General features: G+C 41.5%; 6 protein-coding genes across 7 annotated transcripts; 3 read left to right on the top strand and 3 right to left on the bottom strand.

Moving 5' to 3' along the window:
• The first annotated feature begins 3,323 nt into the window (after nucleotides 1-3,323).
• LOC118815308 (cytochrome c oxidase subunit 6B1) lies at nucleotides 3,324-13,889 on the top strand. The gene is made up of 4 exons (XM_036581341.1): nucleotides 3,324-3,457; nucleotides 6,016-6,124; nucleotides 8,435-8,535; nucleotides 13,614-13,889. Exons 2-4 carry the CDS (start codon nucleotides 6,019-6,021, stop codon nucleotides 13,665-13,667), a joined length of 261 nt encoding a protein of 86 aa, XP_036437234.1. The 5' UTR covers nucleotides 3,324-3,457; nucleotides 6,016-6,018; the 3' UTR covers nucleotides 13,668-13,889.
• Nucleotides 13,890-26,567: 12,678 nt separating this feature from the next.
• On the bottom strand, nucleotides 26,568-76,217 carry LOC118815174 (katanin-interacting protein). Its single transcript, XM_036581105.1, is given in 31 exon segments — nucleotides 26,568-26,642; nucleotides 28,737-28,822; nucleotides 30,026-30,052; nucleotides 32,607-32,767; nucleotides 33,639-33,740; nucleotides 35,633-35,772; nucleotides 36,157-36,267; nucleotides 36,775-36,839; nucleotides 38,300-38,478; nucleotides 38,667-38,832; nucleotides 40,682-40,859; nucleotides 41,966-42,038; nucleotides 43,956-44,152; nucleotides 45,773-46,254; nucleotides 46,256-46,508; nucleotides 49,343-49,627; nucleotides 50,204-50,870; nucleotides 56,610-56,747; nucleotides 57,901-58,116; nucleotides 58,758-58,857; nucleotides 59,696-59,811; nucleotides 60,271-60,467; nucleotides 61,619-61,744; nucleotides 63,029-63,251; nucleotides 65,046-65,141; nucleotides 65,273-65,374; nucleotides 66,571-66,656; nucleotides 66,822-67,006; nucleotides 67,890-67,975; nucleotides 75,453-75,496; nucleotides 76,132-76,217. Coding segments are annotated over 31 exon segments (4,953 nt in total). The 5' UTR covers nucleotides 76,139-76,217; the 3' UTR covers nucleotides 26,568-26,583.
• A 1,894-nt stretch (nucleotides 76,218-78,111) lies between these two features.
• On the bottom strand, nucleotides 78,112-100,594 carry dcun1d3 (defective in cullin neddylation 1 domain containing 3). The gene is made up of 4 exons (XM_036581179.1): nucleotides 100,269-100,594; nucleotides 92,951-93,022; nucleotides 87,238-87,786; nucleotides 78,112-80,588 (listed from the first exon to the last, which is right to left on the bottom strand). Exons 3-4 carry the CDS (start codon nucleotides 87,672-87,674, stop codon nucleotides 80,060-80,062), a joined length of 966 nt encoding a protein of 321 aa, XP_036437072.1. The 5' UTR covers nucleotides 87,675-87,786; nucleotides 92,951-93,022; nucleotides 100,269-100,594; the 3' UTR covers nucleotides 78,112-80,059.
• Nucleotides 100,595-108,708: 8,114 nt separating this feature from the next.
• Nucleotides 108,709-114,696, top strand: lyrm1 (LYR motif containing 1). Of its 2 annotated transcripts, none has more exons than XM_036581329.1 (5): nucleotides 108,709-108,750; nucleotides 110,446-110,607; nucleotides 112,388-112,448; nucleotides 112,566-112,597; nucleotides 113,130-114,696. In XM_036581329.1, exons 2-5 carry the CDS (start codon nucleotides 110,452-110,454, stop codon nucleotides 113,241-113,243), a joined length of 363 nt encoding a protein of 120 aa, XP_036437222.1. In that variant the 5' UTR covers nucleotides 108,709-108,750; nucleotides 110,446-110,451; the 3' UTR covers nucleotides 113,244-114,696. The 2 variants fall into 2 exon arrangements, with proteins under 2 accessions (XP_036437222.1, XP_036437215.1); XM_036581322.1 differs by lacking the exon at nucleotides 108,709-108,750 and adding an exon at nucleotides 108,761-109,421.
• Nucleotides 114,697-122,311: 7,615 nt separating this feature from the next.
• LOC118815231 (pentraxin fusion protein-like) lies at nucleotides 122,312-125,611 on the top strand. Its single transcript, XM_036581214.1, has 3 exons — nucleotides 122,312-122,440; nucleotides 122,563-122,624; nucleotides 124,778-125,611. Exons 2-3 carry the CDS (start codon nucleotides 122,567-122,569, stop codon nucleotides 125,410-125,412), a joined length of 693 nt encoding a protein of 230 aa, XP_036437107.1. The 5' UTR covers nucleotides 122,312-122,440; nucleotides 122,563-122,566; the 3' UTR covers nucleotides 125,413-125,611.
• Nucleotides 125,612-134,860: 9,249 nt separating this feature from the next.
• On the bottom strand, nucleotides 134,861-139,681 carry LOC118813286. Its single transcript, XM_036578528.1, has 3 exons — nucleotides 139,638-139,681; nucleotides 136,287-136,406; nucleotides 134,861-135,842 (listed from the first exon to the last, which is right to left on the bottom strand). The coding sequence occupies exons 2-3, from the start codon at nucleotides 136,331-136,333 to the stop codon at nucleotides 134,933-134,935; spliced, it is 957 nt and encodes a 318-aa protein (XP_036434421.1). The 5' UTR covers nucleotides 136,334-136,406; nucleotides 139,638-139,681; the 3' UTR covers nucleotides 134,861-134,932.
• Between the last annotated feature and the right edge of the window lie 4,498 nt (nucleotides 139,682-144,179).

Raw genomic sequence — 144,179 nt, 5'->3', positions numbered from 1 at the left:
AACTTTAAATGACAGTAAATGGACAAATAATTGTTTCCAAGTAATTGTGGACCATTTCTGTTGGTCCAATTCATCATGAAAGTTTGACAGGGCAGCTGACCTTTTTAAAATTAAGTAAAAAATGGAAAAACAACAAAAATGAAGATACAAGGTTTTGTCCCAAAAGCAACAATATATTGTCATATTACCCACCCCTATGTTTTCCCTTCTCCGTCTAATATCAGTATTAGTCGGAGTGCACATCCCTAGTGATCACCTGCCTATTGGCTTCACTTATAAAGGAGTTTAGGCTGCACAGGGAGGCGTGTCTAAATGCTTGTCCATGGTAATCAGCTGTGGACGCAGCAGAGAGAGAGATTCGGTTGGAAAACACTGGATTGCTCCTTTAAAACGGTTTAATCTGGACTCCACTCACATCGCTCGGCTCACTAAAAGAGACAAAAGCAGCTCCTGTGAGCAAAAGGCTGCAGTCTGATCCTGGATCAGCACTTTTACTCTGAAGGGGCTCTGAGGGCTGTTGTGTGTTTGCTGTGTTGTTGTTCTGGGTTTATTCTATATTGATTTATCAGAGTTTGATATCGTGAGCCTGTAGATCAGGTCTGAACTTTATTTTTGATTCTCTTTTTTCTGGTTCTTAGTCTATTTTTGAACGCTGTAAAATGATGATTGAATGTAATATATAATAAAGTCATGATTGATTTCACTGATTGGCCTTTGGGTTGTTTATTTGGGATTTTTGAAAATGTTTTCTGCTGCTGTCGGATCAAAACGTTGTATCTTCAAAATAGTAACTTTACAGGTGAAAGAAAAAACATACTTTAATGTAAGTCAGTGGAACCAGACTTTTTTTCCACATCATTTTGGGCCGTTTATACACAATCCCATCTCCAAAAAAGTTGGGACGCTGTGCATAATGTAAATAAAACAAAATGCAATGATGTGCAAATCATTTAAACCCTATATTTAATTGAAAATAGTACAAAGACGACATATCAAATGTTGAAACTGTAAAAATGAAATATTTGAAAAAAAATTGCTCATTTTGAATTTGATGCCAGCAACACATTCCAAAAAAGTTGGGTCGGGGGAACAAAAGGCTGGTAAAGTTGTGTAATGCTAAAAAAAAAAAACACCTGGTGGTTCATTGCCAACAGGTCAGTAACGTGATTGGGTATAAAGAGCATCTCAGAGAGGCGGAGTCTTTCAGAAGTAAAGATGAGGAGGGGTTCACCACTCTGTGAAAGACTGCACCATCAAATAGTGCAACAATTCAAGAATAACGTTTCTCAACATAAAACAGCAAAGAACTTTTGTTTTTTTATCATCTACGGTATAAAATAACATTTAAAGATTCAGAGAATCTGGAGAAATCTCTGTATGTAAAGGACAAGGCTGTAAAACCAGTATTTGCTGGCCGTGATCTTTGGGCCCTCAGGCAGCACTGCATTAAAAACAGACATGATTCTGTAGTGGAAATCACTGCATGGGCTCAGATCTCAAATATAAACAGGATCCAGAAACACTGCCACCTTCTCTGGGCCTGAGCTCATTTAAAATGGAATGAGAGGGAGTGGGAAAGTGTCCTGTGGTCCGACGAATCAACATGGGAAATTCTTTTTGGAAATCATGGACACTGTGTCCTCCAGGGCTAAAGACCACCCAGCTTATCAGAGCTCAGTTCAAAAGCCAGTATTCATGATGGTGTAGGGGAGCATTAGTGCACATGGCATAGGTGACATGCACATCTGTGAAGGCACCATTAATGCTGAACGATATATACATGTTTTGGCAATATATGCTGCCATCCAGACGACGTCTTTTTCAGGGAAGGTCTTGATTATTTCAGCAAGACAATGTCAAAACCACATTCTGCATGTATTACAACAGCATTGCTCCGTATTAAAAGAGTCCAGGTGCTAAACTGACCTGCCTGCAGTCCAGACCTGTCACCACTGAAAACACTTTGGCGCATTATGAAATGAAAAATACGACAAATGAGACCCTGAACCCAAAACTAGAGGTGGTGAAACACAGTGGTAAACATGCCTCAGTGCCCTTTTTTGGAAATGGGGGTGTGTATATATATATATATATATATGTGTGTGTCAAGTTTGTAATATATCTCCATGTATGTTTGACACTATTACAGGTGTAAACAAACACATTTGGTTCTATGTACAACTGATGGTTCTAAATAGAACCATTGCCTTTACTAAAGAACCCTTGAAGAACCATCTTTTTAAGGGTATATTCGACCTTCAGCTGCTTAAACAATATAATCTCCTGCTGTTTCTCGAAAATTGTGATTTTAGCTGTTATAATGATTCACCGGCCCTCATTTAAACATTAACTGGGTAACCAGGATACCCTCTCTCTCTCTCTCTCTCTCTCTCTCTCTCTCTCCGTTTCTCTGTACTCTCTCTCTCTTTACTCTCTCCCTACCTCTCTCTCTCTCTCCCCGTTTCTCTGTACTCTCTTTCTCTCTCCCTACCTCTCTCTTTCTATATCTCTGGTGCTAATTATGGCCCTCGTCTTTCCTGCAATGTAATCGGAGTCGCAGCAGCGCGGGCGCCACCGAGACACCGGCGTTGCTAGGGCAACGGACACGAGACCAGCGCTAGCAGCTTCGCCGGTCCGCGCGCTTCTCCAGGTTCTGACGCTGTTGTTTGGGTGCGACCGTAATCCGATTAAAGCGGTCCTTGTGCGCGTGCAGGTGAACCTGCTCCCGCGTTCACGCGCTGCATCCTATAGCACCTACCACACACGAGCCACTCCCACGCGGCGGCGCGAGGGACAACAGACTAATAAAGACAGTGGATGCAGAACTACGAACACTGCATTTCAGTGCAGACACTCCCCTGTAACGGAGAACAGGGTTCTTTAATGGTTCTAGCACCTGCTGTTTTGGTACTAGAGTAATACTGCACATCTGTATTGGCAGCGGCTTTAATCCCTCCCCCGAAAATTACAACTTTCCGTTCCACCTTAAATGGTGCAGCAGTTCTGATGATGGCGCCTGAGGCGTCAGAATGTAACTGCTGCACCGTTTAAGGTGGAACGAAAAGTTCGCAACTCCAGCCTCACATATTTCGCTTTTCCCGGATGTCATGACGCGAGCACGTGCTGGAGGGTGCCTAACAACCAAACACACCTCACACTCTTCCATTTTCACCCTTCATTTCTCTCTCTCTCTCTTTTCCTCCGGACCCCCTACACAAGCCCCATCTCCTACACGACAGTATACGAGTCTCTCCACATGCATGGAAAGTGAAAGCATGCTCAATGTGACCTGCAGCGTCCGCCATACCGTTTAGACAGCTCTGCACGCCACACACACACCCCCCCCCCTCCCTTCTCACACACACACACACACACACACACACACACTGCAATCCAGCGCTATCAGCGACCGCGCGCAGAAGTCACTGTCCAACTCGTGGTGCCTGCAACTAAAAAGGTAAGGAAAAGGGGATTAATGCGTCCCCATTCCGCCTAATCATCCCTCCATCGCTCTGACTTTCATGTTTTCCCATCATATTTCTGCCTTTAATGATTGATTTTGCTCTCTCAGCTGCCGCATTGCGTTGAATGAACTGAAACTGAATGAGGAAATGACAGCTGTTAACCAACAGTGCCTTCTTACTGAGCCTCTTTGTTTCTTAAACCCTTTTTAGGAAAGAAAAAAATGCTCAGCAGCTCAAAAAAATAAACAAAATTTACACTATTGGAATATGAATATGAACAGTGACGTCACAGCCCATTCTGTGAATGGCATTTCTGTAGGCTTTGACCTTCAGGCCTCTTATCAGCCGGCGGGAGGCCTCCGTTTGTCCTCTTTTCTCTTTATTTCTCTCACTTTCACTCTCTGTGCTCTTTAATCCACTGCTAGTGTGGGAATTTGGCCCAGTACACCTGGAAAGGTCATCAGTGTAGAGATATCTGCCCTCTAAGGTGGAAAAGGACACTGTATTAGCCTCAGGCTGAAGCTAACGCTGTTAGTCTCTCATTTAAGTCCAAGTCTGTAGGCGGAGGGCTGGTTTGTCCTGGTCCCTGCTTATCCTGGTCACTGTGTGTGTATATGTGTGTGTATGTGTGCTGGTATGTGGTCATGTCAAGTACAATGTCCAGCTTGACCTGCCGCTGACCTGAAAGTCCATTCCAGCCACAAGGAAGTCAGGGTTGTATCTGAGAGGCTGTATGTAAACTGTGGAAACGTGTATTGAGTTCATTCCTGCTCGTCTGGAAAACTTATAGGAGTAATATTGCAGGAATTTCTACAGGAATCTTATTGTAAACTCAGTTACCATAGTTCAGTACAGGACAGTACAGAGTATTATAGATTACTGTAAGAGTATTAGAGTAAATTCAGACAGTTACTATAGTTTAGTACAGGACAGTACTGAGTATTATAGATTACGGTAAGAGTATTAGAGTAAATTCAGTCAGTTACTATAGTTTAGTACAGGACAGTACTGAGTATTATAGATTACTATAAGAGTATTAGAGTAAACTCAGACAGTTACTATAGTTCAGGACAGGACAGTACTGAGTATTATAGATTACTATAAGAGTATTAGAGTAAACTCAGACAGTTACTATAGTTCAGGACAGGACAGTACGGAGTATTATAGATTACTATAAGAGTATTAGAGTAAACTCAGACATTTACTATAGTTCAGTACAGGACAGTACGGAGTATTATAGATTACTATAAGAGTATTAGAGTAAACTCAGACAGTTACTATAGTTTAGTACAGGACAGTACTGAGTATTATAGATTACTATAAGAGTATTAGAGTAAACTCAGACAGTTACTATAGTTCAGTACAGGACAGTACAGAGTATTAGTGAATTTAGAAATGTACTGTAGTTTAGTACAGGATACTACACAAGTATTGTAGATTACTGTAAGAGTCTTATAGTGAATTTAGAAGTTTACTGTAGTTTACAGGACAGTATACTTACTATTATTTATCGGGTACGATAGTAACCAGTACATGAGAATTATTGATTACTGTGAGAATCTTATAATTAATCCATAAATTTAGTATAGTTTAGTACAGGACAGTACAGAGTATTATAGATCATTGAGGTTCTTACAGTGAATTCAGAACTGGCTCTAGTACATGACAGGACGCGACTAATATAGATTACTATGAGAACAGTGTAGATAGATTTGGAATAAAAAAATATTTAATGACATTACACTATATTTTTTGCTGAAGTACTGAATGCATAAGTGCACATTTAAATGGAAAATCAGAACTGAATAAGTTATATATAGTTAATAAGTTTAATAAATGATGTATAGTATAAACTATGTTTGTTCCTTCACTGGGTGGAGGGTCAGACCCTCTGGCAGGCCACACTGGGCAGCCCTGCTGGTGAAATTCCTGCAGTATCAGTAGATCTTTTTCATCAGGGCTGCGTCAGAACTGGGGCTACATTACTGAAAACAGCCACTCTGAACTCTGAACAGTCGTGGGTGTATTTATATATGCTCTTAAAAAAGATGGTCCTTCTAGGGTTCTTTAGTAAAGAAAATGGTTCTATTTAGAATGATGAACACTCAGAGAACCATTTGCATGCTTAGAAGGTCCTTTGCATCGTGAAATGGTTCTTCAGATTGATGGAGAATGTGTTGCATATGGTTCTCTATAGCACCAAAAAGGGGTTCTGCTATTGTTCCGATGTTAAGCTTGTAACAGTAGAGGAACTCTTTTTGGTGCTATAGAGAACAATTTTCAAGAAGGTTCTATATAGAACCATCTACAACATATTTCTCCATCAATCTGAAGAACCATTTCACCATATAGAAGAACCATTTGATCATGCTAATGGTTCTATGTAGAACTTATGGTTCCCTTCACTAAAGAACCCTTGAAGAACCATGTTTTGGTTGTCTCTGAATGCCTGTTGGTAACATGCTGTGCCCGAATGCTGATGCTGATGAAATAACGTGAAACGTGAGTGTATTAATTCTCACCTCTCTGGCTCGGCGCTGTGTCCGTGCAGGTGATGGCGGAGGACATCCAGGAGAAGCTGCAGAAGTACCGCACGGCGCCCTTCGACGCCCGCTTCCCCAACCAGAACCAGACCAGGAACTGCTGGCAGAACTATCTGGGTCGGTACAGGTTCAGGATTGAATAACACTGAATTAAAGTCAAATGTCACTTTGTTATCAGGCTGAACCGAACTGAACCGAAGCGTCTGTGCGTCAGTGAATGGCTTTAACACCATCACCTTTAACGTGGAATTGAAGGGGCAGTTCAGGAAAAATAAAATTTACAAAGTTTTCACACAATTTTCCCCCTGCAGTGTCTAGAGTTTACAAAAAAAAGACACGTTACCTGCTACCAGTGGTGGAGAGTAACTCAGTAAATGTAATTCGTTTCTGTACTTGAGTAGTTTTTTCGTGTATCTTTACTGAAGTTTTTCCATTTTGGGTGACTTTTTACTTTCACTCCACGACATTTCAAAGTCAAATATCTTATTTTTTACTCCACTACATTATGAGAAATCTGTCGTTCCTTTTGGTTTATGTGTGTATAAAAACGTAACGTCAAAACGAAAGTAGCGCGAATCAAGAACACCAATCATCAATGCTTTTGATAATTTTAATAGACATCAGCGTCACTAATTAATGACATTCTATTAAAATATTGGTACCAAGAGAGACACTGGAGTATTTTCACCTAAAATGAGTTAATGAAGCGAGTCTTGTTATAAAAATGATAATAGGAGTCATAATTAATCTTTTAGTACTTTTACTTTCGATACTTAAGTACATTTGAAGGTGAATACTTTAGTACTTTTACTCAAGAGGAGGTCTAAAGGGAGGAACTTCTGCTTTAACTGGAGTAATATTTTACCTCGGGTGTCTCTACTTTAACTCAAGAACATGGTTTGTGTACTTCTGCCTGCTACATACATAAAAAAGGTGGTTCTTCCAGGGTTCTTTAGCAAAGACAATGGTTCTATATAGAACCATGAACACTCAAAGAACCCTTTGCCTGCTTAAATGGTTTTTTGCATTGTGAAATGGTTCTTCAGATTGGTGGAGAATGTGTTGGTTCTATAGAGCACCAAAGGGGTTCTATTGTAACAAGCTTGACATCATAACAACAGCAGAACCCTTACTGAACATAGAGCCATATGCAACACATTGTCCATCAATCTATAGAACCATGTTAACATCCAAAAAACATCTAATCATGCAGAAGGTTCTTTGTCCATGTTTCTGGATAACAGACACCAACGGAAGAATGTGTGTGAAGATTCCCCTAAACAGAGTGTATCCCTGCATCAGCCAATAGCAGATGCCGTGGGCGGGGCTTGAGTCAGCCAATGAATTGTGAGCTAAATGTAATTAATTGCTGCTGTAACTCCGTTCAGAGCTGTGCAGTCCGGCTCTAATGATGTAGAGGAACAGCGGCTGGTCACTCACACAGGTCGTCTGCCTCATTTCATGAAAAAGAGCAGCAACCAGCAGATTTTGTCTCACAAACACTTAGAAAAACTAAAGAAATAAACTCCAGACACCAAACACGCCTCAGCTGGTCCACCACACTCGGCCTAATCGGTGGGGTAAAAGCTTCTATTACATGTTAGCAACGTTAGCCTTGTAACGGAATGCTAACTGGTGGGGTATAAGCTTGTACCATGATGCTAATTGGTGAGGTATATGCTTGTACCATGATGCTAATTGGTGCAATATAAGCTTGTACCATGATGCTAATTGGTGGGGTATATGCTTGTACCGTGATGCTAATTGGTGAGGTATATGCTTGTACCATGATGCTAATTGGTGCGTTATAAGCTTGTACCATGATGCTAATTGGTGCGGTATAGGCTTGTACCATGATGCTAATTGGTGCAATATAAGCTTGTACCATGATGCTAATTGGTGGGGTATAAGCTTGTACTATGATGCTAATTGGTGGGGTATAAGCTTGTACCATGATGCTAATTGGTGGGGTATAAGCTTGTACCATGATGCTAATTGGTGGGGTATATGCTTGTACCATGATGCTAATTGGTGGGATATAAGCTGTACCATGATGCTAATTGGTGGGGTATATGCTTGTACAAAGATGCTAATTGGTGGGGTGTAAGCTTGTACTGTGATGCTAATTGGTGGGGTATAAGCCTGTGATGCTAATTGATGCTGTGATGCTAATTGGTCAGATGTTCAGTCTAAGCCTCTGTTACTTGTTTTCTGCATTAGACTGTCAGACGAAGCGAGCGTTTGGTCTAAATGGGGGGGTAAATTGGATTGTTTACTAAATTGTCACTTTAAATGGCCTCAGGCTTTCGCCCATGTGAGAGTGTTTGAGGCGGCTCCATGCCTGAGGTTCCTCTTTTGTATCCAGACTCCCCCCCACCTCTCAGAGGGTCTGCAGAGTTAAATTATCTGTGTAATTTATTTTTACAGATTATCATCGCTGCCAGAAAGCGCTGGAGGCCAAAGGGGTGGACGTGGCTCCCTGTGACTGGTACAAAAGAGTCTACAAATCGCTCTGCCCTGTGTCCTGGGTAAGAGATACGCACTCTCCCTCCACCCTCTCGCTCGCCGTGCGCTCATCTCCCTGCTGAAGGCTTTCAGGGCAGCCCTGTAAACGTGGGCTGGAGGCCGTAGGCACTGATCTAGTTCTATTTCTGGATTAGAGCTCGCAGCTGCATTTGACTGGCGCTCCGGTTTGAGAGCTGGCTGTCGGCCGGCGTCACATACAGATACGACAAATACCTTTCTAACAGAAGCTAATAAAACCTGTAGTGCAGATGGGCGGAGTTACAGGGGTCCACTTATAACGCTTGTGTGATTTTATATTTCAGAAATCAGCTGATTTTGACTGAACCACTTTCCAGCCTCTCGTTCTCCCTCAGAATTAAACTGTGCCTTTAAGACTGATATATGCAAATGAGCTCTGTTCTTGCCAAACCACTTAATATAGCTTTAGTGTGAGTGGGCGGAGCTAAACTGCTGTAGGCTTAATAGGATGCTACACTCTTAAAAATAAAGGTGTCTATAAAGGTTCTTTTGGGGCGGTGCCACAGAACAACCACTTTTAGTTCCCTAAAAAACTTGACAGGTAGTTCTTCAGAGAACCATTTGTGAGAGCCTGAAGAACCTCCTTTTTAAAGGTTTAAAGAACCTCCACACAATGTTCTGAACCCTGACTGGTAGAGAGCTCTTATACACGGCCTTCATGGAGCAAAACGGGTTTTTTTTCTAATGGCGTCACAAAAAGAACCGTTTGTGGCAACTTTTTTTTTTCCCCAAAAGTTTGTGCACCCCTGGTGTAATGACTTGTGTTGATGTTCTGAGTGTAAATTAGTTACACGTCCTCTACAGAGACACACTACTGCACATTTTAATGCTCAATTATTGTTTATTTACTGAATTTAACACACTGGGAAAAAATAAAATGTAATTTGTAGCCTGGTGTTCAAAAGTTATGGCAGGTTTTATTTGTACCCAACGTGTTAAACTCAGCAAATAAGCAGAAATTGTGCACTAAAGTTTGTGGAAAAACGTCATATTTAATTGAGTTCTCTGTTGAAGATGCGTTAACTTACTTTCACTAAGAAAATCAACAAAACATGTCATTTGACCAGGCGCTGTTGGTCGAAAAACACTGAATTGTTCCTTGAAATGACCATAAAAACACCACGTAACGTTACTGGCACACTGAGATGATGAGGAAACATGAACAGCTCAGTGTGGGCTGTCTGAACTGAAATCTAATGAAATTCTATGGGAGCTCCCCTTCCTAGAGTTATTTATAAAACTAAGCTGTAATAATAATAATAATAATAATAATATCTTAATTTATAAAGCACTTTTCATACCAGTTGCAGCTCAAAGTGCTTTACAGACAGGTGATGAAGAGTAACAGTAATAGGAGAAACTATGATTATTAATTTAAAGCCATTTAAGATAAATGTTGTTAGATATTAAAATCCAACACACAGTGTTTAGTGAGATGTCTAACATATCATAGACACATGTAAGTAATTAAAGCTTAGTCAGTCACTCAATCTGTGCGCTCTGCTTCATTCAGACAGCAAAGGGGGGTGAAGGTGGGCTTACTTGCATTTAGCTTATACAGACCACTCTACTGATGAGTTAAAACTGTGCTCATACTGAGAAAAACAATTAAGTATTCAAACTTTAGATATTTATAAAGATTGTTATGATCTATATAAAACCAAAGTATTTATAGAAATATATATTTGTATACATATACACACAAAATCATCATTTATAGGGTATTTTCTGTTGGGAGGTGTTTGTGCCAAAGCCTGACCCCTAAAAATAATTATTACATTTTCTAGTATTTTTTTATTTATACATATAAACATATTTAAAGTGTAGTTCAATGGACAAGATTTATCATGAGCTTAATTTTTACATAAAAATCTTTATTCAAAAAATACTGTCCCACGTTTTCATGTCCCTACCGAAACACAGCTTTTTAGTCGGTGGGTGGGGCCTTATTTTAGCCACACCCCTGCATTTTAGAGCAGGAAGTGGGGCTGCATCCCTGTCCCTCATGGCCACATGGTGAGCAGTTAGATCCCATTGTTTTGAAGTAAATGTGTCCCAAAGTCTGAAAATCAGTGTGGAACACTAAGAATCGTCATATTTTCTGCAGTTCAGCACTTTTTAGTGTTTTAATGTAAAATATGATGATTTTCTGTGTGAACAGCTGTTCAAAGCTGTGTTTGCTGAGTTTCTGAGCACAAAATGAGCTAAAATGGTCACCGAAACAGTCACTACTGAAACATCTGGTACAGTTCGGTAGAGTTATGACTGTTTAGGTAGAGACAAAATGGAGTGTTTAATAATTAGTTTTAATAATATAATCATTAATAATTATGGTTTAGAGTCTCTCAGAGCAAAAGGAGTTTAGTCTGAAGTCTAAGATCAGTGAAAAGTCCGGAATGTGTTTAAACCAGTTCAGTAGAATAATACAAGTTTTGCTCATATTGTCATTTAAACTCATAACTGCTTAAATATATTTATTAAATTATATCAATAGTAGAATCATTGATGAGCCAGGGGAAAAGAGCAGGCGCCCAGTCACGCCCAGCTAACATGCTACCCTGTTTACTTCATAAGAAAACAGGGCATAAACGGGCCGGACGCTGGCATCTACTGGTGGCAGTGATCTTTCTGAAATAAGGTCATAAAAGCAGATGGAAGTCATGTGTGTTATTTTTATCCGGTGGGAAAAATGAATAAACGCAGTGTTTACAGCAAAACAAGCCCATAAAAGGAATCCACTCCACACAGAATCCGGTCTGTGGCTCCATTAGAGCGACTCGTCTGCCTTGTTCTGTTACTGCTCATTACTTTTCAGCTGTTTTCAGAGAACCAGAGCGTCTGTTAAACAGGACAGTACTGACGTTCGTCTGATTTTATACTGAAATTAATCTGTTATCTTAGACGAAATAGTCAAAACAAGCTGTTTATATCCGATTCTACAGTCTTGGCCAGTGTGTGCTGCTCTAACACTCCTCATCGCACCCGGCAGGTCATCATATAAACTCTCTGAGCTGCCAAAGAGCAGGAAAAATACAAAATGTGTAAAGCATAGTTAATTAATTTTTAGCATTAATGCAACAGTCTTATTAGTAATAAAACACGTAGCGCTGATATAAGTATATATACACCACCGTTCAAAGATGTGGAATCACTTGCCATGTTGATAATTTTCATTATTTGTATTTAAATATGACAAACTATTCACCGAAAGGTATTTTTAGATATACACTGTACATTGTACACTGCCACAAGGAGATGCTGGTGTCCAGCCTGTTTATGTATATAATATAAAGATACATATACTACATGATTAATAATGTATATTTAGTGACAGCTCTACTGCCCATTAGCACCTTGTACGTTAACTTACATTGATAAGTCTTCAAACTGCATCAATTAACTGATACCTATATATTTATACAGTATATATGCAAATAAAATTTTTAGCAGCAACAGTATTTATCCAACAGTAATTTATCCAGCGTAGGTTTTCTTTAATGATGTACGTAAATTTCATTCAGTACATTTGAGGAATTATGTGAACAACATGTGAATAAAATGATAAATAGACTGTACTGATCTATTTACATTCATTTTTTTTTTCAAGTTATCTGCCTTGATTTCATCTCCGCTTTTGAAATATGATGTATTTTCATTAGAACTTCATTCTAGATGTTCTGCAGTTTTCTGAGTCAGTTCAGAATCTGCCTCAGCTCTGATTCTCACTACATTTCATTTTCATTTACAGCTGCCGGGTGGGAGCTGCTGATCGCAGTTTACACTCCTTCATTTATTTATCTGAAACCAAATTGGAACCAAACTTTTATTATTGAAAACATCAATGTATCAAAATATAGCAGAACAGCAAATTAACTGCACATTTATCTGGGCAAAATCTGAGCAATGTTTTTGCCTGTAATATTTTAATCATTGTAACATTAGAATAAATGCAAATAAACATTATACAAAAATTTTAGGGCAGTTGTGGGCTGGAGGTTAGAGAACCAGCCTTCTGACCAGAAAGTCGCCAGTTTGATCCCCCTGAGCTGTCAGTAAGTGACTGAAGTGCCCTTGAGCAAGACACCTAACCCCCAGCCGCTGTGGATAGGGCTGCCCACCGCTCCGGGCAAGTGTGCTCACTGCCCCCTAGTGTGTGTGTTCACTAGTGTGTATGTGGTGTTTCACTGCACGGATGGATTAAACGCAGAGATGAAATTTCCCTGTTGTGGGACTAATAAGGGTCACTTAATCTAAAAAAATGGTTTATTGTCAAGTAAAATTCTCTTAAATCTAGTCAGTAAATCTAATATTCCTCATTTTAAGATTGTTGTAAACTTATAAGATTATTTAACTTATTTCTAGAGATTTTTTACTTGTTTTGAGTAATTTTATTCAGTAAAATTATCTCACTATATTGGCAGATAATTTTGCTTGTTTAAAGAAATGTGGTTGAAACCACCCGAATAATCTGCCAGTATAGTGAGATAATTTTACTTGATAAAACTGCTTTAAACCAGTAAAAAACATCTAGTAATAAGGTTTTATAATCTTATAATGTTCAAACAACCATCAGAATGAGAAATATTATATATTCAGACTGGATTTAAGATGATTTCTCTTGGTAAGATATGATTTTTGCAGTGTGAGCTGGTTAGAAGGACAGGTTTGGGTCCTTATTTCTCCTGGACGCCTTCAGCATCACAGAGATTTGATAAATACCATCAGCAGCACAGCTGATTTAATTTTTACTGATTTGTACTGAAGTATTGATTAGATAAACTAGGTATTGGGATTGATTGTATTTTTGTGTTTGTGTTTATTCTACTGTGTGTTTTTCTGAGGAAATAAACACATACTGTCCAGATAAATAGGTGTTTAATTCTGTTTACACAGTGCTGCTTAAAATATGCGCTCAATAATTTCCCCTCTGTGTGTGTGTGTGTGTGTGTGTGTGTATGTGTGTGTGTGTGTGTATGTGTGTGGGTGTGTGTATGTGTGTGTGTGTGTGTGTGTGTGTGTATGTGTGTGTGTGTGTGTGTGTGTGTGTGTCTGTGTGTGTTAGATTGAGAAGTGGGACGGGCAGCGAGATGATGGAACGTTCCCCGGGAAGATATGAACACCTCTCCACCAAAGAGTGACGTCATCGTCGGCATGGGAACCTGAAAACACTTTTTGTTTGTGTGTGTAAACCCGTACCCTGCCGAGTGGGACCGGAACTACATTTCCCACGATGCACCTGTGGATCAGCAGGGCAGGCTGGATTTTTGTAGTCATTCCTAATTAAAGTGAAAATATTGTATTGCAGCTTCTGCATTAAATCTCTCAGGCGTTACAGTGAGACTGTGGAGTGAGTGGCTTTATTTACCGCTGTTTGATTAACTGCTGCAGTTTCACTGATACTGAGATTCACTTTAGCTGTGTTTTATTGTCTTTAATTGTGTGATGAAGTTTCTCCTGCTGGGCTGTAGCAGAGCCGGTTTATGAGGAGCCTGGCCACTTCTTATTTCCCCCATTATATCAAAAACAGGACTGCTAAACAGCAGAGGGCGCCCTCGAGTGAGTCCTCAGTGAATGGGAGTGAATGGAGCTAAACAGCTAAAAACGAAAAGTTAAAATAGTTTCTAATCACTGAACCAGAACTTTAATTTCAGCTGCTACTGAGTGCTGATTGGTTAGCATTACTGCTACTGAGTGCTGATTGGTTAGCATTGCTGCTACTGAGTGCTGATTGGTTAGCATTGCTGCTACTGAGTGCTGATTGCTTAGCATTCCTGCTACTGAGTGCTGATTAGTTGGCGAGCGGAGCAGCTCATTGGCTGTTCGCGCTCACTGACGTCATGAACATACATGAGGCGCCGTTTTAAACTCCTATAACTCGAGTTTAAAAATATAACAGCAGTGTTAAAATGTTTTATGCTGCTCTGTGTTCAGGAAATAAATGTGTTATTTTACATTAAAAATGTTTAAGCATTTATAAACAATGATTTTGCTCAAAGGCTCCATATCAACCCATTCATTTTGCACTCACTCGGGAGCGCCCTCTAGAGTTTGAGAAACCCGGAACACATTACAGAGTGTAAATTCTCCTCTCTACATGTTCTCTGGCTGTGGCTCACTGTCTTATTAGAGTTAGTCCTTTAGTGAGCAGCATTAAAGGAAAAGTCAGATTCACACAGTTTCCCCCAAATGAAGTCAATCAACCAAAACATGTTTGGTGTAGGAAGTTTGCTTCTTTAGCTAAGAAGCCGATGTAGTAACCAGTCACCAACTGACATCCCTGTAATGAGACTAACCTCACCAGTTAGCATCATGTTATTAAGGTAACGTTGCTTTATTTTCACATATGAGGCCGATGTTAACAAGTGGTTGAAGCTGACCGCCCACCAACTGACATCATGTTATGAGACCAGTGAAGCTGACCGATCAGCATATTGTTAAAAAGCTAAAATTGCAAACAGAAGTTTGAAAAGAAAACGTCTACAAGCTGATTGTCATGGTCACCGGACTTGATTCACAGCACGTTTCAATGAATATTTAGTTGAAAATCAATTTACTCAGTTCCCCCCCTCTGAAAAACCAGCATAGACCAGCCTGCATTCCATATTGATCTAGGCTGGTTTATGCTGGTCTATTGCTGGTTTAGCTGGTCACCCAGCCTGACCACCAGCTTCAAAACACAACATATATAAATAGATGGACTACAGTCTGTAACTGTAGAACTACAAAGTGCACCTATATAGTAAGTGGAGCTGATAAAATGGACAATGAGTGTAGAAACAAGGAGGTGGTCATAATGTTATGCCTGACCGGTGTATATACTTTACTGACCCCCTTCATTTATTTAATTTCCAGTCAAAACTGCCATTAGGTACAAGTTATTGATTTTCTGGAAATATTTCTGAGATTAGATATAAGATAAATTGCATCAGGTAGCACAAAGTCCAAAAAACAGGAGTTTCCAAAACTGGAGTTCAAAAACTGTTTAAAAGCTCCAGAGAAGATGGGGCTCCTAACAACCACCTGGAAGACCTGGTCGACCCAAAACTGCCCCCATCAGATAAACAGCACTTAAAGCTTTCATCTCTGAGAGAGAGGAGAAAATCAAGCTGCTTCAGATCTGAAAACATCCACAGGTGTTTCTGTCCATCCTTCCACTGTGAGAAGACGACTCAGCGCTGTGGGTCTGAAAGGATGTGTAGCTGATCAAGAAGAACCTCACTGAGAAAAGGAGACGGACACATCAAACAAAGAAGCTGAACGATGGACTGACCACCCCAGAGTCCAGACCTCAACACCACTGAATGTGTTTGATTACTTCAGAAAATGATCAACCAGCTTCTAAGACTGAACTTTGGAGGCGTGTCTGCAGATTCTTTGAGGAGCTGAAAGTGAGTCTCCTGAGAAGAATGGAAGCTGGAATAAAGGTGAAGAGTGACTCACTGACCCACACAGCTGAGAGTAAAGTTAGCTGCTGAGGATTCTGCATAATTGTTAAATAAATGTTTTCTTTATTTTTTAATGCCCACTTTGATTGGAAATTGTCTAAATGAAGGGTCTCTATGTCTCTATGTGGCTGTACTGTCACAGTAGATGCAGTGTTGGCTGTGGTGCTGATCCAGCAGGGCTGTGTGTTTATTTAAACACACCCACATTTCTGCTGCTGTAAATCATTAAAAGGTTCTGCAGTGTGTTCTGAATCCACTGTGACAGTAAAAGCACAGCAGCGCTGCAGTAAAACTGACTGGATGGTGTTTTATGCCAAAAACAGACGACAATATCCGGTTCCGCCAGCTATAACTGTGGACTAATTACAACAGATGTTTACCAAGCTGAGCCGCACTCATCACTAAATCATATTTACTAGTGACAGATGTACACATTACTAAATCAAAACAGGCTGCAGCACATTAAAATCACTTTATCAGTGGTGGACAAAGTACACAAACCTTGTACTTTAGCAAAATTAACACTGCATTTATATTTCTACTGGAGTTCAAACACAAACCCAATTCCAAAAATCTTGGGACAGCAGGTAAAATGAAATAAAAACAAAGCACTGATTTATAAATCCACTTTGACCTGTATTTAAATAAAACAGTACAAAGACGTTTAAAGTTTTATCTTTGAACTTAATTGTTTTTTGGAAATATTTGCTCGGTCTGAAACTGATGCCGGCAACATACTCCAAAAAAGTTGGGACAGGACAAATTTAAGACTAGGAACGCTGTGAAATGTTTAAAAACAACCTTTTTTACTAAGCTTTAGCAAGGATTTTAGGTATTTTACCCTCTACAGTGTAAAAAGTCTTCAAAAGATTCAGAGAATCCGGAAAAATCTCTGGCCAAAAACGACAACTAAATGCTTGTAAAAAACAGCATGTTTCTGTTATGGAGATCAGCTCATGGGCTCACACAGCCGAAGTCCTTTATCAACAACGTCCAGAAACGCCGCCGACTTCTCTGGGCTCGAGCTCATCTGAATTGGACTGAGCTCAGAGGAAACGTGTACTGTGGTCTGATGAGTCAACCTTTCAGATCGTTTATGGAAATAATGGACGTTGTGTTCTTTGAGCCAAAGAACAAAAGCACCATCCAGATTGTTACCAGTGTAAAGTTGAAAATCCAGCATCTGTCATGGTGTGTGGGGGGGGGTATTAGTAGGTAACCTGCACATCTGTGAAAGCACCATTAACACTGAACACATTTTGGAGAAACATATGTTGCCTCTTAGATGACGTCTTTTTCAGGGACGTACATGATTATTTCAACATAACACACCAAGAAACATTCTGCACGTGTTACAGCAGCACGGCTGCTTAATCAGAGTGCAGGTGATAGACTGACCTGCCTGCAGTCCAGAACTGTCTCACATTCAAAACGTGTGGTGCGTTAGAAAGTGCAAAATGACAGTGAAGGTCATGTATAGATGCACAGCTGAAGACTTGAATAACTCAATAATTCCTGTCTTCAGTCCCCAAAGATTGTTGAGTGCTGTTTAAAGGAAAGGTGATGTAATACAGTGGTAAACATGCTCCTGTCCCAACTCTTTGGAAAGTGCTACAGGCATCAAATTTGGTCTAAGTGTACATTTCAAAAGCAAACAATAGTGTCCATAAGGTAAAACATTAAATATCGTACTCTGAATGTTTACATCTCAACCACTGAATTAAGCAGATTTTTTATTATATAATTTATATATAGCAATTTATTAAGGCTGCAGTCCTGTGTGGCAGATTTTCCAGCTAAATTATCAAAGAAAACCTGAAAAGTGTCCAAAGATTAATTTCACCAACAATATAATACTTTATATACTAATATATACTAATATACTTTAGTAATATTTACATGGTAACTAATAGACACATTTGATCTTTTAGGAAAAACGCTGTGGAGAGATTTAGAGATCACCACTAAATTTCAGAATTTATACTCTTAAATTTCTTTCTTCTGAATTCAACAACGTAATTACACCAAATGAAGTAAGACTCTGGAGAACATCTTAAAAGAAATACACAATATTCTACAAACATTTCTACACTTCTAGAAAATGACTTCATTCCACACACCTGCAGAGGTACTTTTAAACTCGTTTTATTAACTCAAATAGATTTACATCAAATATACTAACTTTAAAAGTCATTACAGAGATGTTCAGCTACATCAGACGCCAGGAGTCACTCTGGCAGCACAGAAGAGATTCTAAACAAAAGTCCCCATTCTGAAGCAAATACAAGTGTGTCAAAAGACAGTAGTGTTAAAACAGCCTGCCAAATTTATCAGCGTCTGTTATTAAAAAAGAAAGGGTTCACTTTTATTAAGCAGCAGTTTTTCACGTTCACACGCCTCCTTTAAACAAAAAACGCTTCCAGATGATCCCACCCACAACCGCATCTTAAAAAAGCCCCCCGGTGTCTGTTAGTAGTTAGAAACCGAAGCACTTCAGAGTTTAGAGTTCGCTTGTAAATCCTGAAGCCGCAGACGGCAAAGCGTCCTCTCTTTAACGTGCCTGAGGACGAAGAGCAAAACAGGCTGAATACATGAAAACAACTCCAGCGCCGTCTGCAGCGGAGTGATACGTCACTGATACATCACTCTGCTGATGTTTGATATATGGACTATTTAATCAAAGACACTGGCCTCTTTTCCTCTGAGCATGATGGGTAACCGCTCTAGTGGAATTTCCACATGGACACAGTTCGACACGGAACGCTTAAAATCCAAGCTCAGCACTGTTTTCTCTACAGGGTTCCTGATAGCAAGAGGAAAGTGGGCGACTGTTGGTCTGCTGATGGCAAAGCTGGTGGTCCACTGGCGTTTTGCTCAGTGATTTGTCAGGACCAAAGGCTGTTCCCTTCAACCTCAACTCCAACATAATATTATGAATAAAAAGAAGTCTTTTAATACCAGCTAAACACTCACTAATAACTGTTCTAAGTTCTCAAAAGATGTCAAAGAGGAAAGAGTCTTCAGACGCTGAGTTTGTGGCATCAGGCGGCTCAGAGAGACCCAACTGCACAGATACAGTGTTCCAAACAACTGTTTATACCATTTATCTGGGGTAGTTTGATATCCCCCACCTTACTTCTCAAATTTTGATATTAGCTCATTCTCTCATAGGTGCATCTCTTCGTCCATCGGTTTGGTCATCGCATGTTGAGCTCACTCCTCAAAACTGATTTCAACAGGTTTTTACCTGCCTGCTCCACCTTTCAAGGTCATCTTGCCCCTCTCTTCACTGGGTCAGTAGGTATACACAGGCCTGTCTGTGAACCCAGGGGCTTTCCAGTGTCTAGAATCTCCTGTGCAGACAGACTAAGGTCGACCCTCTGTGAGAGAATTAATATTCTCTGTTAGCCAATACTGCCTATTTGGTTATTGATTACAATATCTAATCTATTTGATTACTGATTAAGGGAGCACTTATTCAAAATCTCTGTCAGTTTTCTAGGCGGCCCACCGGTGTTTAAGCAGAGCAATAGACGAAATTCCACTTATCATCACTCATTTTTCACTCACAGTCCAGTTTACTGATTTCCCTTCATTTCTCTACTTATACTGTGTAAATTGGATTAGTGAATAATTCTAATCCAGCTCAGCGTCACCAACATTCTCTCTAAAATCATTTTCTATCAGGCCTAGTCATGATTTTTTTCTATCAGTTGTTTGTAATATTTGTCTTAGTTTATTTTCTAAAATAAAAGTCTCTGTGCATTTAAACTCTGTTAGAGGAGATTAAAAACTGTAGATCTTGTATGCAGGACAGTAATCTGGGTGGTCCAAGGGGTCCAGTCAGTGGGGTGCTGACCTTATCCAGCCAGCGGACCGATATGGGATGATGTAACGGCATAGCTGTTCGCTGATTCACTCTATGTTTATGCCGGCATTGTGCCACAGCAGCCTGCTGCATTATTTACAACTCAACGCCAAACAAATGAACACAGTGCACGATTTTAAACCCACCGTTCAATACATCAAAGCTTCAATCTAACTCCAATTTCTAAATGTTTGTGCTTATAACCTGGAGAGAGTAGCTGGTTAGCATTGGCTTAGTTAGCATGCTGCCAGCTCTTCTCACTACAGAACAGGTTCGATTCTGACTAACAGAAACTTTACTGACACAGTTACACCTTCTTGAGCCTCAATTTAGCAATATTGTTTTTAAATCAATTGTCTAGAATTCCAAGCACCACAGAAGAGCTCCTCCTCACAGTCGTGTGTGAAGGCTGAGGCCATATTTTGAAGGAAAAAAATGTTTTTCTGCAATTTTAACTACAATAATTTATACATGACTATGAAATATATGAATTAACTGACAAAGAAAACAAACACCAAATAAATATTCTAAAATATATAATGAAAGTTCCCCAGGAGTCGTGTCACTGGCGTTACTACATAACAAAGACTCTCTTATTTTGAAATAAAAGTCACACTGATGACATCACTCGACTTCCTTTTACCTGTTTTCTGAGGATCTATGAAGAAAAGCTCATGGTGAGTCCACTGTGTCTTTCAGTTATCAGAGATTTTCTCATTTAGCTCATGATTTCATATGAAGCTTTTAGCTGAAGTCACTGGAGTGACCGACTTTATTCTGAGGTAACTGTGAAAAAACAGAATACAAATGGATTAAACTCCATATTTTAGTGGATATTCCATGATTGACAACATGTGGTTTGATGCTCTGTAGCAGCCATTTTGTAAAATGCATTGTTCATTAAAATGTCTCTGGTGTTCCTTTATTATGTGTAACACCAATGAGGATCAGTAACACCAGTGACTCCTATGGAGAGACAGAAAAGTGGACTGAGATTAAATATTCCAACTCCTGGTGTTGAAGTGACAGAAATATAAAACTGAACTGTTCTGTGGCAGTCTGAGCTGTATCCTGCTGTGCGAGGCTAATGCTAGCGAAGTTAGTGACAGAAATATTTAGTGAAACATTCCTGATTAATAATCAATAAACTAAAATTCTAGCTAACTTGAGTATTTGGAGATCTACAAAAGGTAACACTGGGAAGCAGCTATAGACGGCATGCATTTGGGATGTCACCTCTAAGGGGGATGAACTCAATGAACTCTTCAACTCACAAAAAAGAAACTGTAAAAAGTGTAGCTGCTAATTAGGGTTGAAAGGAGGGGAATTGTGTTAGATGACAGTATAAATTATAGCTGAAGTGAACTCCTGAACCTGGGTGAAGACGCTGTGTAAGATGACCCTGAGCGGACGGAACAGCCTGGTACGACCAGGTCAGAATGGTTTTATAAAACGGACATCATGAGCGTTTAGTTTTAAGGGTTGCCAAAAAGGGTGCAGGGTTTGGATACAATGGGGACCAAGATGATACAGAACTGTGTAAAAACGGGTGGGGTGATTACGTCACCACCCCAGATGGGTAATAAAAAGGGACGCCTCGAGATGATCTTCGCATTGTGGTTGTCTGGGAACCATCTTGCCACTTAAAGCTCAATAAAGAGAAGGACTTTTTCTTCCTTCCACAAGACCCAGCGGCTGAAGTCTTTTATTCCTTTTATTCCTTTTTACTTTTGTTGATATTCTTTTAATCCTCTAATTCCTTTTGGAGAAGTTAGACCACACAGTTAGTTATCAGGGCAGCAGTATAGAACATATTAGAGATACTCATACATGTCTAGACCCTGGGCAGAAGACATCAGCCGGCTACAGGTGAAACGCGCCGCAGTACAGACTCGGTTTCATACCTGATACTCAAACAACACCCATTTAGAGGAAAAAGAACCCGAGAACACACCGAGAGAAAGGTTTTGGAGTGACAGACAGAATCAAACGTGTTCTGTGGTGGTTTGTGAATGTTTGTATGTGTGTGTGCAGCTATTAGCCTGTTAGCATGTTAGCCACTCTTTTGTGTGGTTTTCTTCAGCATCTTCTGGTTCTGATTCAGCAGCACAGCAGACAGAAAAGGAAACCATAACCGGTTTCATGAGTCCAGAACGTTACAGCCCTGAGAACCATTTGGCTCTACAGTGGAAAAGAGGCCACATGATACACTGAGCTCTTCTCATATTCATACTAACAGACCACTGTTGTAGGCAGGGCTGGGCAATATGACCATGATTATCGCTATCGTAATAAATTACATCATGATATGCTTCTCTGAACATATTGCGGACATCAGCGTAACTTAAAAATCACTTCCCAGCTGCATGTTTGATCACAAACTGAGCATAATTAGTCCGGTTTAATCGGATTTAGTGCAGAGCAAGATGTGAAATAGTTTCACGATACTTTAAAATGTTTCCACAATACTCGATTTATCACGACATATATTTTTTCTGACATCTTCTAGGTGGACCAGTGGCACTACTTTGTATGCTGCAGTTGGGAATTTTTTATCTTGTTAAAGTACTGAGAATATTCCCAATATGCTGAGACAAAGTAATGCTCATTAGATATCAGAAGTATCGTGCCGTTCCATTTTTGCCATGTCACCCAGCTCTAATTACAGGCTTCTGCATTGACGTTCATGGTTTTGACTGTGATTCGCTCCTAACAGCAGTCACTGGTTTTCACTGGTAACAGTGACTGATTCTCATAGCCCTCTTTCTCATTGTTTCTCTGATAGGCCTGTAACAGTCGTCCTGACAATATCTAGTGAGGAAAACTGCCTCCTAACAATGCCTTCCAGCTTCATCAGAGACTAGAAAGCGCTCAAACAAGTCCAAAATGAATGAAATGGTCCACTGTAGTTGGCGCCGTGCTCTTAGGCCCATATTAGGAACTCCGGGTCTGAGCTCCATTCCTCTATGGCCAGAATGAATAGGGTTTTCGAAAAATCGCCTCTATCAGTGTTAAATAAACATGTTCAGAACCCGATACGTTCTGTCCTGTGAACATTCTTCTCCCGAATAACCCTGGATCCTCCGAATTACGAGGTCGGTAAAGAGGTGAAATATGAATATTGCTACATGTGAGCTGAAGTTACTGCGCTCTGAATTCACGTCATTAGACTGGCGGCCTCCTTAATCCGGCTTTGTCAGTGAACAATTCCATGTTCAGACTGAGGGCAGATGAGAAGATCAGAACAAAATCAGCAGGTTTCCCTGCAGTTCTCTGTTCTTCATCTGATATGAGGAGGTTTCTCTATTTCCGCTTAATAGCTGAGTAACATTAGCTTGATAAGGTAGCACAGCTGGTCAGAGCACCGGCACAGCCCACCTTAGTTTCGTGTAGCTTAGTGACATCAAATTGATGCGCAGTAGCTTTAACTCGCATGTAGCAATATTAGTATTATAGCTCTTTACGACCTTGTAATTCAGAGGATCCAGTGATTTTCGAGAGAAGAATGTTCACAGGACAAAATGTATCGGGTTCTGAACATTTGTATTTAACACAGGGGGCGCTACAGGCGATTTTTTGAAAACCCTATTCATTCTGGCCATAGAGAAATGGAGCTCAGACTCAGAGTTCCTAATATGGGCATTATGAGGACTACAGAATGATGCACGACTACAGTGGTCTATGTTATTTCATAAAGAAAAAAAAAGTGAAATCTGATTTTTGCAAATTGGATCCAATTTTTCAACATCATGTTGGATTTTCACTGTTGCAGTTCAGTAAAATTACCCTTTTTAGTCAGAATTTCTACAAAATTCAATGTGAGAGATGAAGAGAGATTCAGAGTGGTTTGGTGTGAAATGGTTCAGATGTCTTTACAGTGGTGGTGATAGGAACCAGGGGTCGCCATGACTACAACACAAATATAGACATTTTATTTACTATCCAGAACCACCAGTGAACCAACACGAGTCCTCTGAGTTTATATGGAATGTTGATGATGGAAAATAGCAGTAAATCATCATAAAACAATATCTCAGGCATCAAGCAGCTTTTTTCTTTTGGAGAAAGTGAGGGAGCTTTTAGAGGTGGACGTCTGGTTCCTATCACCACCACTGTGAACAGTTCTGACTCTGTAAGTTTCTCTAGAACAGAGCGTTTCACACCAAACCACTCTGAACGGCTCCTTTTACATCTTAACCAGTTAATCGTATAATTACGCACCTTTAAAATAAGAAAAAACACCTGAAAAGCTTTCATCATCATAAAGCAGCTCTGTTCTAATGCTTTGTGTACATTAATCTTAAACTCTCAGCTTCATGTTCGTCAAAGTATCGTCCTCGAGAGCAGATTCTAAAGGATTTGTCAGTTTTATTGTTTAAAGCTTCCACTGAAACTCTTTTGGTCCAAAGGTGGTTTAAACACCTGATTGAGTGCTGACATCACAACGAGGGGAGATAATGTGTTTTTTTGGATATTATTCCCAAAGTAGATCTTTTATCAGGTATTTCTTCAGTTTTACAGAGGAAAAAAAAACATCAAATACCAAACAGTTTTCAATTTAGTGTGGAAAGTCTTTGCAAACTGACAAAGAAAACAGCTTTATTTGTATTAAAAACATTTCAAAGAGATCGGTTTGAGCGTAAAAGCACTGGTAGCGGTGCAGGGTGTGTATACAGCGGCCACAAAAAGTATTTGGACATCAGTGCCAGGCAAAACAATGTATTAAGTTTCATTGTGTTAGGTATCAAAGTGTCTTATTTTAAACAGACAATTTCAAGACCCATTTTTTTGGTGAAGCATTCCTTCTAAAGGCAGCTGGTGAGTTTTCAGGTTCTTTGCACATTTCAGAGTTCATGCTTTCCTCAATCAACACAAGCTCAGCAGCACCACTGTGAGAAAAACAGCCCCAGACGTCTTCATCTCTGTGCCTTACAGGACCCTCGCTGCAGTCTGGAGGTCTTCTCCAGGGTGGGCTGCCCCGGCCGTACGTCAGTTCAAAAGTAGGTCATTAGTCACGTCACTAAGTTCAGGTTTGCGCATTATTAAATCAAAACTAGTTGCACCACACAAACTAATTTTAATGTTGAGTTAATTATCTACTAAATATTTATATATTTATTATTATTTATTTTATAATATGTATTTATACGTCTCCTAAGTAGGAGTAAGTACTGCGGAAACCGCAGAGAACAGAAAAGACCAAAGACGTGACTTTTTTTGGTTAACTAAGCTAAAAACACTAAACATTATACACTGAATGTGTTTCCATGCACTCAATAATCCGATCATAATCAGATTTCTGCAGTTATCTGATTATTCAAATGGTCACGTAAACAGCACACTCTGATTTCTTAGATCGAAGTCTATAAATCTGATTAAGAAATCTGATAAAGAGGCTGGATTTGAGCTCAGTAATCAGATTTCTCAGCGCTGTAAACTCTTACTCTGATTTCTTTCGGATTTCTCAGTCTGAGCATGTGCGAAAACAGACGGCGGTACTGGAAATAAGTGAGCAGCATCACCGTGAGACACAGAAGCCAAATGAAGACGAAATGAAGGATTTAAATTTTTTCATCTTCCAGATGATCTATGTTCATATTTTCAGGTAAAAAAAAAAAAACTGCAGCAGTTTGAGTTTTACAGCCCAACCTGTACATATCGTTCTGTTTTCAACTGGATATTGTTCCAAGTATAAAGTCAGAGCAGGTGCCGTCGTGTTTCCATGGCAGCGGGTTTATAAATCGGTTCTGAACATATTCTCATGTTAATGTGACGTATATGTTAGTTAGTTGTTACTAGTTTAGATACAATTATCTGATTTGTGGAGCAGCTAAATTTACTAAAAAGGATAGTGTGAAAATAACTATTATTAACTAAGGACTTAAAGACTTTACAAAATGGGGCAACCCAGTCCTGCAGTTCTCCACAGAGTCTACCACCAGCCTAAAAGTGTTTTTCTATGAAACTAATATCATTTTGGTAAACATTTTAAGTAAATTACTTCATTAAAGTTAATGGTTAAAGTGTCTAAATACTTTTGGGGCCACTGTTTCTGTATCTGAGGTATTTGTGCAGTGTTTGCATATATCAGCAGTAAAACTGAAGCATATCCACTGTGTTAGACTGGGACACTAAGTAATCACAGTAAACATATATGAGTGTGTATCTACACATACAGTGAGAGTGTATGAATGTGTGAGACCCCGTCCACACGTTTATGGGTATTTTTGAAAACATAGCTTATTTCTGTGTTTGGAGCCCGTCCAAGGTTTTAGGTCCTGTAGTTGTGTTCAGATTCTCAGTGATTAATCTTTCAGTCATCCTCCACTCAGTTCACTACACAGCAAACGCTACGTAATCAATACGGAATGAGAGCTGAGTGTTCAGAAATATCCAGAACTGTGTGGACAGGGAACAGGAGTTTACATCAAATGGGCAAAACATCACTAAAACTGCTCAACTGTACAGCAGAAAGGACACTTAGTTTAAAGAATTTATTAACTCATTTAGAATATAGTGTTTTATATATAACCATCTATACTACACTTCAATCTGCAAATATACAGTTTAATATCAGTGAATATACAGATTTATACTGTACATATCTTACATGTGCAGAGGAGAGTGTCGGACTGGAGCAGCTTTGTTTACGTGTTCAATTCTTTTTGACTTATTATAACTGACGCTACCCCAAGTCTCTTACTCTTTCTTTCTTTCTTTCAGTATCGTCGTTTTCCATGTTTCCCTGTATCAGTCATACAGGTTTTGGGTCGCAGCGCTGAAAAAAACAAACAAAACAACAAAGTTACAGGGATAAGGTTAAATTACTTTGGGAGAGAGAGAGAGAGAGAGAGAGAGAGAGAGAGCACAGAGAGAGAAAGAGAGAGAGAGAGCACAGAGAGAGAAAGAGAGATCAGTGAGCAGAGAGAGAGAGAGAGAGAGCACAGAGAGAGAAAGAGCAAAGAGAGAGAGAGAGAGAGAGCACAGAGAGAGAAAGAGCGATCACAGAGAGAGCAAAGAGAAAGAGAGCACAGAGAGAGAAAGAAAGAGAGAGCACAGAGAGAGAGAGAGAGCAAAGAGAGAGCACAGAGAGAGAGAGAGAGATCACAGAGAGAGAGAGAGAGAGAGAGAGAGAGAGAGAGAAAGAGAGATCACAGAGAGAGAGAGAGAGAGAGAGAGAGAGAGAGCACAGAGAGAGAAAGAGAGATCAGAGAGAGCAGAGAGAGAGAGAGAGGAGAGAGAGAGAGAGAGAGCACAGAGAGAGAAAGAGCGATCACAGAGAGAGCAAAGAGAGAGAGAGAGAGAGAGAGAAAGGAAGAGAGAGCACAGAGAGAGAGAGAGATCACAGAGAGAGAGAGAGAGAGAGAGAGAGAGAGAGAGAGAAAGAGAGATCACAGAGAGAGAGAGAGAGAGAGAGAGAGAGAGCACAGAGAGAGAAAGAGAGATCAGAGAGAGCAGAGAGAGAGAGAGAGAGAGAGAGAGAGAGAGAGAGAGAGAGAGAGAGAGAGAGAGAGAGAGAGAGCAAAGAGAGAGAGCACAGAGAGAGAAAGGAAGAGAGAGCACAGAGAGAGAGAGAGAGAGAGAGAGAGAGAGAGAGAGAGAGAGAGAGAGAGAGAGAGAGAGAGAGAGAGAGAGAGAGAGAGAGAGAGAGAGAGAGAGAGAGAGAGAGAGAGAGAGAGAGAGAGAGAGAGAGAGAGCGCAATATCAGCCATTCCAGAATAATGCACTGATAATAAACAGTGTGTTGTGTGTATCCAGTTTATCCCAGTAAAGCCCAGCACAGCGATAATCCGTGTGTTAGTGCAGCAAAGCTGAATTTACATTTGAATGACCTGCTCCACCTTAAATGGCACTGCTACACTCTCAGAAATAAAGGTATAATCTGTCTCTGGGTCAGTGTCCCCTCTTGTCACTGGGGTGGGACCCTCAAGGCTCCATCTCAGTACCTTTAGTCAGGGAACATAACTGAACCATAATCCACTGAATGATATGTTCTAAGCTGTACTGACTCCACACACCCCGTCTCGTCTCCAGGACTTTATTTTACTGTTCTGTTTAAAACATTCGGTTATGAAAAGGTACAAATACAAACTTTTCACCTGGAAACACTTATTTAAGGTTCACAATCAGACCTTAAATCCACTGTTGTACCTTTGAGGGAACATTTACACTGTTTGTACCTTGATGAACAAGAAATGTACCTGATTAGTGTTTTTACTACTAAGTGTGGAGAGTAACTGCTGCACTGCTGGCCAAATGCTGCTCTTTGTAATGAAGTAGAAACATAAACACAAACTGTGCAGCAAACTACTTCAACACAGAGGAGCTCAGGGTCGCTGAGTGTGAGCACAAGACTGGAGGAGTCAGAGAACTTATTACACTCTGGAATTCCCATCAGCTGACAGTTCCTGTGTGACCCATTCTAACGAGTCAATTAAGGAATACTGAGTCAAATTAAGGCCTAACAAGTCAATTATGGTCTAGTGAGTCAATAAAGACCTAACGAGTCAAGGTCTAGTGAGTCAATTAAGACTTAACGAGTCAAGTAAGGCCTACTGAGCCAATTAAGGTCTACTGAGTCAATTAAGGCCTAAAGTGTTCTTGTATTGCTATACTTGTGAGGACCCCATGAAATTCATGTGTTGTTTTCACCACAATTAAGTTTTTTACTTGAAAACTAAAAGAGCAGATAAATTGCCTTTTGGATACTGAGGTTAAGGTTAGGTTTGGGTTTGGGTTTAGGTTTAGGTGTAGTGTCATTTAGCTACAGTAACACAAAAATCAATAGAAATCTATGGATGTCCTCATATGTATAGTTAGACAAACATGAGTGTGTGTGTGTGTGTGCGCGTGTGCGTGCGTGCGCGTGTACCTGGGTCTGCGGTTTGTTTCTTCTTGTGGTGGTGGACGATCTGGTTCTCGTTGGTCATCTTCACATCCTGATCTTCTACATGGTTGCTGTGAGACAGACAGATGTTTGAGAGACAGACGTTTTCACCCTAAAGACGAGGTAACGGCATCAGACGGACACTTAAACACTCTACTGGACACAAAACGGGCTGAATGAAGAGGCAGGGCGGACGGATGGAGGGGTGGAGGCCTTAGGCAGGGAGGTGTTAACCTTTAGAAGTGGAAGTGATAAAAACAACATGCTGTGAATTTAAATAATTTATTTCTGACTCGTAGATCAGTAAAACAAGCAGAGACACTGCTGTGTCCAGCACTGACTGTTAATCAGTCTGTTTATTTTAAAGTCTTTAAAGACTCGAACCAGTCGATACAGAACGTTAATCAAATGAAAATGTAATTCATTACGTAACTAAACATTATGGTAAATAAATATAAATCATTGTGACTATGCAAATATACACTGGCTGTCCACTTTCTTCTCATATCTCCACTCACTGTCCACTTCATCAGCTCCACTGACCATATGGTTTCACTTTGTAGTTCTACAGTTACAGACTGTAGTCCATCTGTTTCTCTGATACTTTGTTAGCCCCCTTTTACCCTGTTCTTCAGTGGTCAGGACCCCCATGGACCCTCACAGAGCAGGTACTGTTTGGGTGGTGGATCATTCTCAGCACTGCAGTAACACTGACGTGGTGGTGGTGTGTTAGTGTGTGTTGCGCTGGTACGAGTGGATCAGACACAGCAGGGCTGCTGGAGTTTTTAAACACCTCAGTGTCACTGCTGAACTGAGAATAGTCCACCAACCAACAGTGTCCTGTGGGCAGCGTCCTGTGACCACTGATGAAGGACTAGAGGATGACCAACACAAACTGTGCAGCAGCAGATGAGCTATCGTCTCTGACTTTACATCTACAAGGTGGACTGACAAGGTAGGAGTGTCTAATAGAGTGGACAGTGAGTGGACACAGTGTTTAAAAAGTTGAAAAACATTGCAGAGCTAATTTGTGTTTAATGTGAGACCCAATAATCTGTATATGGTTTAAATCTGGTCTTTCACCACCTAAAACCAGCTGTACTAAAAACCATTAGTATCTTGCATGGTAGTGAATGTAAATACATACTTTAAGTATTTATGTAAATTGACAATAACACTTCTAAGGGTTAAGGGCTCATGGTGTTGTGGGCGGGGCATGTCGGGAACAGCTGTCACTCACACAGTGGGACTGATACTGACTCTCTGTTACTCACAGTTTATGGTGTGAACTGCGTCTGGGGCTGGAGAAAACACACACACAGCGTCACACTCATGCTGCAAGTTGGAGAGCTGACTAGCCTAGCAAGCATGACTTACCCCACCCCCCCCTTCCCTTTAGGTTTCGGAAAAAAAAACAAAAAACAACAAATATATACTATATATATATAATATTATATATTAATTATATATATATATATATCGCTGCTCTCAGAAGAAAACCTTGTATCTCCAAAATGGTAACTTTACAGGAGAAGGAAAAAACCTACTTTACTTTTAATGTAAGTCAATGGAACCAGACTTTTTTCCAAGTAATTTCGGGTCGTTTCTTTTGGTCCATTCATCATGAAATTTACACACAATGTAAAGAGTAGCAGGCATTTTCAAATCCTCAAAAACTGAAAAACGAAGATATGAGATTTTGTTCTGACTGCAGCGATTATATATATATATATATATATATATATGAGGTGCACACAGTATTGAAGCAGCAGTACAGCCAGCATTAGCTACAAGAAATAACTAATCACCCAATCTGGCCACTTTGAAGTACTTTTAGTAGTTTCAAATAATGACCAGAAAAGACAATTAAATTAATCGCACGTTAATCGCAATTATATATATGGCAATTAATCGTTAGCTAAAATTTCATGATCATGACAGCCCTGTCCGCTATTAGAACAGCGCTACACTATACTGGACGGTTTATTGACAGTCATGGGGGTGGGGTGTTAATATGGCCTTAAGTTTTATTTTGTTTTTTTTTCTTCGCTCAACCTTTTATTTTTTTATTTCCACTAAGCGTAATAACAATAATAACCACAACAATGATAACAATAATAAAAACAATAACAAATTCTTTTTTGTCTGGTAATTTTGAGACGGTTGAAGCAGATGTGGAAGGGAGCACAGTGACAGCTGAAGCTGCATCTTTGTGAGATAAAAACATAAAAGCGCAGCTCAGTAAAAGTTGTGGTTGTAGTATGCTGTCATCTTTGATTTGGCCACTAACTAATCTAGTAATAAAGAACAGAATTATGAATGTCATGCAGACTTTGCCGGCCAAGGTGTCTGGGGCTGTTTCAGCTGATGTTAAGCTGCACCACCACCAGATCTAGGCTGACCAGCTTGGCACACAGCTAACAGGCTATTCCATGAACATTCAGAGTTGGGCTTTAAAGGAGGAGCAACTCAACTGCAAATGATCACTCACCAAAAAAACCCCAACAACAACAAAAAAAGACATCACACACTCGTTCATTCCTCAGCTGGTGCAGAAGCGCTGGAAGACAGACTGAGGATGATCAGGCTGATCCATGAGTCAGCTACCACAGTGAGTCTGAGTCCCTGACAGAGTACCAGACTTTCAGACTCACTCTGAGAGACTGAGATTCTCAGAGTCTGAGAGTCTGTGAGGACCTGAGTTTCTGAGTCTGAGAGTCTGTGAGTACCTGAGTCTGTGAGTTTGAGAGTCTGTAAGGACCCGAGTCTGTGAGTCTGTGAGGACCTGAGTTTCTGAGTCTGAGAGTCTGTGAGGACCTGAGTTTCTGAGTCTGAGAGTCTGTGAGTACCTGAGTCTGTGAGTTTGAGAGTCTGTAAGGACGTGAGTCTGAGAGTCTGTGAGGAACTGAGTCAGAGAGTCTGTGAGGACCTGAGCCTGCGAGTCTGAGAGTACCTGAGTCTGTGAGTTTGAGAGTCTGTAAGGACCAGAGTCTGAGAGTCTGTGAGGACCTGAGTTTCTGAGTCTGAGAGTCTGTGAGGACCTGAGTTTCTGAGTCTGAGAGTCTGAGAGTACCTGAGTCTGTGAGTTTGAGAGTCTGTAAGGACCAGAGTCTGAGAGTCTGTGAGTAACTGAGTCTGAGAGTCTGTGAGTAACTGAGTCTGAGAGTCTGTGAGTAACTGAGTCTGAGAGTCTGTGAGGACCTGAGACTGCGAGTCTGACAGTCTGTAAGGACGCGAGTCTGACAGTCTGTAAGGACGCGGGTCTGAGAGTCTGTGAGGACCTGAGTCTGTGAGTCTGAGAGTCTGTAAGGACGCGAGTCTGAGAGTCTGTGAGTACCCGAGTCTGTGAGTCTGTAAATAGCCGAGTCTGAGAGTCTGTGAGTACCCGAGTCTGTGAGTCTGTAAATAGCCGAGTCTGAGAGTCTGTAAATACCCGAGTCTGAGAGTCTGTGAGGACCTGAGTCTGTGAGGACCTGAGGTCTGAGAGTCTGTGAGTCTGTAAATACCCGAGTCTGTGAGTCTGAGAGTCTGTGAGGACCTGAGTCTGTGAGGACCTGAGTCTGTGAGGACCTGAGTCTGTGAGGACCTGAGGTCTGAGAGTCTGTGAGTCTGACAGTCTGTAAGGACGCGAGTCTGACAGTCTGTAAGGACGCGAGTCTGAGAGTCTGTGAGGACCCGAGTCTGTGAGTCTGTAAATACCCGAGTCTGTGAGTCTGTAAATACCCGAGTCTGAGAGTCTGTGAGAACCTAAGTCTGTGAGGACCTGAGTCTGTGAGGACCTGAGGTCTGTAAGGACCTGAGGTCTGTGAGGACCTGAGGTCTGTGAGGACCTGAGGTCTGAGAGTCTGTGAGTACCTGATGATGGTGTTCCTCTCTCGGTGAGTGATCTGTGCGTTGTCGGTGAACAGGATGGTGTGATACGGTACGATGGGGTCGAGGGTCGGCAGGATTCCACGGGACACGTGAGTCACACACTCCAGGATTCCGTTATACACCAACAGGTCATCGACAAGAAGCTACACAAACAAACAAATCAGAGATGCGTCGATACCATTTTTACAGAACGAGTACAACTACATATATTTCAGTACTCGCAGACACAGAGTCTGATACCATAATTAATCACCATTAAATCATTCAAATCGATCATTACAATATCAATCTTCTGATATTCGAGTATCTGTAACGATCGATGAACCGATAAACATTAATCACGGAAAATGGTTCTTCAGATTGATGGAGAACATGTATATGGTTCTATATAGCACCAAAAGGGGTACTGCTATCGTTACGATGTCAAGCTTGTAACAACAGAAGAACCGTTTTTGGTGCTAGACAGAACCATTTTCAAAAAGCTTCTATATAGAAGCACAAAGAACACATCCTCCACTAATCTGAAGTCTTTGCTTAAGAACCGTTGAAGAACCATCTTTTTTAAGAGTGTAGATAAAATTAGCTAGCTAGCCTAGGTAAAGCTGCATTAGCATTTTAGAGTAGCAAAGTGTGACATAACGTTACACAAACTCTCAAGTTAACTCGCCAGTTTACAGTCCTGTTAGAATACAAAACTGGCGTCTCACTGAACTATTGGTCTTCTTCTCTGTCTAACCGCGATGGAGCGTATTAAATATCCGCATAGTGATTTCAGCAGTAAAATACTGGCAAATACTCTCGAGTGATTAACTGAGTACTCGAGGACCTGTGCACGTCCCTTAAGTGGACCTCAGAAGTAAATTCAGATCAGGGGGAATGTAGGAAACGGGCCCTTTACGTGAGGAGTTTAGCAGGAAAACTCTAAGAAGAGCATCTCAGTCCTCCACTGCAGTGAACTGATAGGGCATGAACTTGTCTGGCTTAGAGAGTTTAGAGTGTGTTTGTGTGTTTTACCCCGAACTCTTTGACTCCTCTCTGAGGGGTTTTGGAGTAGTTCCACAGTTTAATCATAGAGACCGTCATCGGCTGATCAAAGATCACATAGACACGGTTCACCTACGGAGAGAGAGAGAGAGAGAGAGAGAGAGAGAGAGAGAGAGAGAGAGAGAGAGATAAGGATTTTTCCACAGGTCTGCAGGCACTCAGATGTATTTACTTGTGTTCCACGTGTAAAATGACGTAAAGAAGGTTGATGTGATTGCAGATGTTGGCTGCAGGCTGTAAATTCCCAAACTAATGATGTTCACTTCAGTGTCACAGGGCCAGATGTGATCTCGTAATGGGGACAACCTGTTAAACTCTGGTGCTGGATTCCAGTGCAAACAAGCCTACGGTCCAGTTTAACAGACCTGTTATTCTGTAAGTAAGAGTTACTGTCTATTTTAACTACATGTACTGTCTTCTCCGCACATGCGACTCATGTCTACACCTTTAACTGGAGCTTTTTGGATAAATTTTTAGCCATGCTAACCTTACGCTGCAAACATGGACAGCGATGGCGCTTTAAGCTTGATGCCGACTAGCTGCTGATCACGTGATTACGACACTGACCACACGGACGCCTCAGAGAAGACAGCAGGTGAGGAGGCTGGTGATGTCAGGGTCCATATCTCCAGTTTCCTTAGGGCTATCAGTGCAATTCATGGCTCGTTCACGCTCTACTGACCTGTGGAGTTTGGCTTTGTTTTAACATTTCTCAGCTTCATCTACAGAGCTTCAAAAATCAGACACTGAATGTTGTTATACCCAGTTTCCCAAAGACTACAACAAAAAGTCATGTGTGACTGGAGAGGGGGCATGACGCCCTGTAATCCTGTAAAGTTTAGCCCTACTCCTCCGTTTTGCGTGTTCTCGTTTAGGGGTAGGGTGTCCTGATTCTTGTTGAGATAGAGGGGGAGGGCGAAGTGTTGGGGCTACATGACCCTCCAAATGGAGGTTTTTCAGAGACTCCAAACAGAGAGTTATGAGAAAAAAAGAAAAAACAGCAAGATGGAGAACAAGAGACCAAAGAAACCCACAAATGTGAGAATTTTCTCTGTTAAAAATTATGATAACCGTTATTATCTTAGTTTAATGTCGTTCCAATGTGTTTTGGTCCTTTTCTTCATAACAAGCACAAAAAATCGCTAGTAGTATGCTAATGTCTTGGTAGCTAGCTAGCTAACTTTCCCGTTCCACCTTAAATGGTGCAGCAGTTACATTCTGGTGCCTCAGGCTCACTGCTGCACTATTTAAGGTGGAACGGGAAAGTTCAGCTTCATGCCACTCCATGTCACCCCCACCCCCCCAACCCCCCCACCCCCTCTGAAGGCCCTAATTGTAACTAAAGCCCAGCAGTGAGGAGCTGAACTTTACCCACCTCTGCTGTCACTGCAGACTGGCAGGGTCGCCTCGTAACTCAGTTCCAAGGGGCAAGATGACAGTCGAAACGACAGGTAGGGGTAAAAGTAAGAAATGGGATTGGGCCTAAATGTCTCTGGCTATCCAGACCTCTACCATGGGCGAGCATCTCGGCAAGGCCACTTAGGGTGTGCCTGAGCTGGACACAGATTTCTGCGATTTCTGCATCTCTGGCTCCCTGAAGGCTAGCAATGTGTTCCAGGACTCAGTGGATCATGCTCTACTGACCTGGAGTTTGGCTCCCTCACGGTTTCCTGTGGTTTTATTTATGACATCACCAGCGATCAGTCAACGTCGACTGGACTTTCATCACACGATGGTCAACCCCTACCACAGGGCTTGCTGTTCTCCTACTTCAAGCTCCGCCTTCACGAGGCGTTGCATTAGTTTAGACATTTCAAACTCTATTTGTTTCCACTCAAATACCTTCTCAACCATGTTTAGCCCAAAAATGTCTCACGGCTGTCTTCAGACGTTCTCGTTACGAGATCACGTCTGGCCCCACAAGACTACAATCACAATACGAGTGGTAAAAGCAGCCCCCTCACCAGGCCAGGCAGCACGGGGGCGAGCCACATGTGTCGTCCATCGTGTGTGTTGTTGACGCCGTCGATCAGTTTGTCAGGTGTGCGGACGTCACCACACACACTCTCCAACACGTTCACACTGTCCGGGAACGCAGCGATGTCTGAGAGAACCTCGTTAAAGAACAACACATAATAAACATCCATTCTGAACTCATAACTAACAGAGGGTGTAGTGTGTAGATCATCTAGATCAGGGGTCTTTAATTAAAATTCAATAATGTCCAGTTAGAGAAAATGTCCTCAAGCAAAGGTCCGGAACGTCATAATGTCTGACTTGCATCATGATTCAGTGCCATATACTGTTTACTGAAGTAGCCTAGTAGGTATATCAACATCTTATACAGTCAACAACTGAATGTCAAATCAAATAAAGTACAGTTCAGTCATATTTCAACAATATTTATTGTGAGTTTTCTCTTTTTAGAGCGTATCATGTGGAATAACTTCCCTCCTTCGTTCTGTGAATGAGCTGTGTGTAAGGATACTGTTCTCGGTGAGGGCTATTTTCTGGTCGTTCTGGTCGTAGAGCTCCAGGCCGTTCAGACCGATGTAGTACGGATCCCCCCAGGTGGTCAACAGCTGCAGCTGGAAAATAACTACACAAAATACGCAAAACAAAATACAAAAACAGAGGAAGAAACACGAAGACACAAAGAAACACGTGTAGAGTCAAGGAGAACAGAGACACTACAGCCAGACGATATATCAGATATATCAGATCAAACCTTTCTCACACAGTAATATCAGTACATCACACAGCATCCGAAACCACAGAATCAAACCAGAACCACAATCAGTTAATTTCACCAAGTGTGTTACACATACAAGGAGGTGTATTAGAGATTACTGAGCCGCTGTACATGGTTTGAGCCGAGTGTATGATGCTTTAGGTGCTACGGTTAGCACCATGCTAATTGGTGGAGTATAAGCTTCCACTGCTTATTAGCTAGACTGAATAAATTTGGAGTAAGTGCATACATTAGGTCTTTCCTCTGATCTGTCACTTTAAAGTGATATTAGTACAGATGTATGGATGAGCAGGAACAGGACTATTACTGTATTCTAAACTGATTATAGAAGGTTATGAGTGGTAATAAGGATACAGCCACACGGCATCAGCGGAGCCTCGTACTCCATACTGGCCTGTTCTTCACTTCTACACGCAGTCCTGCAACACACACAAATGACTCTGCTTAATTATTTAAGAGATGAAATTATTTGGAAATGCTGTTTTGTATTGTAACACTGGCAGAAATAGACAGGTTTTACTGAAGGAATGCAAAATGTACCTTAAAAAAGTTTTGTACACTGATCAAATCCCTGACTAAGTCAACTTCAGGCATGAAAAAAATTCAGAAAAATCCTGCTAGCGTCAAGATTTTGGACCAATCAGGGCAGAGATTCTGTATGAATCAGAGCAGAGATCTTTGGCCAATCAGGGCAGAGATCTTGGACCAATCAGGGGTGAGCTCTTGGACCAATCAGGGCAGAGATCCTGTATCAATCAGGGCAGAGCTCTTGGACCAATCAGGGCAGAGATCTTGGGCCAATCAGGGCAGAGCTTGGACAAATCAGGGCAGAGCTCTTGGACCAATCAGGGCAGAGATTCTGTATCAATCAGGGCAGAGATCTTTGGGCCAATCAGGGCAGAGCTCTGGACTAATCAGGGCAGAGATCCTGGGCCAATCAGGGCAGAGCTCTTGGACCAATCAGGGCAGAGATCCTGTATCAATCAGGGGTGAGCTCTTGGACCAATCAGGGCAGAGATCCTGCATCAATCAGGGCTGAGCTCTTGGACCAATCAGGGCAGAGATCCTGCATCAATCAGGGCAGAGCTCTTGGACCAATCAGGGCAGAGATCCTGCATCAATCAGGGCAGAGCTCTTTGACCAATCAGGGGTGAGCTCTTGGACCAATCAGGGCAGAGATCTTGGACCAATCAGGGGTGAGCTCTTGGACCAATCAGGGCAGAGATCCTGTATCACTCAGGGCAGAGCTCTTGGACCAATCAGGGGTGAGCTCTTGGACCAATCAGGGCAGAGCTCTTGGACCAATCAGGGCAGAGCTCTTGGACCAATCAGGGGTGAGCTCTTGGACCAATCAGGGCAGAGATCTTGGACCAATCAGGGGTGAGCTCTTGGACCAATCAGGGCAGAGATCCTGTATCAATCAGGGCAGAGCTCTTGGGCCAATCAGGGCAGAGATCTTGGGCCAGATATATATAGAACCATGAACATTTAAAGGACCATTTGCATGAATAAAGGGTTCTCTGCATGATGAAATCTTCTTTTTAAAAGGGTTCCATATAGCACTAAAATTGGTTCTTCTACTGTTGCAGTGTCAAGCTTGTTTCAACAGAAGAACCCTTTTTGGTGCTATATAGAACCATTTTCAAAAAGGTTCTACATAAAACCATATACAGCACATTCTCCATCAAGAAGAACCACTTCTCCATGCAAAAAACCCTTAATCAAGTCAAAGGTTCTTTGAGTGTTCATCTATGTTTTTCTTCACTAAACTCTATTTTCTAAAGGGTTTCTTTAAAGAACCCTTGACGAACCATCTGTGTTAAAGTGTGCAGGTGATTGTCAGTTAATGACAAACCCAACCCAAACACAGCTTTCGCACCTGTGTGGCTCCTGTGAGTTTTTGCTGCCCCCTGTGGTGGAGCTCGGGCATTGCAGGTAGTCCATGAACAGGATCTCCTGAGCGAAGTCGAAGTGGCAGTTCCCCGGACCCTTCCGGATCAGGAACCCGTCTGGAGGGGAGATACACACCCCGTCCACACACACTTTCAGCGCCTGCAGCTGAGAACACACACAGGAGGGTGTTAGACAGACACACGAACAGAACCTTAATCTCCGATTTACACGACGTCCCCCAAATACAGTGAGAGAAACTAAAGTAAACTTCAGACATATTCAAACTCATCTGCTCCCCTTCCTCATCTCATCTCTCTCTCTCTCCTCTCCCTCTCTATCTCTCTCTCCCTCACCCCTCTGTAAGAGTCCTCGGGTGATTTGTTGTAGTTCCAGATGCGGAGGCCGGCGATGGTCTGCGACTGGCTGAACTCGATGCTGAGGGTGTGGTCAGAGCCGGGGGAAAACGGGATGAGCCACATGTGTTCATCATCACAAGTGACGTTCTGTCCATCAAACAACCTGAGGGAGAGATGCACCAAACAAAGATATCAAATAACAGTTTTAATTCATTAAATATCCTCCGTGTTGTGTGTGTGAAGAACTGACTCTGACTAATGACACCTCTCCGCACATCACAAACGTCTCTAAATGCTCCTTCCTCCTCCAAGTGAGGGCAAAACTCAGGCAAAACTCAGAAATAACCTGCAGCAGTAACAGGCATGTGCCTGTATACTGCATATACGGTATACCGAAATACTGAAGATGTATGGTGACGTTATCGTGGACACTTCAAAATACAGTCGCTGTATTTAATCCCTTATGCGGTCAGAGTCCACCGACGGGCCCAAAGTACTGTTAGTAGGTTTATCACTAACTTCTATAACCTGAAAATAGCTCAACCAGTTTGCATTGGACTCTCTGTAATTACTGAATAATAAGCATTAGTATGTAATAAGCCTGGACAGTCTTCTGATGCAGGGCTTTCGTCCTCTGTGACGTATGTGGCATCAATCACAGAGAACATCACTTTTCAGTGAAGGAAACAAATTATAGTATAAATATATATAAAGACAATGCAGTTATTACTCTGAAGAGTCTTCCAGAGAAACAACTGGAGTCATTAATCCTGATAAAGGTGGAACAGGCCACTGAAGGGCTCTGAAAGAGGTGGTGATCACAGCTGGACGCCTACAGCAGAATGTGTTCACGAGATGGCGATGAGATGATCTAGACCAGGGGTCGGCAACCAAAACATTAAGAGCCAGTTTGTCCTTTCAATAAAAATAAAACCCCCTTTGGAAGTCACAACATTTTATGATCATTTTACCATCTTGGCTGTAAATGTGTCTCAGTATGTGCTGATGTACTAGTATAGGCTAAGAAACATAATATAAAAGAAAACAGACTCACCTTTGCTCTGCTTTAAGCTTTAGCTCAGCTGTAGCCGCTTTTCTCACATCTCCAGCAGGAAACTTTACTCGAAAGTAGAACAGTTTCTCTCAATGTTTGACTTTTTACAAAGTTGAAGTCGCTTCTCATTCGACAGCTTCTTGTTCGAATTTTCCTGTTCCACCTTAAATGGTTCCTGAGGTGCCAGAATGTAACTGCTGCACTGTTAAAGGTGGAACGGTGAAATGCGAACGAAAAGACCAGAAAGACTTCAGCTTCGCAACTTTTTAGTGTTTCAGTTTCTCGCTGCAGATTAAACGTATCAGGAAACCAGCTGGAGTGATTATAAATGTAAATCAGTCAATTCGTCTCCAAATTATCGATGTTCGTCTTAAATCTCTCTCTGCCGTTTCGCTAGGCGAGATTGTCTGTGTTGCTATGGTGACCAGCAGTCTGTGCTGATCTTCAGGGTTAAAGGGTGAATTAGCAGTTCTACATTAACTCCAGAGTTTAAGACCATTTATTGTTAAACTGTGTTGAACGATCAGCAGAGCTTTATTTTACTGTAAAGGAGGATTATTTAATTTTATAAATATAATTCTGCTGTGGAGCCACAAGAGGGCAGTAAAAGAGCCGCATGTTGCCGACCCCTGATCTAGGGGGAACGCATGCTCTGAGAGACATCTGGTGATTTACAGAAGACTTGAGTCGCCCTGTCCCTGAAGGAGACGAGGCCCTGCTGGAATGACAACTGAGTGAGAATTAGAAAACCTGTATTTTTAACTGGGTATCTTTTAATGGAGCAGTCGAGGCTGAGAGTCTACGCTGAGTTACAGCGGAAATGAGGGAAGTTTATCTTTTACTGATGCGAAACAGATCCTCTGACCCCTGATCCTCTGGGAGGAGAGCGAGAGATTGAGATAGATGGGTAAACTGTTAATATAGCAGCATTTTTGAAGATGAGGTGCAGGTCACTGACTTGTCCAGAGTTCGGAGGTCGTTGTTGTACTCAGGGAGGTCATTGAGGTCGCACGGTGACGCTGTTACCATGGAGACGTCAACAGGGATGCTCTCACCCTCCTTCCCGACGACCTCTAACCCCGTCAGGCCGAGGTAATGGGAGTCCCCCCACGTCATCAGCAGACCCAGACGCAGAGCTGCGCGCACACACACACACACACACACACACACACACACACAAACACACAATCGTACACGTCTGTGTTAGAAATGCAGCTTCACTCAAACATCACAACCTGCAGGATTCAACAGACTCACATTATCACAGCTCTGCTGCGAGTACAGCAGGCGTGGTCTCTTTCGCTCAGCTTTAAGCCTACAGAGTATCTTGAACTAGAGGTGGGAAATACAGCAAAATGTAATATCGTTACACTTCAGGACGTTTTTACGATACACAGTATGTCACAATATTTATTTCTACTAAAACCTGATAAGTAAGAACAGACTAATAGTGCCACATTTAGAAAAATTACTTGTATTCATCATTTCACACACTGTGCTGCACTAAATCCAACCAAACAGGACTAACGATACTCTGATTCTAATCAAATCTGCAGTTGGGAAGTGTTTTTAAGCACTGCCGATATCCCCACTATGCTCAGAAAAGCCTACTGTGATGTTATTTTTCATGATAATGATAAATACTGTCATATTGCCCAGCTCTATGTTGAACACTGAAGAAAAAAAACAAATGGTACTAGTGATAGATGAACCTACCAGGCCTGGGCAATAAAGAAAAAAAACAGATAATTAACTTTACTACATCGTTAATGTATGCTTCAGGCATTTTCTATGGTAGTTTTGTGTTACTCTGTTCCTTTATTATAATGATCACACTCCACATTAAAACAACTCTGCTGTAGAAACAGTATGGCTGGTCGATATGACTAAAAATCCTGATATCATTGATATAATTTCAGTTAATTATTATTAGATTCAGATTATTATTATTATATATTCAAACATACACTTTGTACACTTATACGTCTCCCTATGGACGATTTTAATTCAGAAGCTAACTCTGCTGACTGTCCTGCTGGTTGTGCTGTTGTGAGTGAACAGCTAGACTTCTCCCTCCGTGTTCAGGGAGTAAAAGACACACAGCACCATCTAGTGGACTGTAGAAGTAACTGTTGGAGGCTTTGCAGCCAATACTGGACTAAGGAACAGAACAGTTTATCAAAAACACTTCAAAAATACATAAATCCCACTGCACAGCTGCTGTGATGAGGGGTTTTCTTACTCTTGCCTGTGTAGAGTCCACAACTCTGGAGCTCCGGATCAACAACCGGCTCGGCCCCAGGGTCCGGCTTCGACTGGAAAACACACAGAGATCCAACAGTGTTCAAAAGTTTGGAATTAATGTTCTCAGTAATATAAAAGCAACCTGGCTGCAAATACACATATAACATGACTGTAATCTGCTCATCCTGAACAACAGGTTCCAGCTGAACGTGAGGACTGTAGGAAGCTGTAGATAAAAATGCAGAAAATGTTGGATGAGTTCAGAATGATGAAATGAATGATGAAGAGCTGTAGAAAACACTAAACTGACTGAGAAAACTGTAGAGCATTAAGAATTATATTAAACTATAATAAAGTCAATACTCATAATTCATCATGTTTCAAAAGTGGAGATCGAATCTCATGAGGGATTAAAAAAAATCACGTAAATAGATTACAGTATATTATTTACCACGTCATTCACTTCTTGTACACTGAATTTTTTAAAAAAGGTGAATAGAACAGCCTTATGAAAAGTTTATATTATTATAGTTATTTAAGCAACAGAACACAGAGGGAGTGAGTTATCATGGAATAACATCACGGCTGTGATTTGGTCACCGTAGATCATCGCAGCCGTGATGTTATTGGCGATAACACACTCCTCGAGTGTTCTACTGCTTTAATACAACAGTTAAATAAAGTAATAAATTAATAAACTGGGCCGTGAACGCGGCGTTTAATATGTTTTAATGTTCGCAGTTCCTTCACCAAATTATAGTTCCTTAACAAGCAGCTTGTTGCTATGTCAGAGTAACGAGCTCCGCCCACTCGCTGCACAGCCGGCAGTTCATTCTCCAGCTCCTTACACTAAATTCCCAAACTGTCACAACTGAGCAGCTTTTCAGTCGGCAGCTGTGACAGAAGAACAGCTGAACAACCTGGAATCAGCCAGAAATGAACCGAATACCATTCGCCAAACGTGTGGTCTGATCTTCAGAGTCTGACCAAATCAGACTGAGTCGTAAAACTGCCACAATATCAAGTTTAGCCCAGTTTTGTCAGTTTTTGCCAGATCAGTATTAATGTTGTTTTGTTCCAGCCAGTCTGTAAAGCATCTTACAGCCCATTTAGTTTGGCGAATGGTGTTGGGTTCATCAGCTTGTGTGGCCGGAACTTACTGTTGTATAACACTGTATAACCAGAATCCGCAGGCACAGTACAGAGACTACACATCATACAAAAACCGAGGTACGAGGTTCGCATTTTACAGCCATCATCTGTTAGTTACCCTCATAAACTCTCACAATTCATCATAGCGGTGTTGTATGTTAGCCTTCAGTAGGTGTGCTGCACACCTGTACCTTTACATCTCAAGAAGTCAAACTGCTCTGGGCATCATTAGCGTAGCATCTCATAGAGAGATAAACACAGCGGGCGGTTCAGTCCACGGCCGGACCACCGCCGCTCTGAGGTCAGCCGAGAGCCAGTCACTGCTAATTGTGTAGCCTCGTCTACCTCGGTGTCCTCATAGCTAGTTATAGCCATGCTTTTACTGCTGCTGTGCTGATTACGTTACAGCGCCACCTTGTGGTGTACTGCCACAAATGCTGTGACAAATGACAGGAATCCACCGAATACAACGCTTATTAGAAAACAGTGTTTTCCATGAAGACACCTGTCGGAGTTTTGTCGAGAGCTGGAGGTGGCATGAAATTTGATGGACGCATCCGCCTGTAATTCTCTATGCAGGGAAAACTCTGCACTTATGACAGAATGTGCGGTAATTTGTTACCAGTGTCCTGGTGCGGATACCAGAAAACCGCAGGAAAAATGAAAATAACCGGTACCGCTTTTTCACTACAGTACTCCATAAGAACTGTTTTGGTAAGAAAATCACCCTCAGTGCGTCTGGTCGACTACAGATGTAGCAGACAGAGAGAGAGATTAGTGTGAAAAGCGCCGCAGTAGCCATTAACATGCTCTCTCTCTCTTTCTCACAAACACACCTCTCTGAATCCGGCCTGTGTGAACGGTCTTTCCTCTCCCTCTCCGTCTGCGGTCCGCGGACGCTGAAGCTCCTCCTCCTCCAGGCCAGGCTCCACCCCCTCCACATTTCCCCCAAAAGTGTCATCATAACGAGACATCGCTTCCAGGATCTCATCATCAGTGGTGAAGAGAATCGTGTCACCGAACTGATCCAAACCTGAGAGAGAGATGCAAAGAAATATATTAGGATTCTTAGCCATATTATCGGTCATTCTAGAGAAAATATTCTAGGATTTTTGGCCATATTATTGGTCGTTCTAGAGAAAATATTCTAGGATTTTTGGCCATACTACAGAAAAATATTCCACGATTTTTGGCCATATTATTGGTCATATTACAGAAAATATTCTAGGATTTTTAGCCATATTATTGGTCATATTGCAGAAAATATTCTAGGATTTTTGGCCATATTATTGGACATATTACAGAAAATATTCCACGATTTTTGGCCATATTATTGGTCATATTACAGAAAATATTCTAGAATTTTTGGCCATATTATTGGTCATACTACAGAAAATATTCTAGGATTTTTGGCCATATTATTGGTCATATTACAGAAAATATTCTAGAATTTTTGGCCATATTACAGAAAAATATTCCACGATTTTTGGTCATATTATTGGTCATATTGCAGAAAATATTCTAGGATTTTTGGCCATATTATTGGACATATTACAGAAAATATTCCACGATTTTTGGCCATATTATTGGTTATACTACAGAAAATATTCTAGGATTTTTGGCCATATTGTTGGTCAGATTACAGAAAATGTTCCAGGATTTTTGGCCATATTGTTGGTCATATTACAGAAAATATTCCACGATTTTTGGCCATATTACAGAAAATATTCTAGGTTTTTTGGCCATATTATTGGCCATATTACAGAAAATATTCTAGGATTTTTAGCCATATTATTGGTCATATTGCAGAAAATATTCTAGGATTTTTGGCCATATTATTGGACATATTACAGAAAATATTCCACGATTTTTGGCCATATTATTGGTCATATTACAGAAAATATTCTAGAATTTTTGGCCATATTATTGGTCATACTACAGAAAATATTCTAGGATTTTTGGCCATATTATTGGTCATATTACAGAAAATATTCTAGAATTTTTGGCCATATTACAGAAAAATATTCCACGATTTTGGTCATATTATGGTCATATTGCAGAAAATATTCTAGGATTTTTGGCCATATTATTGGACATATTACAGAAAATATTCCACGATTTTTGGCCATATTATTGGTTATACTACAGAAAATATTCTAGGATTTTTGGCCATATTGTTGGTCAGATTACAGAAAATGTTCCAGGATTTTTGGCCATATTGTTGGTCATATTACAGAAAATATTCCACGATTTTTGGCCATATTACAGAAAATATTCTAGGTTTTTTGGCCATATTATTGGCCATATTACAGAAAATATTCTAGGATTTTTGGCCATATTATTGGTCATATTACAGAAAATATTCTAGCAATAAATATATATTTGGTATTTTGACCATATTACAGAAAAATATAATTCTGGCTATATTATGGAAGAATATATCAAGCGATTTGGCCATATTACTGAAAAATATATTTGGGATTTTGAGTAATTTTATTGGTCACATAAGGTAAAAATACAATCAGGATTTTTGACCATGGTATGTTAAAATACATAGGGATTTCTGATGTTGTTGGCTGTTACAAAAACACAAATACATAATAAGACACATCGTGACCCATCCTGCTTTGTGCTGCTGCGTCCTGTCACCCACCTCCTGTGAGCGTCCCGGAGGCTTTGGCGATTTCTCCTCTGAAGATGCAGCGTCCGTCCAGCGTCATCTCCACCTCCCTGACGCCCCTGAAGGAGTGAATGCGGGACTTGTTGTAGTTCCAGATGCGGATCATGGCCAGGCGGAGCGTGGAGCCCAGGTCCAGGGAGATCAGGTGTCTGCGGCCCGGAGTGAACGGAGCCAGCCACAGGTGCATGTCGTCCTGAGTGCGGTTAACGCCGTCCGTCAGGTTGGAGACCACGCGGGGGTCCCTGCCATAGGCCGGAAGGACGTTGATGTCTGGAGGGTCGGCTGTGACGCTGACCGGAGTGACCGGCTCTCCGCTGGAGCTGTAGATCTCTATTCCATTCAAGCCAACGTAGTGGCGGTCGCCCCACGTGGACAGGATGCTGACCAGCAGGTGGCGCCCTTGAGGAAGCACCGGAATCTCAAAGTCCTCGTCCAGCGGGTCGCGTGGGTCATCCTCGGTATCGGAGGTCACGGGGTCGGCAGTCGCGGGAGTCAGAGGTCACGGCCGCAGGGCGGCGGGACTGGCGCTGCAGAAACTCGTCGAAGATGTCCCCCTCCAGGGACATGTTGGAAATGCGGCCCTTCTGGCTCTGATTGAACTTCATCAGTGAATCCCACGACTCCATTAACGTGTCGTCCTGCTCGCTCCGCCAATCAGAACGCAGCCTTTGGCTACTGCTGGAAACTGGACCAAAGTCATCTAGAGAAACTGATGAAGAAAAGTGAGAAATGAGGTCACAGCCTGTTGCTGCCATCACTTCCCATCAGGATCATAAATATGAGCTCCTGATCTTAAAGTTGGCTTTCCGTTACAATAAAGCACAACGTTGGCCTGTTTTTAACGTCCTCGTCTGAAAGACTTTATCATTAACTGATGTAATCTAACGTTGCATTTTAGGCTAAATGTTTAATTAGTCTATGAAAAAGTGAATTCTAAAAATATAAAATATGTTAGAATTGTAGCTGTATTACTGGTCTCATTACAGAAAATCATATTAAGGTTTTTGACCATATTACAGAAAAAAATGATGGAATTTTTTTAGCTACATTATGGAAAAATAAATCAAAATGTTCGGCTTTTGTACTTTTGTGATGACAGTGTAAACGTATGTAATTACATATAAATACATTATGACCATATTATTGGTCACATTACAGAAAAATACATCAGGATATTTGGCCATATTATTGTTCATACAACAGAAAATAACAGGATTCTTGGCCATATTACTAATCAATTTGCAGAAAAATAGAATATTTGGCCATATAATGTTAAACAGTAATGGAATTTTCAGCCATATTAACAAAAAGTGTAACCAGCACTTCTTGTGCTACATTACAAGAATATATTTCAGGATATTAGGCCTTATTATGGAAAGATATATTGGGATTTAGGGCTGTTTTATTGACTATATTACAGAAATACATCAACATTTTGGGCTTTTGTACTTTTGTGCTTACAATGTTGCTCGCTAGACCATCCAATGGCACATAAAGACAGCAGAAGTCTTTTGTTTACAGTAAAGCAGTGTTCTGTACACTGTTTTTACACCGGCTTGTCCTCATCTGGCAGGTATTTTATCATTAATTGATATTATGCAACATTGCATTTGGCCTAAATGTTTGCAATGGTCTCCCAAGAGGATTTGTCAGAAGCTTTCCAACGAAATTGTTGAACATGGCATTGTTTTATGAGCTTACATTGCCAATATTAGCACTTAAGGCTACTAAAACTATCTAGGCGAGGATTTTTACAGACGTCAGTGTCACTGCTAGGTTGAGAGGGATCCACCACCCAAAAATGTCCAGACAAGAGAGGCTCTGTGGTCAGAAAATGACCATTAATTTAGGACTAGAGGATCACCAACACAAACTGTGCATCAACAGATGATCTACAGCCTCTAAATGTACACCAGCAAGGCGAAGGGGTTTCTAATAAAGAGGCCAGGGAGTGTAGATCAGCAGATGGGCTGCTTCTATTTTCAAATTAGGTTATTAAACACTTCGACCAGCAGCAGCCGGTACTGGCAGCACCCACTCCTACAGCAGATGCTCGTGTCTCTCTCTGTATCCCCAACACTGCCTCTCTCTCACCCAGTCATCATTCATTCTGCAATGCTAGTTTCTGCATTTCTTCTGTGAGGCTAATCCAGATTAGCCTACATTAGGTCACTCCAGATTGGGTTAGTTACACCACAGGTGACACCACAACGCAATCAGCAGCTTTAGGATATTCCAGACAGCGCTGCTCCTGCTTCAGCTTCACTGAGCTACACCTGCTTATGGTCTACACCAGCAGATTTCCCACCTAGAAGCCACTGCGTCTTCAATTCGCTGCCTGAGTCAGGAGAGTCTTCAGTCAGCAAACTGCTGAGCTAAGTTAGAGGGCAGGCCGGACGCTTAGCTAAAGCTAGTCTACACTGAAAGAAGCAGACTGGGCCTTCCTTGAGGACAGCGCTCATCGGTGTGGGGGATGAGTGGGGATTAGTGCGCTGCCTGACTGGGCGTGACGAAGCAGACTGCAGGCTGGGTAATCAGGTTACAACACTCAAACACTCCTCTCCTCCGAAACACCAGCCGAGAGCCCGAATCAGGCCAGGAATTTCTCTGACGCATCCGAACTGAACCACAGCACGGAGATCCCGAGCCTGACTAGAGCCTGACAAAGTTTTAGGCCAACATATTTCTATCCCAACCCAACCACAGTCAAACGGTACTGTTTTAGATCTGACTGTGGCCCGATAATAGAAATCTGCCCAAACCCGACTGTATAAAATTCTGTCCAAACATGAGTGTATTCCAGCAAAAATCTGCTCTAAAACCAACTGAATTCCAACAAAATTCTGTTACAAACCTGACTGTATTCCAATAAAACTGCCCAAACCCGACTATATTCCGATAAAATTCGGCCCAAACCCGACCATATTCCGATAAAATTCGGCCCAAACCCGACTGCATTCCAACAAAATTCTGCCCAAACCCGACTGTATTTCAATAAAATTCTGCCCAACCCCGACTGTATTCCGATAAAATTCTGCCCAAATCTGACCATATTCCTGGAAAATTCTGTCCAAATCCGACTGTATTCCGAGAAAATTCTGCCCAAACCCTGAGCCTGACTGCGCCTGACAGAATTGTGCCTGAAGTCAATGTAGGCTGCCAAAATTTAGTTTGAACCCGACTGTATTCCAACAAACTTATGTCAGAATCCAGCAGTATTCCAAAGAGATTGTCAGAATCTGACTGTATTTCAAGAAACAGTCAAGATCAGACTTGAATTATCTCAATAAACCTCTGTCTGAACTTAACAGTAGCCTGGCAAAAGGGTCTGAATCCAATTGTAGCTTGAAAAAATTCTATTCAGTCCCGATCATATTCCAACAAAGTCCTGCCTCGGACCTGAATGTATTACTGACAAAACTCAAAACTCAGTCCGAGCTCAACCAACACCGAACAGAGGCTGACTTAGCCCTTAATGACGGCTCCTGTTAATCCGTGATCAAATCATCACTATTCTGTCAGTTCCAGGTGAGGCAGGTGTACCTGAGGCAGTGATGTCAGAGGTTCTCTCGTGGTTGTGGTTCAGGCTTGGTTTGTTTTTTGAGCGTGCGGATCCTCTCCTGCCGCTGACCGGCCGGTGCGGTTTCTGATTTAGCTCGTCCAGCAGGTCCAAATCCCGTTTTGGCAGGACGTTCGTGTCCAGGTCCGACGGTCTGCTTTCTGATTCTCCGTCCAGGTTGAGTTCAGGGTCCAGCTCCAGTGAATCGGCACTGAACTCTGACGAAGCTTCTCTCTGCAACCCGTTTAGCGCCCTCTTGTGGCCGGAGGCTGCGGGGGTAATATGACATTAGCGTTATTGTGTCACTTCTTGAATGATGAACAGCTGTATGGATCAAATACTGAATAAACAACATTGTACATCGTTTTCACAGCCTTTTTTTACAACAAGGCTCTACAGTTTTCCTGTCACATACAGATCGTCTCTGACTTTACATCTACAAGGTGGACTGACAAGGTGGGAGTGTCTAATAGAGTGGACAGTGAGTGGACACAGTGTTTAAAAACTCCAGCAGCACTGCTGTGTCTGATCCACTCACACCAACACAACACACACTAACACACCACCACCACGTCAGTGTTACTGCAGTGCTGAGAATGATCCACCACCCAAATAGTACCTGCTCTGTGAGTATCAGAGAAACAGATGGACTACAGTGTGTAACTGTAGAACTACAGAGTGAAACTATATGGTCAGTGGAGCTGATATAGTGGACAGTGAGTGTAGTTACGAGGAGGTGGACTTAATGAAGTAGCCGATCTGTGTATACCAGCCTTAAAGGTGCAGTATTTATGGGTAAATACAGTGTTTTCTGATGGTGATGCTGATGCTGTATTCCTGCTCACCTTTCCCGGAGGACGCGCCACACACCCTGGCTGGGTTGCAGGGGATGTCGGGCAGCACGGAGTGTTTGGGTTTTGGTTTCGTTTCCTCAGCTGCATTCTGTGCTGTGAGCCACAGGGGGCGCTCACGTTCCCGCGGTGACCGGAGCCACTCGGGAGTCCGGCAGGAGGCAGGCTGGGTGGTCACCGTAGTAACTGCCTCTCTCTGTTGCTGCTTCTGCCCCAGGGTGAGGTCCAGTGGGGGCGAATCTCGCTCTAACGAGTCCCTCTGCATCGCACGGTTGTCAGAGGCGATGGCAGGAGCGACGCCGCGCTCCGATTGGTCGAGACTGACCTGGCTCGCTTCCTTTACATAGGCAGGGCTGAGCGCCAACTGGCTGGTGCTACTCCTCTCGGTTGGCTCCTTTGGGTAGGCAGGGATGGGCTGGTCTGATTGGCTGGGGCTGATTTCCGGGACCCTGTCGTCATAGCGATGCGGACTACAGCCCCGCAGGCTGTGTCCTGAGGAGACGGGGCTGGGAGAGGTGCACTCTGGGAGATGTAGTTCCTGTAGGTCGATGGTGGTGCTGCAGTCGAACACCTGGTTGCCACAGCCTTTTTGAAGCTGGCCTTCAAACACCAGCGTGCTGTTCACATACAGGCGCACCTCACGCGCTCCGACGTCCAGCTCCTACAAACAACACACATGTGGAGCTGACTCAGGGTAAAACAGTCTAAACAGCTATGATGCTATATATCATACAACATTAAACCCAGGATACTTTCAAATAATATTAACAATACGTTATATATTATGCAATAACACATCATTGTTATTATTATTATTAGCTTTATTTATTATTATTCAAATTCTTATTTTGATTATGATTTTTATTATTATTTTAGTCACTTTAATTAATTTTTAGTTTACTTTTTTATCTTAGTCTCCTTTTATTTTGATTTGATTTACTTTTACATTTTAGCTATGTTTTAAGTATTGTTTTAAATTTTTATTATATTTTTATTATTAACGTTTCATTTTTTATACTTACCTGACTTGAGTCTTTTTTTTATTTATTAAATTTACTTTTCTTATTTGATATTTTCTTACACATTATCGATCCCTTGTTCTGTATCAACTCCGCAACATTGTAAATGAGGGTCACCCTCAATGTTCTCTGAGATTAAATAAAGGTTGATTGATTGATTGATTGATTGATATTGCACCTTTCATATATTAAAATGCTAAGTGTTTTACAATGAAAAAGGCAGATGAAAGCAAGCATAAGAGAAGAAATGGAAAACAGAAGTTAAGAATACTGAAATGATGAAAAGAAAATGCAATAAAAACTATTAAAAATAAATATTGCCAAAAAAAAAAAGATATTTTGGAGATACATGGTTTTCATTGGACAGAGATAAAACACAAGTCATCATCATCATCATCATCATCATCATCATTATCAGCTGCTCCCAGGCCAACTTGGAGATATAATCCCTCCAGCGGGTCCTAGGACAACCCCGGGTCTTGTCCTGGTAGGCCATGCCGGGTACACCCCCACCGGGAAGCGTCCAGGGGCTCAGACTTGGAGGTGCTGATCCGCATACCCACCGCTTCACACTCAGCTGCAAACCACTCCAGTGAGCGCTGGAGGCATCCATGTGATCCAGCCAAAAGAACAACATCATCTGCAAATAGCAGAGACACCACCCTCCGGGCTCCATACATACTGCCTTCCTGACCTCGGCTACACCTTGACACCCTGTCCATGAATATCATGAACAGGAGTGGAGACAAGGCGCAACCCTGGCGGAGTCCAACACTAACACTGAAAGAGTCTGACTTTATGCTGAGTCTACGAACACAGCTCTCACTCCCGGAGTACAGAGAGATTAGCAAACTCCCATGCCCCCTCAACAATCTGTGAGAGGGTGAAAAGCTGGTCCATTGTTCCACGGCCGGGACAGAATCCGCATTGTTCCTCCTCAATCTGAGGTTCAACTATCGGTCAGAGTCTCCTTTCCAGCACCTTGGCATAGACTTTCCCAGGGAAGCTGAGCAATGTGATACCTCGGTTGTTGGCATACACCCTCCGGTCCCTTTTCTTAAAAATAGGGCCCACGATCCCGGTCTGCCAGTCCAAGGGTACTGTTCCCGAGGTCCATGCAATATTGCAGAGGCGCGTCAGCCACGACAGCCCCACAATATCCAGAGCCTTAAGCATCTCTGGACGAATCTCATCCACCCCCGGTGCCTTGCCACTGAAGAGCTTGCCAACTACCTCAGTGACCCCCACCAGGAAAATGGAGCTTGACACACCAGAAGCCTCTGGCCCTGACTCCTGTGAGGGAGGCATGTCCCCCGGATTAAGGAGTTCCTCAAAGTGCTCCTTCCACCGACCGACAATATCCTCATTTGAAGCCAGAGTTTCTCCACCCCTGCCGAATACAGCTTGGGCGAAGCCACCCCTACTGCTCCTGAGTCGCCGGACAGTTGTCAGAACCTCCTTGAGGCCGACCGAAAGTCTTTTTCCATGGCTTCACCAAACTCCTCCCACGCCCTGGATTTTGCTTCCGCCACCGCTACCACTGCCACCTTTTCTGCCTGACAGTACCTATCTGCTGAGTCGGGAGTCCTTTGGGCCATCCAGTCCCTAAAGGCCTCTTTCTTCAGCTTGACGGCCTCCCTTCACCACCGGTGTCAATCGGGGGTTCTTGGGTTACCGCCCTGACAGGCACCCACAAGCTTTTGGTCACAGCTAAGCCTGGCAGCTTCCACAATGGAGGTTTTGAACAGGGTCCATTCAGACTCCATGTCCCCTACCTCCTCCGGGACGTGAGAGAAGCTCTCCCGAAGGTGGGAGTTAAAATCATTCTGAACAGGGGCCTCTGACAGTCGTTCCCAGCACACCCTCACTGTTCGCTTGGGCCTACCGGGTCTGACCACCAGATGGTGATCAGTTGACAGCTCAGCACCTCTCTTCACCCGAGTGTCCAGAACATATGGTCCCAAGTCAGATGAAATGGCAACAAAGTCGATCATTGACCTATGACCCAAGGAGCTCTGGTACCATGTATACTTATGAACATCCTTGTGTTCGAACTTGGTGTTTGTTATGGACAATCCATGCCTAGCACAGAAGTCCAATAACAATTCACCATTCGGGTTTAGATAGGGCAGGCCGATACCCCCAGGGACGGTACCCCTAGGCCTGGCTCCAGGGGTAGGTCCCGGTGACCCTCTCCCGGGCAGGGTACACGATTGTCTGTGTCCATTTGTCAAAGAGGGTTTTTGGATCGAGTTAGTCTGGGTCTTCACTCCAGACCTGTTCACCCTGGGAGACCCTACCAGGAGCATATTGCTCCCGACGACTTAGCTCTGAAGACCCCTAGACCACACAAGCCCTTCCGCCTTGACAAGGCCCCGATCCAAGAAGAGACCAGTGAAATACAAGTAAAATCATCAAAAATAAAAAATAAATACACAACGTATACAACCAAAAAAGGTAAACAAAAAAACAAGATAACAACAACAAAAACCCTAAAATTTGTACTATATAATATTGTTGCTAACATATAATCTGAATAATACAGACATGGTTGAGACTGATTATCAGCACATTCATGTACACATTCATGTAAAACATGGAGCAGATGGAACAGACGTAATGAAATTTGGTTTAGTTAGTACTTTAGTTTTTGTTCATCAAAATTAAAATTTAAATAAAATGCTGCAAAATAAAGTAACTGGTTGAAAAAAAAACAGCTAATCTGTTTGAGTTGAACTGATGAACAACTTTTACAGTGCAAGCTGATGTTTAATTACTTCTCCTACTTAATTACTTAATTCACTTACTAGTGAAAGCATGAAAAAAGTGTAAGATAAATATCATTTCTAAAATACTAAATAAACAAAAACATCTCGATTTAACATAACGGGGGGAAAATATACGTTTTGGAACACTTTACATTTTTAAAACTATATTTTTCCCCAACATAACCTCAGCAAATAAATAGAAACTGTGGGTTAAAATTCCCAGAAAAACGTCATATTTGAGTGTGTCTCTGTAGAGGATGTGTTTATTTATTCACACCTGGAAAATCAACAACAAATGGAATTAGCGATGCGAACCTGCCAGGCTCACATTCTCAACTCTCAGAGCACTTAAATAACACCTAAATAAACAATCCAGCACATAAAAACACCAAAAACATCCCCACTACTCCCTCAAGTGTACATATTCTTTAAATCTTATGGTTTGAAGCAGTTTTTACCTCAGAAACACAGAGATTTCTAAACGGCTAGAAGCTGCAGTCAGCTAAGTTAGCATACAGCGGCTAGCTGAGCACGACTGCTACAAGCTTCCTTTAGCTGTTTCTATGGTAACAGCTACACACTGTTAGCGAGCTATGCTAACATCAGAGTGAAAAACAGAGCTAGAGACTATGAAACACTCACACACACACACTCACGCACACTCACACACACTCACACACACACACTCACACACACTCACACACACTCACACACACTCACTCACACACACTCACACACACTCACACACACTCACACACACACGGTGTATCAGACCTGAGGGTGTCCTGGGAGTGAGTGGAGCTGGTTTGGGAGCGCTGTGTGATTCAGAGAGTATCTGTGAGCTAAACTCTGAGGCTGAAGCTGAACTCATCTATAATCCCCACAGCTAATCTCCTACTGTCTCTCTCACACACTCACACACACACACACACACACACACACACACTCACACTCACACACACTCACTCACAGACACACTCACACACACACTCACACACACACACTCACACACACACAGCTGACCTACTCTCAAAAACCGCACACACTTCATAATCTCACACAGAATACGGTTTAGCTCTCTGTCCAAACAGACTGCGTTAGCATCACGCTAATGCCTGCTTTCCTGTGGGGTTTTACTCAGGAGTTCCACGCAGAACCAGTATAAACCTACAATTACTAAAACTGGGTCGTTTCAGTTGGGTTCTTCTCTAATGGAACCCTGGAGATTCAGGAATCTAGATTATACATTCTAATGGAACTTCGCTTTAGCTAACGTTCTGCAAGATTTAGCTAACGTTCTGCAGGATTAAGCTAACGTTCTGCAGGATTTGGCTAACGTTCTGCAGGATTTAGCTAACATTCTGCAGGATCTAGCTAACGTTCTGCACGATTTAGCTAACGTTCTGCATGATTTGGCTAAGGTTCTGCAGGATCCAGCTAACATTCTGCACGATTTAGCTAACATTCTGCAAGATTTAGCTAACATTCTGCAGCTAACATTCTGCAAGATTCAGCTAACGTTCTGCAGGATCTAGCTAACGTTCTGCAGGATCTAGCTAATGTTCTGCAAGATTTAACTAACATTCTGCAGGATCCAGCTAACATTCTGCAAGATTTAGCTAAGATTCTGCAGGATCCAGCTAACGTTCTGCAGGATTTAGCTAACATTCTGCAAGATTTAGCTAAGATTCTGCAGGATCCAGCTAACGTTCTGCAGGATTTAGCTAACATTCTGCAGGATTTAGCTAACGTTCTGCATGATTTAGCTAACGTTCTGCACGATTTAGCTAACATTCTGCAAGATTTAGCTAACGTTCTGCAGGATCTAGCTAATGTTCTGCAGGATTTAGCTAAGGTTCTGCAAGATTTAGCTAACGTTCTGCAGGATCTAGCTAACGTTCTGCAAGATTTAGCTAACATTCTGCAAGATTTAGCTAGATCCTGCAGAACGTTAGCTAACGTTTTGCAGGATTTAGCTAACGTTCTGCAGGATCTAGCTAACGTTCTGCAGGATTTAGCTAACATTCTGTAGGATCTAGCTAACGTTCTGCACGATTTAACTAACATTCTGCAAGATTTAGCTAACGTTCTGCAGGATTTAGCTAATGTTCTGCAAGATTTAGCTAACGTTCTGCAGGATCTAGCTAACGTTCTGCAAGATTTAGCTAACATTCTGCAAGATTTAGCTAAGGTTCTGCAGGATCTAGCTAACGTTCTGCAAGATTTAGCTAACATTCTGCAAGATTTAGCTAAGGTTCTGCAGGATCCAGCTAACGTTCTGCAGGATTTAGCTAACATTCTGCAGGATCTAGCTAACGTTCTGCAGGATTTAGCTAACGTTCTGCAGGATTTAGCTAACGTTCTGCCAGATTTGCTGATGTTCTGCACCATTTAGCTAATGTTCCGCAGGATCTAGCTAACATTCTGCAGGATTTAGCTAACGTTCTGCAGGATCTAGCTAACGTTCTGCAGGATCTAGCTAACGTTCTACAGTAAATCAGCTCACGTTCTGCAGGAATTTACACATCAGCTGTTACTGCCTTTGTTACATGTTGATATTCAGCATTTCAGAATGAAGCTCAAACAGACGTTAGAAAAAGGAGTCACACTCACGTTCAAACTGCGGTTATAATTCCAGATTTTAATGCGGGAGATGCTGAAATCCGGAGACCGTTCTGCATTTCTGACCACGAAGTACAGCTGAACAGGAGCGTGAAACGTACACGCCCACATATTACGCTCTTTAGTGGTCTGTAAACACACAAACACAAACTTATGGGCATATAAATAATCAGCTCGATCTGGAAGATATTCAAGCCCTACAGTAACTGTTTCTCTTTAGCTTTGTTATCTTCTAACACTAAGAACACTTAGACGTCACAGTTAGCGCTGACAATAAGAAAAACATAATTTTATACTAATTATTATTCATTATTATTAAATATTATTAATTATTACTCATAGCTATTATAACAAGCTAAGAAATTCCCCATGGACCCTCACAGAGCAGGTACTATTTGGGTGGTGGGTCATTCTCAGCACTGCAGTAACACTGACGTGGTGGTGGTGTGTTAGTGTGTGTTGTGCTGGTCTGAGTGGATCAGACACAGCAGGGCTGCTGGAGTTTTTAAACACCTCAGTGTCACTGCTGGACTGAGAATAGTCCACCAACCAAAAATATCCACTCGGCAGCGTCCTGTGGGCAGCATCCTGTGACCACTGATGGAGGACTAGAAGATGACCAACACAAACTGTGCAGCAGCAGATGAGCTATCGTCTCTGACTTTACATCTACAAGGTGGACCGATAAGGTAGGAATGTCTAAAAGAGTGGAAAGTGAGTGGACACAGTGTTTAAAAGCTCAGATCCACTCGTACCAGCGCAACACACACTAACACACCACCACCACGTCAGTGTTACTGCAGTGCTGAGAATGATCCACCACCCAAATAGTACCTGCTCTGTGAGGGTCCATGGGGGTCCTGACCACTGAAGAACAGGGTAAAAGGGGGCTAACAAAGTATCAGAGAAACAGATGGACTACAGTCTGTAACTGTAGAACTACAAAGTGCACCTATATAGTAAGTGGAGCTGATAAAATGGACAATGAGCGTAGAAACAAGGAGGTGGTCAGAATGTTATATATACATAAAATTTTAGACAGCGAAACTAACAGAAAAAAGTCAGAAGTGCAGACTCAAACCTGTCAATACAGAATATAAAGGTAACTTTATAATGTTGCTATGCAATTAATTACAAACATTTAAACAAATGTTTTTTACACAGAGGCGCTTCAGGGCTTCCAAGAGTAAACTGACTTCATATCCAGTATAAGAAATCAGAACATTTGTCTTTATTAAGATATTTGTCTCCATATGTGTTTACATCCATTAACAGAGCTCACTTTAGTCTTTCCGTTGACGAGCGCTGCGAGGTTGCCGGGTTGGTCGGTGTTTCGGATGTCCAAGTCGTGAGGAGAGACGTAGAGCCTGCGGTTCCTCCGACAGAAAAACTGAACCTCCGTCAGTCCAACACGACCAGGGTTACCCCAGTTAGACAAAATCTCCATGGTAACATACAGAGTGGACGTCACCTCTGTCACGGTCGGTTTTCTCGTCCACTGCAACAGAAATGAATAACATCCTGTTAATGATCCCACCAACAGTAATAATAACAGCAGGCAGAAGATAACTGGCACTTACAACTGCAATTAACTATTAGTTCTATGATCAATTCATCTATTGGCTATTATTCCATTAATAAACTAATCTGACAATAGAAGTCATATCGCCCCCTGCACTTCCTGTAGTGTATTACAGTCTGTCAGAGTGACTGTGTGGATCATATGAACATTATAGAGGCTTTTTAAATGAAACAGTAGAAGCCATATCGCCCCCTACACTTCCTGTAGTGTATTACAGTCTGTCAGAGTGACTGTGTGGATCATATGAACATCACAGGAGTCCAAGTGATATTACTGCAATAATGTGCCCACAATAACAATAGCTATACATTGATTCTGCAAAAACAAATATATCACCATATTTTTAATGTATGTTTATTCTACCCCTAATCCAGGTGTGACATTGTGATATGATCTTGTTTTTGTACTAAATCAGTACGATATTAGGTAGTTCTTTTAGTTTTCATTACAAGCGTAAAATCACTTTAAATCTGGATTTAAAATAATCCCCCAGATGGTGTAGATCATTATATGAAAATCTCCTTAATGTAAGCAAGTAAAAGCCCATCAACACTCACAGTCGCAGTCTGTGGAGGGCTGCTGATCCGTCTGTGAGAAACGGCGGATTCAGCTTCAGCTTCAATTCTCTCCAGAGCCTTCAGTAGACGCTTCTGCTGACTGAGAGAGAGAGAGAGAGAGAGAGAGAGAGAGAGAGAGAGAGAGAGAGAGAGAGACACACAGAGAGAAAAGAGAGAGATACAGAGAGAGAGAGATAGAGAGAGAGAGAGAGAGAGAGAGAGAGAGAGACACACAGAGAGAAAAGAGAGAGATACAGAGAGAGAGAGATAGAGAGAGAGAGAGAGAGAGAGACAGAGAGAGAGAGACAGAGAGAAAAGAGAGAGATACAGAGAGAGAGAGAGAGAGAGAGAGAGAGACACAGAGAGAAAAGAGAGAGATACAGAGAGAGAGAGAGAGAGAGAGAGAGACAGAGAGAGAGAGAGAGAGAGAGAGAGAGAGAGACAGAGAGAAAAGAGAGAGATACAGAGAGAGAGAGAGAGAGAGAGAAAAAGAGAGAGAGATACAGAGAGAGAGAGTGACAGAGAGAGATACAGAGAGAGAAAAGAGATACAGAGAGAGAGTGACAGAGAGAGATACAGAGAGAGAGAAAAGAGATACAGAGAGAGAGTGACAGAGAGAGATACAGAGAGAGAGAAAAAAGAGGAGAGATACAGAGAGAGAGAAAAAAGAGGTAGAGATACAGAGAGAGAGAAAAGAGAGAGATACAGAGAGAGATACAGAGATACAGAGAGAGAGAGAGAGAAAAAAGAGAGATACAGAGAGAGATAGAGATACAGAGATACAGAGAGAGAGAGAGAGAGTGAGAGAGAGAGAGAGAGAGAGAGAGAGTGAGAGAGAGAGAGAGAGAGAGAGAGAATGAGAGTACAATAACCCAAATTCTGACTCAGCAATCACACTGATCAGAGAGCACTGTGGGTAGTTTGTGGTGTATTGTTACCTGGGCCCCATCAGAGTTATCCTCTGCATGGCTTTAGTCACTCGACCCTCATCTTCCTCTTCGTCCTCATCATCCTCATCATGAATGGAGCCGTTCATCTGCTGATGTGTTCTCTTCTACGAGAAAATATTCAATTCAATACAACTCAATTTAGCTCAAATTAGTTCAATTCAACTAACTGAGTTACACTGAATTCAACTCAATTCACACAATTCAACTCAATTCAGCTCAGTTACACTCAATTCAATGTTGTTCCAATTCAACTCAATTATACTCCAATTCAATTTTGTGCCAATTCAAATTAACTCAATTCATATCAATTTAATTCAGTTTGCTTCAATTAAACTCAGTTTTGCTCACCTTAATTCAACTCAATTAAGGGTGCTTTGTTCACGTTATAAATAATGCAAAAAAGCATCGGTTCTGCCAAAAGGTTGGGTTAAAGTTTTAGAACATTAAAAAGAAATGAAATTGGGGAAGGTGAACACAAACTGCCAACAAGTAATACATAAATGAGCACGTAAACATGTACAAATGAATTTTTAAGCATCATGAACGTTCTAGCGGTTCTGTACCGGACTGAGGCTGAACACTCTGGTCTCTCTGTGATCAGGCGTGCGCGTGAGTGATGTTCTGTCTGAGAGCCGTGAGTGTGTGGGGGAGTTTTCTCTCTGTAGAGCCTCCAGCACTCGGACTGCAGTCTCTTCTGAATCCCTCTCATCCTGAACTCTACGCACCGCTGACAGGGGGCGCTCTACACGACTACATGGCCCTAAGAGAGAAAGAGAGAGAGAGAGACATACAGAGACGCAGAGAGAGAGAGAGACAGAGAGAAATATTCTGTCTCACTCGTAGCTAAATGAAACAAGCAAAGACATCATGCGGAAAACGCAAATTCTAAACTTCAATAAATGTATCAATTAAAAATACTTTTTAAAATGTACATGATGTGTATTTTTGTATCAGCAGGGGTTTCCAAGGTGGAGGAGCTGCACACAAACCTACGATCACTATACGCAATGGCAAGCGTCGGCTGGAGTGGTGTAAAGCAGGAGTTCTCAACCTTTTCCACCCCAAGGCCCACCTGTTTGCAACATTAAAGCATAGCGGCCCACAGAAAAACTAAAATCAACTCTTTTTTTTTTAATTGTTTTTTTTTTAATTGCTCACAATTTATAATTTATACATCTTTACCGGTCCACTACAAACGACTGTCTCCCCCTGAATACAAGCCCATGGACCACCCGAAGGTGCTTCACGGCCTACTGGTGGTCCCTGGCCCACAGGCTGAGAATCTCTGGTGTAAAGCCCCGCCACTGGACTCTGGAGCAGTGGAAACGTGTTCTCTGGAGTGATGAATCAGCTTCTCTATCTGTCAGTCTGATGATGAATCTGGGTTTGGTGGATGTCAGGAGAACGTTACCCACCGGAATGCAGAGCCAACAGTAGAGTTTGGTGGAGGAGGGATGATGGGCTGGGCTGTTTTTCAGGGTTTGGGCCCCTCAGTTCCAGTGAAGGGTGATATACACAGTTACACAGTTAAACTCTTCCAGCTTTGTGTCAGCAGTTTGGGGAAGAGCCTTTCCTGTTCCAGCATGACTGAGCCCCTGTGCACAAAGCAGCTCCATAAAGACATGGAGTGACCAGTTTGGTGTGGAGGAACTCCAGTGCCCTCACAGAGCCGTGAGCCTTGACTGAATGGGCACAAATTCCCACAGACACTCTCCAAAATCTTGTAGAAAGCTTCCCAGAAGAGTGGAAGCTGTTATAGCCGCAAAGGGGGTCAACCTCATACTAATGCCCATGGTTTTGGAATGGGACGTCCATCAAGCTCATATAGGTGTTATGGTCAGGTGTTCTCATACTTTGGCCATACAGTGTATCTCTCCTTGTGCAACACAGTGTATGTATGTGTTTACTCACGTGATGTGTCCTGTCTGGTTCTGTTGGATCTGTCTGTTGTTTTCTTCACTAGAACAGGCTTGGTGGGAACATACGATTCCACACTGTCCTTCCGCTTAGCCGAGAGGGAGCGCTCAATCTTACGCCCTAGAGAAAACAAATTCACTACTTTGGAGACTGATTACCCTGCCAAAATTCAGGCTTCAATACGGCCTCCAACACTGTTTTAGCTATGTAACATACTTTCATATCTTTTATACACACCAATCAGGCAAACATTATGACCGCCTCCTTGTTTCTGCGCTCATTGTCCATTTTATCAGTTCCACTTACTATACAGGTGCACTTTGTAGTTCTACAGTTACAGACTGTAGTCCATCTGTTTCTCTGATACTTTGTTAGCCCCCTTTTACCCTGTTCTTCAGTGGTCAGGACCCCCATGGACCCTCACAGAGCAGGTACTATTTGGGTGGTGGATCATTCTCAGCACTGCAGTAACACTGACGTGGTGGTGGTGTGTTAGTGTGTGTTGTGCTGGTCTGAGTGGATCAGACACAGCAGTGCTGCTGGAGTTTTTAAACACCTCAGTGTCACTCCTGGACTGAGAACAGTCCACCAACCAAAAATATCCAGCCAACAGCGTCCTGTGGGCAGCGTCCTGTGACCACTGATGAAGGACTAGAGGATGACCAACACAAACTGTGCAGCAGCAGATGAGCTATCGTCTCTGACTTTACATCTACAAGGTGGACTGACAAGGTAGGAGTGTCTAATAGAGTGGACAGTGAGTGGACACAGTGTTTAAAAACTCCAGCAGCACTGCTGTGTCTGATCCACTCGAACCAGCACAACACACACTAACACACCACCACCAGCACATCAGTGTTACTGCAGTGCTGAGAATGATCCACCACCCAAATAGTACCTGCTCTGTGAGGGTCCATGGGGGTCCTGACCACTGAAGAACAGGGTAAAAGGGGGCTAACAAAGTATCAGAGAAACAGATGGACTACAGTCTGTAACTGTAGAACTACAAAGTGCACCTATATAGTAAGTGGAGCTGATAAAATGGACAATGTTATGCCTGATCGGTGTATAACAGTATATCGTACACTCTCAGAAACCAAAGTCTTTTAGCAATTAGTGAACAACTCCACATGGTTTGAGGCGAGTATGTGATTTAGGGATCCAATTAGCACCATACTAATTAGTAGAGTATAAACCTCCATTACTTGTTAGCTACATTAGCCTCAACCAAAGAGAGAAACTTCAGGCACTGAACACTAGACGAACTACTTCTGGCGTAAGGGAGGAAACTCTGTACGCTACATTTTGTGCCAGACTGTTCCTGTAAGAACAGCTGGCTCATGCAGTATTTCTTCATAGACCTGTAAACCTAGATTTGAAGTAACTAATTAAGTGAAGCCCCACCTTTATGGGAGGGGCCAAAGTCCAGCACGATGAGGTCATCAGGGCTGGGATGGCTGCTGATTGGCTGTGTGGGTTTGGGGGAGGAGGGCAGGGTCATGTCAGTCAGACTCTCGTTACTCTCCTCTCTTTCCAGCTGCTCCTCCACCCACTCCTCCTCTGACTCCTCCCCTGCAGAGTCATGGCTGCTCCGCCGCACACTCGCCTCCAGGCTGCGCCGCAGTACCTTTCACAAGCCCACATACACTGCCATTACTGAGAAACATACTGACACTACATGTCTGTACTGCTCAATGAGTGTTGGTGACAGTGTTATGGGCTGTGGTGGTAATGGTGACAGCATTTGGGTCTGTAGTGATGATGGTGACAGTGCTGGGGCCTTTGGTGGTGTTAGCGATGGCATTTGGGTCTGTGGTGGTGTTGGCGATGGTATTTGGGTCTGTGGTGGTGTTAGTGAGGGCCTTTGGGTCTGTGGTGGTGTTGGCGATGGTATTTGGGTCTGTGGTGGTGTTGGTGAGGGCCTTTGGGTCTGTGGTGGTGTTGGCGATGGTATTTGGGTCTGTGGTGGTGTTAGTGAGGGCCTTTGGGTCTGTGGTGGTGTTGGCGATGGTATTTGGGTCTGTGGTGGTGTTGGCGATGGTATTTTGATCTGCAGTAGTGCTAGTGATGGTATTTGGGTCTGTGGTGGTGTTGGCGATGGCATTTTGATCTGCAGTAGTGCTAGTGATGATATTTGGGTCTGTTGTGGTGTTGGTGATGGTATTTAGGTCTGTGGTGGTGTTGGCGATGGTATTTGGGTCTGTGGTGGTGTTGGCGATGGCATTTTGATCTGCAGTAGTGCTAGTGATGGTATTTGGGTCTGTTGTGGTGTTGGTGATGGCATTTGGATCTGCAGTACAGGTATTTGGGTCTGTTGTGGTGTTGGTGATGGCATTTGGATCTGCAGTAGTGCTAGTGACGGTATTTGGGTCTGTGGTGGTGTTGGTGATGGCGTTTAGGTCTGTTGTGGTGTTGGTGATGGCATTTGGATCTGCAGTACAGGTATTTGGGCCTGTGGTGGTGTTGGTGATTGCATTTGGATCTGCAGTACTATTAGTGATGGTATTGGGTCTGTGGTGGTGTTGGTGATGCCGATGGTGTTTGGGTCTGTGGTAGTGATAGTGGTGCTGCTTGTGATGGCATTTGGGTCTGTGCTGATACTGATGATTGTGTTTGGGTCTGTGGTGTTTATATTGTTTGGGTCTATGGTGGTGAGGTGTTTGAGTCTCTGGAAGTGCTCACGATGGTGATATTCTGGCAGTACGGATGATGGTGTTTGGGTTCATGATGGTACTGGTGATGGTGTTCGGTTGTGCTTGGGTCTGTGATGGTGAAGATGGTGGTGTTTGGCCCTGTTGTGCCGGTCCTGATGGCATTTGGGTTTGTGGTAGTGAAGATGATTGCGTTCACATCTCCAGTGGTGTTGGTGATGGTGTTTGGGTCTGTTGTTGTGTTGATGATGATGATGATAATAATGATGATGATGATGATGTTTGGGTTGCTGGTGGTGTTGGTACTGGTGCCTGAGTCAGTAGTAGTTATGATTTTGGTTTATGGAGGTAAAGGTGTTTGTGGTAGTGGTGGTGATGGTATTTGGACCTCTGGTGGTTTTTGTAATGGTGTCTGAGTTAGTGGTGGTTATGGTGTTTTGGTTTATGGTGGTAATGGCATTTAGGCCTATAGCGGTGTTGGTGATGGTGTTTAGGTCTGTGGTTGTGTTGACAACATCATTTGGATGAGTGGTTTTGATGTTTGGGTCTGAGATAGTGATGGTGTTTGGGTCTGTGGTAACAGTAGTGATGGTGTTTGGTTCAGTTATGGTGTTCGTTATGGTGTTTTGGCCTGTGGTGATGTTAGAGATGGTCTTTGGGTCTGTGGTCATCGTGTCTGGGTCTGTGGTGGTGGTGTTTGGGTCTGTGTTTGTAATGGTGTTTGGGTCTGTGGTTGTAGTGGTGATTCAGCCAGTGGTGGTGTCACTTACTTTCACTTGACCGAGGTTGAGCAGAACCCTGTCTGCAGGTTCAGAGTCTGAGTGAGACCCCAAAACTCTGGATACTTTACAGTCCCCTCGGCCAGCCTGAAAAAGAGGGAGATAAAGAGTGAGAGAGAAGGGGAAGAGAGGAAAATGAACCGTGGATGGGCTAATATTTTTTAAATGAACAATTCTTAAAACTTGATCATGCTTTCTCTTTCTGTCCCACACCGCACCTCCATGTTTACGCTCTCGTACGTCTCAAAGTCGTCCGAGTACCTATCTTCTGGGCACACTCTGACCCGGTCTCCTGTCTCGGTGCGGATACGTATCGACTTCTGCAGATAAGACAGTAAAGAGAATTTAGGCCACAAGGTCCCACCATGTAATGGAAGCTTATACCCCACCAATTAGCATGGTGGTCACTGCATGCCTAAATCATCACACCTTTGTCTGACAGTGCCAGGATGTTTGCACTCACTAATGGAGATGTACAAACATAGCATGAGCACAAAAGGCTCCAAGATGGCAACTGAGTCAAACTGAGATCGCTGCCAACTGGACATGATTAGTAGAATTTTTTTCATGCTAACGAATTAGCTTTTCACAATCCATCACATATTACATTTTACATATTACACATTGCTGTCACCCAAAATCTGATTCTTTTTTGTGGATAACTTCAATGAGAACTATAGTCCCATCACATGGAGCTTGGGATGGAGGGGAATGAGTCAGGGTGGAATATCTCAGGTTAAACTGTCTGCCACGTCGCATGTCATCAAGTTTTGACCTTCTTTTAAATTCGGACCCTTTGAAGACTTAAATGTACTTTAATTATTGTGACAGCACTTTTTTTCATGGCTAATATGTAACGAGTTTGATGGCTGACCCTGGCAAAAATCTGATGTTAAAATAACTTTATTTAGTAATATTTGAGATATAACCTGAACATACACTGATCAGGCATAACATTATGACCACCTTCTTGTTTCTACGCTCATTGTCCATTTTATCAGCTCCACTTATTATATAGGTGCACTTTACTGCTGTGTCTGATCCACTCAGACCAGCACAACACACCACCAGCACATCAGTGTTACTGCAGTGCTGAGAATGATCCACCACCCAAATAGTACCTGCTCTGTGAGGGTCCATGGGGGTCCTGACCACTGAAGAACAGGGTAAAAGGGGGCTAACAAAGTATGCAGAGAAACAGATGGACTACAGTCTGTAACTGTAGAACTACAAAGTGCACCTATATAGTAAGTGGAGCTGATAAAATGGACAATGAGCGTAGAAACAAGAAGGTGGTCGTAATGTGTATATTTAAGCTTGAAAACATTTATCAGTAGATTTCTGTAAGGCACACTGTGGAATGTAGTGGATTCAAATGGCACTCATTCACGGATTGAACAGCTACTGTTCTTAGCTGTGCGACACACTTTAGTCCAGGTTTACAGACAACATTATATCATCCAGTGTCAGAAACCACATAATCAAATCTAATAAAGGTAACTGTCTGTGTGCGTACCTGGACCCATTCTCTGCGCTGGACTCTCTCAGGTGCTGTGTGACTCCTCGGTGCGGGATGTTCTACTCCACTCCTTCTGGAAGCATCTACACGAACGCAAAACAGATACAACAAAAGTGTAACAAAACTCTACAAAGTGTGGCTCAGTCCGTTTTCATTATGAAAACTTTGAGAATATGGATATAATTAGTTTAGTACAATAAGCTGCGTTAGTCGTAACACGCTACATGTCTGTGGGAGAGTGTGTGTACCTGCGGTGTGTGTGTTCCTGTGCGCTGGTGGGGGGCTGGTTAGGTATCTCTGAGCGGGTCTCCTGCTGGGTCGACTGCCCTTAGCAACGTTAGCGTTAGCGCCGTTGATGTAGAGGGTGAAGCCCTGTTCCAGCTGCTCCAACTCGATCTGCTTCGGATCTTTAATCTGCAGTTTCCTCAGCGCTCTGAGAGAGAGAGACAGAGAGAGAGAGAGAGAGAGAGAGTAGTTACTATATTAAGAAAGGATGTAAAATGCTTTGGTACTTTGTGACACACCAGTCTGATGGTGGAGAAGCAAATGCACCGATTTTAGAATATATAATATTCAATAAAGTATGCAACATCTTTGTTCAACAAAATGGTCAAAAAAAGCTTGGTGCCCTCTTTTGCTGTGCAGTGGAAAAAAAGCACATGAATTCCGATCTGAGCGTCACATTAAGGTTACATGGTCATGAATTGGATACGTATCCGATCTAGGACCGCATATGAAAGCGATTCAGGTCGGATTTGAACAGATCAGATTTGCGCGTCCACATGTAGCCTGTCTCACTGTTGTGCTAGGGCTGATTTTTCTGACTAATATTGAAATTGTGATTTAAATGTGACCGTTTTCTTTAAAGTAAGCTCAAAGCTTTTTTATTTTTAAGGACAAACACATTCATTTTTTCAGATTTGAGGCATGAATGCTGAATATAGTGTGCCTCTACTTAATCCATGTTGAATAAAAACAGTAAATAATGAAGGTTATAATTAAAATTGCAGCTCCTGTGAAAACTGCAACTGCGATTTCCACATAAACAAGTCTTGTGGACTGTATGCCACAGTGTATGATAAAGATTCTCTTCTGGCTCTGCAGGTCAGCTGGTAGTGTGTGAAGTGTGTGTGTGTGTGTGTGTGTGTGTGTGTGTGTGTGTGTGTGTGTGTGTGTGTGTGTCTGTGTGCGTCCTCCTGTAACAGTAATTGTAAGTCTTCTTCACACTGAGGTTAAAAACCAGGTCAGCCTGCTTCTGTGCGTGCGGCTGCAGCGTCATTTGACCTGTGTGTTTGTGTGTGAGTGATTGATTTAACCTGTTTTTGTGTTGCAGGCTGATTAAATATTCATCCAGCTGCTCTTCAGCCCAGTGTTGATTTCCTGTCTCATTTCTCTTCGCCTCCTGCACAAAACACACACACTCCGTTAGAGTTTTACAGCTCTAAAGAACAGACTTACAGAGCTAAACACAAGTCTTACAGAGCTAAACAACAGTCTTAGAGAGCTAAACAACAGTCTTACAGAGCTAAACAACAGTCTTACAGAGCTAAACAACAGTCTTACAGAGCTAAACAACAGTCTTAGAGAGCTAAACAACAGTCTCACAGAGCTAAACACAAGCCTTATAAACAACAGTCTTAGAGAGCTAAAGAACAGTCTTACAGAGCTAAAGAACAGTCTTACAGAGCTAAAGAACAGTCTTATAAACAACAGTCTTACAGAGCTAAAGAACAGTCTTATAAACAACAGTCTTACAGAGCTAAACAACAGTCTTACAGAGCTAAAGAACAGTCTTATAGAGCTAAAGAACAGTCTTACAGAGCTAAACACAAGCCTTATAAACAACAGTCTTACAGAGCTAAAGAACAGTCTTATAGAGCTAAACACAAGCCTTATAAACAACAGTCTTACAGAGCTAAAGAACAGTCTTATAGAGCTAAAGAACAGTCTTATAGAGCTAAAGAACAGTCTTATAGAGCTAAAGAACAGTCTTACAGAGCTAAAGAACAGTCTTACAGAGCTAAAGAACAGTCTTATAAACAACAGTCTCACAGAGCTAAAGAACAGTCTTATAGAGCTAAAGAACAGTCTTATAGAGCTAAAGAACAGTCTTACAGAGCTAAAGAACAGTCTTACAGAGCTAAAGAACAGTCTTACAGAGCTAAAGAACAGTCTCACAGAGCTAAAGAACAGTCTTATAAACAACAGTCTCACAGAGCTAAACAACAGTCTTACAGTGCTAAAGAACAGTCTTACAGTGCTAAAGAACAGTCTTATAGAGCTAAAGAACAGTCTTACAGAGCTAAACACAAGTCTTATAAACAACAGTCTCACAGAGCTAAAGAACAGTCTTACAGAGCTAAAGAACAGTCTTATAGAGCTAAACACAAGCCTTATAAACAACAGTCTTACAGAGCTAAAGAACAGTCTTACAGAGCTAAAGAACAGTCTTATAAACAACAGTCTTACAGAGCTAAACAACAGTCTTACAGAGCTAAAGAACAGTCTTACAGAGCTAAAGAACAGTCTTACAGAGCTAAAGAACAGTCTTAGAGAGCTAAACAACAGTCTTAGAGAGCTAAAGAACAGTCTTACAGAGCTAAACAACAGTCTTAGAGAGCTAAAGAACAGTCTTAGAGAGCTAAACACAAGCCTTATAAACAACAGTCTTACAGAGCTAAAGAACAGTCTTATAGAGCTAAAGAACAGTCTTACAGAGCTAAAGCACAGTCTTACAGAGCTAAAGAACAGTCTTATAAACAACAGTCTCACAGTGCTAAAGAACAGTCTTACAGTGCTAAAGAACAGTCTTATAGAGCTAAAGAACAGTCTTACAGTGCTAAAGAACAGTCTTATAGAGCTAAAGAACAGTCTTATAGAGCTAAAGAACAGTCTTATAGAGCTAAAGAACAGTCTTACAGAGCTAAAGAACAGTCTTATAAACAACAGTCTCACAGAGCTAAAGAACAGTCTTACAGTGCTAAAGAACAGTCTTACAGTGCTAAAGAACAGTCTTACAGTGCTAAAGAACAGTCTTATAGAGCTAAAGAACAGTCTTACAGAGCTAAACACAAGTCTTATAAACAACAGTCTTATAGAGCTAAAGAACAGTCTTATAGAGCTAAAGAACAGTCTTATAAACAACAGTCTTACAGAGCTAAAGAACAGTCTTACAGAGCTAAAGAACAGTCTTATAAACAACAGTCTTACAGAGCTAAAGAACAGTCTTACAGAGCTAAACACAAGTCTTATAAACAACAGTCTTATAGAGCTAAAGAACAGTCTTACAGAGCTAAAGAACAGTCTTATAAACAACAGTCTCACAGTGCTAAAGAACAGTCTTACAGTGCTAAAGAACAGTCTTACAGTGCTAAAGAACAGTCTTACAGTGCTAAAGAACAGTCTTATAGAGCTAAAGAACAGTCTTACAGAGCTAAACACAAGTCTTATAAACAACAGTCTTATAGAGCTAAAGAACAGTCTTATAGAGCTAAAGAACAGTCTTATAAACAACAGTCTTACAGAGCTAAAGAACAGTCTTACAGAGCTAAAGAACAGTCTTATAAACAACAGTCTTACAGAGCTAAAGAACAGTCTTATAAACAACAGTCTTACAGAGCTAAACAACAGTCTTACAGAGCTAAAGAACAGTCTTATAGAGCTAAAGAACAGTCTTACAGAGCTAAACACAAGCCTTATAAACAACAGTCTTACAGAGCTAAAGAACAGTCTTATAGAGCTAAACACAAGCCTTATAAACAACAGTCTTACAGAGCTAAAGAACAGTCTTATAGAGCTAAAGAACAGTCTTATAGAGCTAAAGAACAGTCTTATAGAGCTAAAGAACAGTCTTACAGAGCTAAAGAACAGTCTTATAAACAACAGTCTCACAGAGCTAAAGAACAGTCTTATAGAGCTAAAGAACAGTCTTATAGAGCTAAAGAACAGTCTTACAGAGCTAAAGAACAGTCTTACAGAGCTAAAGAACAGTCTCACAGAGCTAAAGAACAGTCTTATAAACAACAGTCTCACAGAGCTAAACAACAGTCTTACAGTGCTAAAGAACAGTCTTACAGTGCTAAAGAACAGTCTTATAGAGCTAAAGAACAGTCTTACAGAGCTAAACACAAGTCTTATAAACAACAGTCTCACAGAGCTAAAGAACAGTCTTACAGAGCTAAAGAACAGTCTTATAGAGCTAAACACAAGCCTTATAAACAACAGTCTTACAGAGCTAAAGAACAGTCTTACAGAGCTAAAGAACAGTCTTATAAACAACAGTCTTACAGAGCTAAACAACAGTCTTACAGAGCTAAACAACAGTCTTACAGAGCTAAACAACAGTCTTACAGAGCTAAACAAGTCTTAGAGAGCTAAACAACAGTCTTACAGAGCTAAAGAACAGTCTTACAGAGCTAAACAAGTCTTAGAGAGCTAAACAACAGTCTTAGAGAGCTAAACACAGCCTTATAAACAACAGTCTTACAGAGCTAAAGAACAGTCTTATAGAGCTAAAGAACAGTCTTACAGAGCTAAAGCACAGTCTTACAGAGCTAAAGAACAGTCTTATAAACAACAGTCTCACAGTGCTAAAGAACAGTCTTACAGTGCTAAAGACAGTCTTATAGAGCTAAACAACAGTCTTACAGTGCTAAAGAACAGTCTTATAGAGCTAAAGAACAGTCTTATAGAGCTAAAGAACAGTCTTATAGAGCTAAAGAACAGTCTTACAGAGCTAAAGAACAGTCTTATAAACAACAGTCTCACAGAGCTAAAGAACAGTCTTACAGTGCTAAAGAACAGTCTTACAGTGCTAAAGAACAGTCTTACAGTGCTAAAGAACAGTCTTACAGAGCTAAACACAAGTCTTATAAACAACAGTCTTATAGAGCTAAAGAACAGTCTTATAGAGCTAAAGAACAGTCTTATAAACAACAGTCTTACAGAGCTAAAGAACAGTCTTACAGAGCTAAAGAACAGTCTTATAAACAACAGTCTTACAGAGCTAAAGAACAGTCTTACAGAGCTAAACACAGTCTTATAAACAACAGTCTTATAGAGCTAAAGAACAGTCTTACAGAGCTAAAGAACAGTCTTATAAACAACAGTCTCACAGTGCTAAAGAACAGTCTTACAGTGCTAAAGAACAGTCTTACAGTGCTAAAGAACAGTCTTATAGAGCTAAAGAACAGTCTTACAGAGCTAAACACAAGTCTTATAAACAACAGTCTTATAGAGCTAAAGAACAGTCTTATAGAGCTAAAGAACAGTCTTATAAACAACAGTCTTACAGAGCTAAAGAACAGTCTTACAGAGCTAAAGAACAGTCTTACAGAGCTAAACACAAGTCTTATAAACAACAGTCTTATAGAGCTAAAGAACAGTCTTACAGAGCTAAAGAACAGTCTTACAGAGCTAAAGAACAGTCTTATAAACAACAGTCTTACAGTGCTAAAGAACAGTCTTACAGTGCTAAAGAACAGTCTTACAGTGCTAAAGAACAGTCTTATAGAGCTAAAGAACAGTCTTACAGAGCTAAACACAAGTCTTATAAACAACAGTCTCACAGAGCTAAAGAACAGTCTTACAGAGCTAAACACAAGTCTTATAAACAACAGTCTTATAGAGCTAAAGAACAGTCTTATAAACAACAGTCTTATAGTGCTAAACAACAGTCTTTGTGCTAAACAACAGTCTTATAGTAGTAAAGAACCATCTCATAGTACTAAAGACCAGCTTTATAGAAATAAAGAATAATCACATAGCGTAAAAACCAACAGCCTCACAGTCCTACAGAACTGCTTTAAAGCACATAATGAAGTGCTGAACTGTCACAGTTTTACAGCAACACTGCAATGAGGCACAGAATTACGTGGATGTTAGTTTTCCTCCAAAATGGCGCTGTTTGTTTCTGAGGGACAGTGAGTAAACTGTGGGTGTTTGATGGGTAATGATGGTGTTTGGTGGAAGGTGGAAACTGTGGGTGTTTGATGGGTAATGATGGTGTTTGGTGGAAGGTGGAAACTGTGGGTGTTTGATGGGTAATGATGGTGTTTGGTGTTGAATGATGGTGTTTAGTGTTAGGTGGAAACTGTTGGTGTTTGATGGGTAATGATGGTGTGTTGGTGTTGATTGATGGTGTTTAATGTTAGGTGGAAACTGTCGGTGTTTGATGGGTAATGATGGTGTTTGGTGGAGAACTATGGAGTTTGGTGAAAATAACGGATCTCAGTGGAGAATGATGGAACTTTGGGGCTTTTAGGCGAGAGATCCTTACATTTTTCTGACACACTAATCTGTTTTCTGCCGGTTTGCTTTCTTGCACCTCCACCTCACACTGAAACAATGACCCATGACTGGCCAGTCAAACGGCCCTTTCCTGTTAAAGCAGGCAGTTCTTGGCAATTTTAGGTGATGAAATGCAAAAGACTCTCTGACGACAGGCAGAGGTCTGGTCTGCGAGATGCAGGCCGTGCTGAAGAACCTACAATACTGATTTAACACGGGAAACTATAGAGAGACTGAGAAGCACTGAAAAGAAAGCAAGGGAAAAAGACTGAGAGAGAAAAGGAATGAAATAACTACAAAATAATAGAAGCAAGTCTTACAGATTAGCGGCTACTCGGTTAGCCAGAGCCTCTGGAGACACAGAGAGAACAGGAGCGCTGGAAAGAGAGGAGAAACAGAAGAAAAAAGAAAGAAGGCACTAAGCAAGAATAAGAGAAAGGAGAGAAAGAGAAAACGCTGAATACACAATAGCAAAGTAGCGCGGTGATGGATTTGGGTCCTAAATCCCTTTTCTGGGTTTAATGTGGTTCTGCTGTATCGATTCAGCTCCGGTTCTGCTTCACTGCTGATCTCTTCTCTCACTGTGGAGCTTTAGTGTTTTATTTTAGACCAAACGGATCCAAAAAGAGGAGAAAAGAGCTGCACAAACTTCAGCTCCTCTGCTGAGAGATGCTGGATGGACTGAGAGGCTCTACTGTAGGAGGAGTCCTGGAGGAGATTTTGGACCTCAGGTTTTTGCTAGTGATCTGAAACCACAGCTAACTGGATCCACACTGGATGCTGATGAGAACTCGTCATTTTCTACACAAGGTCGTTCCTCTTCAGTGGACGACGTGACGCGTGAGTCTGTCAGAGAACTAAACTGTTTCCGGATCTGGCTAACATCAGCTACAGTATTTAGCGATATAGCTAACTGCGCCACACCTGTTTATTGATAATGTCCTTAGTAACATGTCCTTGACAACATGCTCATGTATTTCGGAGTGGTACAGTTTAATATACACACTCACAAATACTAACAAAACCACAACACTTTACAGCCCTGTTAAAACTTAAAAGTGGCATTTCATTGAAATATTAGTCTATTTTCTCCAAAAAACCTGTGAATTACAGCCCGAAAAAGATCAGATCATCCATTTCACCTCAAATCGCAGAAACCAAAATTTGCAGTAATGTTAAAAAACAACATAAAAAAAGGTAGATGTAGATGTGGGCAGTGATTTGGAACTGCGGCGGCATTGTCTCAAATTGATGACGTCTAATTAGTCTGCAACTGTGGTATTTTTGTTTATATGCCTCTCCCGGCTCAATACAAACTACTGCCTCCACCTGAGGTCAGGCCCGCGGACCACTAGAGAGTGCTTCATCGCCCACTGGTGGTCCGTGGCCCACAGGTCGAGAAACCCTGTTCTAATATACATGTTTAAATTACTTAATCTCATTCTGAAACCTAATTACATCCTTGTTTGGATGTTATTTTGGCCCTCAGTCAACAAAAGACTGCACTTTGGCAAAGACAATGAGTTTGGGAACCCCTGATCTCAGAACACTGGTATTATTTTATTTTGCACAACATTTGATTTATATAAGATGGTCATCATAAAGCTGCACTTTGTAGGTTTTGGGGATTTGGAGACCTCTCTGGTGGAAAAGTGTAACTGCACACAATGTGTGGAAGATGCGGATGAATTCAAAGAGAACTCAGTCTAAACTTGGTGAAGGAGCGTCTCTGAGGAAGTGAGTGAATTATCTACTATCATCATCACATCTTCATCAGTATGATGTGGACTTTGAGATCATTTGAGACCTGAACATTGAGCAGGACCTTCTTTTAGAGTCTGTGTGAGACGTTAATACGTAAAGATGTACGACGTGGTGTGAAAATCTCCCGAATTGACACCTCTGACTTTTAAATGATGTTTTAGCCTGTTTTTATTCTCCTCACTCAGTAACGACACTTCTTTAATGCAGGTCTATGGCTGTATAATAAATAGCAGCTGCATATTTACCTATATTTACATTAGATTTGCATTCTGCATCGACAGATTCGAGCATGAACTTACGACAATTTCCATTTGTTTCAGTGACAAAAATGTCATAAAACATGGCATCTACCTCCGCTATTAAAATAAGATTTTTTTGGTAAACTATAAATATAATAACTACATAATTACGTCACGTAATTAATTACATTTTCGTTCTACTCACATTCTGAATCGACAGATTCGAGTCTACAACTTACAGTTATCTCATCTCAATAAATGGTTAAAAAAAGCAAATAATGCTTTTCTTCCTTTCCATGAAACAATACTGCACTTAAAACAATCACACTTCATCAAATTCGCGATAAAATCTCATTTTACACTTACAATACAAACGGGGTTACGGTTAAAACTTTAACATCTGCACTTTCGACAAAATATCACGGTTTGTTTTGATTAATTACGAATAAAATAAACGGTGTATAAAGACAGGTACGGAATGGAGGAGCGTATGACATCCATACTGGCTTTACACGGTCTGTTTGGGCTGCTTTAAACACAAAACAAAGCAGTGAAGACGCTGCGTTTTCACCGCGGAGCTGCTCTTACCTCTCTGCCCGCGGAGGGTCTCTCGGAGCGCCGCTGTGAAGCCGCTGTGCTCCGGGGGGTCGAGGAGGAGAACAAAACACCGCGAAAATGAAACATTAGCACCCAGTACAGCCTCACAGAGCTTCATTACACAACACATTTCATATTATATCAGCGTAAAACAGCGTGTATTAAAACTACGACACGTCTTAAAGGGAAATGGAGCAGCGGTGGTGCAGCTGTTAGCGGTGGATGTTGGCGGAGGTTCCCGGGGAGACGCTGGCTAATCCCCGCGCACCCAAACAATCCACACCGCGGCTGGAGGCTGGGCCTGGCTAAGCTAAATTAAACGCTTTCTCAGAGGATTTAACTATAAAATATGTGTCGCACATGCAGCTCTTCCTGCGTAGTATCCAGTCCCTTACTGTCTGATACACTGTCCCTTACACTGATTACGAATTTGGCCGGTCCACCTTAAGTGGTGCAGCAGTTGCATTCATTTAAGGTGGAACGGGAACATTGGAAAAAGAAACCACCTCCCGCTTTCTGGCTTGATGCCTGTTGGCCTGTTGGCTAGCTTAGCAACGCAGCACGCTCACGCAAAATAACTGCCTATGTAAATTTAGATTAATTAACATGTAAAAGTTAACCTCAGCCTTAATGTGCGCGGTGAAGCGAGTGCGGAGCGGGTTTCACTCACAGTCCATTACATCTCTTCGCGCTTTCTCGCCCAGCTTCGAGCGGCGCTCAACACGCGACTTCTGTTGTGGACAGACGGAGCTGGTAACCAGGAGAACCGTGAGCCAATCGGAGAGCGCAAGCTTCCCTGTGAACCCGCCCACTTTTGGAAATGGCCAATCGAACGGAGACTAACGCTGCGCCTCGGGCCAACCAGCGAGCGCTGCCGCTCACGGACGCGTAACCTGGGCTGGATCCCCAATGCCTCCCTACTGCCTACCTAGTGCACTACGTAGGTCTTAAAAGAACGGCTTCTGAGCCTAAACCGTGGCTATTTCGGATTCAGTCACGTCCGCAGTGGACATCGCGCGCGCTATTTCGGTGTAGAATCCAACATTTCCCAGCTCGCGAAGTGCACTATGTAGGGAGCAGGGAGCCATTTGGGATTCGGCCTCGGGCACAGTGTCAGAGAGTGCCTAACCCTGGCAACCGGGCACAGCGGACCAATCAGACAGCGCTGGTCCTCGTGGACACGCCCTCCAGCCCCTCTCTCCACTGTCTTAACCTGGACCAGTGGTCCAATCAGAAAGAGCCCGTCCCTGGTAACTGGGGCAACCGTGAGCCAATCAGAAAGTGCTGTTCCTCAGACACGGCAACCGCTGGTACCTAAAAAGACGCTGGGCAATCAGAGAACGCCGTCCCTCATAGACACGCCGATTTCTGGTAACCTGGACAACCACGGGCCTATCAGAGCCAGAGCGTTCCTCTTAGCCACGCCCACCTCCCCACCACCACTCAGCACTCATAATGCTTATATTTAGAGCTCGAAACACCAGAATATCACAGCTTCCAGGCGTTTAGAGCAGCAAAACAGCGTTTGGCCCTGTTTATACCTGATATTACAGAGGGATTCCACTCATTTTTCCACTAGGGCCTCAAAAATCCCCCATAACTCAGTGTGTGAGATGTAAACAGAGAGATTCAGAGTGGTTTGGTGTGAAATGGTTCAGATGTCTTTACAGTGGTGGTGATAGGAACCAGGGGTCGCCATGACTACAACACAAATATAGACATTTTATTTACTATCCAGAAACCACCAGTGAACCTACACGAGTCTTCTGAGTTTATATGGAATGTTGATGATGGAAAATAGTGGAAAATCTGAAATAATAAGTTTTCTTTGGGGACTATTTTGCCTCACAGCGCCCTGCATGTATCCCTCCACCATGAGTGGATTAAAACATCTCAAGCACCAGGCAGTGAATTCATAACCATTTCCTGTAATAACTTTCCCTGAAGGAGCTCTTTGAGGTGGATAATGCTGACTCTGTAGTAAGGCCGAGAGGAAGACGTCGTGTTCTGAGACGTCTTTTAAAGATCAGAGCATAAACTTCGTCTCCTCTGCAGACCAGTTTCTGCTCCGCCGTGTTGAACGGTATAAACTCTCACTATGACGCGACGAACATGATCAGAACGGACTTAGACTTTCCGATAGGGAATGTAATCAGATATAACGGATATTATTCTTCTATTTAACTGATTATTTACTGGATTACCCACCTCGATCAGATAGAAACTGTATTCCGAATGGCCTCAATCGGACTAGATTATTCCGACTGAGGTGTTTACATGGACGTATTCTATTCCGATTGGGCTATTAGTCGGATTAGTAATCGATTATCAGTCTGTGTGTAAACGTGGCTACTGAAGCATGAAAATCTAATCAAACCCCAAAAATAAAATTCTGAACACTAATAATGAGCATAATAGGTCCTCTTTAACTGTTCCAGCTGTACCTCCACGCAGCACGGCCAACAGCGGGTCTGTTAAAAGCGAGCGGCTGAGGCGCGCGCAAAGACTTTGTAGAGCCGCTGCTCTAGTATTTCTTCCGTCTGTGGGATGAGCAGTGAGTTTGTCCACTAGAGGTCACCAAAGCGCAAAATTTCCCCTGAAAACATTCATACATAAATAAATGAATGAAGGGAGTCGATGCTTTGCGTGGTCCACTGCCCAATTCCACACATTTTATTCGTTATAAATTGTTGCATTTTATATAAAACCAGACAAAGGAATTTGAAATGAAACCACTGTGGATGAAAAAACTGTAAACCGCAAAAAAAAAAGAAAAAAAAAACAAAAAAAGTCACAGCAGACAAACCTCCCACTGCAAATTAACCTGCATCACAGAGAGAGAGAGAGAGAGAGAGAGAGAGAGAGAGAGAGAGAGAGAGAGAGAAAGAAAGAGAGAGCGCTGCTCTGCTATGTTTTTGTCATAATAACCAGTAATAATAACCAGTGACTCTAAAAACCAGCTGCTAACCGTTAAAAGCCAAAAAGTTCAGGGGCCGGATTCACCAGAGCTTTAAGAAAACACTTGGAAAGGTTCTTGAGACAAACTCTAAGAAGTTCATAAGAATGTTCTTGAATGCAATTCTTGAAAAAAAAAAAAAAACATTAAGAAGATAATCTTAAAATAATCTCCATTGTTTTCTTCAGTCGGCTGTGCTGCACTTTACAGATGATCATAAATGGCAGGAGAGTTTAATCCGCTCAGAGGAGCAGAACGGGGAAGCACACCAAATTAAGCATTTAAAAATTTTAGCAAACAAGATCTGGAGCTGACGGTGGGACAAAAATCCTCCCCAGGAAATATGATAACTGTGGGGTGACGGACGAGAGGTGAGGATGAGGAGCAGCAGAGGCAGCGCTGAGTCCGATAAACGATTTAGATCAGCTCTGACAGTCTGAGACGAGTGAGTCTAACGTAAGGGAAAGAAAACATTTAAGAACACAGTTTTGAAGAACAGCACTTGATCTTAGAATTACTCAAAATAAGAATTCTTACGAAGTTTTTTGAAAAACAATTTTTCGTAACTTTTTTTTAGGACAGAACACATTTAAGATTATCTTCCTTAAGACACTTAAAACTTGCCAAGTTTCTCAAGACCAACCATAAGAAGCTCATAAGAATTTCTGAGAATTGCACTAAAGAACAAAAAACTTTTCAAAGGTTCTCCATTATTTTCTCATGTGAGCTGTGCTGCATTTCACAGCTTCCCGGAAACAACAGGAGACGCATTTTGAATTTGCATTAATCGTGATGTCTGTTGTTGTGTTTAATCTGCTCAGAGGAGCAAAACGGGTGAAAAGTATCAAACCAAGCCTTTAAAAAACACAAAAAAATCTAGAGCTGATGGAGGAAGAAACAGCCAACAGGGGAAAAAATGCTCCTTAGAAAAAACTGTAATTTGGGGGTGACGGCGGAAAGTGAGAGACGAGGATGAGGAGCAGCGTCTGCGATAAATTTAGATCCTCACCTCATCAGCTCTCACAGCCTGAGACGAGGGTGACTCTATCGCTCGGTTAAGAAAACATTTAAGAACATAATGTTTTAAAAAAATAACACTTGTTCTGAGAATTATTCTCAAGAAAGGAGTAAAAAAAAATCTTAAAGTTCTTTTTTCTTAAGAATAAAGTTAGTAAAAAATAAATTTAAGGTTTTCTTTCTTTAAGTGAATCCGACCCCTGATCTGTCTCTCTCTCAGTCTGACATCAGTTACAGCGCCTCTACTGGTTGTGTTGGGTCTGCGCTCAGACATGCTGACGGGTTTCCCTTTATTGAGCGCGAGCGTGGGCCGGTTCCTGGGTGACGGGGTCAGAGGGGTGGTGCGGTGTCCAGGTCATCACTGTAAAGGGACAGACCTTTAAAAAATACCGAAAGAAATCGCAAAATAAAACAATAACTTAAATACAAGTGCTTAAAAACCACCATTTTAGTTTTTGGAGCCCTTTCGACAATAAAATAACTCAGTTCAGGGGATATTTGGACGCCCACCCCGACAACGAAGCCTAAAAATATAAATCATCATCATCACCATAATAATAATCAATCAGAACGGATAGTAAGGGTCTTGGGTAATACTAGCAACGATTCACAGTCACGTTTCCCATCACGCCCTGCCGTCCGGGCCGCAGTCCGTGACCGTGTCCGCCTCCTCCCCTTCCTCCTGCTCCTCGTCCTCCTCCGCTCGTCTCCTCCTCTCCTCCTGCTCCACCCTGTCCCTGCGCCTCCTCTCCGTCTCCCACTCCACGAAGGAGTCGAAGAGGCTCGGCCAGGCCTCGTCCTCACTGTAGTTGCTGAGGTCCGGCCCGATGCTCTGAGTGAAGTTCAGGAACATGTTCCAGGTGTCGCGTGAGATCCCGCGCACGCCGCACGGGTTCTCCGACAGGAAGTGGAGCCAGCGCTCCAGGACGGGGGGCGTGTCCAGCGTGAAGACGAGCCGCCACAGGGCGATGGCGATGGAGCGCTGCAGCGAGCGCTGGCCCTCGTCCGCGTCCAGCCCGAACTGGAAGGTGAAACGGTAAAGGTCCTTGAAGCTTTCCTCGCCGCGGGACTCCTCCAGCAGGGACGAGAAACGCTGGCAGATCCCCTGAAGACTGTCCGCCTGGATCGCCCGGCAGCCCTCCACAAACTCCCTCCTACAGAGAGAGAGAGAGAGAGAGAGAGAGAGAGAGAGAGAGAGAGAGAGAGAGAGAGAGAAAACAGATGAGAGAGAGAGAAAACAGATGAGAGAGAGAAAACAGATAAGAGAGAGAAAAAACAGATGAGAGAGAGAAAAAACAGATGAGAGAGAGAGAAAACAGATGAGAGAGAGAGAAAACAGATGAGAAAAAACAGATGAGAGAGAGAGAGAGAGAGAGAGATACAGTGAGAGACAGAGAGAGAGAGAGAGAACAGGAGAGAGAGAGAAAGAGAGAGAGAGAAAACAGATGAGAGAGAGAAAGAGAGAGAGAGAGAGAAAACAGATGAGAGAGAGAAACAGAGAGAGAAAACAGATGAGAGAGAGAGAGAGAGAGAGAGAAAGCACAGAGAAAGAGAGAAAGAGAGAGCGAGAAAGAGAGAGCGAGAGAGAGAGAGAGAGAGAACGGAGCGAGAGAGAGAGAGAGAACGGAGCGAGAGAAAAAGGGAGAATAGAGAAGTCAGGGACAGAAACAGTGAAAGAAAAAAAGGGGTGAAAGAAGGGGAAGTGAGAGAAGACAGGAAGGAAAGAAAGAAAAGAAAGAGTCCATGATCAACATTATTCCCTCTTACACACAAACACAGGACGGCAGGGTGGTGGATCATTCTCAGCACTGCAGTAACACTGACGTGGTGGTGGTGTGTTAGTGTGTGTTGTGCTGGTCTGAGTGGATCAGACACAGCAGTGCTGCTGGAGTTTTTAAACACCTCAGTGTCACTGCTGGACTGAGAATAGTCCACCAACCAAAAATATCCAGCCAACAGCGTCCTGTGGGCAGCGTCCTGTGACCACTGATGAAGGACTAGAGGATGACCAACACAAACTGTGCAGCAGCAGATGAGCTATCGTCTCTGACTTTACATCTACAAGGTGGACTGACAAGGTAGGAGTGTCTAATAGAGTGGACAGTGAGTGGACACAGTGTTTAAAACTCCAGCAGCACTGCTGTGTCTGATCCACTCAGACCAGCACAACACACACTAACACACCACCACCACGTCAGTGTTACTGCAGTGCTGAGAATGATCCACCACCCAAATAGTACCTGCTCTGTGAGGGTCCATGGGGGTCCTGACCACTGAAGAACAGGGTAAAAGGGGGCTAACAAAGTATCAGAGAAACAGATGGACTACAGTCTGTAACTGTAGAACTACAAAGGCACCTATATAGTAAGTGGAGCTGATAAAATGGACAATGAGTGAAGAAATGAGGTTGGTGTACCTAATAAAGTGCTCAGGGTGTGAACAGTCACACGCAAAAAGTTTGTGCACCCTGGTCAAAATTCCATGTTGTTGATTTTCTTCTTAAAATAAAACATAAAACGTGGCCTGTGCAAAAGTTTTGGCACGTGTTCTAGGCCTTTCCAAGTTGTTAACTCAGCAAATAAACAGAAATTGTGCACTAAAAGCCGCATTTAAGTCTATTTCCTGTAGAGCAGAGCTCACCGCCCCTCCTCCTGGAGATCTAGCTTCCTGTAGAGTTTAGTTCCAACCTGCATCTAACATGCTGCCCTCCTCTTACCTGACACTACCACATCTGATCAAATGGAGGAAGCTGAAGGGGAACTCACCCTTTTCTCCAACTTCTCTGCATTATTATGTGGTTAAGATGTAAACAGAGTGGTTCAGAGTGGTTTGGTGTGAAACGCTCTGTTCTAGATAAACTTACAGAGTCAGAACTGTTCACAGTGGTGGTGATAGGAACCAGACGTCCACCTCTAAAAGCTCCCTCACAGAAAGTTCCTACATGAAATGGTTGTGAATTCACTGCCTGATGACTGAGACACTGAGTGTGTTTACATTAACTTAATAATCCAATAACTGGAAAAAATCCGATTTTGTCAGTGATCCGATCAATGCACTTGAGTAATCAGATAACGGGGAAACTCCAGGTCTACATGAGTCAGACAGTAATCGGATTTCTGCTTTGCAACCAGCTAATTAAATCACAGAAGAAGACGAGACGTAAAACTCGAACTTCATGCTTTGGCTGTTTTTTTTTGTTGCTACACTGCACCGCTTTACCTGAAAATATGAACATAAATCATCTAGAAGATGAAGAATATAGAAAATCCTTCATTTTGCCAGTATGTATGTATTTGGTTTCAGTGTCGCTCCAAAAAGTGTTTTGCTGCGTCTCGCGGCGACGCTGCTCGCTTATTCCCAGTACCGCCGTCTGTTTTCACACATGCTCAGACTGAGAAAGAAATCAGAGTAAGAGTTTACAGCACTGAGAAATCTGATTGCTGAGCTAAAATCCAGCCTCTTTATCAGATTTCTTAATCGGATTTCTAGACGTTACTCTGATCTAATAAATCAGTGTGCGCTGTTTACACGACCATTTGAATAATCAGATAAATGCAGAAATCTAATTATGCTCAGATAACTGAGTGCATGTAAACACACTCATTGTTTTACAGTACTTTTGGGGAGATTTTGGCCTTAAACATACATTTAAAATCCATTCATAGTGAGGAAAATTAGCCCCCAAAGAAAACTTATCTTTCACTATCTATCACTTCTATATCACTACTTTAACATTATCATTCCATACATCAAGGACACAAAGCGTCACTGACGTGAGGCACCAGCAGGTGGTACCCAAAACGTCCTAGACAGCACACATTTCTCACGGTCTACAGTGCTCAACAGACTCGGCCATCTAAGGGCCAACACAAGGTTGTTTTCACTGTAGTTACTAGAGTGGCAGTAGCTCCCCCTTGTGGGCAAAACATAAGTGAGTGGGTGAGTGAGTGAGTGAGCGAATGAAAGGGCGAGCGGGTGGCCAGGTCCGCAAGGTGCTTTGCATCTAAAACTCAGAAGACTCGTGTAGGTTCACTGGTGGTTCTGGATAGTAAATAAAATGTCTATATTTGTGTTGTAGTCATGGCGACCCCTGGTTCCTATCACCACCACTGTAAAGACATCTGAACCATTTCACACCAAACCACTCTGAATCTCTCTGTTTACATCTCACACACTGAATCATGCAGAAATTTTGAAAAATGGGTGGAAGACCCCTTTATTTATCTGGAGCAGGTGTGTCAGATCGTGTTTGGAGCTTATTCTGTACACTTCACAAACTGACCCATTTGTATATTAAATGCCTCTGAATTTCAGTCAACTAGGGTAAAAACTCACCATCACATTATAAAATAACGTAATAAATAATTTTTTTCTTTGACAGAGTTTTACTATCAACTCACACACACTACTATATGGTCACACACAAGACTGGCACGTTAATAAAGACAAGCGCGTCCGTTCGGCCGCAGAGCAGAAGCTGTGACCACTTCCTGAGATTTTACAGTCAGATTACTGATCTCCTCTGAAAAGCTCTGTGGTGAGATTATCGTAGCTGTTAGAGAGAGAGAGAGTAGAGTGCTATAGTCACTCTATCACAGGAAACAAGGCTTTCTGAAGCTGTGAAGCCGCAGAGTGAGTAGTGAGGAGAAATGACACTCAGTAATGTGTTCTAGGCCGGTCAGGCACTAGAGGGCGCATCTGAGCAGGTCCAGTATGAATGGGCTATATATATATATATATATATATATATATATATATAATATATATATATATATATTATATATACATACATATATATATATATATATATATATATATATATATAATAAGAATTAATTTCTAACCCATTTAATCCTAACTGTTCCTTAGCTGTGTGAGTACATACTCCTTGGATAGCCCCATAACACAAAACTGCCTTTTATAATAAATCGTTTTGGAAAAGTTAGTAAAAATATACACACACCAATCAGCCATAACATTATGACCACCTCCTTGTTTCTACGCTCATTGTCCATTTTATCAGCTCCACTTACTATATAGGTGACTGACGTGGTGGTGGTGTGTTAGTGTGTGTTGTGCTGGTACGAGTGGATCAGACACAGCAGTGCTGCTGGAGTTTTTAAACACCTCAGTGTCACTGCTGGACTGAGAATAGTCCACCAACCAAAAATATCCAGCCAACAGTGTCCTGTGGGCAGCGTCCTGTGACCACTGATGAAGGACTAGAGGATGACCAACACAAACTGTGCAGCAGCAGATGAGCTATCGTCTCTGACTTTACATCTACAAGGTGGACTGATAAGGTAGGAGTGTCTAATAGAGTGGACAGTGAGTGGACACAGTGTTTAAAAACTCCAGCAGCACTGCTGTGTCTGATCCACTCAGACCAGCACAACACACACTAACACACCACCACCACGTCAGTGTTACTGCAGTGCTGAGAATGACCCACCACCAGAATAGTACCTGCTCTGTGAGGGTCCATGGGGGTCCTGACCACTGAAGAACAGGGTAAAAGGGGGCTAACAAAGTATCAGAGAAACAGATGGACTACAGTCTGTAACTGTAGAACTACAAAGTGCACCTATACAGTAAGTGGAGCTGATAAAATGGACAATGAGCGTAGAAACAAGGAGGAGGTCAGAATGTTATGCCTGATCGGTGCGTATTTTCCATTCACCCTCATGTCATTGATATACTCTCAATTATCAGAATTAGCCCCTTAAAATCATCATCAGCCACTGAAGTTTCATACATCAGCCTGGCTCTATTAGATGCTTCAGGAAATGTAATCTGAAAGTCCTCCTATCTGCTGCGAAGCCATTTGGCCTGTCACTTCAGTGAGAATGGCAAATACGCTTAATAAGGAAGTCATTAAAAACAATGCTAATGTTGGTTTCTGTTTAGTGCCATTAGCATAATGGAGCATTTCCCTTCAGTCTGAGAGCTGAAGCAGTCTGAAACTGCCACCCACCTCCAGCAGCTGAGCTTTTACGTTCACATTACAAGCCTCATTTCTCAAATCCGATTTTCTGCTCAAATCTGATCTCTCTGACATAATGGTTCACACTCGTTTAGGTAAGAGATTCAAATCTGTCATTAATGTGACGAACCGGTGTCCTGAAATGACCCTCATGAGCTCATCCTACTCAGTAACGTCACGTGAACGAATCACATTCATCATCAGCACAAACTAACGAGCAGAACGAGCTTCGCTGAGAAGATCATTAACTCTGATCAGCTCTCAGCTTCATTATTAGAGCGAGACGAAGGAGAAAAAGGTGAGATGAGCTGCTTTTCCACCGTTTACAGGCTTTAACTTCTGTTCGGCGCAGCTGCCATGGTAACGCTGAATGATGGCGCAGCGCAGTGGGGAAAAAAAGCACATGAATTCCGATCTGAGCGTCACATTAAGGTCGCATGGCCACAAATCGGATACGTATCCGATCTAGGACCACATATGAAAGGCTGCGTTCACATTACCAGGCTGAAGTGGCACAAATCCGATTTTTTTGCCCTAATGTGACTCAGATCTGATGTTTTCAGGGCTGTGTGGACACAAATCTGATCTTTTCAAATCCGACCTGAGTCACTTTCATATGTGGTCCTAGATCGGATACGTATCCAATTTGTGACCATGCGACCTTAATATGACGCTCAGATCGGAATTCATGTGCTTTTTTTCCACTGCGCATGCGCCATCATTCAGCGTTACCATGGCAGCAGCGCCGAACAGAAGTTAAAGCCTGTAAACGGTGGAAAAGCAGCTCATCTCACCTTTTTCTCCTTCGTCTCGCTCTAATAATGAAGCTGAGAGCTGATCAGAGTTAATGATCTTCTCAGCGAAGCTCGTTCTGCTCGTTAGTTTGTGCTGATGATGAACGTGATTCATTCACGTGACGTTACTGAGTAGGATGTGCGCAGCTCTCCAGCTCTAATAAATGAAAAAATAAAAAACTAAAATCAAAGGTTCTCTATCTTTAAAGAACTTTAAAAGAACTTCACAGGAGCGGCGTTTCGTGATGCAGCCGTGAGGGCGGGAACAACAGCGCTGTGGCAGAAAATCTGCCGTAGGGCAGACCGTCTCATTTCTGTTCAGCCTTCATGGGTCAACACAGTCTATGAAGGCGTGTCCTTCGAAGGATGCAGCCCCTGAATTGGGACACAGCTTATAACTACATTAAGGAAGGCTGTGGCATCACCAAGGATCAAGCTCAAAACCTCCCGATGATGGTGCCAACAATTTTGCTGTAGTGTATTACAGTCTGTCAGAGTGACTGTGTGGATCATATGAACATTATACAGGCTTTTTAAATGAAACAGTAGAAGCCATATCGCCCCCTACACTTCCTGTAGTGTATTACAGTCTGTCAGAATGACTGTGTGGATCATATGAACATTATAGAGGCTTTTTAAATGAAACAGTAGAGGCCATATCGCCCCCTACACTTCCTGTAGTGTATTACAGTCTGTCAGAGTGACTGTGTGGATCATATGAACATTATAGAGCTTTTTAAATGAAACAGTAGAGGCCATATCGCCCCCTACACTTCCTGTAGTGTATTACAGTCTGTCAGAATGACTGTGTGGATCATTTGAACATTATAGAGCTTTTTAAATGAAACAGTAGAAGCCATATCGCCCCCTACACTTCCTGTAGTGCATTACAGTCTGTCAGAATGCACAACAATAAGAATAATAATAAAAATAATAATAATAATTTTGAATCGTACCAAAATAAATGATTGTTCCATTGTTGACTAATCACTGCAGCCCGATTTAAACCACCATTTGGTTTCTCACCTTGTAAACTTGCACATGGTTGCAGCCTGAAACTTCCACGCCAGCACCAGGACTTTAAACTCGGCCGGGTCGACGTGCAGGTCGTTACAGAACCGCTCCATTCCCTCTTCCAGGATAGCGTCCTCATGTTCGTCTTTATACCACATGAACATCTCCTCTATCCGAGCCAAAGAAAGCCCCTCCCCTTCCTGATCAGGCTCCTCCCTCCTTACGTCCCCCGACGACAGGGGTGGAGCCACAGAAGTTTCCACGGTGACCTCCGGAGACTTGGTGCCGTTGACATCAGCAGGGAATTTGGATTCGTCTTTGTGGCCTCCAGTCCCGCCCCCTCCACCTCCACCTCCTCCTTTTTTATGTGACTTCCCAGCATCCTTTTCACCGCTTTTGCTGCCCAGAGAGGATGTGGGGTTTTTACATTTAGTCACACACTGGCCCATGACGTACTCTCGCGCTCCCTCTCTCTTTCCCCTCTTTCTCTCGCGCTCCTGGCTCTCCTCCTCAGGCTAGACGCCGCTGCTCCTCCAGCCACCTGACAGCAGTCACCATGCCCTGACGAATCAGAGAGACAGAATCAGTGAGACAGAATCAGAGAGACAGAATCAGAGAGACAGAATCAGAGAGACAGAATCAGAGAGACAGAATCAGTCACCGTGCCCTGACTAATCAGAGAGACAGAATCAGAGAGACAGAATCAGAGAGACAGAATCAGAGAGACAGAATCAGTCACCGTGCCCTGACTAATCAGAGAGACAGCATCAGAGAGACAGAATCAGAGAGACAGAATCAGAGAGACAGAATCAGAGAGACAGAATCAGTCACCGTGCCCTGACTAATCAGAGAGACAGCATCAGAGAGACAGAATCAGAGAGACAGAATCAGAGAGACAGAATCAGAGAGACAGAATCAGAGAGACAGAATCAGTCACCGTGCCCTGACGAATCAGAGAGACAGAATCAGAGAGACAGAATCAGAGAGACAGAATCAGTCACCATGCCCTGACGAATCAGAGAGACAGAATCAGAGAGACAGAATCAGAGAGACAGAATCAGAGAGACAGAATCAGTCACCATGCCCTGACTAATCAGAGAGACAGCATCAGAGAGACAGCATCAGAGAGACAGCATCAGAGAGACAGCATCAGAGAGACAGCATCAGTCACCGTGCCCTGACAAATCAGAGAGACAGAATCAGAGAGACAGAATCAGTGAGACAGAATCAGTCACCGTGCCCTGACGAATCAGAGAGACAGAATCAGTCACTGTGCCCTGACGAATCAGAGAGACAGAATCAGAGAGACAGAATCAGTGACCGTGCCCTGACGAATCAGACAGACAGAATCAGAGAAATTATTGATCACCATGTCCTGACGAACCAGAATCAGAGAGACAGAGTCAGACACGCTTCCCCAACGAATCGGAATCAGAGAGAGAAACGAAATCAAAGACAGAATCAGAGAGAGGATCAGAATCAGAAAGATTAGCCGAATTAGTGAGTTGTAATCAGTTATTGTGAGATAACGAATTTTATATATATATGGGGTGAGTCAGAATTCCAGTCTGTATGCTGAATCTGAGTGCAGAGGAAGTGTATTATTACACACTGACGTCATATTACACCATTCCTCGTTTATTATGGGTTCTTTACGTTGCCTAATCTACATGACTCAGATCCACATGCTTCCAAATCTCAGTCAGCCATAAAGTCTTCTTACACACAGAAGGAGCACCGATGAGACAAAACCCTTAATCCTTAACTCTTTAATAAATTCGTCAATAAGTTCACCGTTATTTCATTAATTACTTCATCTTTTAGTAGCTCCACCTCTTTTTGTTTTTATTTACATTTTGCAGTGTTCCAACTTTTTTTGGAAATGGGGTTGTACATATATGTATGTATATATATGTACATACATACATTTTATGTGTATATATATATATATATATATATATATATATATATATATATATATATAGCTTAAGAACTTATGAAGTGTAACATTGTACTGGTACTCATATCAGTCAGTTCAGCACTGTGTAACTAAACCTCCTGTCTAAAATCTAAATTCTCCTATGGAGTCAGGCCCTGCTGAGGCCACTAACGAGGTAAAGGCACGTACGCTACCTCTACATCTTTATCTGTACATTTATCTTCACAGTATCGGCTCTATCGAGTGCGAGTGACGTCACTGTGCGCCTCGGTCCGATCCTCTGAGTCACGGGGCGTGCTCAGTGATCCTCCCGCCGTGTGAACGGATAATGAATCAAACCTTAACCCTGCATTGTGTAAGAGCGTCTCTCCCCGCTCGGTTCCCACCCACACGCCCAGGGCAGCGTTTCACAGGCCTGATCTCTTAATGCAGGAGAGTAACAGAGCACATTCACACAACACGGCGCAGAGCAGAACACCCAACTGAACAGCATGACTAAGTTTACTCAGCAGACCGTCCGGTGCAGCACGCACGGCACACACGGCACACACGGCACACACGACAGAGCACCAACAATACTCAACCGCCCTGCAGGGGGCGCCAGGCAGCAACACCTACTGCACAGTGGACAGCAGGGGCGGCATTTGAACCATCTTAGCAATTTCAGAGTCGCTTTTTTAAACAAATAGCGTTTAAATATCTCAACTAAAAAGGAATTCATACTGTTATAAACAAAGAGTGAAAACGCTGATGCTCACGCTTTCGTTTACTGCGTACAGCTAGCATAACAGCTGATCTGTGGCTGACAGTTAAGTTGATTTACCGATTTGTCTGTGTTTGAACTTTTAGTGATTTATCTTTGTACGTAAGGCCGATTTAGTGATTCATCTTTGTACTTAAGGCCGATTTAGTGATTTATCTTTGTACTTAAGGCCGATTTAGTGATTTATTTTGCGTTTAAGGCCGATTTAGTGATTTATCTTTGCGTTTAAGGCCGATTTAGTGATTTATCTTTGTACTTAAGGCCGATTTAGTGATTTGTCTTTGCGTTTAAGGCCGATTTAGTGATTTATCTTTGTACTTAAGGCCGATTTAGTGATTTATCTTTGTACTTAAGGCCGATTTAGTGATTTATCTTTGCGTTTAAGGCCGATTCAGTGATTTATCTTTGTACTTAAGGCCGATTTAGTGATTTATCTTTGCGTTTAAGGCCGATTTAGTGATTTATCTTTGTACTTAAGGCCGATTTAGTGATTTATCTTTGTACTTAAGGCCGAATTAGTGATTTATCTTTGTACGTAAGGCCGATTTAGTGATTTATCTTTGTACTTAAGGCCAATTTAGTGATTTATCTTTGTACGTAAGGCCGATTTAGTGATTTATCTTTGCGTTTAAGGCCGAATTAGTGATTTATCTTTGCATTTAAGGCCGATTTAGTGATTTATCTTTGCGTTTAAGGCACAATTAGTGATTTATCTTTGCGTTTAAGGCCGATTTAGTGATTTATCTTTGTATTTAAGGCTGATGTAATGATTTCTTTGTACGTAAGCCCATGTTTAAACCGGTTTGGATGGTTCAGGGATGAATAACTTGCACACATGAAATTAACGCTTTTTGTCTGTCAATGGGAATTCCTAGGTAACGTCAGCACTGAGCTAACCATTATGTCTACGTATTTTAGCGTGCTCTACCTCAAACATGGACAATCAAAGCTGGTAACGGATCCTTAAGGAACATTCGTTTCTTTGTATGTTGCCGTTTTACAGTTTCTCTGTAATCTGGATGAACACGGCAGGATCAGACACAGCAGTGCTGCTGGAGTTTTTAAACACCTCAGTGTCGCTGCTGGGCTGAGAATAGTCCACCAACCAAAAAAATCCATTTTTTTTAGGATGGCTCTGGTAGAGTTCTGGAAAAGTTCTAAAAAAAAGTCAGTCTGGAGCCCTGAGCCCTGGTGATATAGCTTTTTTCAGTAAATTTACTGATTTGCAGAAACTACGCAGCATTCTGAACAGAGCATCTGCATTGAAAATGTATTCTAGGCTATACTAGGCTCCCTTAATAATTTGCTTCTGTGTTTTAGGCCAGCAGTTTAAGATCTATAATTCAGTAACTGCTGTACATTATCAAATAACAACTATGAATTATATGGTATGGACTAAAAATCACTCAGTATCTACTCCAAATTACTCAGTATTTACTATGAATTACACAGTATCTACTATGAATAAGGTTGATTTGTCCAGTCACAACACACATCTCCTCTGAGCATCAGCCCATTTCAGATGTGCCCAAGCCCAGAGAAATCGGCGGCGTTTCTGGACGCTGTTGATATGTGACTTCTACTGTGGGTACAATCTTAACCTGCAGCTGTAGATACAGCAACAAACAGTGTTTACTGGTGTGCTGTCCATTGGAGAACCATGCTGGTTTTTAATGCGGTGCTGTCTGAGGGGTCAAAGGTCACAGTTGTGGCTTTCGGCCTTTTCCTTTATGCAGAGATTTCTCTAATTTCTCTGAACTCATTGATATTACGCACTGCAGAGGTGAAATACGTAAAATGCCAGTTGAACATTGTTCTTAAACTGTTGCATTATTTACCGACGCATGTTCTGCGAAGTGGTGAACCATCAGCTGACTCATCCTCACTCACAGAGGACTCAGCCTTTCCTGGATGCTCCTCTTATACCCAGGCATGATTACATCACCTGTTTAAGATGTTTTTCTTGCCTTAAATTGCCCGTTTACAACTTTTTTGGCCCGTGCATCAGTTTCAGAGTGAATGTACATTTACAGAAAACAATGATGTTGATAAGACAAAACATTGCATGTGTCATCTTTGTGCTGTTTTTGTTTAAACAAGCCTCTTTCTATTGTTATTTACAGTCTACCTGCTGTCTTAACTCTTTCAGCATTAGGTTTGTATTATGAATTATTCAGTAACGACTACGAAAATAATGTTTAAGCTATGTGTTTATTAGGGCGAGCAACTGAAGTGCAGGTTCTTGGTGAATATTGTCCCCAACAATAGTGTAATGGAGACCACAGGAAAACACTACCGCAGTTACAATCTAAGGCATCAGAGATGACCAGAAAACAAGAGAGAGAGAAAGACTGACACTGAAAATGGCCATTTAAACTGGCCGGCGCAGACAGAGCTGGTTACCCAGAGAGGTCAGACTGCGCTCTCACTGTGAGCTGCACCTCCTAACAGAGTGCTTGAAATATGACTGCATTAGAAATCTGTTCTATAAAAAAGTGAGCGGCGCCTGTCCTGAGTTTCAGCTCCGCAGTGACTCTGATAAACTGCCGTACAAATCAGGAGAGAAGAGCTGATCACACACGCTTTTATTGATTTACTTTTTTATCTTGTATTGATTACTAATAATCCTGTAACTAAATTAATCTGTAGTGTTATATTGTGTGTATAATGTTACTGTTTCCATAATATTGTCTCTCTCTCTTACTTACTTATCCATGTGTTTCAACTGCTTTTGCAATAATGTATTTTATTACATTCATTCCAATGAAGCACTGCTGAACTGAACTGAATGACCGATAGAGAGAGAGAGACAGGGAGAGAGAGAGAGAGAGAGGGAGAGAGAGAGAGAGAGAGCGAGAGAGACAAAGAGGGGCAGGGGGTCCTCTCTGACACTCCACAGCATTAAAGCAGGTCTGGAACCTACAGATCTCCATGGAAACTCAAATGTAAACAAAGTGGACCATTCCGGAATGCTGCGGTCGCTATAGAAACGTCTGTGGGGGTGAGGGGTGGGGGTTACTCACCCGAGCGTTTGAGCAGCGGACAGCGGGGTCATCTGAGAGAGATCCATCGCCATGACCTTAACATCCGCTAACCTGAGAGAGAGAGAGAGAGAGAGAGAGAGAGAGAGAGAGAGAGAGAGAGAGAGAGAGAGAGAGAGAGAGACTTCAGTAAATTCAGTACTGAAACCCCTGGGTTCGGTGAAGTCCCTGAATCTGAGAAACTGAAAGTGTTATTAGGACCTAAACGCTGCTCTGGCAGATCTGTAGAGATAATATTTAAATGCACATGATACATAAGACTTGTATGGTAATGTGATACTAAACATATTAAATGTGAATTCTATGTGTATGAACTGAGAGAGAGAGAGTACTGAGAGAGAGAGTACAGAAAGTACTGAGAGAGAGAGTACAGAAAGTACTGAGAGAGAGAGAGAGTACAGAGTACTAAGAGAGAGAGTACAGAGAGTACTGAGAGAGAGAGAGAGAGAGTACAGAGTACTGAGAGAGAGAGTAATCAGTGCAGTTCAGGACAAATCGAAACTGAGCTACACTTTCTCTCCTCCTGTAACAGATATGAAGACCTCAGAGAAGATTATATCAGCTCAGTTGAAACTTATATCCCATCATTTAAAGAGAAAATGACTAAAGCTGAAGATCTGTTAGGGGTGTGTTTAGGAGAGACACCAGAATGTGCTGAACTATCAGCTAAATATGTTTACAGCTGCCACAAACGCAGAGAACAGAGTGACACAGCGCCTTAAACTGATCCCATGTAAATGTATCATTTATTTATTTGATGTGTGTGTATTTTACAATGTATATGTGTATGTATGTATATGTGTGTATGTACATATGAATATTTTATTATTTTAGTCTTTCTTTTATACATTATTTCCTTCTTCACCATTATCTTCATATTCTACTAGGATATTTTAATTGCTTTGGCAACAATTGTTCATTACAATTCATGCCAATAAAGTTATTTGAATTGAATTGAATTGACAGAGAGTACTGAGAGAGAGAGAGAGAGAGAGAGAGAGAGAGAGAGAGAGAGAGAGAGAGAGAGAGAGAGAGTACAGAGTACTGAGAGAGAGAATACAGAGAATACTGAGAGAGAGAGAGAGAGAGAGAGAGAGAGTACAGAGTACTGAGAGAGAGAATACAGAGAGTACTGAGAGAGAGAGAGAGAGTACAGAGTACTGAGAGAGAGAGAGAGAGAGAGAGAGAGAGAGAGAGTACAGAGTACTGAGAGAGAGAATACAGAGAGTACTGAGAGAGAGAGAGAGAGAACAGAGTATTGAGAGAGAGAGTACAGAGTACTAAGAGAGAGAGTACAGAGAGTACTGAGAGAGAGACAGAGTACTGAGAGAGAGTACAGAGAGTACTGAGAGAGAGTACAGAGAGTACTGAGAGAGAGACAGAGAGTACTGAGAGAGTGAGAGAGAGACAGAGAGTACTGAGAGAGAGTACAGAGAGTACTGAGAGAGAGACAGAGAGTACTGAGAGAGAGACAGAGAATACTGAGAGAGAGAGACAGAGAGTACTGAGAGAGAGAGACAGAGAGTACTGAGAGAGAGAGAGAGAGAGAGAGACAGAGAGTACTGAGAGAGAGAGAGAGAGACAGAGAGTACTGAGAGAGAGAGTACAGAGTACTGGGAGAGAGAGTACAGAGTACTGGGAGAGAGAGTACAGAGTACTGGGAGAGAGAGTACAGAGTACTGGGAGAGAGAGAGAGAGTACAGAGAATACTGAGAGAGAGAGACAGAGAGTACTGAGAGAGAGAGAGAGTACAGAGTACTGAGAGAGAGAATACAGAGAGTACTGAGAGAGAGAGAGAGAGAACAGAGTACTGAGAGAGAGAATACAGAGAGTACTGAGAGAGAGAGAGAGAGAGAACAGAGTATTGAGAGAGAGAATACAGAGAGTACTGAGAGAGAGAGAGAAAGAGAGTACAGAGTACTGAGAGAGAGAGTACAGAGTACTAAGAGAGAGAGTACAGAGAGTACTGAGAGAGAGAGAGACAGAGTACTGAGAGAGAGTACAGAGAGTACTGAGAGAGAGAGAGAGTACTGAGAGAGAGAGAGAGACAGAGAGTACTGGGAGAGAGTAGACAGTACTGAGAGAGAGAGAGAGTACAGAGAATACTGAGAGAGAGAGACAGAGAGTACTGAGAGAGAGAGACAGAGAGTACTGAGAGAGAGAGACAGAGAGTACTGAGAGAGAGAGTACAGAGTACTGGGAGAGAGTAGACAGTACTGAGAGAGAGAGAGAGAGAGTACTGAGAGAGAGAGAGACAGAGAGTACTGAGAGAGAGAGACAGAGAGTACTGAGAGAGAGAAGACAGTACTGAGAGAGAGAGAGAGTACAGAGAATACTGAGAGAGAGAGAGAACAGAGTACTGAGAGAGAGACAGAGAGTACTGAGAGAGAGAGACAGAGAGTACTGAGAGAGAGACAGAGAGTACTGAGAGAGAGAGAGACAGAGAGTACTGAGAGAGAGAGACAGAGAGTACTGAGAGAGAGAGAGACAGAGAGTACTGAGAGAGAGAGAGACAGAGAGTACTGAGAGAGAGAGTACAGAGAGTACTGAGAGAGAGAGAGAGACAGAGAGTACTGAGAGAGAGAGAGAGACAGAGAGTACTGAGAGAGAGGACAGTACTGAGAGATAAAGATAAATTAGTTGGGAGATAAAGATAAATTAGTGATTATATTAGGAGAGGGTCCTTTAGCGTCCACTGCAGCCAGATATGTGTACGAGTGCCATTCACTCAGGGACAGTGAGTGACCACCACACCACAGCCTTTACTCACTGTTATATATGTATATCTGTAATGTAGACGTCCTTTTTTCCCTTCTTACTCACATAAATATATTTGATAATTTTTTTTCCTCTCTTTCCTGTTATAAACTAAATACACATTCAATAGGTTTTGTTTTATTATTACATATCCTTTTATATTATTAATTATAATAATAACACTTTCTCTTCTTAATTGTTGCATCATCATATATTAATCTTGGTTTGTATTTTGTTTTATTATTATTTTTTGTTTGTTTTGTTTTATTATTAACTTTTAATATATAGATCATTTTTGTTGCGCTTTGACAATACAAATGTACATTTGTCATGTCAATAAAGCAAAATTGAACCTGAGAGAGAGAGAGAGAGAGAGAGGAGAGAGAGAGTGATGTGGTACTCACTCACAGCTCTGTGCTTTATAAACAGGAGATTGTGGTGGTAAGTATTTTGAGTCATAATGAGCTCTGAGGCCTCAGACTCATCAGTGAGGACACTGCAGTGCCTCCTACACTCACTGCGCTCTCTCCCCAGACACTGCGCTCACCTGCAGCATGCTCAGGTAAACACACACTTCTCCCTGATCACAGCCTCAGCTCTACTGTCTCTGCGCTCACACAGACCTACAGGTGTGCAAACAATCAGCACTGCACCACAGAGAACACTTACCCTCACTGGTTCTCGATACTAAATTTATAACCACTGGATAATTAAACGGTTAAGGTGTAAACAGAGCCGTTCAGAGTGGTTTGGTGTGAAACGCTCTGTTCTAGATAAACTTACAGAGTCAGAACTGTTCACAGTGGTGGTGATAGGAACCAGACGTCCACCTCTAAAAGCTCCCTCACAGAAAGTTCCTACATGAAATGGTTATGAATTCACTGCCTGATGACTGAGACACTGTTTTTTATTAAAATTTTAGAGAGGTTTTCTGCTTATTTTAAAATCCTTTCATGGTGGAGGGATACATGCAGGATGTTGTGAGGCAAAATAGTCCCTAAAGAAAACTTACTCTTTCAGATTTACCACAGTTTTAACATTATCAACATCACACAAAAACACAGTGTATGTGTTGTAGATAGCAAGACTCCTGGTTCCCATCACCACCACTGTAAAGAAGTCAGGGTTGGTAAGTTTGTCTAAAATGAACAATTTCACAAGGAATGACTTTGTTTACAAATCAAAGATTGAATTATTAAAACTGGTGGAATTCAAAATATCAGTGGAGTTTCCCTTTAACACATCACTGTCTCAACAGGCAGTGAGGCAGACTCTAAATTTAATACGTCATAAATGATGAGGTGATGACCAGCACCCTGAACGAAAGGACTGGGCATGTCAGGGCAGAACACCACTCCACACACGCACACACACACACACACACACACACACACACACACACACACGCGCGCACACGCACACACGTTTCCATTCAGGACTGCTAACTAGCCGCTCACTGAATCTATTACAGTGATATTTAACGCACTGGATCTATTACAGAGATATTAAATGCACTTGATCTATTATAGTGTCATTTAATAATATTTAACGCACTGGATCTATTACAGCAACATTTAACTCACTGGGTCTATTACAGTGACAATTAACAGTGCCATTTAACTCACTGAATCTATTAAAATAACATTTAACTCACTGGATTTACTACAGTGACATTCGACACGCAGGATCTATTACGGTGACATTCAGCTCGATTTATTAATGTGACATTCGGCTCGCTGGATGTACTACAGTGACAGTCAGCTCGATCTATTACAGTGACATTCAGCTCACTGGATGTACTACAGTGACATCTGGCTCACTGGATCCATTCAGAACTACTAACTAGCTGCTCGCTGGATCCATTTCAGCGTCATTTTCCTCACTGGATCTATTTCAGTGTCATTTAACTTGCTGGATCTATTACAATAACATTTAACTCACTGGATTTATTACATTGACATTTGGCTCACTGTAATAATCACTGGATCTATTACAGTGCCATTCCGCTCGCTGGATCCATTACGGTGCCATTTCATTCACTGGATCTATTAGTGACAACATTGATACAAATAATACAGTGATAATAAATATATAATTAAACAAGCCGTTTAAACCCCAACCCTGCCCAACATCACTGCATCTTAAATACGGGTGTAACAGAATCAAAACTGTATAAAAAGTTAAACTGAGCACTTTAAACAGTGGAGAAACACAAAACTGAGTCGCTGATTCAGCCCTCGCTCGTTTCTGGGTGTCTCTCACACGACGCTGTCAGCAGCAATGTTTCCTTTCAAATGATTTTTGACGAAAAATGTGTTAAAGCTTCAAAAAAATCTGTCAAAGTACAGCTGTATGCAAAAGTCTGGGCACCTCACTGAGGTTTTCTAAGTGTAAATATGTGAACACATCCTCTACAGACAACACACATCTGCACACTGTAATACACAGTCACTGTTTATTCACTGAACTTAACATATTTATTTTTTCCAATATGTTAAACTTAGAAAACAAACTTGTGCACTAAAATTTGCAGACAAAATGTCATATTTAAGTGTGTTCTCTGCAGATGATGTGTTAACTACCTAACATCATTTGACCAGGGAGGCCAAACTTTCGCATACGAGTATATGCTATGGTTTGTAAACGGTTGGTAATATTTATTTGGTATTACTTATTTGAATTAGTGGGTAAACTGTTTGTCGATTCTTGAAACGCTCTGAAAACTAACATTTGAAACTTTTTTTGTGGAAAATTAACACATTTGCACAAAAATGGCGCGTCATGTGACACATTTCTCTCACATGCCCCTAACAACAAACACAAACAGCGTGGTGGAGAGACAGAGCTGGTCTGAGAAGGAGACGAGAGCGTTTAACAAAAGGGACACTGACGCTCCAACATACCACAACATTGCTAATGATCAAAAATGGGTTTATGCTATTCAGACTCAAATGGCTGTGCTTTTTCCAGAAGTCATAAATCCTAAGGGTTGTGGGTTTATTTGTTAAGGAGGAATTCCAATGTCTTTTTTCCCCCAAAATGTTCTGCATAACTAAATGGCTGAGATGTAAACAGAGTCATTCAGAGTGGTTTGGTGTGAAACGCTCTGTTCTAGAGAAACTTACCGAGTCAGAACTGTTCACAGTGGTGGTGATAGGAACCAGACGTCCACCTCTAAAAGCTCCCTCACAGAAAGTTACTACATGAAATGGTTATGAATTCACTGCCTGATGACTGAGACACTGTTTTATGATAGTTTTGAGAAGATTCTCACCTAAAACATACTTTTAACCCACTCATGGTGGAGGAATACATAATATGCAGGGCGCTGTGAGGCAAAATAGTCCCCAAAGAAAACTTATTTTTCCTGATTTTCCACTATTTTACCTTCATCATCATTCCATATAAACTCAGAAGACTCGTGTTGGTTCACTGGTGGTTCTGAATAGTAAATAAAATGACTATATCTGTGTTGTAGTCATGGCGACCCCTGGTTCCTATCACCACCACTGTAAAGACATCTGAACCATTTCACACCAAATCACTCTGCTTACATCTCACACACTGAACTATGAAGACATTTTTTTAAAAAATGGGTGGAATTCCCCTTTAATATACATTTAATCTTTACCTCAGGTACAAACATATGAAATCTATGTAAAACTATGTATTGTTACAGCACTAAAAGCATCTATATACATCTTACCTCTCTATTTAAAGCAGTGTCATCCCGCTTTTAAAGCTTTTTAAACCTTTAAACATTAAACAAACACAAACAGATTCGCAGTTTTCTGCCTAAGATGAAGCTTTGCTAGTTTTTGTGGAAGGTTAGAGGAGAGAACCAGTTTAAAAGTTTAAAAACAAACAACTCCAAACGCACTTAACTGTGTTTTTAAGCACTTGTTCTTTTTCACTGTCCTTCTGTCCACTATTGTTATATTTGAACACTTTATGTTGCTAAAGCACTCCTAGCTCGGTTTCCAAGCCTGAAAGATGACACATAAACAAATATCACTAAAGTTTATTAACTTAATACCTAATAAACACAGACGATGCTGAAGATAGTTTTTTGTTCGCCAGCTTTCTGGTCCAATTTTCCCGTTCCACCTTAAATGGTGCAACAGTTATTATTACGCCTCAGGCGCCAGACTGTAACTGCTGCACCATTTAAGGTGGAACGGGAAGATCTGAGCAGAAACTTGGCGAACAAAAAGCTGACTTCGGTAATAGTTAGATTAGTAGCTCTGGCACTCCGTTAGCCAGTTAGCCTTCGCCGTGGCCAGGAAAACAGCCTCTTTTTTAGCCAGGAAGCTAACCTAACTGGTTAGCCAAGTGCCACAGCTGGCGAGCTAACTCAGCGCACTTTCCGTTTACTTTTCCGTTAGCGTTAGCAACATGCTAATTAGCTGAGATGCTACTTGTTTCCTCATCCTCTTTTCCTTCCAGCCGATTTGCGGACCGTAAAGTCGACCGGTCCGGGACAAGACGGACAACCAGGCTCGGAATCGAGCGCTGAGACGGGGCGTTAGAGGTAGAGACCCACCTTTGCGAAGAGCGGAGAGTTTGCGGGTGTTTTAGCGCAGCTGCGCATCGCCGCTGTGTTTCTGATACTTCCACATAGACACAGCGACCGACCAGCCTCCACAAAGCGCCCTCCGTCTCTTCTCTCGCCGCTAAATTCACCCCGGAGCGCCTCGACTACCGCAACCGGCAGCTCACACCGGCGTTTAGAGACCCCCCACTAAACTGCGGGGGCTAACGAAGGAGCCGCTGTCCGCCACAGAGCGCTTTTCTCCTTCTTTGTGCTGCTCTTCTGCTGCTCTTTAGTCAATGACTGAACATTATGGGAATTTTTCCCTCCGTCACGTCCTGTAAGGCAGAGCGGACAGCCTCGGCCACCCGGACTGGATCGTCTGCTGTGAGGATCTGGATCGATTCTGCCCTTAGGCGTTACGTCGTTTAGGGGTCAATTTGACGCAAATCAGTTTCTTCAAAATATTCTCTTCCAGTGAGTTAAATGTCACTGTAATAGATCCAGCGATTTAAATGTCACTATAATAGATCCAGTGATTTAAATATCACTCTAATAGACCGAGTGAGTTAAATGCCACTGTTAAATATCACTGTAATAGATCCGAATGAGTTAAATATCACTGTAACGGACCCAGTGAGTTAAATATCACTGTAATAGATCCAGCGAGTTAAAAATTACTCTGATACATGCAGTAAGTTAAATATCACTGCAATAGATCCGAATGAGTTAATTATCACTGTAACGGACCCAGTGAGTTAAATATCACTGTAATAGATCCAGCAAGTTAAAAATTACTCTGATACATGCAGTAAGTTAAATATCACTGCAATAGATCCGAATGAGTTAATTATCACTGTAACGGACCCAGTGAGTTAAATATCACTGTAATAGATCCAGTGAGTTAAATATCACTGTAATAGATCCAGCAAGTTAAAAATTACTCTGATACAGGCAGTAAGTTAAATATCACTGCAATAGATCCGAATGAGTTAATTATCACTGTAACGGACCCAGTGAGTTAAATATCACTGTAATAGATCCAGTGAGTTAAATATCACTGTAATAGATCCAGCAAGTTAAAAATTACTCTGATACAGGCAGTAAGTTAAATATCACTGCAATAGATCCGAATGAGTTAATTATCACTGTGACGGACCCAGTGAGTTAAATATCACTGTAATAGATCCAGTGAGTTAAATATCACTGTAATAGATCCAGCGAGTTAAAAATTACTCTGATACATGCAGTAAGTTAAATATCATTGTAATAGATCCGAATGAGTTAATTATCACTGTAACGGACCCAGTGAGTTAAATATCACTGTAACGGACCCAGTCAGTTATATATTACTGTAACAGATCCAGTGAGTTAAATAATTGATCCATGAATTAAATGTCACATATCAGGGTGGCGCTGCAGCAGACCGGTTCACCCAGTTGGTCCTTCATAGTCTAGAAACTGTAACTCTGCCCGGATTCCTCTGAAAGACTTTACAATGAGCTGCAGCAGATCTGTAAATCTGAAAACTCGCCCAGTTTCCCAAGAGTTTGGAGTGAAGAGTGACTGTTCCTCATTTCTCACACTGAAGACAGAAGAGGAGACGAGGAAGATCTCAGTTACTGTGAGGAAGAGCGCAGAACCGCACTAGAACAGAGACTCTACAGAAGAGGAGACGAGGAAGATCTCAGTTACTGTGAGGAAGAGCGCAGAACCGCACTAGAACAGAGACTCTACAGAAGAGGAGACGAGGAAGATCTCAGTTAATGTGAGGAAGAGCGCAGAACCGCACTAGAACAGAGACTCTACAGAAGAGGAGACGAGGAAGATCTCAGTTACTGTGAGGAAGAGCGTAGAACCACACTAGAACAGAGACTCTACAGAAGAGGAGATGAGGAAGATCTCAGAATCAGAATCAGAATCAAGCTTTACTGGCCAGGTTTGTTCACACATACAAGGAATTTGGTTTTGGTTACAGGAGCTCACAGAGCACAGTATCAAACATTTACATGTAGTGAATAAAATAAAATAAAATAAATATAATATAAAATAAAATACAATAAGATAAAATACAAAAAAAAAATAAAATAAAGATAAAATAAGACATGCATTCCTACCTTCACTCACTCATACACACACACACACACAGACATACCTGTAACCTTTAATCTCAGTGTGAGGAAGAGCGCAGAACCACACTAGAACAGAAACTTTCAAATGAACAACTGATGAAACAAACGTTTTGTTGCCATTGAAGCTTCAGCGCCGCTATGGAGAGAGAGTTAGCAGACAGACAACATGGGACCCCCCAAATACCAGGGGCTGTTTCACACACTGCTTCTACCTGGCTGCCTTTTTTAGTGGTCAGGGAATTTTTTTATGATATCACAGCAGGTTACATGAGGCCTGTGCAGCACCACAGTGGCAGCGCACTAACCACAGTGTTGCACGTCATCACTATAAACATGAGCTGTGTCCCAATTCAGGGGCTGCACCCTTTGAAAGACGCGGTCTACGAAGGCGTGTCCTTCGAAGTCTGAGTAGACCCACGAAGGCTGAACCGAAAAGAGGCGCTCTGCTCTACGTCAGATTACCTTTTAGCGTCACAGCGCCACTGTTCTGGCCCTCACTGCTGCGCCACGAAACGCCGCTCCTGTCAAGTTCTTTTAAAGTTCTTTGAAGATGGAGAAACTTTGATTTTAGTTTTTTTATTTTTTCATTTATTAGAGCTGGAGTTGCTTCTTTCTGTCGGCTCTTTGCTCCCTAAAACAAAATGGAATAAGTTTAGCTTCAGACCACACTGGCTTTTTTAACATCTGTATCGTTCGGTATTCAACTCAGTTTAAACCCAATACTTACATTTAAAGTGTCTCCTCAGCCGCTATTCACTCCTCTGCTGACGCTGCCATGTTCTCGAATCCTGCCGGCACATAGAGAACCTCGGGATACGCTGGCTGGCGAAGGATCCACCCGTTGGATCCTTCATTGCCATGGAAAAGGACACATTTCTCGGCTGCATATGAAGGAGCCTTCGAAACGGGACAGCCTAGTCGCGCCACTGTGAAGCAATCAGCCTTCAAATGCAGCCTCTGAAGGATGCAGCCCCTGAATTGGGACGCAGCTATGGTGTTATTTCCAATCAAGACAAGATTGCACACACAAAAACAAGAGCACAGGTTCACATAAACCCAACAAACAATGCAACGTTTCCTTGTAAAGCGTGTGTCCACTCTGCACAACATTCACACCCCATTACATTTACAGGACTTGGCAGACACTCTTTTCCAGAGTGACCAACAACGTGATCATCTTTTTTTTGTCTGTTTACACAGGTAGGCGAAGGTAGTGTTAGGAGTCGTGCCCAAGGACTCTTATTAGTATAGTGTAGAGTGCTTACCCACTGGGGGAATCAAACACCAGTCCGCAGCGAGAAAGGCAGGGGTGTTACCTACTACACTATACCCACCCAATGAGGACGACATCAACTAGAATCGGACGGCTGCACTGAAAACAAAGCGCTGACTATACAGGGTTGTGTTTTCAGGGTTGTCAAATGTGTTCATCAGTTCCACATGGATAGGCATTCTAAGCTAAAGCGTACCACCACAGTGGACGTGGACATTTTTTTCCCCCATTTATACTTACCTATGATGGCCTTATGTGTAAAAGTGGACAGTTTGCAGATCACTGCCGACAAGGATGATGCAGCGTTCTTTAACTCGAGTGGCTGACTTTTATATTTGGCTTTGGAAGTGAGCGTCATCTCCTCTGTAGGAGTATCCGCTCTCACTTTGATTGAGAATGTACTTTGAATTTGAAGCTCATGATACTCAAAAGCCTGAATATCAGGAGCTTCAAATCCAAAGTACATTCACAGAAACATCAGCTCACTGCTAAAAATACTGAAAGCTTGACTGAGGTGCGATGAACAGTTGCTAAGCAGTGAAAAGGAAAGATGAGGAGAGTGTCTGGATGATCGGCCGAAACAAATTTGAGATTCAGAGCTCATTTTTTGCTGTGCCGCTAGTAAAGTTCCCACCACGAGTCAAAACTGTGAATTTTTTATGATTGCATGATTGTCTTAATTGCTCCTAGTCACTCGGGCCCCTGGGCACACACCCAGGGCCGGACTGGGACTTGTTATCAGGGTGGGAGTTACATGAAGCAGATCAGCCCACCCCAGACTCCACACACACACGTGTGCAGCATGGCCTTCGTGCAGAACAACTTTTTCAAGAATCTGTGCATTTTGATCTTCTTCATTTCTCACTCTTATTAATTTATTTATACACTGCACTGAGAGAACCGAGGTGGCTATGCTTATCAAATAGGGGCGGCATGGTGGCGCAGTGGGTAGCGCTGTCGCCTCACAGCAAGAATGGCCTGGGTTTGATTCCCGGCCAGGCGACCAGGGTCATTTCTGTGTGGAGTTTGCCTGTTCTCCCCGTGTCTGCGTGGGTTTCCTCCGGGTACTCCGGTTCCCTCCCACAGTCCAAAGATATGCAGACATGCTGAATTGCCCCTAGGTGTGAATGTGTATGTCTGTCTGTCTGCCCTGCGATGGACTGGCAACCTGTCCAGGGTGCAGCCTTCCGCCCAATGACAACTGGGATAGGCTCCAGCACCCCACCGCAACCCAGAAGTATAAGCGGTTTAGACGATGTATGTATTTATCAAATATGTTTTTGCAATGCATGAAAATTATTTGTTAAATATATATTTTAAATGAATTTGTTTGTATTTGTTATTATATGTGTTCAGTTGTGTGTAGCTGTAATTAAGATACTGGAATACAAATTCATTCCAAAATGTATCCAAACAGTGCATTAGACAGGATTTTGGATATTTTCATATTTGAGAAAAATGTTAAGCTTTTAGTCTCTAACCACCTCCACACAGCCTGCAACTGCTTTATTTCATTTTATGTAACTTTTAATATGACTTTTGGTATGTTTTAGCTATTGTTTTTACTTTGTACTTTTACTTTTGTACTTTCATTTCTTTACTTTTTATCATTTTTTAATTATTTTTATTTCTTTTATTACTATCTTTTTATTTATTTTATTATTGTCAATTTATTGTCTTATATCTTCTATTTCTTTTAGTTCATCAATTTGTTTTTTATCCTTATCTGCTCTGTTACTTGGTTAGTTACTATACTGAAATTTTAATCCTTTATTGATTTAACAGTTTATTAGTACTTTCTCATTATTAAATTTTATTATTATGCTTTTTATTATTTAATTATAACATTTATTATTGTTTACTGTACAACTTCTCAATCCCTGATTCCTGTATTACTCGGCTTTGTTGTAAATGAGGTTCTTCCTCAGTGTATTCTGAGTTTAAATAAAGGTTGATTGATTGATTGAATAAAGGTTCCAGATGTAACTAAACGTACTGACTTCTGTGATCTGCACTGTACTTTACATTAACCATGTACGTCTGCAGTCAGACTCTCACACACAATGTATTTCACATAAACAAGATATCAGATCATAACTTCATTTTCACAGAGTATCAATACCCACAACACTCGCTTCTGTCCTGTTAAAGGATCATCTGATCAGATTTAAAATGAAGATACTGGAACACAAATTCATTTCTAAAGGTATCAGAGAGTGAAGGATTTTGGACACAGGCTGTTCATTAATTTTGTTAAGTTCATGAATTTCTCTTCATGCGTGTTTTGTCCTGCTCCCGCCTGCAGTGAGCTGGTTTCCCGCCTGCTCCTTGCAGATCCCGTGGGCCCAGCGGGAATCCGTGGGAGTGCAGACCTCTAGTCCTATACGTCCCTGAATACCTCCGAAGGTGGTTCGAGTGGTTGGCTCATGATGTGTCTCCCAGACGCACTGTACCCTGTTAGCACCTGAACTCAGCGCTGCCCACTTATGATCACATCAACCAGGACTCATGCTAATGCCAAGTGTAAATGGAGCCTACTTTGAATTTACGTTCCACCTTAAATAGTGCAGCAGTTAGACTCTAGAGGCTGTACACGTGTCTGAATGTAACTGCTACATCATTTAAGGTGGAGAGGCAAATGAGAATAAGAAGCTAACTAGAACTTTATCTAATCTCTCTCCACTGTACGAGACTCAGTTCTGCAAACTGGGGCTGAACCACTAGAGGTTCAACCCTTAAACTAGACACAGATAAACACTTGCATGTGTGTAATTTGTCTGAGTGAGCGTTCGTGTGCTCACATACCCGAGTTTATATTAGCTCACTGTAACCAGCCAACAGGGAATCCTCCTGACTCTCCTGATTACCCACTCTGCACTGCACGCACCTATAAAACCCCTGAGATGATCTGGGCCTGCTTGTAACAGAAGGTTTCTGATGGAGCTCCATATGTCTGGTGCACTGAAAAACACAGTGTCTGTTCTTGTGTAACATTTATCAAACCAGCAGTTGATCTTTTTAGATGATCAAACTTTTCAGAGCTTCAGAAACTGGTAAAATAACGTTGAAACCAATTAAAAAACAAACAGACAATTGTCCCGTTCCACCTTAACTGGTGCAGCAGTTACATTCTGGCGCCTCAGCCAACATTTAAGGTGGAACGGGAGATGGCAAATGAGAATCTGATTTCAGCTTTGCAACTTTTTAGTGTTTGCCAGTTTCTCACTGTAGATTAAACGTATCAGGAAACCAGCTGGAGTGATTATAAACCCTAATAAATCCATTCATCTCCAAATTATTAATGTTCATCTTAAATCTCTCTCTTTGCCGTTTCGTTAGCTACTAGCTAGGCGAAATTGTTGTCTGTGTTGCTATGGTGACCAGCAGTCTGCGCTGATCTTCAGGGTTAAAGGGTGAATTAGCAGTTCTACATTAACTCCAGAGTTTAAGACCATTTATTGTTAAACTGTGTTGAACGATCAGCAGAGCTTTATTTTACTGTAAAGGAGGATTATTTTATTTTTACCCACTAATCTAATTCAGCTGTGGAGCCACAACAGGGCAGGAAAAGAGCCAGGTGTTGTTGACCCCTGACCTACACTCATGAGATGTAAATGACCTCTGTTCTTATTGGCTTCTCTGTATAGTGCCTCATTCAACAAGCAGTCCGGACTGAAACCCCCCTTATAGCGTCGGCTAAACTGCTGTAAGCTGAAAAGGTGGGCATATGGAAATTTGGTAGCTTTTGTGACATCACAGCCCTGCTGAAAAAAAAACTCCATAAAAATCATCGTTTCCTGATGGTTCTGTAATGTATTTTGGCTTTTGGGTTGATATCACAGTGTAAAGGACCCTAATGTTCTAACAGGCGACCAATGGCTGACTCTAAATGCATCTGATGGTTTCCTAATGGGATCTAAAGGTGTTCTAAATGAAATGAATGGTCAAAGTGGTCTTTTGGAAACCACCAAGCCAGTTCACATTAGTAAGCAAAACCACTAGGTTTAAATCTTGATGGTTTCTAATGGTCTTTTTTTCTGCAGGGATAAACAAAGAACTCATAATGAACTGTTTTAGCACATATATTTCCACGTATGGACTGTATGGAATGTTTTAACACAGGGGTGTCAAACTCAACCAGTAAACGGGCCGTATTAGAAAATCTCAATGAGTCTGTGGGTCAGAGAGAAAATCGTGTTTTTATTTCATTTGTAATTAATGTTGTGCTGTAAAACAAGCTGCCTATTGTTTATACACAATATGCAAAAATGTCAACAGTAAAATACAGACACTTGCAGTAGAGCTTGAAATATTACATGAATACTTGAAATATTCAAAATGTAAATGTAAACGTCCCCAGGAGCTCAGCCTTTTAAACCTGCTTGATCTGGACACCTGACCTCTCTTCTCTGCTGCAAGTTCATTAATACAGGCTCAGTTTCTGAGCTGTTTTGCTGACGTTCAGTGTTTATACTGGTTGAACTGCAGCTGAAATGCATTTTGGTGACATGACTGGTGTGGAACTGTTTAGACTTGAGGCGTATCCACTGTCCCATAGATTATTGTTGGGATAGGAGACTCAGAGCGCATTACGTTGCAGTGCATGCTGGGGACTGTAGTTCAGCTCACTGTGAAACGGGCTAATGTTGATAGAAAATTAAAATACTTTTGAGGGGATTGATAGGATTGTGTGGCGGGCCTGATCTGGCCTTGTGTTTGACACATGGCCTTTAAAGCATTAACAATGTTTATGTACTACATTGAACACCCTTCAAACCAGCAAGGAAAACGCGATACGGGCCCTTTCAGTAAAACCTGTTGGCCTCTGTGTGAAGCTACGCAGGCAGTTCACAGCTAAAAGTGAAGAGACGCTCCACATCGCGCAGTTATTTGTCACAGAAAAGTCACATCTGTTTATAACAGATCAATAATGTGGTTTATTAGAAGGGATTGTGCGTAGACGTGGCGCAGCGAGAAGTGCAAAAGAGCGCGGATCCTGCGCAAAGCGCGCGCACTGTTTGACAGCTCCAGACACGAGCGTCCAGCAGTGAGTGCGTCACCTGTGCGCCGCTATGAAGGAGCCGCAGAGGTGAGGCGAGTCCGGATTAAACTCATTAAATCTGATCAAATATTGATTAAAAGCGGATTAATATCAGGTTATTACGCCGCCGTGCCGGCTGAGCGCGGAGCTGTAGATATCGGGTCTTTAATGAAGCGCTGTTTGTGTGAGTGTCGCTGTTCAGAAGCTCGGCTTTCTCCGTTTTACAGTACTTTAGTTATTTATTTCAGAAATAAAGACTCTGCAGTTTCACCAACATCGGTTTTGAACAAATCCTCTCAAATCGAGTCGGTTTGTTTGTAATCAGGGCTGCTGAACGAAGCTAATCGCCATAATGTAGTTGCAGCACCGTTTAAGGTGGACCGGAACATTCGAGTAAGAGGCGAACTTCACTCCACAGAGCGGAGAAAGTGTTGTTAAAGACATCTGGTATCTATTTTGTGCATTTCAGATGGAAAAACATGTTATAATAGAAGGAGTTCTTGATGATTTGCTTTAGTTGTTGAATGTTAAGCTCACTATTTGTAATTAGACCAGAGTAATATCCCTGTAGGTATATAAATATATACATTTTGTAAATATTTCATTTTCTTATTGTTAAGTGAATGAGAAATTGTGAACAAGCAGCAAAAGGACAGATAAATAACCCAACTACAGCCTCGTGCATCATCATAACACAGAGATGAAACAGCATGGAAAATGTAAGTGTTTCGGCGCCCTCTAGTGGCGCTCAGGCCGCTCTGCGTTTAATGGAACTGTTAAAGGGAAAAAATTGTTATCGTGAAAACACACACACACACACACACACACACACACATCATCTAAACCGCTTATCCTTCTGGGTCGCGGTGGGGTGCTGGAGCCTATCCCAGCTGTCATTGGGCGGAAGGCAGGATACACCCTGGACAGGTCACCAGTCCATCGCAGGGCAGTGAAATGTGTGTGTGTGTGTGTGTGTGTGTGTGTGTGTGTGTGTGTATGTGTATATGTATATATATGTGTGTGTATATATATATATATATGTAAAAAAAAAATGGTCATCAGCTTAGGGGGGGTGACTGTGTCGAATGCAGAGCTTAAATGTGTGTGAAATGGCTCAGATGTCTTTACAGTGGTGGTAATAGGAACCAGGGGTCGCCATGACTACAACACAAATATAGACATTTTATTTACTGTCCAGAACCACCAGTGAACCTACACGAGTCTTCTGAGTTTATATGGAATGTTGATGATGGAAAATAGTGGAAAATCTTAAATAATAAGTTTTCTTTGGGGACTATTTTGCCACAAAACAACCTTCTTGTATCCCTCCACCATGAATGGATTCTAAAAATGATGTTTTCCAGAAAAAAATTGTCAAAACTATTGTTAAACTATGTCTCAGGCATCAGGCAGTGAATTCATAACCATTTCATGTAGGAACTTTCTGTGAGGGAGCTTTTAGAGGTGGACGTCTGGTTCCTATCACCACCACTGTAAACAATTCTGACTCTGTAAGTTTCTCTAGAACACAGCGTTTCACACCAAACCACTCTGAACCACTCTGATTACATCTCAAACATCTTTAATTATGCAGAAATTCTGAAAAATTCAGTGGAGTTCCCCTTTAACAGCTGCTAAGACTGACTATTAAGCCGATGCCAAGGCTCATATTTTTAACAAGAAAACGTGCTTATTATTTTTTTTATATCATCCTGCCTTAGTGGTGTATGTTGTTCTCCGCAGGTCGCCATGGTGACCGCTGCCTCCCGTGCACAGGTTCTGTCCCTGTACAGACGTGTGCTGCGCATCGGCCGCAGCTGGAGAGCGCAGAACGAACACGAGACGGAGAAAGAGAGGAAATACATCAGTGAGGAAGCACGAAACCTGTTCAGACAAAACCAACAGGTACACGAATACACAAACACACAAACCCAGTTCCAAACAAGTCGAGACAGTGTGTGGAATGCTAATAAAATCAGAAAGCAGTCAAATTCAGTTTGACCTGTATTAAATTTGAAACAGTATAAAAAACATATTTGATGTTTTATCCTAAGACCTTTTTTTTGTGAATATGCTCTCATTCCAAACATGACGCCTGCAACACGTTCCATAAAAGTTGCTGCAGGATCATGATTATCACTGTGTCACATCACCTTAGTAATCATGTGGAGACTGAAAACACAAACTGACCCACTTTTGAAAGGAGATTTATTTGACATTCTTCTGTTACACAGCTCTTCAGCTACCAAACAGGGCTTTCACTGTTGTATTTTGCACACATTTTCAGTGGGAGACAGTTCTGGACTGCAGGCAGGTCAGTCAATCACCTGCACTGTCTGATTACACAGCCGTGCTGCTGTAACACGTGCAGAAAGTTTCTTGGTGTGTCATGTTGAAATAATCACAGACGTCTCTGAAAAAGACGCCGTCTAAAAGGCAGCATATCGCTGTTGTTGGAACAAAAATCTCCAAAATGTTAACGTTACAGGAGAAGGAAAAAACATACTTTACTTTTAATGTAAGTCAATGGAACCAGAAGTTTTTTCCATGTCATTTTGGGTCGTTTCTTTTGGTCCATTCATCATGAAATTTGTAAAGAGCAACAGGGATTTTCAAAGTATGACAAAAACTGAAAAATGACAAAAATGGAGATACAAGATTTTCTTCCGAGAGCAGCGATATGTTGCTCCAAGATGTGTTCACTGTTAATGGTGTTTTCACAGGTGTGCAGGTTACCCACTAATACCCCCGCACACGCACCATGACAGACACTGGATTTAGAACTTTACACTGGTAACAGTCTGGATGGTCCTTTTCTTCTTTGACTCAGAGAACACAACGTCCATAATTTCTATAAACAATCTGAAAGGTTGACTCATCAGACCGTAATACACGTTTCAACTGAGCATCGGTCCATTTCAGATGAGCTCGAGCCCAGAGAAGTCAGCGGTGTTTCTGGATGTTGTTAATATGTGACTTGCACTGTGCAGAGTACAGTCTTAACATGCATTTGTGGACGCAGTGACGGACAGTGTTTTTTGACAGAGTGTTTTCAAAGTATTCCTGAGCCCTTATGATGATCTTTATCACAGAAACATGCTGGTTTTTAATGCAATGCTGTCTGCCGGGTCGAAGGTCAGAGCATTTAGTTGTGGTTTTCAGCCTTTTCCTTTATACACACAGATTTCTGTGGATTCCCTGAATCTGTTGACGATATTATGCACTGTAGCTGTGAAATATATAAAATCCTTGCAATCACTCATCGAGGAACATTGTTCTTAAACTGCTGGATTTTTTCTCGAATGTATTTTTTTTTTGGCCTTTATCTCAACCCATCCTTGCTTATAGAGGACTCGGCCCAGGCATGATTACATCACCTGTTTAAGGTGTTGTTTGAACATTTAACAATGTTCCTAGTCTTAAATGACTCCTCTCCCAGTTGTTGGAATGTGTTGCAGGCATCAGTTTCAGAATGAGTGTGTATTTACAAAAAAAGCTATGAGGTTGATCTGATAAAAAGTGGATTTATAATATGAATCACTACTTCACTGCTTTTTACCTGCTGCCCCAACTTTTTATAATTGGGCAAAGCAAGTATACACAAACAAACAAATGTGTGTCTCTCTCTCTCTCTCTCTCTCTCTCTCTCTCTCTCTCTCTCTCTCTCTCTCTCTCTCTCTCTCAGCTGACTGACCGAGAATCGATCCAGAGATGTATATCTGAATGTGAAGCACGAATAGAAATAGGTGAGAACTGAATTATTACATCTGTTCTAATAATTATTCTCAACATTAATCGGGCGTGTGTGCAGTTCTCTGATGTTTGTTTGTTTGTTTTGTTTGTTTGTTTGTTTTATGTGACAGGACTTCACTACAGGAACCCGTATCCCAGACCTGTAAGACCATCCATCATAATTCATAATTTCATTTCATATCATAACTTCAATTCTTTTCAGTTCAGATCTGTTCAGTTTAATTAAATTAAGTTCAGTTCAGCTCAGTTTCATTCAATTTAGTTCAAATGAGTTCAGCTTTTTTACTATTAGGACCATATTTAGTTACAGTAGCGTCTAAGGCATCTTTTAAATAAGAAACATCGTCGCTGTCCAATGAAAAACTTGTATCTCCATTTTTTGCGATTTTTACTTTTCTGCATCATTTAAACTCAGCATCTGTCCTTTACACTGTGTGAAAATTTCGTGATGATTGGACCAATAGAAATGCTCCAGAATTGCTTAGAATAAATCATCTTTCCATTAACTTACATTGAAAGTAAAGAATGTTTTTGCCCTCTTCTGTAAAGTTACTATTTTGAAGATACCTGTTTTTCTTTGGACAGTGACAATATATACTACAGCTATTTCTCTCTTATATTTCTCTCTCTCTCTCTCCTCTCTCTCTCTCTCTCTATCTTTCTCTCCCTCTCAGTTGTATCTTCCTCCGATGGGTTTGGCCACTCAGAAGGGCAGGAAGCTGAGAGCCCAGCAGAGACTGAGGAAACAAGCAAAGCCTGTTTATTTACAGTCACACGATGAGACGTAACACACACACACTCACACACACACACATTCTGTATTAAAATTGACTTGATTTAAATATGTGCACCATTTCCATATTGATAAAAAAATATAATTTAATCACAGAGTTAATGAGAGTGAGACACAACCCAAACACATTTTGTTTTAGCTGAGTAATTGTAAAAGTGTTTGAGCTAGAATAAAAATTTATATTAAAGTAATCTTCACGTCTCTTCCAGACATGAAAATGTAAATTTGAAACTGTCAAACTGCCGTTTGTGAGCAGTTCAGCTGAAAGCGGTGCAGACGTTACAGCTTCCCTGTGGTCTGGGTTACTGTATCAGACTGAGGGGCTAATGTGTCGATGAGCTTTTCAACCTTATTACATAAAATATATACAGTCATATGCACCAGTCTGAACACCCCCAGGTAAATTAATGACTTTTTGTGGATTTTATAAGTGAAATTAAATTAACACGTCCTCTACAGAGGCTCAAAAAGAAGGTCCACCTTGATGTCTAAGTCTTAAGTGATCTCAGAATCAACATCATACTGATGAAGATATGATAATAACAGTATATAATTCACTCACATCCTCAGAAGACGCTCCTTCACCAAGTTTAGACTGAGTTCTCTTTGAATTCTCTTTTAATTATTAGATTATTCATCTGTTCGGGGAATGGAACCGAAGCACAACCCATGTTAAAAATGTGGGTGCAATTACATATTTCCACCAGAGAGGTCTCCAAATCCCCAAAACTTACACAGAGCAGCTTTAAATACATGAAATTTTCATCTTATGTTTTACCCCACCTTGTGTTGTGCCCTGCTGTACCTACTTTTACAAATAAAATGACATGATGAAGAATGTGTGACATCATTTATGCTATTGGGGAAGCAGAGTTCAAAGGCTAGTCCTTTATGTTTTAATTAAACATTGATGACTTCTTTGACAGCACGTCCATCTCATCACACAAAAAAAATCATGCGATTCACTACTGAAAACATGACGTTAGAAGGCGTATCCAGGATTACAGGGAGCGTTGCAGCCAGATTTGTCTGAAATATTCCACCCTGTGAATAAAATATATATTTCAACACTATTATTGCCTTTGGCCTTGTGTTGATGTAATATATTTATGTCGAAATGATGTGCCAATTTTTTTTGTCAGATTAATTAATGCAGCACTTTTTTATTGTAGTAGAACAAATAGTCAAAAATATTTCACTTGTAAGATTAAAAGTGTTAATCAGGGATCATTTAAACCACAGCTGTAAATGATTTATAAAGGTGTTTATGTTGAATTGTTTACAGTAATTTAGCTCAGACCGTATGTATCATTTATAACGTCCAGCATCTTAACACGCCGTCTTTATTTACACTGTTTCTGTCTGTTTAATTGTTCTCGTCTCTGTATATTCTGAAGTATGATGTAAGATTTATTTATGCTTATGTAATAAAGTTCAATATGTAATGATCCAAAGTTTAAACTGCTCTGTCTTTATTAAATCCAAAGAATTTGATGCAATCTTAGCATGTCACAGTTAAAAGAGCCTGAAAAGCCAAAGCTAAAATACACTTTAAAGTTAGAGCTGCTCTGATGTGTAGAGCTGCAGATCAGAAGAACTACACTCTTAAAAATGATGGTTCTTCAAGGGTTCTCTAGTCCGGAAAATGGTTCTATATAGAACTATAAATACTCAAACAACCGTGTGCATGATTCTCTTTAATTAATACATGTAAGTGTATTTTAGCTTTGGCTTTTCAGGCTATTTTAACTGTGACATTGCTAAGATTCTTTGCATTATTAAATAGTTCTTATTCAGGCTGATGGAGAATGTGCTGTAGATGGTTCTGTATAGAACCTTTTTGAAAAAGGTTCTGTATGGCACCAAAAGGTTTCTTTTAATGTTACCAGATTGACATCGTAACAGTAGAAGAACCCTTTTTGGTGATCTATAGATCTCTAGAGTATTACGCTTAAATGTACATGAAACATTTTACCCAATTCATAATTAAGTAACAGAAATGCTCACTGATTTTAGCAGATTTCCTCAGGAAAAAACAAAAGGAACATGGAAACCGCGAGAGCAGGACAATGATCGCTGACCTTGCTTTAAAAGAGAGTGGGTAGTTTTTCGCTCTTGGGCTCCCCCTACAGTTGCAGAGTGTAATTCACTTTTACACCACTGTCGTGAATACAAATCACACTGTGAGCGCCCCCTCATGGACAGCTGTACACATGCTTTGTTAACGAGCTGAAGGATACAGAATCCGACATCGCCAGTGTAATCTGTAGCATCCATTTGTCGGCGAGACGGAATTCGGCACAACACCGGCAAAGACAACATCAGAAGACAAAGAACCGTGACGATTTACAAGGTAGACTACAAGATTTTACATAGAGGAGGTTGCAGACTTTCAAGGCTTATTTGGTGTGAGACTGACAAACACTGACCGAAGCTTTTGCTGTGAGATGAACTTGTCTCTGCATGCTAACTTAGCCTGAAATGGGACTGAGGTGAGATGACTTTTGGCTCCGGAAATACTACAAAACTCAATGAGACGGGGATGACAGATATGGTCACAGCTGACGGTGCAGTCTTTCATAAATAACACTGGCAGGGATGAACACTCTGCCGTCGGAGTTTCATTGTTTTTCCGTCAGCCATGAGTCTGTCCTGCACTTTTGTCCAGTCTCTCGCTTGGTCACTCTTTTTCTCTTCCTCCGACAGTGTCTTCTTTGGTCTCTCTGCAGCCTCTGCCTTGATGTCCATACTGAGCTGCTTCGTCTTATAGCTGCTGAGTTGTTGATGTGTGACGTGGTGCCGTAAAGCGTTATGCAGTTCTGGTGAGAGGTTCTCGTTACGCTCCTCCAAAGTTACATAGTGCTATAGCAGGCGGTTCGGCCCAGAGTGGCAATGACAGAGACGCCACTCTTATCAGTCAATGCAACATCAAAATCATTTTGAAGCTATTATTTCAATGTAAAATTGTTCCATAATGTTGCTTTAATTAATCCAGTTCATCCATTACGTTTTTAATGAACTTAAGAACAAATCATTAAACAAATAGATAAAGTAACTTAATATAGGAGAGCTTTTCCCTTTGATTTCTTTAAATGTTGTAGTTTAGTGTTTAAACCTGCAGACAGTCTTTTACAGAAAGAAGGGTCAGTATTGATCCACTCAGCACTGACGGCTTCACACAGCTGAAAAACACTGCTGAGCTAGTTTGTCAAATATTCTCTCTCTGGATTAAATCTGAACTCTGACCAGCCAAAACCATCAGTAAAAACCACAATATTTTGGGCTTGGCCCATTTTTTCCCTAGGAGTGTAGTAAATGCTTTAACTGATTAGCATATAAATCAAGAAAACCTTAAGTATAAACTATTAGTCGATATTCTTGGTTTTGAAATGCCAACAGAACACGATTTAAAAACAGTGTAACTGGTTAAATGTTTTATGTGGGGTTTTTTTTTATAATTTGCTATAAAACTTCTACACATCCTTTTTGAGAAATGCTCTTATGGGACATTTGTAATCATAAATGTTATGAATGCCTGGGTTTGGAAATGGGGAGTTAAGTTGACGTTTACGATTTGCATAATCTTGCAGATTCACAGCTCTTGGTATTATTAATGAGCACTGAGGTTTAGGGACCCTTCTGTGCCGTTTTTAGTTTCTTGGGCGTAACGATAACACAAACAGATTATTTTTAGAGTTTTAAATTATGACTTCAGGGGTACTTCTAGATAGCTTGGTCAGAGTAATCCAACAGTTTAAAGCCCCTCATTGTATTCTTCTGTATTCTGTTCTCTTTATTTAAGCACACAATCATTTTTAAAATTGTACTGACTAAATGACATCAACACTATTTTATTGCAGTTAAAAAATGAATTAGTTAATTTTTGCAGTTCAGTTCAATAATATGTATTTTTCTTTATTGTTCCACGGGAGCTGGTGCATTTGTAAAAATAAAAATTCTACTTTTCATTATACAGTAGTCTTACTGTTGTTAGTTCTATGGAACCATTAAGCATATTATAATGTATCATACAGCATGAAGAAGTTGCTGTGATAAGTTTTGTTTAATTTCGCTGTTTGTTCTTAGTCATCTTTCAGTTGCTGACCAGTAATTTACTGTAATTTTATCCACAACCCTTTTACAGTGATAGTGATAGTTTGTGTGCAGGTTTGTGTCTCCTTTAACCGCTGAACACTGTTATTGTTAACATGAGAAAGCCAATAGGAGGTGCTTGGTCAGAGTAACCCAACAGTTTAAAGCCCCTTTCTACTCCCAGCCAGACTAACAAAGCAAGTAGATTATTTATGCTTTATTGAATTTGCTAACGGTGCTTATGAAGGTTTATTACACCATTGTTTGTACCATCGCTGGACGAGGCATTAGCCATCTGTTGCAAGTGTGGCGCTCACAGTGAGGCACAGGAGAAACTTCTCCACAGTGTCCACAAATACTGTTTATGTTGGCAACCATGTTATGATCATATGGTCTGAGATGACATGACCTCCACAAACAGACTCAAGTCAGCTTTTTACAACAGGCGTTGTCACAAGGCAGCTTTACAGAAAATCCAGGTCTGAGCCCCCATGAGCGTCGCCAATGGGGACAGAGGCAAGAAAAACTCCCTAAGAGCAAGAGGAAGAAACCTAGAGAGGATCCAAGACTCAAAGCAGTGAATATAGAATAAAGGCAAGTGATCATCCTGTCATTGGACTGAAGGGTTAGATTAACCAGTGATGACCAATGACTACTGCTAGGGGCCTATCAGAGTGAGAAATGAGAAATAGCTCTATGACAACCTTACAGTGTTACTGGTACAGTCGTTACTGCCACTGACTGCTGTTAGAGGTCTATCAGTCAAAATAAGATGAACATCACTGACTATTGTTAGAAGCCTATCATGATGATATGTGAGGCAGATCAAGCAATGTCTGTGACTAAAAAGCTCCAGTTTGAGACTCCCTTACAAAAAATGCTTTCAGTATACTTACATATACTTGTCAGAGATATACTAGACCAGAGGTCTTTAATTAAAGCTCAATAAGGTCCAGTTAGAGAAAATGTCCTCAAGCAAAGGTCCAGAACATCATAATGTCTAACTTGCATCATGACTCAGTGCCATATACTGTTTACTGAAGTAGCCTAGTAGGTATATCAACATCTTATACAGTCAACAACTGAATGTCAAATCAAATAAAGTACAGTTCAGTCAAATTTCAACAATATTTATTGTCAGTTTTCTCTTTTTAGATCACGTCGTGTGAAATAACTTCCCTCTGACTCACTTTCTTCTCTGACTGCTGTGTCTCGCCTCGTCCCTCCCCTGTGTGTGCATCACTCACTCGAGTCTCAGTGCTCATCGTAATGCACAGATCTGATTGGCTGAGTAGCGTCACGTGTGATATTTACAACGCATGTGATTGGTCTGTGAGTCTCCCGGGCCGCTAAAGCTACCACAAGGCTAGAAAAGTTACGCCGATTAAAACAGGATCACCCCATCGAAATTACATAATTCGCCATAGTTTATCGGTTATAGGTCCAGGTCTGCATAGGACAGCGTCTGGGTCTGGACTCGGACCGCGGTCCACCTATTAGTGACCTCTGTACTAGACAAAATTATACTTAAGTATACTTGGCTTATACTGCCAAGCATACAGATAAGTTTAAATATATTCAGCCTATACTTGAACTTAATCTTTTGATTGAGATGTGCTTAAAAAAAGTAGAAGTAAGAATGAAGTAACAGTGTATAGTGTAACAGGGCGGCACAGTGGGTAGGACTGTTGCCTCACAGCAAGAAGATCCTGGGTGCGATTCACCTGTCTGTGTTCTCCCCTGTCTGTGTGGGTTTCCTCCCACAGTCCAAAGACATGCAGCCAGGCAAATGGATATATTTAATTTTACTTGTGGTATACTTCAGAATATACTTTTATAAGCTAAAAAGTGGGCAAATTGGTGGTGTGGAAGCTCACTGATTGGTGGAGTGGGAGCTCACTGATTGGTGGTGTGGGAGCTCACTGATTGGTGGTGTGGGAGCTCACTGATTGGTGGTGTGGAAGCTCACTGATTAGTGGAGTGGGAGCTCACTAATTGGTGGTGTGGAAGCTCACTGATTGGTGGTGTGGAAGCTCACTGATTGGTGGAGTGGGAGCTCACTGATTGGTGGTGTGGAAGCTCACTGATTAGTGGAGTGGGAGCTCACTGATTGGTGGTGTGGGAGCTCACTGATTGGTGGTGTGGAAGCTCACTGATTGGTGGTGTGGGAGCTCACTGATTGGTGGTGTGGAAGCTCACTGATTAGTGGAGTGGGAGCTCACTGACTGGTGGTGTGGAAGCTCACTGATTGGTGGTGTGGGAACTCAGTGTTTGGTGGTGTGGAAGCTCACTGATTGGTGGTGTTGAAGCTCACTGATTGGTGGAGTGGAAGCTCACTGATTGGTGGAGTGGGAGCTCACTGATTGGTGGTGTGGAAGCTCACTGATTAGTGGAGTGGGAGCTCACTGATTGGTGGTGTGGGAACTCAGTGATTGTATTGAAGCTCACTGATTGGTGGTATTGAAGCTCACTGATTGGTGGTGTTGAAGCTCACTGATGGGTGGTGTTGGAGCTCACTGATTGGTGGTGTTGGAGCGAACTAATTGAAAGGTTTTTGCATTTAACAGGGCTACGTTATGATATGTTCATTATTACACAACAAAAGGTTAAAAAGTTCATGAAATGACTGCAATATAATGGGTGACTGAACATTCTTCTGCTTGGTAGTCTGAACAGTCTTCTCCTCATTTCAGAGTCTGTAGCTGCTTGGCATATAAAAAAAAATCATCTTTTACCTACTACACAAGCATAAAACATTTAATATAAATTGATGAAATTCATTTTTGAATGTAAAGTAATATCCATGGTCTGTACTGCTCTTAGCCAAAAAGTGCTATTAATGTCAAATAACCTAAGCTTTGTGAAACGTTCATTAAACATGGTTTATTAAGCTAATGAGATAATAAATTGGTAAAAAACACAGAAGTCTATAAAATTAGTGTCTGGAAAGCAGAGTTCTGAATTATTGACGTCTTTCCCTCATAGGTGGTGTGGAAGCTCACTGATTGGTGGAGTGGGAGCTCACTGTTTGGTGGTGTTGAAGCTCACTGATTGGTGGTGTGGGAACTCAGTGATTGGTGGTGTGGAAGCTCACTGATTGGTGGTGTAGGAGCTCACTGATTGGTGGTGTGGGAACTCAGTGATTGGTGGTGTGGAAGCTCACTGATTGGTGGTGTGGGAGCTCACTGATTGGTCGTGTGGAAGCTCACTGATTGGTGGTGTTGAAGCTCACTGATTGGTGGTGTAGGAGCTCACTGATTGGTGGAGTGGGAACTCACTGATTGGTGGTGTGGAAGCTCACTGATTGGTGGTGTGGGAACTCACTGATTGGTGGTGTGGAAGCTCACTGGTTGGTGGAGTGGGAACTCACTGATTGGTGGTGTTGAAGCTCACTGATTGGTGGTGTAGGAGCTCACTGATTGGTGGAGTGGGAACTCACTGATTAGTGGAGTGGAAGCTCACTGATTGGTGGTGTAGGAGCTCACTGATTTCTGGTGTGGAAGCTCACTGATTGGTGGAGTGGGAACTCACTGATTGGTGGAGTGGGAGCTCACTGATTGGTGGAGTGGAAGCTCACTGATTGGTGGAATGGGAGCTCACTGGTTGGTGGTGTTGAAGCTCACTGATTGGTGGAGTGGGAGCTCACTGATTGGTGGTGTTGAAGCTCACTGGCGGTGTGGAAGCTCACTGATTGGTGGTGTGGAAGCTCACTGATTGGTGGTGTTGAAGCTCACTGATTGGTGGAGTGGGAGCTCACTGATTGGTGGTGTTGAAGCTCACTGATTGGTGGAGTGGGAGCTCACTGATTGGTGGTGTTGAAGCTCACTGATTAGTGGTGTGGAAACTCAGTGATTGGTGGTGTGGAAGCTCACTGATTGGTGGTGTGGATGCTCATCGATTGGTGGTGTGGGAACTCAGTGATTGGTGGAGTGGGAGCACACTGATTGGTGGTGTTGAAGCTCACTGATTGGTGGTGTTGAAGCTCACTGATTAGTGGTGTGGAAACTCAGTGATTGGTGGCATGGAAGCTCACTGATTGGTGGTGTGGATGCTCATCGATTGGTGGTGTGGGAGCTCACTGATTGGTGGTGTGGAAGCTCACTGGTTGGTGGAGTGGGAGCTCACTGATTGGTGGTGTTGAAGCTCACTGATTGGTGGAGTGGGAGCTCACTGATTGGTGGTGTGGAAGCTCACTGATTGGTGGTGTTGAAGCTCACTGATTGGTGGAGTGGGAGCTCACTGATGGGTGGTGTTGAAGCTCACTGATTGGTGGTATTGAAGCTCACTGATGGGTGGTGTTGGAGCGAACTAATTGAAAGGTTTTTGCATTTAACAGGGCTACGTTATGATATGTTCATTATTACACGACAAAAAGTTGAAAAGTTCATGAAATGACTGCAAGGGGTGACTGAACATTCTTCTGATTGGTGGTCTGAACATTCTTCTCCTCATTTCAGAAATGAAATAACATCTTTTACCTACAACACAAGCATAAAACATTTAACATAAATTGATGAAAATTATTTTTGAATGTAAAGTTATATCCATGGTCTGTACTGCTCTTAGCCAAAAAGTGTTATTAATGTCAAGTAACCAAAGCTTTGTAAAACATTCATTAAACATGGTTTATTAAGCAAATGAGACAATAAATTGGTAAAAAACACAGAAGTCTATAAAATTAGTGTCTGGAGAGCAGAGTTCTGAATTATTGTCGTCTTTCCCTCATAGCAAACCTGTTTCTCATCGATCATGTTCTCATCTTTTTTCTACCTGGCCCTCATCCTTGTGTCCTTATCTTTTGAAAACAGAATTACACCCATAATACTGTACAGCACACACGGATGCTCTGGGAGAACAGTTTCTCTGGAAGACAGTTTCTCTGGAACAAAACATTTACTGTAGGCTATTTGAAATTGATGAAATAGCAAACAGAATGTTCCATATGTAAACACAGCATCCTATAAATGCAGAAGCTGCAGCACCAGCTTTAGACCTTCTCCTGTGAGAACAGCTGGAAAACAGATCTAACTGGTCACAGGAGCCAAGAAAGATTCTGTAGACGTCTGGAGAGTCTGAGTGACTGTAGAGCTTCACTACCAGGTGAGCATCCACACTTCTTATTCATCACTTACAGCCACTTTAGTTTTACTGACGTTAAATGTGATTGTCAGCTGTGTGTAAGTTGTGAAGGTGGCTAACAGGTTGTGCTGAAATGTTCACAGTAAAATGAAGGCTGTGCTCGTTCTGCTGGGTGTCCTCCTGCCTCTGATCAGCTCTGGTCAAAGTAAGTTTATCTTCTCTGCATTATTATGTTTTATAAAAACAAATTTAGGAATACATATTCAATTCTGATGTCCCTGAATTCAGGTCAGTTCAACTTTATCATATCTAATCTATGCAGAAATGCTCACCTGTATCTAAGCGTATTTCTGTATTGTGTTCTAGAACATTTAGCAGTGTATGATAGCTACAGGATGGATTGGTGGATGTGTTTTTAAGTGGCTAATGTCTTAAATTTCTGATTTTAGGGTGAGATTCACTTAATATGTGGTGGCAACAGTTATCTATGTGTAACCTACAGCAAGAAATATCAGTTCTTTCCTTTTTTAATCCATCAGTACTCAGTGTTGTTCAGGAACGTTCCATGTTCCTTGAACACGTTCATATTTTTTGTGAACACTGAACTGAACGAATCACTTTACAAATAATGAGCGTGAACGCGAGCAGCGCTCACTGTCGCGAGAGTGAATGTCGCTCACGTTTTACGGTATGACGCTTCCATGAACACAGCCAAATGTGTGTTGCTAGCGGTAGAGACGTAACTGCAGAAGTCGGTTTGCTTGAACATCTGAAGCAGTTTTATGAGAACACAAGTGCGGACTGGGCATCGAATTTAAAACGACACATTGAGCTGAAACATCAAAGCAGTCTCGTGGAACACATGCAACATTATAATGAGCGCAGGAAATCATTAATGACTATGATGCAACAACCCCAACGTTTACCCACCCAATTTAAGATCACAGCATTTTGTAAAGGATCTGCTGCCTTCATTTCCCAACAAGTGGACAAGCTTGTACTGGACTAGCTACACTGTGCGAGATCTGCAGCCTTTGAGTAACGTTAAGGTTGAAAAGCCGTCGTTTACCAAGTTGGTGACTGGTTTGCAGCCAACCAGACGTCAAGAAAGCAGGTAGCTTACAGAAAATGTGCATTCAGTGAGAGTATTACTGACTTAAAGTCTGTGGTAGAGAATAATTCATTTCGTTTATGAGTAGCAATGATTTCGGGCTGGTGATGGATGGGTAGAAAGAGGTCCTATTGAAAAAGCATAGCGGCCTATTTATTAAAAAAAAAAAATGAGCATGAACTAGTTCATTTTTGGAACTGTGAACTTAGTTCAACATTTTATAAAAATGAACTACTTCATTTTCATTAGTACGAACTGAACATGGACTAGCTCATTTTCAGTGTGAACTGGCGCGACACTGTCAGTAGCACAATAATGTGCACATTAAAAGCATGCAGAAGTGTTCAAGGTCAAGTAATCAAGGTTTATAACAAAGCTCATCGTCTTCAGCTGCTTTTGTGCTGCTAGTTAGCTAAGTAAATGTCTTGTGCTGCATCCAGAACCACACAATGCCGAAACTACACCACCATTAAACTAGGCTAGTATTGTTAGCTGAGCTAAATGACACTTTCCTGAGTGAGTTTAAAGCCATATGTGATCTACTATGGATTTCAGTGGCTCTGATACGGCTTCAGACTTACGTAGTAATTACAAAATGCTGAGTGACGTGTTGAGAAACTGAATGGATCTGACGCAGATGGTCAACGCTGATTTCAGTGACAGTGATTTTGAAATTTTGAGTGCGGTGGCCTTTGGAAGTCCATTCATTAGTTTAGTCTACACCAGTGGTTCTCAGGGCTTCCCAGATGGTCCATAATTTTGCTCCAGCCCAACTCACAACACATAGGAAACAAATTAAAATGTAGACCTACTGAGGGCTCTGAGAACCAGTGGTAGAGTAGCTACACCACTAGCTACTCTAACGTGGCTGAACTAACATTAATGTTGTGGCAAATCTGGCTTTATCAGTACCAACCTGCCTGGTTTTTGTTAGCCGCAGTAACACAGTCCAGCTCTGTAGCATTTTAAACTGGAAAGTCAACATTTTGTAGGGACTTTAAAGATTAGCGGTCTGTCGTGAAGAATTTTGAGTGAGTTCTAATGTTTCTCTTTATGACAAATGGGTTCGTTGCCATTGTTCTGCAAAGCTAGTCGGAACACATTTCTGAAATAAGCATGAATGGCTCAATTGTGGCGTTTTTGATATATTACATTCTGTTACTTCAAATATCATTTAAAAATGTGACTGCACTTTAACTGCACTTTAAGTGTGCTTCATGTTGAAAATAATATTATTTGCCTTTCAGGTGGTTTGACTGACCAGGGGCTGTTTTTCCCAAAACCGTCAGCCAATTCCTTTGTAAAGCTCACCCCCCAGAAGCCCCTGAATTTAGGGGCCTTTACTCTGTGTATGCGTCTGTCTGTGGATCCAAATGTAGTTTCCAAAGAGAACCGTGACACCATCCTCTTCGCTTATCGCACCCAAAAAGTTGATGAGCTTAACGTGTGGCAGGAGAAGGGCAAAATCTCCCTCTGCCTGCAAACCAGCTCAGATTGTGCTTTCTATTCCGTCCCACTTCTCTCCATCTTCCGCACAAACCTGTGTGTCACCTGGGAATCCAGCACGGGTCTGACTGCATTCTGGGTGGGCGGCCGCCGCAGCACTCTGCAGGTGTACAGGAAAAACCACAAGGTCCAGTCTGGTGGTGCTGTTATTCTGGGTCAGGATCCGGACTCTTTCTTAGGTAGCTTTGAGGAAAAGCAGAGTTTTGTAGGTGAGATTACAGACGTGAACATGTGGGATTATGTGCTGAAGGGTGATCAGATTAGGAACTTCAATGATAAAGTGTGGTTGGGACCAGAACCGAATGTGCTTAACTGGAATGTTCTAAAGCATGACCTGAATGGGAATGTCCTTGTAGTGCCAGAAAAGTACAAATAATATGTAAGACTCTTATCTCTGTAATAAGGTCCTGTAAACAAGTAGTGGGCCATGCTTTCTGCAATAGTGCTGTAATCAGGCATGTACCCGTATATATACATTCATAAAAATCATGATAATTATCCTGCATTTAAGCAAAGTTTATGATATCACAATATTGTTAAAAAATCAAAATAAAAACACTGTATGGATAAACAAACGTGAACTGTGAATGTCATTTTTAGTAGCAGTACAACATGGGTGGTGTTTAAACATTTACTATACAAACACACATACAGATATTACAGTAACATGTATCTCACTGCATCTATTACAATGATATTTAACTCACTGGATCTATTACAGTGGCATTTGACCCACTGGTTTTATTCCAGTGATATTTAACAGTGATATTCAACTCACTGGATGTATTACAGTGACATATATCTCACTGAACCTATTACAAGTATAAGTAGTGTTTGTTTGTACAACAGTAAAACTAATTTCTACAACCTGGTGTCATGCTAATGATGGTGTATGTTCACTTTCCCACACCACATTTAACACTACACAGTTCCAGCTCACACACAGACATTTGAAGCTTGTGTCCTTCAGTAAAAATGTAATACACTTTCTGACATAGGATTTGGGGTCTTTTACCTCATACACTACACACATTTTGGTGGAAGTGTTTTGTGGTCAAGGTTGGTTGGTGGGTTTGTGCAGTACAATTAGGAAATATCTGACAGTATGTAGGCGGTGATTGAGTTTATAAGGTTAATATTATACATAAAACAGGGATAATTAGTTAAAAATCTTTAAACAAGTCTTTTTAATTATTTCTTCATATGACAGTTTATAAGGAATAAACAGGAGTAAACTCACAGAGACTGTAAGGTGCAAACTGTTTTGCAGGTGCATGGGCCCTAATGTGACCTACACTTAACACAATAACACAGTACAAACATTTCAGTCTCACATGACCTTTTTCAGTGCATAAACTGTAAACATAACAGAGATTTCTACCATACACAGTATGGCCAAAAGTATGTAGATACTCCTGTACACACCTGTATGTAAAATGAAGCACATAGCCATGCTGTCTCCATAAACACTGGCAGTAGAATGGGTCATACTGAAGAGCTCAGTGACTTTAAACACGGCGCTGTCTCAGGATGCCACCTTTTCCACCAGTCAGTTTGAGAATTTTTAGCCCTGGCCCAGCTCATGGCCTAGTCAAACTCCACTACCATGGTGAGAAATGTCCTGGCTCATGGCCTGCTCAAACTCCACTACCATGGTGAGAAATGTCCTGGCTCATGGCCTGCTCAAACTCCAGTACCATGGTGAGAAATGTCCTGGCTCATAGCCTGCTCAAACTCCACTACCATGGTGAGAAATGTCCTGGTCATAGCCTGCTCATACGAAATGTCTCAACGTCACGTACCATGGTGAGAAATGTCCTGGCTCATAGCCTGCTCAAACTCTGCTACCATGGTGAGAAATGTCCTGGCTCATAGCCTGCTCAAACTCTGCTACCATGGTGAGAAATGTCCTGGCTCATAGCCTGCTCAAACTCTGCTACCATGGTGAGAAATGTCCTGGCTCATAGCCTGCTCAAACTCTGCTACCATGGTGAGAAATGTCCTGGCTCATAGCCTGCTCAAATTCCAGTACCATGGTGAGAAATGTCCTGACTCATAGCCTGCTCAAACTCCACCACCATGGTGAGAAATGTCCTGACTCATAGCCTGCTCAAACTCCACTACCATGGTGAGAAATGTCCTGGCTCATGGCCTGCTCAAACTCCACTACCATGGTGAGAAATGTCCTGGCTCATAGCCTGCTCAAACTCCACTACCATGGTGAGAAAAGTCCTGGTCAAATTCCGTGTTCACACTTACGCGGGGCGTTCATGATTATCCACTTTTGCCAATCACTATTGATTTTTACGGTAAGAAACATAGTGTTAAGGCAGTGATTAGTCCTCGCCTTTCCCATCCTCTGATTTTGGGAACTAATTTGCCTCTTATGGTTCAAGGGTTTAGGTAGGGAACTGTCAGAGGATGGGTCCCACAATAAAAAATGGAAATCATGAGTCAGGCATGCTTCCAGCTCTGTCGGGGGCTGTTCCAGAGCAGGGGGAATCGGGGGGCGGGATCCTCGGCCAGTGAGGTAAATCCCGAAAGGGAGGCCACACACCAAGACTTCACCCTCCAGCCTGCCCCCATGGCTCCCCTCGGGGATTTACCTCTGGAGCAGTCACGGGACGGGACCCTGAAAAATGCCTTTGACCAAGTGAAAGGAATCGATGGTCAAATACTTGAGCCAGGAGTCCCTCTGTCTTATCCTCATTTCGTCATTATTAAAGACAAGGTGTATAGAGTGACGCAGGACACTCAAATAGCAGGAGTGACCACACAGTTGTTAGCTTTTCCAAGCAGCTAACAACAATCCCATGGCCGGGCATATGGGGCAGAAAAAGACACAAAATTAGAACACTAAACTAAACAGTAAATTAATGATCTGTTTTTACTGGCTGGCCATCTCAAAAGCCCCATTGCGCCCTATGTCTTTAATCAAGGTCCCCTTCGAGAGAATTGGGATGAACCTCGTCGGACCATTAGATAGGAGCACACAAGGGTACTGCTTTGTATTAGTCCAGTTGGAATATGCAACGTGATACTCGGAGGCAGTGCCACTCTGCAGCATCTCAGTAGTGTTGCAGAGGCATTTTTTAGAATGATCTTCCGAGTTGGGATCCCCAAAGAGATTCTAAATGACCAGGGCACTTCTTGTCATGCACTTTACCTGAACTCTAAGTAAGAACAGTTCACAAAGCGATGGCAAAACAAAGAAAGTGTTGTAAAAGACATCACTGTTCGTTATTAGACCAGATTAATATCCCTGTAGGTATATAAATATATTTTGTTTCCTATTGTTAAGTGAATGAGAAATTGCGAACAAGCAGCAAAAGGACAGATAAATAACCCAACTTCAGCCTTGTGCATCATCATAACACAGAGATGAAACAGCATGGAAAATGTAAGTGTTTCAGCGCCCTCTAGTGGTGTTCAGGTCGCTCTGCATTTAATTAAACGATTAAAGGGCCCATATCGTGGAAAAACAAATTTTTCTAATTTTATTTTTGTTTATGTATAATTAATGTGAACATTTTGAAGATACCGTTCATGTACAGTCCATACAGTCCATTTTAAATTGATATATTTATATATATATATACTCATTCAGAGAGTTTTGGTGTGAAATGTTTGATGTCTTTACAGTGGTGGTGATAGGAACCAAGGGTCACCATGACTACAACACAAATATGGACATTTTATTTACTATCCAAAACCACCAGTGAACCAACACGAGTCTTCTGAGTTTATATGGAATGTTGATGATGGAAAATAGTGGAAAATCTGAAATAAGTTTTCTTTGGGGACTATTTTGGCTCACAAAGCCCTGCATGTATCCCTCCACCATGAATGGAGTTTAAGTTCTCAAAACTATCATAAAACAGTGTCTCAGTCATCAGGCAGTGAATTCATAACCATTTCATGTAGTAACTTTCTGTGAGGGAGCTTTTAGAGGTGGACATCTGGTTCCTATCACCACCACTGTGAACAAGTTTCTCTAGAACAGAGCATTTCACACCAAACCACTGTGAATGATTCAGTTTGCAGAAATAATTTAATGCACTGTAGATTAGGGTTTTCTGCAGACCACCAGTAGGCCGTGAAGCACCCTCTAGTGGTCCGTGGGCCTGAACTCAGAGGGACGCAGTAATTCAGGCTGGTAACGTCACTGTAAGTCATAAAAACATGTTTTTGTTAAGTGGAAAATGATGAACGTAATTCTTAGATTTTTAATTATCAAATGCTTTGACAGTATAAATGATATAAATATTAATAGAGATGTACAAATAAAACCGCCGTAGTAGTGGCTAACTAAACGCCATCGGTCTGAGACGGTGCAGCCGCAGGCCGCGATGCAGACAGCGAACCTGGGGCAGAGAGGTTTCTCGGGGTGCTTTGTTTGGTCAGGACTTATCACACCTTTTTCTTTAGCTCAGAAACCTGCGGGTCTCGGTCCACTTCACACAAACCGACGGTGCCGTACAGTCAGCATAACGACTGTTTTAACGGCTGACTCCTCAGACACTGAACACAACCTGCTGTTAAAAACAATACACATAAAATTAGTGAAGGATAGGATCAGCGACCTGAGTGGCTAAACTCAAACTGATAAACCAAAAACAAAAAAGCAGATATTAGGTAAGATTTACCATAATTGCTAATTGTGCCGATGCTAATCTAAAAGCCTGGTAATGGAGTGAGGTTTATTTAGAATGAATCACAAAAACCCTCAAAAGTAGAGAGACTTCCTGAGATCACACAGTTACTCTTTTGGAAAAGCCAGTGGAGGATTTTCAGTGAAAACGCGATGGATTGCAGCTCCAAATCACATCTAGCTCGTACACTTATATTCTTTTATTCCTTTTCTCATCACTACAACCATGTGGTTTTAACGTGTTTCATGTTTTTTAACATACCTGCAAATTTTGCAAACCTACTGACAACCAGAGTGGCCGATCTGATCTTTCTGAGGCCCTAATTCTCAGGTTTTCAGTGTCAGCATTTAAGAAAAAAAAATAAAGTATTTAAAAAGCTGATGTCAGTTTCCTGTGGGCCGCAGTACCTTGTAGTTGTACACAGGTGGGCCTTGGGGTGGAATAGGTGGAGAACCCCTGATGTAGACGGTTCTATATAGAACCTTTTTGAAAAGGGTTGAAGAACCCTTATGGTGATATGTTGAACCATTTTCAAAAAGGTTCTATAAAGAACCATATACAACACATTTTCCATGAATCTGAAGAAGAACTATTTAATAATGCGAAGAACCCTTTAATCATGCAAAGGGTTCTGTGAGTGCTCTCTCTCTCTCTCTCTCTGTCTCTCTCTCTCTCTCTCTCTATATATATATATATATGTATATATATATATATATATATATATATATATATTCTTTAGTGTGTATATGTATATATACTAAAGAAGAACATTCTTCTGTGACAGTAGAAGCTAATATATAGCACAGAGTGAATTGACTGTAAAATAATAATCATAACAATAAGAATAATAAATATAGTAAAAATTCTAACAATTTAATCAAAATTCGATGTTTAATGCACCAAAAACAAATTACCAATAGAGACAATCACAGTGCACCATTTCATAAAGTGGGTGAAGACAGTTTTATTTTAAAACCTTTGGTTTTTCATGAATCCAGTCATGTAATTTTATTGATTGTTTATTTTTGATTTATTTTTGTATTTATTTACTCATTAACATATGGATTTTAATGGGGGGGGGTGGGGGGTTAAAACTCCCGCTACTCAAACTCAGAATCTCTCCTGCTTTACACACGACCCCCGACTCCCAGACATTTTGGAGTGGAAGAATCCCCCTCACTAAAGCACGTATGTGTGCAGCTACAAATTGTGTTTATATGAAGTAGATTTGAGTAATTATGGATCTTTAACTGTAAAACTGCAACATATAGAGTAACATACAGAGCGGTTCTGTTTAAAATATTTAGATTCAAATTATAGACCGATTTTGTATTTACACCGATCGGGCATAACATTATGACCACCTCCTTGTTTCTACGCTCATTGTCCATTTTATCAGCTCCACTTACTATATAGGACCCTCACAGAGCAGGTACTATTTGGGTGGTGGGTCATTCTCAGCACTGCAGTAACACTGACGTGGTGGTGGTGTGTTAGTGTGTGTTGTGCTGGTCTGAGTGGATCAGACACAGCAGTGCTGCTGGAGTTTTTAACACTGTGTCCACTCACTGTCCACTCTATTAGACACTCCTACCTTGTCGGTCTACCTTGTAGATGTAAAGTCAGAGACGATAGCTCATCTGCTGCTGCACAGTTTGTGTTGGTCATCCTCTAGTCCTTCATCAGTGGTCACAGGACGCTGCCCACAGGACGCTGTTGGCTGGATATTTTTGGTTGGTGGACTATTCTCAGTCCAGCAGTGACACTGAGGTGTTTAAAAACTCCAGCAGCACTGCTGTGTCTGATCCACTAATAAGTTGCAGTTAATAATAATTCCAACAGGGGGCGCTACAGAGTAACAGAACTAAAGTGAAGTGTCTCAGTCTTTTTTTTAATATAATGAACTAAAGTATTATTTAGTAATTTGGCTGTGAGTGCAGTGTTGCACTCTTTTGTAGTACTTTATTTTTCCAGGCTGTTCAGCAGAGGTGTCATTAACTGAGATATAGCACCAATATTGATTTACAGAAGCTACTTGTTATCCAGCAGCCTGTGATCTAAAGATCTGTAGGAATAAACACAGGAGTAAAAAATCTACAGCTGGGGAAAAGACATTTTCATACAGAATCCCAAAAAATAGGGAAGAGTTTACCACTTAGTGTTCAAAATTCAGACCAGTCAGTGTAATCATTTCTTAATCTGTGTGAAAAATGTATTTTTGCTCTTGTGTTTAAACAGGAGGCAGGTTCACAAATTCACATATACTAACCCCTTAAATATCCAGGGCCCACTGGTGAAAAGTTAAATTAAATTTAAATTACATTTTACAGTACTTTGACAGTGAAAACAAATTTTTACAGCACATACAGTGTATAATACAAATTTCTGTTATCTTTTATTAGTGTTTTTAATTCCTATGTTTCTTACTCTTAAATTTAATTTGTATATTTGTAATGCTTTTTATTGTGCTCATATTGTAATTATTAATTTTTACATTCAATCTTAATTTTACTTTAAATCATACAGATTTTACATAAATGCTTTTAGAGCATTATATTTTATGAAATTTTATACATTTTATGATTTTATGAAATTTTATCTATAGTGCTGGATTGTTGAGATTTGTCTATGGGGAGACTTAAAACATTATGGCTGGTAATATAAAGCATGTAAACGATATGATTTTGTTTATGGCTTGATTTAAAACATGACACTGTTTATAGCAAAGTGAATCATTAACAGAAACAGAAATCCTTTATTATTTTGTATTTTATTTCATCACATCGCTCAGATTTTATAGTTCATGTAATTAATACATCACCAATATTTGGGTGATGTGCAGCTACTGATTATGATATAACATGTTTATAATGATTTCTGAAGAAGCATAGAGTCATGCATGGATAATAAATCATAAAAGTTCCATTACACAAAAAGCTACCGCTGATATTTGCTTAAACAGTTTCAGAATACAGTACAGTTACATTATAACTCAGGGCTCTCAAACTAATTATGTGGGGGGCCACCTGCCAGGTGGTCTTCACAGGGGGCTGGTTGGAAAAAAGGCAGGGGGAAAAATGCGACACATTTTTTCAAGTGTAAATTTTAACAACATCAAATTTGACATTTTACAGAACACTGTAAATTAAAACAGTCCCCATATTTTAACTCTATGTATGAACTTTTAATTACATAATGTACACATTTATTTAATTAGCAATTCTTCTATCACCATGAACTACTACTAATTATTGTTGTTATTAGTAGTGATAGTAATAGAAGTAGTATAAATACATTGTTTTAAGAAAAAAATTGTTTTTAATTAAACCAATTAAACTTTCTTTTAACAAGGAGAACATGAGAAAACACAAAACACAGTATTTAAAAGAAAAAAGTGTTGCAACACAATCATCTTCCATGTGAAACTGTAAGTGTCCTCCTAAACTTAATAACTGGTTGGTCCACCTTAAGCAGCAACAACTGCAACCAAACCTTCCTATAACTGGAGATCAGTCTTTTACATCACTGTGGAGGAATTCTGGCCCACTCTCGTTTGCAGAATGACTTTGTTTCAGCTACATTGGAGGACTTTCAAGCTTGAAATGCCTGTTTACGGTCCTGCCACAGCATCTCAAAGGGATTCAGGTCAGGACTTTGACTAGACGATTCCAAAATGTTCGTTTGGTTTCTTTTAAGCTGTTCAGACATGAACTTGTTCTTGTGCTTTGGATTGTTGTCTTACTGTATAACTCAGTTTTGCTTGAGCTTCTGATCACTGACTGATGCCTGGATATTCCCCTGTAGGATTTTCTAGTACAGAGCAGAATTCATGGTTCCATCAATTATGGCAAGTCGTCCAGGTCCTGAAGCAGCGAAGCATCCTCAGACCATCACACTACCACTGCCATGTTTCACTGCTGGTATGATGTTGTTATTGTGGATTGCCATGTTAGCTTTATGCTGGATGTAACAGGAACCCCACCTTCCAAAAAGGACCACTTTCTTCTCATCAGTACACAGAACATTATTCCAAAAGGCTTGGGGAATATCAAGGTGGGTTTCTTGTGAATGTAAGATGAGGCTTTATACTCTTCTTGGTTAACAGTGGTTTTTGCCTTCTGACTCTCCCATGGATATTATTTCTGCCCAGTCTCTTTCAAATGGTGGAATCATAAACACTGATCTTATAAGAGGTGAGTGAGGCATGCAGTTCCTCAGATGTCTGTCTGGGATCTTTTGTGACACCCTGGATTCGCTGCTATGTTATGGAGGAATTTTGACAGGCTGGCCACTTCTGGAAAGATTCACCACCATTCAGGTTTTATCCTTTCTGAGATAATGGCTCTCGCTGTGGTTTGCTGAAGTTCCACAGCATTAGAAATGAGTTTGTAATCCTTTCCATACTGATGTAATTCAATAGCTTTCATTCTAGTGTCTTTCCATTGCTGGAAAAGTTCTATTTAAGTTCTGTTTAGATTCTGCAGGGCTGGCAGTAGTCAAGCCTGAGTGTGTCTAGTTTAATTGATCCAACGATTTTGGTTATTTGGTTGGTTGAGTAACTAAGGGAGCAATTACTGTTGTTGCTGTCTTTTTTCCTTCAATAGATGAAATGAATCATTTCAAAGCTGTATTTGTGTTTACTCAAGTTGTCGTATACAAAATTTTATTTGAGGAATATGCAAATATAGAAGAAATCATAGTTTTTACAGCACTGTAGCTTATGTTGGGTAACCAACCCCAGTGTCTAGTGAGGGAAGCAAATCAAACCCATCTGATTTACATATTTAGTTGCATAAAAATGAAAAAAAAGGCTTGCAGGCCAGATAAAGGGTGAACTGTAAATATGAGCTGATCATTTGCGACCCTGCTGTAACTGATATTGGATTATTATATTATGATAATAATATTACAGTCAGAATGATGACGACTAAATAAGCGGCTTTAAGCAGGTTTAAACAGTGGCTACTGGAAACTACAACGCTTTTAGCAGAGAAATATGTGAGTGATAGCTTTGGTGTTGTTTATTTTGTTAGTAAATAATCATGTTCTGTCTGGTGGCTGTATGCTGGAGAAACTTGCTGTTTCATATTGTTTGCATGTTTTTACTAGTAAAAGCAGACCTGCCAGGTCTAATAGCTTTGGAAACCTATTATTTTATTACATTAAACTTACATATTGCCTGTGAAAAGGATAGAAATTAGCTATTTTGTTAATTCGTTTTGAGCCCTCTTCATTGTCATGTGATTACTCGAATGCGGTGCAAAGGAGGTTGTACAGCATGTTAAACTCCCCGTGCTCCATGTTCTGTGTGGTCATTACAGTGCCGTTGGGTGTGTAGGCATACAGTTCCTGCCACATCGCCTCCATCTCTGCTGGTGGAGTTCCTCTGGACTGGAGACCTGCAGCCAGGTGAATGGTGGCTTTGCTACGTAGGATCCAGAGCAGGACTGCAATCACACCAACGATCTGATATAAAGTCACTTCTGGTAGCCACCTAGCAAGGAAGCCTCCTGGTGAATACATTATGATAAGGCGTTTGCGATCTTCCCACAGTGACACTGAGTTTAAAAATGCTGTGAGCTTCAATATAAAATCAGCATCAGTTGTAAGGGGACCAAGGATGATCTCAGGAACTCTTTTTCCCTGCCGATCTTTCATGGAGTTCCAGACTTCAGGGAGGGGCCTCTGAGGTGTCCAGTCTCCGAAGTCTCGGTGCTCGGGCAGGATGTCTCCTGTTGAGATGCCGTAAGCAACTTTGGCGTCAATGGCGCAGTTCCATGGAGGATACAGGATTGTATCAGTGATGGTATTCAGAGGCACAAAACAGTCAGCAGGACGGGTCTGATCACTGATGCTGCCTTTACCCACCAGCACGATGTGCAGTTCCCCACTCCCACTGCACACATCGACCTTCTGACTGTCTGCTGACTTTGTAAGCCTCTCGTAAAAGTAGCGTACAAGGTTGAGACATAAGACTTTACCATCTTCTGTTGTGATCCATTTGAAAGCTTGACTTACAACAGACGAACACATTTGTGAAACAATGGAACCCATATACTTCAGCACCGTGTCACCACATGCATCAATGGCTTCGCTGTATGGGCCAAGATTTTCCAAGGCGTCAAGCACTTCTTCCCTGCTCTTCTTCCTCTCCCTGTAAAAGCAGGGATTCATTTTGAGACACATTTCTGAAAAGGACATCACTGACAGATATAAAGGTGAGTAAATGGGATTCAGTAACTATTATTATTCAGCAGCTATAAATTATTCAGTGACTTCCATACGTTATTTAGTAGCTGCTATGAACTATCCATTAAAAATGTTTTTTCATTGAAAAATTCCCTATCTATTATATTATATTATATTATATTATATTATATTATAGTCCAGCAAAATATGTGCTGCTACTCTAGGATGACATACATGTCCCCTTATAAGTGCAGTGATTTTAAAAAGAGGCTTAAATAAAGAACAATTAATGTCAGCAAATTACTGTTGCAGTCAGTGGTTGTATTTGATCTGGATGAGTATTTTCCTGAGAAGGTACTGTAATTTGAGAGAAAGAGTGAGAAAGGGTGAGAAACAGAGAGAGACTCACTCATTCATTGGAGGGTGACTGTCCATGACCATAGATGATGTTGCCATGTTCTTAGGTTCTGAAGTTCTGAACAGCAGCAAATCAAGTCGAGCTCCCGAAGAAAGAACTTCAGCACTTTTCCTGGAACAGGTTAGAAAACAGATAAAGAAAATGTGGATGACACAACTTGAACAACAAAGACATTCCTGGACGTCAGGAAGTAGAAACTTTAGAAATGTTATCAATAGACTATTTTGTCAAAGAGTTAAAACTGTCAGATTTATTAAGTATCTGCTGTTACCACAGCAACAGGCTTGTTAGTCCTCTTACAGTCCTCTTATTTGGGTAACTATGAGGAAATAACTGTGGTAAACAGTTATACTGGGCTGGGAGGCTCAAGTTAATTTAATTTTGTAACTAATTAATAATAATAGCAGCACTTTTTTGATGGGTTATTTTGAGACCGTTCCTACCTCAGAAGCAGAAGTGAGCACAGTGATAGTATGTTAGTTGAAGCTTAGTCTTTGTGAAATAAAGGAACACTATGAAAGTGCAGTTGGGTAAACGCTGGTGTTGTACACTCTCATCTTTAATTTGGTCACGAAACTGTAATTACAGTGATTTAACATGTTCAATCGGCCAAAACAGTGCTGACTAGTAGAGAGTGATAAACTGGTTCTTCCAGTATACGGGTTGAAATTCATCTTAAGGTTTGGTTTTATCATTACTGTTACACCGGTATGATGCAGGCTTGGCTCCACGAGGGGGTGATTACCCTTTGACATGGAATACTGTGCCCTCCTGTTTTGGGTTTGTGTAATTTGTCCAGCAACTTAAACTTTATTTTTATTGATTTATTTATTCTGCAGGGAAGCCTTTTCAGACTGCATTCACATTAATTACATGGATTTTCTAGCTGAGAATGCCATTCAGAGATCTCAGTCGAAATTGCCTGATGTGAGCCCAGATAGAGCTACTTATTGGTCAGATAGAGATCTCAGTCAAAATTGCCTATGTAATGGTCAGATAGAGCTACGTATTGGTCAGATAGAGCTGCGTATTGGCCAGATAGAGCTGCATTTTGGTCAGATAGAGCTGCGTATTGGTCAGATAGAGCTACGTTTTGGTCAGATAGAGCTGCGTATTGGTCAGATAGAGCTGCGTATTGCTGTCATTTTAGTTAATTTTCTGTTGACAGAACAAAGCTTGTCATCTCAACTCAATTTATAATGTCTAGGTCCTACAGTGTTCCACCAACCATAAGCCCCATGCCACTGCAAATCCTAAAAGTCCAGTTGTTAAAAACAAGCAAGAAAGAGAGTTAATTTAAGTTCTGCTTAATCTGGCCACATGCCTTGCATAAGCCTCATCAGAGTTTACAGGTTCACTACACAGATTGACCAATCTAGACAAGACACATTGGTGCCTCACAGTATTTTGGACAGAAAGCATTCCAACTTAAAGCCTACTGTACAGCCAACACTGAGTCTCAGATTAACATATGGAGCAAACACAATGTGTGAAAACTAATTTTCAAAACTGAAGGACATTTTCAGTGAGCACAGAAGGAGCATGTTGCACAGGTGGTCATTATGGGGAAAAGTATGGATGGAAATTATGCAGACAGTAGTGATGGGAATCAACTCCTAGCTAATGACTCTGAGAGTCAAAATGCTTGGAGTCGACTCTTCAGATCTATGGTTTTTCATCGTAATTAGCTGGAGGGACATGTAAACTTAATTGTGTGTAATGCAGGTGAGAGTCTGAGTAGTGTATGTTTGTTTAATTATTTTATTTATTAATTAAGTTGTGTAATTCATTTAAACAACACCAGCGCTGCTTGGCTGCTATAAGCACAAACTCTGCTCACAAAGATGTTTTGGTACACTAAACAGTACCATAACTCTGCTACAGAAAACCAAATTCTGCATTTTCATCATGAAAGGGCAGATAACATTCAACGGCCCCAGAATAAAAACTTTAAATTGGGTTAACTGGTTTGTAGTGATTTACTTTAAATTTACTGGTTAAAATTAAGTGGAGTCGACTGGATTCCAGCAGCAGGAGTCGAGAGTCTGAGTCGACTCTAGGAAACCAGAGTCATGCATCAGTAGCATACAGAACATGTTGCAGTGCAGAGCACCAGGTAGCAGAGCGCTGCTATACTAGACCACAGTGAGATGAAGTTAGAGTGCAGTTTTACACTCTACATTTTTAAGTTTATTTAAAAGACTGACTGTCTTTCTCTGGATAATTTTAAACCACATGTGATCTACAGTGGCTTTCTGTGGTCTTGATATGGCTTTAATGTAATGTGGTAATGGCGAAATGCTGAGTGTGAAGTGTTGAGAAACTGAAGAGTACCTGGAGCCACTGTCTGTCAACATTAAATGTTTTGGGATTTTTAGACTTAGGCGCGATATGATGAGGTGTATCCGGTGAGCAGTGACCTTTAGGGTTAGAAAGCAATATTGAAATCTTTTAATGTGTTGTTTGTTTATGTTCATGCTCTTCTGCCCAATAAAAAAAAATGTATTCACTTCAGTTAAATGTGATTCTTATTAAAAGTGAAGGGATGTCCAGCATAATATGCCACTGTTAATCTACAAAAAAGGTTTACTTAAGAATCCAAAAGGGGTTTAGCTGGAATTCATTACAGGAAACTCGCTGGTGTCCTTTTAAACTTTCTCTAACTACCTCCACACAGCCTGACAGTGATTTACTTGATTTTAGCCACTTTCAATATGATTTTGGCTTGTTTTATTTGCTTTAACAATATTTATTTTTTTGTTACTGCTGCATTATTGTTTTACATTTTCTATTCTTTTATTAACAGTTTTTTATGATTTTAATCCCAATTTGAACTCATTAAGTCATTTTATATTTGCACTATTAATGGTTTATTTTGATTTGATTGATTTCTGTAATATCAAGTTCTCTAATATAATTATTATTTTTATTATGTTTTGCCTTTGATAAGTTTTTACAGTTTAATTCTTCCAGTCCCTGATTTCTGTATTGACTACAGAAATTAAGGTCACCCTTGATACACTCTGAGTTTAAATGTAAAGGTTGACTGATCGATCAAAGATCATTCTAAGCTAAAAAGCAGGTAATACACACATATGAAAACACGTCCTTCAACTTTTAATTACTATTCTCTGAAAATTAACACATTAGCTTTAAGCTGCAGTAGCTGAAGCACTAAGCCAAACAACATCAGCCACAGCATTTGTTTGATTAAAAGAATGAAGGAAAACACACAACTTAAACCCATGAATTTCTCTCATCACAAATCATATCAGCAAAAACACCTTTGGGTATTTCCCGAACAAGATTAGATGGTGATGCCTGTATATAAACAGTATTTACCTTAGTAGGACGAGAAAAGGAGATGTCACTGGTGCAAAGCTCTGCCGTCGTACCACGACTTCTTGAGTACCAGAGATATATATAGTCCTTTCAGGGTTCCCAGATCTGGTAAAACTCTCCAGCCCTAAATATACTTAATCCCGCCCACCAGAAGCTGAAACTAGCCCAACATTTGAAGTATTGCAGAAGAAACAGGCTGTAAATTGTGTAGAAATCTTAAGGCAATCTGAGAAAAATATATGTAAAGCTGTTTATCTGGACAGCAAGAGTTTTAGTAAACAATTTAGAATATACAGGGTGTCCAAATAATTGACATCATTTCATAGTCTAATAACAGCCAATTCTCCCTCAAATGATCTCAAATTTTAAGTTGAATTTTTAATGTTTTTTTTTCAGGTTGAAGAATCTGATCCACTCGTACCAGCACAACACACACTAACACACCACCACCACGTCAGTGTTACTGCAGTGCTGAGAATGACCCACCACCCAAATAGTACCTGCTCTGTGAGGGTCCATGGGGGTCCTGACCACTGAAGAACAGGGTAAAAGGGGGCTAACAAAGTATCAGAGAAACAGATGGACTACAGTCTGTAACTGTAGAACTACAAAGTGCACCTATATAGTAAGTGGAGCTGATAAAATGGACAATGAGCGTAGAAACAAGGAGGTGGTCATAATGCTATGCCTGATCGGTTTACAGTGCAATGTTTGAGTGGAAAAGCCAGAATTCCTTAATTCACATTGTGCACTAACATAGGAAGCCATTTGAGACTCAGCCCTACTTTACTGGTTCAGTCTATCATTAAATTATAACAGTTGTGCTATAATCAAACAAATCCATACAAGGACTGGCATGTACAAAGAAACTTCTTTCTTCTAACCAGCATATTTATAACTGCCAACTTCTTGGTTGAAGGCTTTTGCGAACAATATTTCAAAACAGAATATGTTATTTTACTATTATGGTAAACTTTTGAAAAAAGGAATCTACTGTCATTTAGATGATCAAATTATTATTATTATTTTTAAAGGTACTTTTACTTTAGTGCAGCCATTATTTCACTGTAAAAAACAATGCTTGTCTTGAGGATAGGCTTAGGCCATGTGACAGCTTGTCCAAATACTGCTGAGAGACATTATTAAACTCCTTTACAACTGAATTTTAAGTTTCTCCTTTGTAGCTGTTTGCATTTAACCCACTACTAGCTATGTAGTGATGGTGATTGGTTTTTAAATTCTTTTTTTTATTCATTTTGTTCTTAAGCGATATTACAGCTAGTTAAGCTAATAGGTAACATTAAAAGTGAAAGCAATGTTGCAGGCTTTACTTGTTTATTTAATAGAAACCCAGTTCCCAGTAAGAAGCTGGGACAGTGTGTGACCTGCCAATAAAGACAGAAAGCAGAAATTAGTAAGTTGTTTGTTATGCACTCATCACTTTAACAGCTCCATAAGCTCAGTCTAAATTGCACTACTGTTTATATTTGCACTATTTATACCCACAGACCTTAATCTGTATGTGCCTTACATCACTTTAGTGTTAATTTCAGGATTTTCTATATTTATATATTTTTTGACCTCATTATTCTATTATTCTGTTATTCTACAATTAATGTTTATTTTTACAATTAGTGTTTTTTTTAATGTCTATTTAAATTCGCACTTTACTTTCTATCTAATGTTATTGCTACACCATGGGGTCTGAGAGTAACGCAATTTCAATACTCTGTATGTCCTGTACATATTGTAGTATCGACAATAACGCTGACTTGACTTGACCTATATTAAATTGAAAACTGGTTTCAGGGCTGCAGCGCCGGCGGCCACCAGAGGGAGACAATGCGCACCTCCCAGGGCCAATCAAGCCCAACATCCTACACCTGGGCAGAGGCTTCATAAGGACAGAGAAGGAGATACACGTTGCTGTGTCTTTGTCTCAGTTTGAGTCAACAGAAACAGCTGGTAATTTGGGTAAGAGGGCTGAGAGCTTTGCTCTCCCCCTCACTTCTCGAGTTGTTCCAGTCTCCTCTCAAGGTTCTCTTCTCTGTTCTTTGTCTCAGAGAAAAAATAAATAAAAGAACATGAAGGACCCCTCCTTCCTTTTCTTCAGTTTTGGTTTCCTTTCTGTTGGGAAAGTCATTTGTTGCCTTAGTTACTAAGTTCGCTCTACTTCTGAGAGAGCCAGTTTTTCCCTGGCGTCCTTAATTCTCTCTTCCCCCTGAACCAAAACAGGTGGGTTTAGATTCCTTTCAGTGCCCCTCACTGTGGCTTCAGTGGTGTAGCAGTAGAGTACAGTCCAGGTTTGATCCCTGGCCTCATCTCTTGTTAAATAAATAAATAAAAAGCTTTGAGCTGAGCTTTTCCTTCCTGTTGTACATTAGCTTGGCATTTGTGTCCCGTCCCCATAAAACCTGTGGTGGTTCACCTGGTAGGCCTCTGGGATAGAACTCAGATGGCCTTGGTTCACATCCGCTGTATGGTGAGCTGTAACAGAGGACGATATGAAAACTTATGAACTGTTGTTTTTTGTTAATATATAAATATACACTCATTCCATATATGACGCCTGCAGTCCTTCCAAAAAACGTTGTTGCAGGAGGATATTTACCACCATGTTACATCACCTCTCTTTTAACACCACTAAATCGTTTGGAGACTGGAGACACAAACTGATCCAGTTCAGAAAGTGTAACTTTAACCTTTTTTCCCCAAGTTTTCAGCTGTGCAGCCGTACAGGGTCTTTGTTCTTGCATTTTGTTTTCAGTGGGACACAGTTCTGAAGTGCAGGCAGGTCAGTGTAGCACCTCCACTCTCTAAATTATGCAGTCTTGCTGTTGTAGAACAGCAGATGTGCAGAATGTTTCTTGGTGCATCTGGTAAAAAATAATCATGGATGTTCCTGAAAAAGACGGCATCTAAAAGGCAGCATATGTTGCTCCTTTTGGTGTTGTGAGGCAAAATCCCCCCTCCAAAAAAAAGTTCAGATGTTCGACCATTTTCCATCATTAACATTCCAACTTAAACTCAGACTTGTGTAGGTTTGCTGGTTGTATATGTGTTGTAGTCATGGTGAACCCTGGTTCCTATCACCACCACTGTAAAGACATCTGTCTAAGTTTCTCTACGATGAACCGCTTCACATCAAAACAATGTCATAAATCTCATCTTCTGATTGTAAGCTTAGCTACATTTCTATATTAATCAAGTATTTAGCTTTGTTCAAACAGCATTACGTTGTTTCCAGTCAGAAAGTTAATCTGCAGAAGACAAATAACACTGCAATTTCTTCATTTTATTTTTATAATTTTGCTGACAGTCTCTTTTCAGAAACATACAGGGTGCAGATATTTCCCGTGGAAGTGAGAAGGGAAGTAAAACAGCATCTAACTCTGTAGCTGATGGTGCTGAAACCACATGCGTCAACCAACCGGGGGACATGTGTGAAATGTCTTTAGCAGAAAGCATGACTCTTCCTGACAAGAACATCTCTGAGTTCTAGCTGAGTTGGACGCTGTGAAAGCCATGTAGGCAAAATAAAGCGTACTGTGCAGGTACATTTCATCAAGGTACAAACACTGGAAATGTACCTTCAAAGGTAGAACAATAGTTTTATGGTCCAACTGTGTAATTTAGTCTGGAGACAAACAGGTTGTTTGCCCTCAGTACAACTTTAAAATATAGCTTTAATGGAATATCATACAGTTATGTTCCCTAACTAAAGGCAACAAGACGTTCCCTTGAGGGTTCCACCCCAGTGACAAGAGGGATATTACCCCAGGGACGGGGACTAAACCTTCTTTCTGAGAGTGTATGACCCTTTCTACTGGCAAACTGTTCTAAGCAAAGTCCTGAATTTCAAGAGGTCAAGAGGCTCCTTGAAGCTAAATAATGAGGTGTTTGACAGCACCTGCACACTCGCATTGCCAATGCTTTCCCAGTAAAGAGTGACTGGGTGAAAATGAAAAACCTGAAGCAAGACAAGAATGAAACAGGGGAATCCTTCCTTGACAGAGTGAGGAATGCTGTAGACCTGTACAGTGGACTTAAACTCAACTTGACAAAGACCAGGTGTCCAAGCAACATCTAGTTCATGGACTGCTGTCTGAGGTACAAGGGAAAGTCTGAGGATGTGGGCCACTTCTGGCACAGATATGGCACTGCTGGCCCTCTGTCGGCACTGGCTAACTGCATGTGAGCCAAAGGTGGCTGACATACTGAAAATGCAGATTTGGCCCACATATCTCAAAACAGATCTGGTACACTTCTGGCACAGATATGGCACTGCTGCCTACTGGCAAACAGCATGTGAGCCAAACATGGCCCACATTAAAAAAAAAAAAATCTTTTGGCCCACGTGTCCCAAAACAGATGTGGTCCACCTCTGGCACATATGTCAGTGGCTCACATATAAAAATGCTAATATGTGCTGCGCATTACAGAACAGTTCTGGGCCTCATAATATAAGTGAGTACATCCAGTTGTCACGACTCCCTTTGGCTCTGAGGTCTCTTTGGACTCCATCTCCCAGAACCCCCTGGG

The sequence above is a fragment of the Colossoma macropomum genome, unplaced genomic scaffold, assembly GCF_904425465.1.
Source record: "Colossoma macropomum unplaced genomic scaffold, Colossoma_macropomum, whole genome shotgun sequence".
NCBI classification, from domain to species: Eukaryota; Metazoa; Chordata; class Actinopteri; order Characiformes; family Serrasalmidae; genus Colossoma; species Colossoma macropomum.
The sequence above is the reverse complement of the archived record's forward strand: the minus strand, read 5'-3'. Positions and strand labels throughout refer to the sequence as shown.

Coding starts and splice junctions, on each gene's coding strand:
- LOC118813286 (XM_036578528.1), bottom strand. CDS start 136,333: ATGGCAACATCATCTATGGTCATGGACAGTCACCCTCCAATGAATGA. Junction 135,843..136,286: donor AGTCACCCTCCAATGAATGA/GTGAGTCTCTCT, acceptor CTGCTTTTACAG/GGAGAGGAAGAAGAGCAGGG.
- lyrm1 (XM_036581322.1), top strand. Junction 110,608..112,387: donor TGTTCAGACAAAACCAACAG/GTACACGAATAC, acceptor TCTCTCTCTCAG/CTGACTGACCGAGAATCGAT. Junction 112,598..113,129: donor GGAACCCGTATCCCAGACCT/GTAAGACCATCC, acceptor TCTCCCTCTCAG/TTGTATCTTCCTCCGATGGG.
- dcun1d3 (XM_036581179.1), bottom strand. CDS start 87,674: ATGGGCCAGTGTGTGACTAAATGTAAAAACCCCACATCCTCTCTGGGC. Junction 80,589..87,237: donor ACCATGTGCAAGTTTACAAG/GTGAGAAACCAA, acceptor CTCTCTCTGTAG/GAGGGAGTTTGTGGAGGGCT.
- LOC118815308 (XM_036581341.1), top strand. CDS start 6,019: ATGGCGGAGGACATCCAGGAGAAGCTGCAGAAGTACCGCACGGCGCCC. Junction 6,125..8,434: donor CTGCTGGCAGAACTATCTGG/GTCGGTACAGGT, acceptor TTATTTTTACAG/ATTATCATCGCTGCCAGAAA. Junction 8,536..13,613: donor CGCTCTGCCCTGTGTCCTGG/GTAAGAGATACG, acceptor TGTGTGTGTTAG/ATTGAGAAGTGGGACGGGCA.
- LOC118815231 (XM_036581214.1), top strand. CDS start 122,567: ATGAAGGCTGTGCTCGTTCTGCTGGGTGTCCTCCTGCCTCTGATCAGC. Junction 122,625..124,777: donor TCTGATCAGCTCTGGTCAAA/GTAAGTTTATCT, acceptor TTTGCCTTTCAG/GTGGTTTGACTGACCAGGGG.